Below are 144,179 nucleotides of genomic sequence, written 5' to 3'. Positions count from 1 at the left end.
CTGTAGGTTTGCCAGGAGGTACATACTATCTAGACTGTGAGATAACAGCAAAGGCAAGGGCAGAATCCAGAAGTCTTGGTGAGACTTTGCACCGGGCCCCTTGCATGTACCCGTCCCTCCTGCTTTTCGTTTTCCACATTCCATTCCCTCAACCCCCTTTAAAGCCCCTTAGTAAATCTGAGTCTTGGAGATGGCTTTAGTCTGGCCATTCTCTTTCAGGTTTACCGAGGAAATGGGTTAGCCTAACATCTCTCCTCAGGTCATTGATATTCCTAAATAAAAGCTGACTTCTGTTTTCACCAATATTCGATTTTTGAGTGGTTTATTTTTGAAAGGGGGCAGGCAGCCTGATCTGTGGCTGGTATCAAAGATTGTTTTAGTTAGGCTAGTCTTTGTATCTTTCCATATAAGTTGTAGAACAAGTTTGTTTATGTCTATAAACCACCTTGCTGAGATGGTCACAGGAATTATATTAAACTTATAAGTCAGTTTGGGTATAGTAAACACCTTTACTATGTTGAGCTTTCCAATGCATGAACATGGTACAAGGGGTCTTCAAAACATTTGGTAAAAAATGGAATTAAAAGATTAAAAAATATAAAATATAAACTTCATTTCTCAACATAAGCTTCATCAAGTTCAAGACACTTTTGTAACAATAATACCAGCCATTTACTTTGTCACTAAAAAGTAAAGGGCTCTGGGAATTTAACCATGTCAATGCAATCTTTTTTACATTATTAACTGAAGAAAAATGGGTGCTCTTTAAAGATTTTTTTTAAGATTAGAAAACAAAAATAAGCCAGAAGGAGTTAAATAAGAAATTGCTTTGATTGTGTTTTGTCTTCAAAATTATGCTGGCAAAGCCATGTTTCATCTCCTGTTACAAATTTTTTTTTAAGAAATCCTTCAAGATCTCTATCCCACTTGTTTAAAAGTTCCATTGAAAGCTCTGCTCTTGCCTGCAGCTTACCTGGGTACAACAGTTTTGGCACCCATTAGATATAAGTGATATCAAAATTTACCAACAAAAGTAACACATATTCTCATCTATAGATGGAAACACGTTAGCTATCCTTGACTAGTACAACTGCCTAGGTCTAAAAATTGAATCTTGATGAAAATGGGTGAAATGATTTACTCTTGCTCATTTGCAAACATATATAATTTTCAAAAATGTGAGGTCTCCTTTTTGCTTTAAAGAAATGTATTTTTAGTGTAGACAAAACATCCAGATACATAAAATAAAAAGTTATGCATATTGGAGTGAGACAGTAACGGTCTCCTAGTTTTCAATTTGAATTAGGCAAATGTTGATTTGGTAGGTAAAATGTCTCCTGAAAAATGGTTACATTTTATAAGAGTGAATAAGTGGTTCAGTGCTGAAAGAATGACATAACATCTTGAAATAAGCTAAAAACTCAAGTAACAAAGAAAAAGTTGGTGAATGCTCTTAGAAGAATCTGATGAACAGGTTAGTTTCAATTTTCTGATTACTGAAATAGGGAATAAAGAGGCTGCTACTGCCATCTGTTGTTCAAATAAAACATCATCAGTTCTGGTCAACTGATTGCCCTGCTGCTAGGCAAAAGCTTCCAAAAAAGTGCAAAGGAATCATACTAATCCCAACTCAGCTAGTTCTGGATAAGCCTCATATTCTGTTAGTACATCAACAAAAGGCTATTGTTTGAATAAACTTTTTTTGCGCAGTGCAATGTTTCTTCCTAGTGTTTTCTGTTTAAGAAAGGGGGTGTGTTTGCATCCTGACACAAATAAAGAGATCTCTAAACACAGTCTAGCTCAGAATTAAAGTAACTGTGGGTCACTGTGTTTTCTTGTATGTGTACTTGTATGTATGTTGTGTCTGTGTCTATGTATATGCATGTGTGTGTGAGAGAGAGAGAGAGGCAGACAGAGAAAAAGAGATGGTGTAACAGATAAACATACAGAGACAGAGTGACCGAGAGAGGTGAGTGGTAGAAAAGGAGGGAGGGCAAGAAGAGAATATCTAGCAGATATTCTAGATATGGGGTGCAAGTAGCTTGAAAACACTCATTCTTTCATTCTGATGAAAGCATTATTTTCAGAAAATGACTGTTAGCTAGAAGAACAGAATTCTTGTTCCTTGTTACTCCAGGTATAGACCCCAAACCAGCTACATCAGCATTACCTGGTTGCTTGTCGAAAATGCAGAATATAAGGCTCAATCCCAGAGTCAGAATCTAATTCAGAAATTGATTTTTATGACACATAGATTGCATTTTGAAGAGATCTTCGTATGCTTCTTATACATAGCAAAGTTTAAGAAAGGATATTTTAGTTTGCTACCACTAATTAAAACAGATTGTTTGACATGATTGATTCTAAATGCACATTTTTAAATTTATATTTTAACATCTTTGAAATTGGGATATGTATTATAATCTGTAGTGTCTGATAGTTTAGGTACAAGTAGTGTTTTACATTTTAGTGGTATATAGTGTATTTTTTGTACCATTTAGTAGTATATGTGCATCTTGAAATTTAAGAAATCTTTGATTATATGAAATATGGTATGTATAATTTTTTTTAGTAGAGAAGTAGTCTAGTGTGATGAAATATACAACAGGTTAATAATAAAAATAGCTAATATTTTGTGAGTGCTTACTATATTTTACACATTATGCTAAGACTGTGCATTATTATAATTAAACATGAGGCACTATAATCAGCCCTATTTTATAGATGGAAACTAAGACTTCAATTAAATAAGCTTCCCATGTCACCATATGAATTGTAAACGTTAGCTTCAGAATCCAAACTCAGATCTACCTGATTCTAGAGGTCATGCTCTTAATCATGAACTATTTCTTCTTATAGATGTTTTGTTACAGTACACTACTAAAAAATTGGTCATTCATTAGACTAGAACTATAAGAAATCATATATAAAAGAGAAGATGATATTCATATATGTCAGTTCATACAGAATTTTCCGAACAGTATGAGGAGCAGGGGAAAAGGGCAGGCTGAAATGGGGCTGTGAGCTGAGCCCCCGGGACGCAGGAGAGCTGTGCTGGCACTGGCAGTGAGGAGGCATCTGTGATGTGCTTACCTTACCTATCTGTGGTATCAAGGACCAGACCCCTGCAGGTATTGGAAAACACATGTGTCTTGAAACTGTGGGAAGAAGCAATGGGAATTTTCCAGTGTCAAATCTGCATCTGGTAAAGCTTTATTTTTTTTCTTACCTACTCTTTTAATGTTACACAAAGAAGTGAATGCTCTGTAAAGTAATGCAATCCAGATTTTACCTCCTACCTTTCAGCCAAGTGCCATGGACTGGAACCTTCACAAAATAGGTTGCTCAATGAGAGCACCAATGACTCCAGTTTGGAGACACTCAAGGAAAATGGTGATAGTAATAATCACTGTCATCAGTTGGGCACTTACTATTTCTCAGGTATTGGAATAAGCCCTTTACATATAACAACCTTTATATTATTATGCCTGTTTTAAAGATGAGGAAAGAGATGCTTAAGGGATTTGAGATCTCAATGTTGCACAACTACTAAATGCTGGACCTGAAAGGTGCTAGTTTGAATTCACACAATTGACTAGCAGGGAGATGAGTAAGTAGGTACTGATGAAGTTTTTTTCACAGATAACAAAGGTAAGCACAAAGGTGTCTGGTTTGTATGAGACAATCTGTTTTATGGTTCTTCATCCAGGTTAATTCTTAATGAGGCCCTTTGTACTTTTAAGGTTGTCCTGGCTCAGACAATAGAATATATGGTCAACGTATCAAAATTAGGCCTCATTCTTAGTGTTTGGACAATTCAGAAAAGGTGGTTCCATTCAGGTTGCTTTATGTGCGCCTCAGTCAAAGAACTGGCTACTAGGGACTTAAATCAGAAAGACAAATAGAGAAGTATTTGCATTGGCCCAAATTACACACAAATGTGATTTCTAATGAATAACAGCATCCTACAGCTAGATCTTCAGGGCAGGGACTCTCTTTGCTGACACCAGTTTAGAAATAAGTATATTTATTACACTAATAAATATTACTAAGAACAATGTTGATAATAACTTCCCATTAACAGTTGTACTCACTGTCCTGCTGCTGATAAATTGTTCACAGGTCAAGTTGATATAAACAGTACAGTGTGCACAATTTTAAAATAATTGTGCAAAACGCCATGTCCTATTGGCACTAACTGTTTTAAATGCTTTTGTAATATAAGCACACACCTTAGAGATTTGTTGTTTCACAATTTATGCTTTCTTTCACAATTGGAAAATTTATTAAGTATACAGTCCATCATCTCAATTGGCATGAAAGTGTGACTGAGTTCTGAGCAGAATGAATTCCCTCAGGTACACTTAGAAAATCTGTTGAGCTTAAAAAGGCACTTTAATGCTGGGCAGATGGAAAAATCTCTTTGTTCCAATTGGTTTATCTCTACATGTCTTGGAACACTGTCCATATTTTCATAATATTCCTGCCTGGGTTATTTAAATATGTAGTGAAAGAATGCTGTTACCAAGTACCATTTTTTTTATGACAGCTTCAGTGAAACATATACAAAACATAAAACTAGAGAAATACTAGCACAATTATAAGTGATGAAAATCAGGATAAAAGGAACAGCAATACAAAATTATCTGCTTTCTCTCCAAAGAAAAGTTTATATTTCTCATATTTTGCTTGTAGAATTTTGATTCTCTTTTTTTAAATAATTTATTCATTTTTTTAATTATTGCACTTTGATTATACATATTTATGGGGTAGAGAGTTTTGTTTCAGTACATGTATACAATGTGCGATGATCAAATCAGGGTAATTAGCATATTCCTGATCACAAAACTTTATCACATCTTTGTGATGAGAACATTTGAGCTCCTCTCTTCTAGCCATTTGAGAACATACAGTAAATTATCAGGAGAGGATGGTTAATGGCATTTTGACTCTGAAATTGCAAATAAGGAGATTAGGTTTTATATAAATTTATTTTGATAAGGCATATTGCATTACCAAACTTCTGTTAATACAGATAATTAAAAATGCTTCCTCTTTTCTTCTCAATGGAATAAATTTTGCTTCACTTCCCAAAGGAATGTTCTTTCTTGCTCAAAAATTGGTGAAAGAATCTTAGACTAGGAGAAAGTCAAAGAGGAGAAAAAGTGAATCATTTTCTGGAAGTTTTAGATTGTATAATATTAAAAAAAAAAAAAACTGGGTAATTTCATCCTTAAAATGAATTCTAATCCTTGAGCTTCATAGTTAATTTCCCACTCTTCTATTGTTATGATATAAATTCTTCCTTTCCCAATTTGGACTATGTTAACTAATAAGACTATTTGACAGTTGATTTGCCCATATTTTTATTGAATTGCTACAACCAGCTTTGTATTTCAGTTGGTAAGAATATCTTTTGTATTGTTGTTGTTAAAACTGAAATTAGGGTTAATGAGTAATTTCCCCATGATCACGCTTGAAGCAATTAATTATACCATAGCTATCTCTGATTAAAAGGCCATAATAAAAACTACCAGTTACTTAGGTCTACCACGTGCCAGGCACTTTATAAATTATCTCAATAAAGCTGCAAATTATAATGATCGTTGTACAAATAAAAAAATTAAGGTTCAGAGAAATAATATGCACAATATTATATATTACACAATAATGTTTTGTGTAATAATGTTACACAAAAATAGCAAATTAGCTATACTATTTCAGGCCCTAGAAAAGATAAGATGTGCAAACTATGTACCACCAAAGGAAAAGTGGTATCTTTTTAAGGTAGAAAGATCTAAACATGAGAACCAAATTAGGTAGATAATTCGGGCAGATAATAACAATGGAGATACTATGCCGTGTTCATCTACTTATAAATTTTGTAGGAAAATGTAATTTTGCTTTAGCAAAATCACATATGTAATTTGAACTTCTCCCTAATAAAAAGTAATTGATTTACTATCTTAGAGAAAAACAAATTCATGAATACCGATTGATATATTTATCCTTAATCTAGCAGGAAACCATACTTAATTGATGCCTGTGGCTCATCCCTCTGTTTATTTCACTTTATTCTTAGTTTCTATTTTGAATAAAAATCCTTCACAATACTTTAAACAATAACAGAACTTAAAAATTTTGAAGTCTACCTTTAAATAAAGATATTTGTTTCTTTACTGTTTTTATAGCACAGTTCTCTATTTAAACATTTTTCTGCTCAAAACAATAAGAAACTCTAGTGATATGTTTATAGCATAAAATGAAAAGGAGAGTTCAAGTAATTATCCTTAATATACAAATTCCCTCTACATAATGGTGTGGGGGAGAGAAGAGAAGCTGGTTTTCTACAATGATTTAACTAGATTGGCTTCTTGTATCAATTAAAATCACCATGTAATTGCTCATGTTTCCTTTCTTTGCCCTGTAACTATAATGAGAAAAGACAAAAAAGTTAATTTTACTGGTAGATACTCATGCTTTCACTAATTTTGAATTGGGCAAAACTCAAATTTTTAACACATGGTAGAAATCCTGTTTATTTTAGTCCTGAGACCCTGAATATTTTTCTGGCACATAGTGGATAGAGACCCCTATTTATGCATTTAAGTCACATTTTTATTTATGCGTTAGTAATTTTAAAAATACCACATCAAATTGCAAGCCGATCCATAATGCCTTCTGCATTACTGTGTGGAAGTCAAACCACAAACATTATCTATATTTATGTCGGGCTGCCCCACCCTTTGGCTGTCTCCATAGCCCTGGTTTAATAGGACTGACACTCCTGGGTAGCAGTGGCGCCACATTCATTTGGCTTAGCTGTCTACATGGGACCTTCCCTTCTGTTTTCTTTCTTTGGCAAGAGCTAGTGAATGAAGTCATGCAAAAATGTGTATCTAGTCATTGGGGTGCCCGGGAATGTAATGATGGAGACTGATGATCTGGCAGTGTATCCTAAGATTTTAGAATTCTCTTTCCTCAATAGAGGTCTCTGGCTGGCCTGATAAATCTGTTCCAAACTTCACATACTTAAAAGCGGTGTGTACAGGAGCAGGGTACATGGAGTAGTTTGCTGTAGTGGAGACAGGTCACCTCTATCTAGCTCTCTTCCAGCCGGTTGGCAAGCTCTCATATTGAGCCACTTGCATGGCACTTTCATTTGGGTTTTATTCAGACATACATTCTTGTAGTTACAGAGTACAGTCTATAGCTGCATATACATTCCTGTTCATTTCTGGATATACTAATGACCCAGTTGTATCACAACACAATGCTTTCACTTGTCTCAAATGGAGAATGAGAAAAGATTCAGATCTTTCAAGAGTTACCAGTCAATCATGAATACTTACTATCAGCACTTACGATGTGCTCAGAATCTTTAAAAGGAGAGAGAGTTTGTTTATAATCTAATTGTAGTGACCAAAGAAGGTGAACTGGCTAAATGTATGAATGGACTTTCAGAGAACATAGAAACTATTTCGGCTTTATAGCCAGGCAAGGTCTCATGGGGCAGGTAGATTTGGCAAGGCATTGAAAGCTGATGAGGAAACACACAAGTGGGGAAGTTAAAGAATCATTAACATCATCAACAAACATTTAGTGGAATTGTACAAAATGGGGGAAAACAAAGGGATATAAGACAGAATCCTTTACTCAGGATCTTACAGTCTAATCAAAAGCACATATTGATAGAAAAATAAATAACAATTCATGCCAACAAATTATAATGCTAAATAAGTTATTATGACAATTAAAAAAAAAAAGAGTTAAAAGAGTGAGATTAGGTGGCCAGGAAAGAACACATGAATGAGATGGAATTTAAAATGGATTTTGATAATTAAACTGGTCTTGGGTATGTAGAAAGTACATCTCAAACATTTTTAATGACCATTGTGCAGATCAATTAAACAAAAACAAATGAGTTTATGTCAGATAATAGTAGAAATTAAGGACAAAAGGTTATGAATTATTGGGCTGTAAATTTGGAAAGAAATAGAATATCATCTAACTCAATTGTAGCAATTGCTTTCATAACCATGAAACCTCTACGAGAAGACTTCACAGTGACAACAGGGCACCCTATTAGGTAAATTGTGCCTGGATTGTGTAAGACTATTAATGCTAAGCTTAAGAATCACTAAACAGCAAAGAATCCATAAAAATATTTGAGTCGACAGGGTGTGTATTAAAATATATATTCAGGTGATAAGTGTTAAAATCTATCAGTCAATACACTGGTTTTTCTGATCCATTTAGAAGATATTGGAGACAACAGATCAATGAGGACACCAGCAAATTTGTCACACCATAAAGTGATGAGAATTAAATGAAGTGTGGTGGCAGCAGAAACAGGAAAATGATGGGTCCATTGTTAGAATTAAGGAAGTTGGAGAAAATACTAGTTTAGTGGGAAAAACGTTGATTTCAGTTTTGGGTACGCTGATTTTAAGTTAACACTCAGGAAGAAGAGAAGTTTAACACAAAGGTACGCATATGGGACTGAATCGTTCGGAGTGCCTGCAGGGAGAGCTGGAGGATTGGCGCCTCCAGAAGCCTTTAACTTGATCGTTGAGCAAAGTCAAATGATTCAGATCTTCTCCCTGAATCACAACGGGAGTTAAGACTGGAGGTATACAAAGAAGTCGGTTATTGTAACACCAAAAATATCCTAAATCTTCCTGTTTATAAAACTGACAAGTTCAGATTCAAATCCATTTTTTTTTTCTTCTCACATATTCAACAAGACTTCAAGTCCATTTTATGTCTATCTGAGTGAAAAAACTCAAATCCAAGATGGAACTAAGTCCTTCTACTGGTCTATTATTTACCGGTGAGTTTCAGATATTCATGACAATATTGTTCCTTTGTTAAGAAGACAGCAGTGGCAGAATCATTTATATATACACATGGTTTTTGACTTGCAAAACTTGAAGCAGCTCTCAATTCTGTTTTTTTTTTTTTTTCCTCCTACGTACTGCCTTCCAAAAACAAGGGGGGAAAAAGAGAACATAAATGGTAGAGTCTCTCCAATATCTAATATCTGTGTCCAGATGAATAGCAAAAATCTTGATGCGATAGTTGGCAAAAGATGAACATAAAACCAATAAGCACAGAGATCAATAAACAATATGGTCAAATCCATCCACAGAATACTTTCATTGCACCATATTGAATTAATAGAAATGCCTTTGGTACAAATGCAAAATTATTTATGAAACAATAGAAAATCTGCTTTTAAGGAGAAAAAAAGCACTGCACATGATTTCAGTGAAAAAAAGAACCAGATGTTACACATACTTAAAAAAAACACAACCCCATATGTAGTTACCCATGAAATATTCAACATACACACGTTTAGGGCTTACTGGCTTGATTTCTTTTCTCCCTCTCACCTTCATGCTTATCTTCCTCATGTCAGCATTTCTTTGGAATCAGAGCATGTTACTAAAATCAAGTAGAGAGAGCCAATTGAGGATTGGTTTCAGGTGAATTTTTTTCAGAACGCCCAGAGATGTCATCAGCCATAAAAGGAAGAAGATACAGTAACTGCATTTCAAAAATCCAGGCAGGCAGGTAGGGCTGTACCATTTGCTTTCTGTACAACCAGAAGTGGATTGACCTCTGCAAATAAACTTAATAACTGAGCAATGTGCAAGCAAGAAACAGGGTTATTTTAATTCCAGTCCAGATTCCTATATTGAAGATAAAAAGTTAGACTTAAGATTATTAATTAAATTCCTACCACTAAAAGTGACCTATATTGTCTCAGTTACAAAATCAAACACTTGAGATTCTGGCATTCTCATTGGAATTAAGTTTGTACATTACAGTTAAGAAAAAAAGACAACACAATAAAAAGCAGCTATCTACAGCAACCATTTACCTACTTTGTTTTCTTTACGGCTGGCACCAGAAGCCCCGGAAATCTACATTTAGTATTTTTGTTAGCTCTGCTTTTCTAATGTTGCTCTTAGACTTTTGACATTGATGTTTTATTGTTTTGTTTCCCACACAATTAAATCTGGAATATTCTGAAGTCCATAGCCATTATTAAGAAAAACAGGGATACTCCATCACCCACTCAAAAATGCAAACCTTTTGTTTTCATATATTAGTTTATTTATTTATTTATTAGTGTATTTCTTTATAAATTTAACAGTATTAGAGCTGTTAGCCCTCTGAGGGGCGACCTTACTATGATTATTTAATGTAATTAAACAAATTATAACTAAACAGAAAAATCATTCAGGAAATTTTAGTCTCTATTTTCTATAAAACATAGTGCCAGGTATGCCCCACACAGCTTCCAGACTTCTTTCTGAAAGCAAGAGCCAGTCACCCTGCAAAGAATCTCAGGACCCCAGACCCTGTAGGGCTCAAAGTGCACTGGAGGCTGACAGCGAGGAGTTTTGCTCTAGACCCATAGCTAAGCCCCTGGGGGTGAGATTGGATGCCTGGGGTCAGGGAGGAGATGTCCTAAGCACTATCACTATTTCACCAAATTCACAAATACATCACTCACACTCTCCTTTTTTAAAATTACAACACTGATAGAAAAGCTTTCTTAAGTATTTTATAAAACATAGGCACCATTCTTTCCCTCCCTTAAGGCATGTGAGTCACTTACTTGGATATTTGGAATTCATTAATTAGCAAAAATAGAAAGACTCCCTGACCTCCATAGACTACATATATAAAAGATAATAAATATTTAGAATTGGATATGGATAAGGATATATATATGTCATATATATGGACAGAGATAGTTATATATATGGATAGGGATAAATATATATATATGAGGGGTCTTCAAAACATTCATGGAAAGATTCATTTTTCCACAAACTTTTTGAAGTACCCTTGTGTGTGTGTGTGTGTGTGTGTGTGTGTGTGTGTGTGTGTGTATACACATACATCTATACACATGCACACATACAAAAAGATATATTTTTATATATAAAGAGATTTAACTAGAGAAATAGCATACATATTTATATATGTATAATCAAAACATGCCAATTTATATATATATATATATATATATATATATATATATATATATATATATATATATATATATATATATATATATATATATGCAGCTATGTTAACCAAGCATGCATGGTTTCTATGTAGATTCTCTTAGAAGGCAAACACACAGCATTTCATTTGAGAGCAAGAGTCATGGCCTTGGCAATTTAGTTTGCTTTCTATAATAAGGAAAAATCACAGTATGACAAAGCAAAGGATTCTCATGACACATGTAGGGGATTTTCCTGAAGCTCTCCCATGATTCTTATAAACCATTTCAATCCAAAAACATTATTTTAGTTGGATCACAGAAATAGATCCCTCACAAGATAATTAAGAAAAATAAAAGTAGATGGGGAGGCAAATCAATACATCACATGTACCATGAACAGAGGTGATGTATAAATTATTCCCATCATCAGTACTGAGCAAAATGTCCCCTAGAAGTCATACAGTACCTGGTGACATGTCTTTTCGTCATCAAATATTTACTACTGGACATACCTCAAATTTTCCTTTTCTGCTCAGTAAGAAAAGCTAACATATTTGGAACTAAGATAAGCAGAAACTTTTTCTTTCAGCATTATCTTTACTTCCAAAAAAAATCTATGAGAAAGATATTGATGAAAGAAATAATTAAAAACTGTTTTAAGCTGGAGATTACAATCATAATTATTAATATTAAAAACTACAAGCTTTAAAACTATAAGCTATCTCCTCTTTTCTTCCTTCTCTCTTTTCCCTATATCCCTCTCAATATCTCTTTCTTCTATACTTCGTCTTACATATTTTCTCTTAAAAATAATCCATGAGAAGGAATTTTTATAGATTTTTAAATCTATGCACATTTGAAGAGACAGTGAATAGTGTCAGGTATGCAAAGTTGGGGACAAGACATGGCTGTGAATACCTGAATAACAGTCCAAATGGAGATAGAGCCAAAGACTGGCATTTAAAATATCCCAGAGGAAGGGTGGATTCTATAAGAGGGCTTGGCTGCTATTAGCCTTTATGTAGAATACATAATACCCCGATCTACAAAGTATGGTGGTTTTCAGTTAATACTTGAGGTCTGAAGTTGTAAAAATGAGATATACCAGCGAGATAGACACCCATAAGGATTAGAAATCTGGCTAGATGACACTGTCCAGTTAGGCAGGAAGATGCTGGACTTCAGGAAGTAAGTCCTTGGATACAGCAGCCCAAGCCACTACCTGAGTTCTGACACAGCGTCCAGCTCCCTCATAATGGAGGAGAGAAGAGCAAAGCAAGGCTGTCATCCTGGGGGAGCTAAGAAATTAGACAAGCAACAAGAGCATGAACTGGAATGGAAACTAAACCAGAAGCTGAGGCCGGTGACAAGTACAGCTAGGACATTGGCTATAGACACTCTGGTGCCAAAAACATGTTCAGAGCAAGGACACCTCAAAACTATGTGAGGCCCAAGTATCAGCCCTGTGACTCAGGCCACATTTGCTACAAATATAACTAGTAACACAGGACTGGGCCTGAGGGGATCTTGTGATTGTGGTAAGTTCAGTACTAAGAACTGAGAGACCTACCATTTGTCGGGTTCCTTCTGTATGCCTGGCACTGTGTCAAGTGCTTTGCATACATTTTTTTTTCTAATTCTCACAAGCACTCTTTGGGTAGGCATTATTAATTCCATTATGTTGATGAAGGAGTTAAAAACCAAAGGGGGCTGGCTTGAACTCCAAGTACATATTGGTCTAGGAACCAAAGCAGGGTTGAATGTATGAATAGGGATCCGAACAAGCTGAAGAAAGCACAGGGAGATAATGGACAGATGGCTTTCAACTGATTTCCTGGGAGCACTGTCATCTGCAAGTCTTATACTTACCTACCAAATGTAACAGTTTTGAGGATTTGAATATCTCTTCAAGGTTATACGGTGAAACTCTGTTAAGTGCCAGGAAATATCTAGGCATTGGAAATATATCCATAAACTAGTCAGATAGTATCTCAATTTATATGCTAGCAGTTTGATGCTCAAATGGATTTTCTAAATCAATCATGGAAATCCCATGTCCAATGTCCAACCTAGACTTGGGAGAAATGAGAAGTTAGCTGAGGACGTCTGAGAACGTTTTTCTTTCTAAAAAAGTAACAATCATTCTCTTTTGATTTGCAAGCACAAAGGAAATGAGCCTCAGTGTGAAGCTGACACTGAGGACAACAGAGAGATGAAGAAAACATAGGGCCCTAAGCAGCTGAACGTGCGGTGCTATGGCCTGCTCTATTTAGGTACGGTGGTTATGTGAAATAATTTCCTGATTCCTTAATGTGTAAGCCAGTATCAATTGCTGTATTCTGCCACTGGTAGCTGAAAGTTTCCAAACTGACACATAGTCCAAGAAATGCATCAAAGTATCTGTTCTATAGACTAATTTTAGCAAAAAAGACAGGCCTTTGAAGGGACAGAGCCAGAAGATATTATGTGGGTTGAGGTGGGACACACAAAGAGAGAGACCAAAGCCAAATTGTAGCAAGTAGAGGAGTAATGTTGAGAGGATGGACAGAAAATGATCAATGAGAAAGCAAAGCATAAGTTGAGAAAGTTCCCCTCTAAAAACAAAACAAAACAAAAATGTAAGGGAAGAAATCATGGGAGAGAGCCAGAATCAAATACTGAAAAGGCAAATCAGCAAATTTCCTTCCCAAATGATTTTTTGGAATATAACTTACTTTTTACAAAATTCCAGGAGTGGATTTAGTGCCCATCATTTCAATTTGTCATCATTGGTTTTAGAAATAAAGGTTGTACAGTATCCTACCAGAGTCAAAGCACTGGCCTTGATGATTTTTATTACAGTGAACTCACAATCTCTTTTGAACAGTCCTTTCAACTGCTCTGATATTTCTACTCCTGGCTCCAGTTTTATACTCCAGAGGTATAAACACTGAGGTAGTCAGTTAGGGCAGGAGACAATTAATTTGGTACGGAGGCGTCTTAGATCCCAAATTTTAAACTGAATATTTTAGGGCAACCAGCTACTGTTATTACTACGTATTTCTCTGACTGGCAATTTTTAAAAATATGTAGTTGAATTCTCAAACATAAGGGTAAGTGGCTTTCTGTAATAATAAAAGAAAATACCAATATTATAAGGAGCACATGATTTTAAAAAAACAAAAAATCCTTTTAAAAGGATTGAACTTGAAAATAAAGACCTCTGTTATTAGAGAATGTTAGTAAACAGTAGCATCAACTGTAATAGCAATTAGTATTTCATATATTTCTTTAAATACTGTTATTTTATAAAGAGCACAATTTTATGTAGAAAAATATAAAATTAAAACAATAGCTCATTGTTAAAGTTCCATTCTAAGGACACCAGACATAATTGAGTTACATTAACTTCCACGAAATAGGACCCAGTGGTGACATCCTGATTACCATTCACAATTAACACTGCTACATTTTTTAATGCCTATGTTTAATGTCAAAGCATTAAGAGGCTTCCAAGATTAAAAAAAAAAAAAAATCTATTACTGCTTCAAAAATATGTTCCAAACCAGAGAGACTAGAAACAGAATGAAACCATATGTCTTTTGCACGAAGGTGATAATTTCAGCAGTATGAATTAATCAAGTTTCTCAAGGGAAGGCTATAATTTAAAACATAGTAAAGGAACTCAGTGTTGAACATTAAGCTGAATCAGCTTGTTTAAGACACAAAACAACAGATCTGAGAAGTATTACACATGAGGGAGAGAACATTTCCATCTTCCTAACTGCCAGGTGTGTTCATTCTAATCAAATGCTGACCTTTCCGTTTTCTCTAGTTTAACACTGGTGACTCTCACAGGGCTGTGCAAATAGTATGCCCTCAATACAAAAGAAAAAAGAAAAAAAATCAGAGAAAAACAAAACTCAGAATTTAGGATTATAGTGGGAAGAAGACTGGATCAGTGCAATCTCGATCTGGGTGCCAGTCCTGACTTTGCCATAAGTTATTTGCATAACTGTGGGCAAACTATTTGACTCCCATTTATTACATATATAAATTTGGATTACTGGGTCTCTAAAATCCCTCCCAACCCTTCATTCTGTCATCAAAGCCCTGGCTTAGCTTTAAAAAATTAGGTTATAAAATATCCCAGAAGTTACGACAAAGAACAGGAAATATGGAAAATGGCCAAAAATTAGTAACGGTAGATGACTTGAAAGATTGTGTTTGTTTCTAAGATTGGAACCATCTGAATAAAATTAGGTGGAAATAATCCCTAAGGGTCTGAATATATTTAAATAGAAACAACCAATCAAAATTACAAAGAATACATGCTTGAAGAAAATAGAAAGCAAGCAAAGTTTCCAAATGCAAGAACTTCATATTAAGAAGTTGTTTCTTCATGCATTTGTCAGCAAACATATATTACATGTTTTCTCCATGATAGCTACCTGGCTAGGCACAGGTTTTAAGGATAAATGAGAGAAACTCAGTTCTCTAGAAAGAATAGTCTGGCAATGAGCTTGCAATCTAGTCTGGAAATGTAATTCTAAGGATCAAAAAAAAAAAAAAAGAAAGAAAGAAAGAAATTCAAACCATAAGTGTGTAGTCCTCAGGCTGAAATATATGTAGTTATTTTTAAACATATAAAATAAAGAGATAATTATTATTTTATTTCTGAATTTATTAGGAAAGCCAAATTAAGTGATTTGAATATTAATTTGAAATAATGACAAATTAACTGAGTAAAATAGGTTAAAACAGGATGTTCTTTTGTCATTTGACAAAGGCAAAATGTATAAGCTCTCTAAAATAAACATCTTTAGTCAAGATCTTTAATAAATATATATAAAGTTTTTTTGTTTGTTTTGTTTTTTCTTCTTTAAGCAAGGAATTTATGAAGCCTGGGATTATCAGGTAAAGAGATTAAGGTTTTTTTTGTTATTATTTTTTAAAACAAGACTAAATTGCTTTACCAAGGAATTCTATCAATTTAAAATGTATCAGTCAAAAATTCCAACTCATTCTCATGAACAAAGAACATTTTAATTATTTTATATTTTTGACATCTTACCAAAATCTTATTTTTTAAAAAATTGTGTTTCTTTAATCACTAGTAAGGTTCAACATATTTCCATATATTTACTAATTTTTTCTTATGCTAAGTGATTATGATGTCATTTTACCACTTAATAGGGACTTGCTGTTCTACAGGAGGTCACTTTAGAAAGTTCTTTGAAAGATTCCCATTATCTTTTATTTCTATTTTTCCACAAACCACTAAAGTAGATGTGTATTCTTCTAAATATTATGTGCTTTTAAAATTGAATATAATAAATCTTCATATTTCCTGTAAATATTATTCTCCTATTTAGAAATTGTGTAGGCATGTCTATGATTTGATTTTTATATAAAGTTTAATTTATAAAATATAATTTTAAAACCACATAATGTGATTTTTTACTTAATACCATTTATGATACAACATTTTTAATTATAAAGTTCATTATTTTTAAAAATAATATCATTTGATTATAATATTTCAAGTTCCAGTATTGCAATATAACCAATACATAAATTGTTTAGAGACAAAATGTGCAATTCAAATATCACAGTCAAAAAAATTTTGATGACAGTTAAAAGTCTAAAAGTTAAGATTCTTTATTTTACAATATAAAACAATATTTAAAACAAAATTATTTTACACTGGTGCGACTATCAACAGAGTTTACAGTAAGGTATAACAATATTAATACAAGTAACAATAATAACTAAGGTCTATTGAGTGCTTTCTATGTGCCAGTGATAAGCATTTTACAAAAAATATTGAATCCTCACAATAACTCTTTGAGAGGAGTGTTTGACCCTCTAAGATAAAGCCTTGGAATTTGGGGGATAAGCTTTTTCCAAGGACGTCTTGGAAAGTTTTGGAGAATCTGTCTGTGTTCAAGGCCTAAAGCACTTTTTGCTCTACCACAGAACATTAGTTCCCTGAAATGTTCATAGGTGCTTTGCTATATTTCTATTATTTATTTATTTATGAATTAGAATAAGAACACATGGTAAATAATTTGGTGAAATCCTGAGCTAAACAAAATTAAATGTGCCTTTTCTGCAGGATTTCTTGGCACTTTTTACAAACTTATATGTGTAGAAGGTTAGAAGTCTTGACTCTCATTTGATATTTAGAATAGGGTTTTTAGGAAGTGCATGTATGAGGCAATGGTCTCCAGTCAGGGGGGAAAGCCTGCAGTTAGTGTGGCAACAGCCCATCTAATCAACTCTAATCACTGCTTAGGTATGGGATTGTACACTTTAACGATTTTAGAGCTAACAGGTGATTGCCATACCAATCCTGTTAAGAGATTTTAAGAATTACTGAAGGGAAAGATGTGAAAAAGTTTGCTAAGGGCAAGCTTTCTGTTGGTGGAAACTTTAGAGACAATTATACTTAGATTTAATCATAAGGATGTAATTTTGCTTAATCATTTGAGGTTATATTTTAAATAATGATTACAGTTTGAACAACTTAGCTTTTCACAAATTGTACTTTGGAATGTCACGTTGTAGATTTTACTGATGTTACTAGTTTCCATTGTTTAAGCTATACTTAGCCATAGATAACTTTTGTCACTCTCCCCCTGTCTTTGTGTGCTTTTAAAATGATTGAATCAACTAATTTTTCTTGTAAAACTTCCTCGTCTTTACAATAAAAACAGAAGCTAACTTTGAATTGGGGCAGTACCCAGTTTTCTCCTTCTAACAGAGGAGTAGCTGAGGTGCAGTCCCTTTGGGCTTCTCATTGCATTCATGCTGCTTTGAATGCAATGATTCATTCTGCTTTTTTTCTTCTCCATTACACAGTAAAAAGTGTAACATATATGCATTGTCATTCTTCAAGAAGACAATATTCACTATTTCCTATGTGCATTTAACCACAGATGATTTTTTTATGAGCTTAAAGAATCATGAAATATTTTAAGTAATACTAGATTAATGCTTGTATAATAGCTCTATATGTAAGTGACAGTAAGATTAGTTTGTTAAAGCAAACCACAGGAAATCCCAGCTGTCTCCTTGCCCCCACTCCCTCTTCCCCTTGTAGCGCCTCCATTCATTCTCTCCCCTCCCAAGCAGCACCGAATATTCAAAGAGACCTCCCTTGTTTTAATCATGCACCACACTCTTGATGTATTATTACAGAGGTACCTTCTTGCAGAGGGAGGAACTCAGAAGAGAAATGGAGCTGAAAAAAGAAATGTTTATGAAGGCAAGAAATTTTATGAGCACCTTCAAAGTGCCACATACCTTTCCAAGTTCTGGGGATAAAGAAGCTTAAATGTGCTCTAAGGGAGATTGCTAAGTAAACAATCATAATGCTACAGGGAAAATGCTAAATGAGGACAGTGGTGTTCTGGGAGCATAAAGAACACCCAAATTACTCTTAGGAGGTGTCAGAGAAGGATTAATGGAGAAGGGCATTTTTACTTTAATCTTGAAAACTGAGTCAGTAATTAAGTTCAATAGGTGCTGACACACATTCCAGGAGGGGTAACAAGTGAGATAAGGGCATGGAAGTGTGAGAAAGTATTGCATATTTGGGAAAGGAAATGATTTGGTAGACTATAGGTAGGGGAGGGAAGACCTGAAGCTGGGAAAGTAGGCAGGGATCAGATTACAAACAGCCCTGTTTGCTATATGAACATCATCCTGGATTTAATTAGGACCTTTCAAGAGTCTTAGACAGGAGTCTTAGGCAGGAGACTGGGGCAGGGACGTGAATGGACAGGTCTTTTAGAAAGGTCACCCTGGGAACTCTGTGGAAGAGGAGTTGGAGGTGGGGATGGGAGAAGGTGAGAATATGACAAGGGGAGTGGTTTGATGCAGTGCACCACATGAGAAAGGCTGAGGACCAGGATTTATGCTAAACAGGAGAAGACAGAGTGGAGAGAGGACAAATGTGGGAGCTCTTTGAAGATGTTTAAAGATTATGACAGGACTTCGTAATAAGTTGGCTATGATGTCTAGGATGAAAGAGGGATTGCAGATAATAGCTTTGTCATGGGAACTAGAACCCTGACATTTTTTTTTTTTTTCAAAAGGATCTGAAATCATTGCATAGTCATAACATGAAAAACAGAAAACTGCACAGTCTTCAGGATAAATGACATTATTTATGGTATTTTTATTCTTATGTCTATTTCTTTGGATTATAAAAATACTACATGCCTATATTTAAACATTAGAAAATAAAATTGCTGTTAGGTTTGAAAGCATTTCCTTCAGGCTCTCTTTCTGAGCATATGAGGCAGGGAAACACATGACTACCTGTGTATGGGGAAGATCCATTTCTCATAACACACTGTAGCCTGAGTTTCTATTTAATATTGTATCATGAACATTTCTCCATCATTAAAAATATTCCTCAGCATTATTAAAGGTTTTTTTTTTTTTAATGGCTATATGAGATTGTTTCATGTTCTCCTACAATTAATTTAACTTTTCCCTCTTTTTTGATACTTAGGTTTTTTAAAAAACCTTTTCCTGTTCGGGTTTTTTGTTTTGTTTTGTTTTTGTTTTTGTTTTTGTTTTGTTTTGTTTTGATAGAAGGCAGTTTTGATAAATATATTTTTATGTGTTTTCAGACTTTTCCTATAGTTTACTTGTCAGAGATTCCTAGAAGTAGAATTACTTTGTCAGAGGATATAAACATTTCTAATATCTTATAAGTATTGAAAATCATTTTTCAGAAAGCTTGAAACACCATGTTACTTATTTAATTAACTATATGACTTTTATTTAGTATAGCATAGGCCTATTTCTAAATTTTATTTTCCTGATATTTTACAATTATTTTAATTCCACTGGTTTTACATTTTAAGAAGTCTGGCTAGAAATTATATTATTGGTAATAATAATTCCTTTGAAAATAAACCACATAATTTCTTCACACATTTAAGTTTTTCTAACTTAAAAAATGGAAAAAATGACGAAGAACAGAAAATACTCACCTTTTATGTTTACTGTATATTTCTAGTTTCTGCTAAAATTAATATTCATACTGTAGAAAATTCAGAAAAATATGATAATGCTGACCAGAAAAAAAAAATTACTTACAACCCCACCCTGCAAAGAGAACCGTGTTTAATGTGTGCTGCAATATGGTAGTTTGTTCCTTCTGTACATAGATCTGACCCAAGTTCCTGAAACAGTGCATTCTACTTGGTTGGTGTTTAATAAACATTTATTAAATGAATAATATTTTTAGCTTAGTTTTCAATATTTTACATAGATAGTTATAATAGCTAACATTTATTGATCAATATGCCAAGTTTCATGCTAAATACTACATGTAGCAAATCATTTAATACAACAGCCCCTTTGATAGGACGATTATAGTGTGCAATTTGCAGATGTAGAGTCTGAGCTTTAAAAAAATCAAGTTGCCTATAAAATGCCACATGATAGCCAAGTGTTTAAGCTGTGGCAGGCTCCCAGACACCCTACCTACAGAGGGTACGCTTCTAACCACTATGTAATTCTGCTCCCTCAATAGTCAGATAAACCACAGTTGTTTTACTAGGGCATAATTATTTTAAAACCACTGTTTGTAAACCATTTTTTAAATCCCTGAAAGTCTGAGGTCTCTGGATTTAGTAGCACTTATTAAAACATTTCCCTTTTTTGGATAAATCCAATATTTTGCTATTTTCATGTTATGATGTTTATTATAAATAATATTCAGTCTATGTTCTGATGATTACTTCAGGTTTGACTGCTGTAAGTGAAAGTACCGGGTCAAGGACATGACTGTTTTTAAGGTTCCTGATTTAAATCAAGTAGTTTACACTCTCTAAAAGATTGTTTATGTGCTCATTACAACTACACCAGCAGCCCTCAGCCTTTTGGTCTCAGGACCCCTGTACACTCCTAAAACCTATTGAGGACCCCAGAGAGCCTTTCTTTATGTGAGTTAGCATTATCTACATTTACTGTATTAGAAATTAAAACTAGTAAACATGTAAACACATAAGCATATGTTCCACTGGTTATCAGAGTGATGGCACATCACACATTAGGTAACTTCTGGAAAACTCAATAATACATTTGTGAAGGAATGAGAGTGAAAAGTGCACATAGCATCATGGTATTATTACAAAAATGACTTGACCATGTGCTCTCCCTGAAAAGTTATTGTGGATCCCCTGGATCACTCTTTAAGAACCACTTCACTATACCATACTTAGTATTTTAATTTACCATTTTAAAAATGTTTCCATTTTGTTGAGCAAAGAACAATATACCATTCACGTTTTATGTTGCATTTCTTTGGATCACAGCTATTTGTGTCTCCCCTTTTGTGATCTTCCCTCCCTTGTGTTGATTTCTTTGGTTTTACTTTTCCCTCATTGTGAATTTCAAAATCTTTCTTTAAGTTTTCACTTGAAATGTAGACACTAACCCAACTATACTTTTCATTTTCTCTCTAGCTTGCCGTAGCAAATGTATTTACTTGTTATTTCCTGTTCTGGCAGACCTGAAGCTCATGAACCTTCATACATGCCACAGTCGATCCATCAGTAGCCTACTGATGGTCCCCGAGAAGAGATTTTTGCCCTGAAAAACTGATTGATACTCTCTTTAACTTCTTTCTGAGTGTCTGTGATGCATAATCTCCTAAAGGTAACCAAGCTTCTCACTTTTTCCTCCTCATTCTGTTCTCAGAAATAAAAGTCTGGAAAGAAGTCATAGGAAAAAACAAGGGACCTGTAAGGCTCTTCCTGCCACACAGAGCAGAACACACATGCGTCCCTCCACCCAAATTTCCTCCTTATTGCTCTTACTTTTACTCAGTTGGGTCTTCAAACACTTGTTGCCAGAACACCCAATATGTCATAATACTACCTCTTTTGCTATTTAATTTTATCCTCTTGACTTCAAAAGTAATCAGTTTCTAAATTATGCCTACACTTGTATTTCTAGCCATCATCTGGCTACATTTTCTACTTTAACACATAAAATTTAGATATAGTCATAATAGATTATTGCAGGAATCATGTTGTTTCAACTGAAATTGTGTTGTTTTGTCTAGATAATAGTCTTCTGTCCTTCTATTACACACAACTTTCTTTATTTAAAATAGGCCGATTTTACTTTTCCAGAATATAGTTGAGTTTATCTAAAGAAAAAAAAAAAAAAAAATCCCTTGCAGCATTTAGGAATACAGAAATTATGTTCTGTCAAAATATTTTATAATGACAGCATTAAATGTTGCCCTAAGGAAAAATATAGCTAAAAGCTGACTGAAAAATAATATCTTTGTGCTATGCCACATTAGAATAATTTTTTATTTCCTGGAGATAATATTTTATGGCCATACTCTTGAAAGAGAACCTATATTTGTTAACAAAGTAGAATATTTCAGTGGGAAAGTTAAGGATTCATGATGCATTACTAAATTATGAATTTGACTGCCACCTCTATACATTTCTACTCATAAAAGCCCCCTTTCCACTTTGGGCTAAATGAGGTAGTTAATAGTTTGGGCAGAGTACTTAGCTTCTGAAAATAGCCTGCAGATAAGGGATGACATCAGTGATAAATCTAATATACAACTGACGATTTACATACAGTGCTGGGGCATACAGTAGTACATGATAATTAGCAAGCACCCCTGGTGACTCTCTGAGTCCTCCCCTCCATCTGTTGCTTCACTTTGAGTTTTAGGCAACTAGAATATTGAGTATTTGCAATGCTTTTAGTGCTGTGAAATTTAGTTTTAAATAAATATGTGTATATATGCATATATATATACATACACACATATAATATACTACAGTAAATAGATTACAGTATTATTGACTTAAGTACCCAAGAACTTTTCTATATTTATCATTGGCTAGGTTAAATATTCAGATATTTGAAAACTTTTCCAGGATTAATCTAATATCTGTCGTCTCCTTAGGTTACTACAGATGGCAAATTCAACTCTGAGCACTGTGAGTCCAATTTTATATAAATGATGAAATGGAGCAGCTGAAAATAGCCCATACCAGGGAAATTATCTCATGGTTTGAAAAAAGAAATTTTGTCTCTTTTCTGGAGTATGAAACCAAATATGTAATGATATCCACGGTGTGAACTCAGGAAGCAAACATACTGCATAGAACAGTCATTAAAATATGAATGATAGAGTCAGACTTTCTGGGTTAAAGTCCATGTTCTGTTACTTATTAGCCATGTAAGCTCGGTCAAGTTTCTTTACCTTTCTTTGTCTTAATTTTTCTCTCTCTTTGTTTCAATTTTTGCATTTGTGACATGACCATAATAATAGTACCTCTAGGGTTGTTAATGAGGACTAAATGAGCTCATATTCATAAACACTTATAACAGTGTCTGTCACAGAGTAAATTATGTGTTTGTTAAATGGATAATAAGGAATAAATATACTATGCTTATCTTATCTTTGCTCATTTTAGCCTTGAAACTGTGAAAGATGCCTAAAGATGTATTTGTGCTAATTAATCATAATATCTTCATTTTTCTCATACTATTGCTTCAATAATAATTGTATTAAATGCCGATAATATCATGATACAATGAATTTGGTTGAATTCTATTCACAGTTTTATCATGAATGAGAGTGTTTTCATTTGAAAGATAGGATATCTATTGTAATACTCAACATAGCTTTTTGAAATTGTTTCAAATGACACTTCTATCAATTAATATAATAACTAACCGTGTTTATTAGTCAATGTACCAATTTTTTTAAAAAAAACCTACAGAAAATCTTGTATTGAAGGTAAATATTTTTAATTGAACAAGAGAGCATAGCTAAAACCCTGGAGGTATAGATTAGATAATTAGTCACAGTGTGCTCTTTGCTGATCCCAATAGAAATGAGCTAAACCTAAACCACTAATGACAGACAGTATAACGTGTGTAAATAGTGTCCTATTACTTTCTGATGATCATTCCTTTTAAAAATGTTTTTAATATATATATATATATATTTTATTGATTCTTAATCTGAATACACTTAACTTTAGGATGAAAGATTTTATCACACAGCTTAATTAACAGTAAAATAGTAATGCAAATAAGGGCAAAATTGCTTAACTTCCCTATTTTTGAAATAAGTTATAAAATGAGGCAAACAATAGAGGAAATTTGTCTTTTGTTTCCTCTTTTAAAATATTGATACCACTAACAGTCTTTAATATTCAAATAACATTTCTAAGATTCTATAGTTTGAAAATAATACCCCAATCTATTTGTTATATCTGCATAATTTATAATAAATATAAATACAACACAAGTAAAAGCTAGAGTTGCCTAGAAAATCAGATGTCTTATTTACATGGTAATTGGCACTTTGTACTTGTTCTGATAATTGGTTCATATAGCTATCAGTCATTTAGATATATACAGTCAGACCTACTCTAAATGTCTCAGAAAGTAGGAGATTGGGGTAAATTAAGTTTGGTAATAATTTAGTAAGAATAGCTCCTCTATCAGTTAGATTTTACTATGTTGTGAACCACACCAGAATTTAGTGGTTAAAATAACAACCATTCCTTTAGCTCATGAGCTAGGAACCACCTAGGCTGGCTAGGTGGTTCTGCAGATCTGGGCAAGCCTCGGCTGATCTAAACTGGGTTCATGCATGAATGTGCAGTCAGCCTGTGTGATGCTTGAGTTCTGGCTATCTGGGATAGAACAGTATACATGTCTGCATGTTGCTCAGCTGATATCTGGGGTAACAACGATAACAGCATTCTCTCTTCATGTGGCCGGTTAGCTTAGGCTTCTTCATATGCTAGTCAAGAGTGAAAAGGGAAAAAAAGACACATGGATTCCTGATGCCTGGGCTCAGAACTGGTATATCACTTCTGCTAAATTTTATTGGCCATAGCAAGTTACAAAGCCAACTCAAATTTAAGGAAGGGAGGAATAGACCACCTTTTGAATGGAGTAACTATAAAGAATTAGGGTCATTTCTGCAACCTACCATTGACACTCTGGGTAATTTAGGAATAAATATTATTTTTTAGCTGATCTCAGGCTTAATACACATAAGCTCTATAATTAACAAACTGACTTTTGGGGGGTCTCTGAAACTGTATCTATCTAATATCCACCATGTAATGAAAGCATGAAGAAAAAGTAGCCAATCCCCTTGGCTTCAGAAAGCCCCAAAATATTTAAGCCACAGTTTAAATAAACTATTTAAGTGTCAATTCACAAGAAAAGATTTCCAGACTAAAAACTCTCGATGCCACGTCAATGAGTCAAATTTCTTCCTTTTCTTTACTTTAAAGTAGGTGAATGTGAATAGCCATTGCTATAGTAAACAAAATTTGTTTATTTAAAAATATTTACTCTATCGAGCCCAGCTGAGTTAGTCTCCGCAATTCCAGCAAAATAGTGTATTATTAAGTTAGTATTTCAGCTATGTGCCTATAATCCCTAGATCAAAGTGTGTATGTAGCAATCTAAAGAGCTCTAGTCACTTCTGCGGAAATGCACAAACGATGCTAATTGTTTTCCTGTCCTAAGCACCAGCATCTTGTCTGCAGTTTGCAGTGGAGGGCACTTGATTCCTGTGCTTCTTTGTGAAAGTCTTTAACTTGGATCTTTATAAAAATGGCAGAAAGGATTAGTTGAGGAGAACTTACATGGCATAGAATTAATGTAAGTGCATAGAAACACATCATTTTGGCTACTTAACTGATAGAATCCTTGACCCCCATCTTTCACTCAAACTTGTTCTTCCTCTTGTAGTTCTTATCTCAATTAATGGCACTACTTCCTGTTTTGTTACTTAAGCCAAAAGCCTGGAAATCTTTCCTGACATCTCCTCTCACTTATTCTTTGTATATAATGAGTAACCAAGTCATACAGATTTTAATTCCTTGATGTCTCTGAAGTCTGCCTCCACCTCACATTGTACCCCTTGAAGTCAGGCAATACCTAGATTACTTACTTGGGTGACTGCAACTCTGCCCTGACATATCTCTTTAAAATTAGTCTCATTTCCTCTAATACACTGCTCCTGGAATGAACTCCCTAAAACATAATAGTATTTATTTCATTCATATACTTAAATTATACAGTGAGTCTTTATGGTCTTCAGGATAAAATCCAAACCCACATATACATGCAAAAGGATTTAAGAACACAACTCCTGTTTTCAACCAGTCAGCTATTGCCACAAGGTCTAGAACAAAACAATAGATGGTGTATGTAGCCACATTCCAAAGGGAGGTGGTGCACTATCTATGTAGGATTCAGAAGATAGTAGCAAAACCAGATTTGCAACCCTCAACCTATCACCCATTTCCAGGTTGAAATTGTAAAGAAAGTTTTTGCAGTGCTTTAGCATCTACCCTCCCTCCACAGCTGGATACACACACAGACACAACGCACACACATGTGCTCGTGTGTACACACACACCCGTGCATTGGGAAAGGGAAAGATGGCTCTTTCTTCTTGATCTAAGCACGTATGTTAAGGAAAACACTTGGTCTTTCAAATTTGTTAGGTACAGAACCTTGTACGAGAACTATACCTTTAAAATCCAGAAGGAATAGACCAGATGGCAGAGTTAAGAGGCTACATTGGGAGCGAATTCCACTCAAGGCAGAAGAAAGGTATGTGTTGCTTTCTGACTTACGGGCAAGATGTGCACCATGTGCAGCTTGAAGCCCTTTGAGATGTTAGTATAGAAGACTGCCTGGGGGGTTGACGTGACCCCAATAGAGGGGTGGGTTACAGGATGCCCAAGGATCTGAAGGAGGCATGATAATGGAATGGGCTGTTTGTGGGCAGTACGAGTATTGTACACCTCAGAGGCACTGAAACTGACTAGAAAGTTTTGTAGATAATGTGTTCATACCTAATATTCTGAGATTTATAAAAACCTGGTAACATACATTTATAGCATTTGGTTCTTCCTTGAACTATAGAACTAATCTCCTCTTAGCTACAATCTACACATTTGAACAGATAATATAAAATGTACTAGTGCTTCTCTCAGAAAGGGAAATAAAACATCAAACACTTTCAGAAGTTGCCTCAGTAATAACAAATAAATGTTTAGACAACACAATAAACTCTTTGGTTCAAGGAACTTGAGAACCTGGAGAAATGTTCTGTGGTAATCCCCTTGGCAACATTTTAATTATAACACAGATTCCCCTCCTCAGGCAATGAGTCCAATCTATTACAATATGAACTACAATCTATTTGCTACAACACATTAAGAAATCCAAATATCTGGAACAGGTCATATCTCATTTGCTATTGCTCATAAAAACAAATAATAGAATAAGAAGGCTTTTCTGTCCTTTTTTTAAAAAAAAAACACCACTGTACTTGTGTCCAAGATTGTTTTAATACTTTAATACGTGAATAAATATTATTTTCTAAATTGTATTCATCATATGAAACTTAGTTTGAAAACTGTTCCTTTAAGTATTTTTGTAATGGTGACTTAGGAACTTTCACTTATCAGGACTTTGTGTATTTTGTTGAATATAATAAGGAAGTCATTTTTACATATGTCACCACAGTGTGCCAAAATATAACTTCTTTATTTACAGAAAAGTGAAACTTTTTTGTTAGCCATTTTAGATCATTTTATAACCACTGCCATGAATTACCTTTAGCTCCTATTCTTTCTCTCCGAGTTATAAAAATGATACTAAACGATAGCACCGATCATGCCACTAGATGCTCAGGTAAGTGACAGACAGTGGGTATAACTGAGCCCATCCTAGGCTCGTCGCTCCATGTCCAGTGTTAAGAGGACAGACTGGGGTCTTTTCTCCACTCTCACGTCATAGTTGTCAGCTATTCCTCTGTGAGTTTAAAGAAGATTTCTCATATTCCCAACGGTATACCATTAGTTCCACTTCTCATACAAAACAAAATCTTGAAAAGACAGATTATGTATGCATAAAGGAAATGATTTTCCCTGAAGGGCATTTTCTTTTTCTTTATCCAGTATATTTTTAAATGTCATGTGATGAGGCCGGCTGTTCAACCAAGTTCAGGAGCACACTTTTCATTCAACCCATTATCTATCATTGTGAACACAAACCTGCTGTTTCTTTCTGCTGATAATCCATCATCTAAGAGTGAGGATGACTTCAAACCACAGGAGCAAAGAGCAGTCATGGATTTGACTTACAAAGAGTTTCGTACTGTGAACTCCATGCACAAAAATATACTCGATTTAATATTTCCTTGCTCAAGTTATGCCTAATGATCCCTCTTCCCCTTTTGGAAACTTTAGCTAGCTACATTAAAGAAGTAACCAGATATTTAAAAAGAAGAAGAATGAGTGGATGAATCTATAATGTATATTTAGTCTCTCAAAATTAATTTCTGAAATATTATTTTTTTTAATGAGCAACCAATTATTATTTTCTGCACATAAATAAAAACCAGAAGGGATGTCCTACTGAAGGACTCTCTCTCCTAAATGTCCTTATTCTTCCTTCATTATGCTATCTATTTTCCCAGGATAGCAACATTAATTTGACATGGCTGAATTATGCTACCTACTGTTTCCTGTGTAGCACTTTCAGTGCCTCAGGCTGAGTTTCCTGCTTTGGGGATAGGGGCCAGAAAGACATTTCTAACTCTACTGTAGTATGAGAAGCAATTAAGCTACAAGTTGCTTAGCTGTAAGCAGTTAACCTCACAAACCTAATAAATTATTTGATTATACGGAATGCTTAAAACTTTGTCCCCTTTTAGTAAATATGCATGAAATTGCAAAATCTGTGTTATTTTCTTTGTTTTTGACATTTTATTATTTTAACATTGACCCTCTAATTTCATGCTTTGGGATGTACAAATAGCAAAAAGAATAGATGCATATGTTTTCTTGTTGTCAAATTATATGCTTCTATTGTCTTCGCTGCTACTATTTTCACTGTTATGCACCACTTCATATCTGCATATGAGACAAAGCAGCATTTTTTATTTTTGTCCCCTCTACTCAATTAAAAACAAACAGGCATAAAACCCTTCCCCGACACTAATGAACCCAAAATAGTCTGTAACTAATTTCAAATTCACTATTAATTTCAAAAATTAGCTAACACTGCAAATTGCATTGACCATGATCAGGCCCATATTACCAAGTCCTATTGTGTGAAATGTGCAAGTCAGCAGAAACACAAATGAAAACCTTTCAGCTTGGAACACTTCTACCAACACTGAACATTGAACTCAGCAAGAAAAAATTTGAATTTTTAGGAAACCTTTAAACAACTATGTCTAATGGAAGCTCAATTAATAAATCACATCAAAGTACACTTTCTTTTTTGCACATTAATTTTTGTGAGGTCAACTCATCAGAGCTAGGAGAGAGCAAAATTCCACCTTTTTTTTTTCTAGAACCTGAATAATAATGTGCCGGGCAGTCATAGTAGTTCATCTAAAATGCTCATGATAGATAAGTACAGAAATAGCCTTTACCCTTATTGTGAAAGTTCATTTGAAGATATGCAAAATTTAAAAAGTTTGCACTATTTAATCTAACATAAAGCAAGGAAAAATGTGGTATTGTTATTTTACAGGTGAATAATTTCTTAATCTTGTTTTTTAACTAAGAGTTCTTGAGCTCTCATTCTCCCAATATATATTATATTCACTACTTACATATTTAAGGTAATACAGATTTGTAATCATTTCATATATGTGCATTTGTTGGGTTTTTTTTTTTTTTTTTGCTTTTAAAAGCAATCCAACTTTGAGCTGTGCTTTTTGAAATAGTCCAAATCACACAAATACCATACTGGATGACAGCGCCTCCTCAAGCATCATGCTCCCTGGGTTTAAATGCCAGTCTCATTATTTGTCAACTAGGGGAAATTACTAAATCTATTCAATACTTGGTTTTGATAACCAAATAATAAGGTGAACTACCTATCTTATCGGGTTAAAGATTGCAGGGGCAATCTATTGGATTGGGTCAAAGAATATAGAAAATATATTGTTCTTCCGTAATTGTTCTGTTGATAACCACTTTCCCCTGAATTCATGTCCTCCCCTTCTCTAGTCCTCCTGAATTCATGTCTTCCCCTTCTTTAGTCCCCTAGGCAGATTTGTAACTCTGGGCAATCTTTTTTGCTTCAGTTCTCATCATTATTCGCTGCTTCCAGAACTGTCACTCATGAGAGAATAACTTTCCGTCTCTGAAACTCTTTCTCTTGAATAACTTTTCAATTAAAAAAAAAAAGCCTCACTTCCTTCTATCCTTTGAAAAGTCTCATTCTGAATTCTTAATTACTTCCCCAACAAAAGAAAAGCAGATGCTCCCCCAAACTCCAGATGCTGTACAATGTCTGACCCACACATAGCTAATCTTATATAACCTACTCATTTTTTTTATCATTTTTTTCTATAGCATGTTGTTCTGCTTATGAATGTTATGCATACAGTCAATTATCCAAGCTAATGGAGGTGAGCTGTGGGATAGATAATTAAGAACAGTAGATAATCTGCCCTGCTATTAGTGCAGGTGTCAGCAAAGAGTCTGGCCTGAGACATCATTGCAGGGTGTGTGGTGAGGAGAAGGGAGGCTTGTAGTCCCAAGATAGTTACAGAGTGGCACGAAAAAACCACTAAAGGTGGGGGGAAAGTAAACCTGCTGAGGAAGAAAATGTTGACAGATGATCACACATTAATATGCTGTGGATAATCTGGAAATGACTGTTAGGTTTAAACGTCTGCTTGGAATATGACATTAATTAGCTTAAAGCCGTATGTTTGATATATACCATGAACAGTTTTCCCTACCTCATTGGTTACCCATTAAGGTATATAACAGACCTTGCTATCAGCCCCAGAAGTCAATCTTATTGACGTGCCCTTGTGATCAGAAAAGGAAGTCGCATAACCCACATCAGGTTGAATATGTTGGAACACCATCTTACTGGTAATGGAATACCCAACACATTCAATCCAATATGTTGAATGTGTATGTGACTCAACATACATATTGTATTGATTATGGTCATTGCTGTTAATTTTGACATTAAATTTAAAAAGTGTACTCTAAAATTATAACTAATTGGTTTTTAATCAATTTGTTTTTCAGCATTGTTTTAATCAAGTGGTCTGTTTGGGCAAGAATATGTGAGCATCTCCTTACAAATCCAGTAACTATTAAATAAAGTCCTGTTATACAGTTTCCTGCCCTAATAAAACTTATGCACTGGTGTGATTGTGTATGTGCAAGAAGGCAGTGGACCTTTACGTGTTGTAAAGACATAGCACATATTTCAGTTTTTCACATAGAGAATAAAATCAAAATCATCAATCACTGAAAATAAATAAATCTTAAAATATACCTGGGAAAATAGCAAAAGTAGTCCAGAAATATTTTTTTAAAAAACTGATAATAAGGTTTAAAAATAATAATAATAGAAATTCCTTAACAATCTAAGAGAATACATCATTTTTACCAGCAATAACTTTAAAGCAGGAAAAAGTAGCAAATGCAGACCTTCCCATTTATAACCATCTTCCCCATGGCTTTATGCTCTGATCTCCTTTGGGCAGTAAGACTCCAGGGTCTCAACTGGTGTATTTTTCAATTACTGATACTATCTTGCCCTGATAGATAGGAAGTGATAAAACTACAAGTAAGAAATCATTTTTCATAATTCTTCAGAGTCCAATCCAGCCTCAAATCTGCCTCTCTTGCAGTCCATTCATGCTGGGGAAGCTGAGTTTTAGTGGATTCTGTTACCTCAGAGTGCAATCACTTCACATATTTTTCAGTAGATTAGCCTCTGGAGTATTTCTTTTTTACTCACAAAGTCTAGTAAAACAGAGTATAGTCTATAAGCATTCTCACTGAGGAGACATAAATATCCAACAAAATAATATTAAAACAATCTTGCTTTCCAATATTTCAAACAGTATTGATTTCTTTTTACAGGTATCCCAATATTCCCATCTGGTAGAAGAAGTCTGGAATATTTAGATTAGGGATTCAGTACATAAAATCCCACTTAATTTGTATACCAAGAGTTATAAAAATTATGAAATGTTTTGGCATAAAAGAGAGTTGAATGTCCAAGGAAACTAAATTGTAACTTGCCATAAAATAATTTCCTCTTTCACAGAAGAGGATCAATACCGTAATGAATTATTAAAAAATAATGTAAGTAGTCAATTTTAATTGGCTTCACTTTTGGGGTCAATAGGTAGTAACTTTCATTTTTATAAAATACGTTTATGTTAATGACTCCAAGATCTATTGTTTCAAGGATTTTCCCTAGGCACATGAAGCTAAGGTTGAAAGCAGTTAAGGGTGCTTAAATTCCTTTACAAGCCTATTATAAGCCAATATTCAATCAAAACGATTATTGCTAGCCATTAAAAAATCCACTACGTATCAAGGGTAATAACTCTTGCATGTTATTACTGGGAATTCCTACAAAGCAAAAGGCTTTTGTGTTGCTGTTTGTATAGACTGCTTAATTTATTTGACGTCCTTGGGAAAAAAAAAAATCTGCTGTTCAACCAGACCAAAAAAAAAGAAGAAGAAGAAAAGTAGTTATGTCCCCATTATCTCTGAACAAGAGTGTCAGAAAGCTTCGGGCTAGAATTAACATGAGATAGGCTATTACAGTCGTAAGAGCATTTAGCAGCCCTCCCTACTGACTTCAGGGTGATAATGTATACAGCCCTAGTGTAATCTGTCTCCTCTGCAGCTTTTTCTCTGCCTCTCTCCTCCTTTCCTTCTTTGCTAATATACATGCCTATAGTAAATCATGATAAAAAAAAAATAAATAAACAGCAGTATTTTTCTACTAAAGGGACACCACTCGTTGGAGTTTTACCTTCGGCAAAGTCATAAAGAATCACTGTTTATATATAAGCATTTTTAAAAGCCAAATACAACATTCAAGTATCAGAATGTTCCATGACTTATACTCTAGAAAGTAAGCTGTATCTGCCATCCTTTCCACTGCAAAAGGTGCTTTCACATAGGATTAATTTGCACAGACAGGGAATGCAAATATAATTTAGACTGTGGTATTATAGTTTGTGAAATAAAATGTGGCACGGTTAATAAGAGGTGAAGTATGTATCTTGATGATTCAGAACATCCATAATTATTGGTGTAAATAATTATATCTACCTGGTACTGAGTGAGTCCAAAGCACATTTAAACCAAGGCAGCCCTTTTCCTGAAACTTAAAAGACAGAATGTAGCAGAAGTGATGTTTGAGCATTTTTAGTTTCTGAATTTCTCCTAGTGTTTTGAGTTTAATTTCCCTAGAATTGATATTAATTCCCCTGAAGTTAAAAATGCAAAGCAAAACAAAAAACAACATATGCATGTCATTCAACATTTTTTAAAGCTTGGACATCACAAAATTCAACAAATAATATTAGGGTATAAAAATTTAACGTGAGATAGAATTTATTTTTCTATGGAAATTCGTTTAAGTCAGGTTTTTTCAGCCTCAGCACTACTGACATTTAAGGCTGTATAGTTCTTTGTTGTGAGGGGCTGTGTCTTGTGTTGTAGGATATTTAGCAGCATCCCTGCCTTCTACCCATTAGAATTCATTAGCATTCCTACCTTATCCTATAGACACACCCTCCCTGAGTTTTGAAAACCAAAAATGTCCCCTGGGGGGCAAAATCATCCTCACTGATAACCATTGCTCTAAGTAAAAGACCTAGTATAATTTGACAATATTTTAATTACATCGTTAACATAGGGAAAAGGAACTATCACCAAATTCTCAGTTGTAATATTTGATTTGTTTTAAGAAAGTAATACACATACTAGCTTTGGCAAGATAGAGTTGGGATTCTCATATATTTTCTATACATGTACTGGGAAATTAAACTATTATGACAAATACATAAAAAACTTATGGCCCAAATGTCATAAAAATGTATAAATACCATTGCCTTAGTTTTCCTGGGTTGCCATAACAAAATACCATGGACGGGGTAGCTTTAAACAGAGAAATTTATTTTCTCACAGCTCTGGAAGCTGAATGTCCAAGATCAGGTTGCCAATATGGATGGCATCTGGTAAGGGCTCTTTTCTTGGCCTGGAGACAACCACCTTCTTGCTGTGTGCTAACACGACCTCTTCTTTGTGGGCAAGAGGGGAGAGACAGTGGAAGAGAGAGAGCAAGAGAGAGAGAGCAAAGTCTCTGATGTCTCTTCTCCTAAGGGTGCATTATAAGAACCACATCTTGATGACTTCATCAAACCCTAATTACCACCCAAAGGCCCCAACTCCAAATACTATCACCTTGGAGGATAGGGTTTCAATATGTAAATTTTTGGGGGGATATAAACATTCAGTCCATAACAACCATTAAATTTTTAGCTTAGAAATTGCATGTTAGTTAAGGAATAAAAATATGTTTCTATATTTCTGGAAGAGTAAGAGAAATAATTGTCAACTTTTTAGCATATCACATGTATCTTAATTGTGTGTTTAAATTAGATAAGTATTATTAGCACTTCTTGACATTTTTATTAATTTCGAATTATGCTAGGTCTTGAATCTATCATCAGTTTGTGTTTTATTCATATGTCTACATAATTAAAAAAAGGCACAAAATCATTTACTCAAAAATATGTAGAATCTAAAACCTATGTAAAATAATTTCTTACTGTTTACTACAAAACTAATCTATCTGGATGTGGTTACTTTTAGGCATGGGAAAGAAACAGTATTGTGAGGGGTTGAGAGGGTGGGTCTGAGGGGTCTTTCAGAGTGAGAAGTGACTGAGAGTGATCTGAGGGATCATTTTATGAGTGAAGTTGGATACACTTTGTGATTCATCAAGTTGTATGCTTAGGATTTGTACACTTTTCTTAATATATTTTAAACTGTAACAAAAATGTTTAGAAACTTGTTCTGAATTACATAGACTCTATTATGAGTCACACATTTACTGCTTTTGCTGTAAAAATAAGACAGCCTCAACCCTCAAGCAAGTCAAAGTGTAAAGACAGTTTCAGACCTGTAAGCTGATTGCAAAACACAAGGTGATGTGATAAGTGACTTATATAAGTGAAGTTCTTTATGAACACAGACAAGAAATAATAAACTCTGCTTGGGGAAGTCGGGAAAGATTTTATGATAAGTAGTATTTGGAAATGGGTCAGAAAGCATGGTAAGGGTCCATATTGCTACATATTAGTTACCATAAAGTAAGTTAGTTTTGAAGAAAACTTTAAAATATAGGTTACCTGATTGTATATGAATTACAGTTTTCAGGTAGTTTTTTCTTTTAATTTTATTTTTTAATTTATCAATATACAATGTAGTTGATTTTCATGTCCCTTTACCAATTCCTCCTTTTCTCCGTTCTATACTTCTTTATTAAGACAAAGAAATGTGACCCAGCTGCAACTGTGTAAAAGAAATCCCTTGCTTTATTATGCAGAGCTTTATCTAAAATAGTAACAGTAGGCATGGATTGTGTTTATGCTCCAACTGTGGGTGCCTTTGTCATTGAAATAAGCTCTTTTGAAAGAAAAAAATGTAGCAATTAAAGGCAGAGAGCAAGAAGACAATAAAAAAGATGAAATAAAATGTCACATCAATACTGATAGAGTACATTATGCAAATTGATATTGTGCAAATACTTAAGCATGGTCTTAGTAATAAAGAGATACAAAAATGTTAAAATAAGTTCTCAAAAATTATTGCTAATTATCAGTGACTGGTCATGAATACAAAAGCTAACCCTTGAGAAAGTGAGTAATGATGATGTTCTCATAGATCCAACATCTAACCCTGAAGGAAATGCAGGCTTCTAGAACAATAGCAGCAGTATCCACATTAAGCAGAACTGGGGGTCAAAGAGGAACTGCTCTCAACCCTATTCTAAAAGTGGTTATTTTTCAAAGAGTGGTGAGAAAAATGATTAATTTCAATGAACTCAAAAGTTAGGCATAGGAATTTCTGTTTGGAGTGGAATTGTATTCTTGAGAATTACTTTTCTCTGTCAAAACCACTTGTAGTGGATTGAGTTGTGCACCCCCAAAACTCACTGAAGCTTGAATTGTGTCCCCTAAGTTTCATATTTTAGAAACTTGGTCCCCACTATGACTGTTATGAGGGTGGGAGATCCTATTATGGTAGTTGAAAGGTGGAGTCTGGAAGAGGTGATTAGATTGTAGGACCATGCTGTAGTGAATGGATTAAAAATAGTGGTCAGGGGCATGGTTCTGAGGGCTTTACAAGAAGACAGAGGAGAGTCTGTCTCTCTCTGTCTTGTTCTCTCTGCTTACACCATGTTGCGATGTGAGACCCCTGGGTCACTGTCACCACCACCAGATGGACTTTGAACTTCCCAGCCTCAGATACTATAAGCAAATAAATTTTGTTTTCTTTATAAACTATCCAGTTCTGTGTATTTTATTATAAGCAAATAGACCACTGTGGAATGATATGCTGGAAAAAATTACTCAACTCAACCAAGAGTAAAATTTCAAATTATTTAAAATCCCTATTTACTTTATCAGGCATGACTTTAATTGGGCATTTATCATTCCTCTGTAGGCAAAACTCTTTCAAGATGGAGCACTCAAGCTAGCCAACTCTCAGGAGTGCCCCTGAAAGCTTAAATAACGAAATTCTGGTATTCTGCTCACTATCAATTACTTCACACTTCTCAATCTCTTTCTCTACACTACATTTTTTCTTTGACCTCAACTAGCAATTCAATAATTGACCCTACCTTATTTAGCAGCTCTGTGCTGATTTCACCATATGGCAATGTCAACATTTTCCTGAATTTTTCCCCTTCCCCATCTTTCTACTACCCCCTCAGAACTACTCATTATCCATGGATCAATGCAAACACCGCCTTGAATCCTCTTTTATTATCAATGTCTCACACCTGGTAAAAATGAATCAAACTACAATGTCCCTTGGCATTCATACAGTTATGCTTCCTACTTTAAACTGCACCATTAAAGTGCTTGCTATTACAATTAACTTCTTTTCCAATTCCTTGACACATTTGTTCCAAATGTTTACTATACTTTTCAAATCTGCAACCATATCCCACACTGTTGGAAAAGATGCACATTAGTCAAAAGTTTCATACCTTCTCTACCAGGGTCATTACACGCAATGCCACCGGACTTTTCTCTTTCTCTGTCTCAGATCAGATTTCTTCTTTTCTTGGAGAGTAAATCTTTGACCCAAGAACTGGAAATTTTATTCTGTTTCCTTCTTTGAGATTTCATTCTGCTAATTGTCCTCTTTCTCTTTTGCATTATGGAAACTCTCTTTTACTTACCCAATTAAAATAGTTCAAATCTTCCTCAATCACAAAAACATTCTGCACTTGACCCCATGCAAATAACAAATCCTTACCTCAGTATTACTCCCTCCATTTACTGATTTATCTTCCTTCCCTCTTTTCTTCTATTTGGTCAACCTTCTTGAAATAATACTCTATACTTACTTTTGTTCGTATCCTGAATTTTCATTTACTCCTTTTCAATGGTATATAGAGTGGTAAAAACATGGCTGGAGCACTTACAGAAGGATATAGAAGGATATGTGTCCTTGAGCAGGTTATATAATTTTTGTAAGTCCCAGTTTCCTATTCTATAAAATGTTGATACCTACTGTGCAAAGTTGGTAGGGAAATAAAATGAAATAATATCACAAAACACTTGATACAATGCCCAACACAGTGTAAGTGTTCCAAAAATATTACCTATCATTAATCTTATTCTTTCATTTTCTTATGTTTATTTTTTTCTGCTATTGAGCTTCAACCCACTATAATTCACTTCTGCCCATAAACTCATCCCCTACAATCCTATAGAATCACCATTACTAGGACAACCAATGACCTCCTAATTGTCAAGTCCAACGAACTACATTTAAAGTTTTCTTCCTATTTAGGTATTAATATTTGATATTTTTAGATGCTTTTTCCACTTGAAATACTTCCCTTATTTGATGTTTACAACATCTATCTCTCTTAGTCTTTATTTCTGCTTATTCCTTAATGGTGCTTTTTGCTGACTCCATGTTCTTAGTGAACTCCTAAATGACAGGTCTTCATCAAGGTTCCATCTTTGATTCCATTTTCTTTACTTTCTTGCATGTTCCTTAAAAGAGGTCACTTCAATAAGGCTAATGACTCTAGCTCCTCATCTTCCCTGAGCGCCAAACTATATAAGGGTACTTCAAGAAGTTCATGGCAATATCCATATTATCTTTCAATTCTGTTTTTCCACAAACTTTTTGAAGTACCCACCTATTTTCGGTTGTGTAGTAGAGAGCTTCACACACAAATGTCTCATAAATATATCATATATAACATGTCTACAGTGAAACTCATTTGTATTCCCTCCAACTAATCCTCCTCTTGCAAGCTTTATCCTAATTGTCTCTATCTACTAGTCTCCAGTTCTAATTTTGGACCTATTATAACTCAATCAAACTATCTGATTCATCTTTTATTTAGTGGCCTTGCACTAAAATTATCTTCTCAAAACTCAAATGTTGGCATCATAACTTGAATGTACTTCTGCTACTAAACTACACACTTACAAATAATATATTTAATGTTGTGTATATTTTACCATAATAAGAACATGAAATAAAGTGCTTCAAATGCTGGAAAAAAATCTATAGTAATTCTCATTACTACAATTTCCTCATTATTGCAAACAAGATACTTCAAATCTGGTTCCAGTTAATGCCTCTAAGTTTCTCTGCTACTTGTGTTTCTGTGTCCCTGATTTTCACACTATTTGTTAAATATTCCAGGACACATCTTCACCACTGAGCCTTTGCATATGTTGTTCCTTCTGCTCAAAACATGTTCTTTTCTTTGCTGAATAAATTCTCATTCATGATTTAATCCCTAATTTCTCTTCTGTTAAGTTTTCTCAAAATCTCTAGCAGAGCTAGTGAATTTCATGTAGATGCTCCAATAATGGTATTTCATGTATATCTTTACTAAAGTGCTCATAATTATAATTATTTATTTCTTCTTTTCTCCCAAACTCACTTGTGAACACATTAAGCACAAGACTGTGCCTCATTAACCTCTTTATCCCTAGTTTTTAGTAGAATTCCTAGAATAAGGTTGCTGCTTATTAAAGGATGCACAAATGAATAAATCAGAGAGAGTGAATAGAAAGAAAAGTGGCAGATAACAGTATAAACATTCCCATTACGGTACTTCATTTAATCTAAGATGCTGTCAGTTTTCAGAAGTACCATTATTTTATGTGCTATTGAGAAGGAAAAAATTCTGCCAATTAAGCTATGGCATAAAGCTTTCCTAAAACTTACCTTTTTAAAAATGCTACTTATACTTATTGAAAAAGCTCTTTCAGACTTATTTAGAGGTACCAAAGCTTTAAATATAATTTTATGCAAATATGTAAAGAAAAACATAAGCAGACTAAATCATCTTGGTCAGGTTACATGACATTTCTGTCTCAATTTCAATTGGTTATGAAATTCCTACAATATATTCACATTTAGAGTCCCACTCTTAAATCTCTTTTTGACTCATTAATCAATGAACATGTTTTCGCACCAATTATTATCATCTGTGTTGCTATGGGTTGTTGAGGCCCGGTTATTTTTTATGACTTTACTGTTTTCTTCAAGATTTTCATCTAAACTCTGAGCCCCATTCTGTAGGTTTTGATAACTGGCACTTTATCAATCTTGCAGAAAGTGTCAATAGATAGTTTTCTTTCAACAACAAGGATTTATGCTCTTCCTGAAATGGTCCTTAAATAGTTGATTGGTTGAAAACTGTGAAGTTGCAGTTGCCTACTCTAGTACTGACAGCAATGCCAACTATATATTTTTTGGTAAACTTATTTTTAAACACAGCTAATTCATGTCTACTAACTAACTAAAACCAAAAAGTGAAATATTGACACTTGCTAAGAAGGGAGGGTGTCTATTTCAGATAATATATAGCCAGTTCATTAGCTCGGCTATTAGCTGTCTGTTTGTGTGTGTGTGTCTATGTGTATGTGCATGTATGCATGTGTATGCAAATACAGAGTAACATTTTGGGGGAATAGTCTTCAGAAGCATTTTGAGATTAAAAATTCAACACAGAAGCAATACTTGGCCATTGGCAATTATGCATAGCTTTACAGGGATAGCAGTGCCTTTCTTTATCTACACTCATGATCTTCATCTTTTCAATGCCTTTAGTATGGACAGGATAATTGTGGGGCATGTCAAAGAACTCCAAGATGCATGGGCTTATCCTATTTCACTAAACTTGTATTTATTGTTTTTCTCTACTTAATAAAATGTTGCTGAAAGCAAAAATGCTACTATTCAATTAGAAGTTTCTGACAAATAGCTGTCAAACAACTTAAAGATAATCCTGTGCTACAGCCGAATAAATCATGCCAGCTTTTCACTGCTTTGAAAGATCAATAATCTATTCTGAGGTATACAGCAATTTCTTTTGCCTTCAGTTGCACTTGGTATGTTATAGCCAATCTTTTAAAAAACATCTCAGTAGTAAATATGTGAATATATGTGGACCCCGTTAAAGCTTTGGTTGTTCTGTGCCAGAAATTATGGAATTGTGTTTATTCCTCCTCTGATGAATATTTTCTTCATTAATATCAAATTCATGCACCACTGCTCTGTTTCCATGCCTTTCTGAGTATGAAATAACTTACTGTTTCAATGCTGAATCACAGAGTAATCTTTTTGATGACATTTTTAGCAATACATATAACTCAACTTAAGTGACATTATGATGTGCTGGAAATAGCAATTACATCAGGATTTAGCCAGCAGTGGTAATACCACAGCTATTAAGATATTAAGAAAAAAAAATGTGCCTAATAAACAACAAAATATTGTTGATTCCTAGAGAATTCAGCACAATGACTGTTCTAAAACTTTTCTATTTTTTATCAACTCACAGTTCCACCAATTTACTTCTTTCTCAATCAATGACTTTGCTTCTTACTTTACTTGGAGGATCAAGGTGTTATAAGTAAGCTACTTAAGTACTCACCTGTCTACTTTTCCATAAAGCTCATTCAGCCTCTTTTCCTTTGCTTACATCTCAGAGGCAAAGACCTTCTTTTCCCTTTCCAAGGATAAGCTTTTTTTCTATCTTTGCCTGAAAAATTTGTGTACATAGATAAGCACCCCAGGTGACTATGATGTAGGTAGGCTTTAGATCAGTTTGATAAATAATGGTGCTACTATCTGTCATCTGTATGTCTCCACTGAGAGTTTTCATGTTGTTATAAATATACCCGAGGGGCAATATAAATTTCCTGTTCCTTTTGTTCACTTCCTTTAAGGTAATCAGTATTAACAGGGAGATGTTCGTCTTTTAGTTGTTGCACTCAAAAGAAATGAGATGCTCTAAACTATTCCTAACTGAGGACAGGATTAAACTCCAAAATGACAGTATTAGTTGCCTGGGCTGCAAGGTTCTCTGTTGACCTTGGTCCTATGAGGGTGAAAAGAATAAGAAGGATGAAAAAGAGAAAAGCCGTACATGATAAAGGGTAAAGGTACTCCTGAGAACTCATTTAAGATTGATAGCGTGTGTATTAAAGAGAGCCCTGGACAAAACCTAACAAGGTGTCTCACCTTTTTCCATAAGCTATGCATGCTGGGATCCACTAAATAAAAGAGAGTTTTTGGAGCTACACACACCATGAGCTGTCATGAGGCATAATAGTGAGATTGTATTTCACATATCTTGGAAACAATCTACCACCTTTCATTTCCCTCCACAATTTCAAAGTGGATTCTACAAGGGTACTTCAAAAAGTTCACAGAAAGGATCGTACTATCATTTAATTTTATTTCCATGAACTTTTTGAAGTACCCTCATACACCTGCTGCCTCCACTTCCTTTGTCACTAACACTGGCTCTTCAACTCAATGTGTTTTGACCTTCTATCCCTGCACTATTGAAACTGCATTTCTGAATGTCACCAATGATAATCACGAGTAAAATAGACTTTTTTCTGCTTCATACTTTTCATCGACGGTGCATGATTTTAACAGTTTTGACTACCCATCCTTGAAATTCTCTTCCCTTCTGACTTTCCTAACACTAAACCAGGGTGATTTAGCTTACTTATTTGTGTTTTTTGTTTTATTTTTCTTATAGGAAGCTCAAATTTCACAAAAGGAAGAAGCTAAGTCAGGTTGGTAAAAGAAAGTGGTATGTTGAGAGCAAAAATCCTTCCAGAAAGTCATACAAAGAAAGGAATTTGGAAACACACAACTTTCCAGCTCTGTATTTTTAAACTCTGATTTTCTTCCATGGAGGATAATGGGGTTAGACAAAAAGGTGTTTATCAGGCAGTTCATGGTAGGAAATGTTCTCTTAAGCAATCAGAGAAGAAAGTGAGCATGTTATCCCTCTCCCATATGCCAAAGGATTACTAACACTTGGTGATATGCTTTTATAAGTCAACAACTGGGATGATTTCTTGATTTACCATGATTTTCCCTGTATCTGGGAATAACCCATTAATAATTAAAAGTGGATGTTTAGTGACCATATCTGCACTCTGAACTTTATTTTCTAAATGTATCTGAATCACTGGGATGGATAGCTATCCAAATCAGGCATATAGATTTGGTATCCTTGGAATTCAAAATTTACAAGGAATGTAACGGCCTGAACAGAAGTGATTCCATTTTGGTAAACTTCTAAATTTAAAAGTTTTTTTTTCTTACTTTTGTAACCCAAACTGCATTGCTTGCAGCTAGACATCAGAATACCATGATTCTTGTTCACATAATTGCTAGAATATAATGACTTTTGCTCACATTGTATATAGAACAATTAAAGAAGAAATTAGTAACCCAGATGGCCATTCTTTACCAGTTTACTAACTAGATATTTTCGAGGTTAACAGGAACTGAATCCATGACTTGACTTCATGGAGGATGATCACCATGAATCAGCCCCCTACTACCTACCAAAATCAGCCCCCTACCACCTACCAAAGGGTCTTTGTAAAACCCTTTGGCAAGTCTGGGAAAAGTGGAGATAGTCTTTGAGACATAAGTTCACCATTTCCCCAGGCTGCCAGCTTCCTAATTAAAGGCTACCTTTCCTTACACAAACACTTTTCTCTCAATTATTGGCTACTGAGCGACAAGCAAATGAACCTTTGGGGTGTCAGTAACAGGAACAGACACAAAGCCTTGCTGGGCGTTTCACCTGCGTCATACTAACAAACTTCAATGCCTGGAGAAAAGAGGCTTGAATTCCTTATTGTTTCCCTAGTCCCTGTACTTCAAGTAAAGTACACCGCTCAATCCTTGAATTAAAGGTGTAATTCAATATTAAATACTACATAAACTTACAGTGAGAATCTACCATTAGCTGATCCCTCATGTAAGAGATAGCAAAACATTCCACAGGGTCAGAATATGTTTTTCTCCTTTGCTTTCCTTCATGGACTTTGTAATGTGGATAAAATTAAATCTTATGAAAATTTTGATAGATAAATATTGTTAGAAATTGTTTCTGTTTTCTGGTTAAATGTGAGTTTCATAGAGTTTTATTAGAAAGTTTAACTCATATACTTTGAATCTCTTAACCACTTGTTTTCCTTATTGTCTTGTCTCTGAGTATGGTGGGATGTTCAGAGTTACTTTTTATTGTCTACTCTTTACAACACACCTGTGAGTTAGCAAAATATGATTATCCATACTGTACAGATGGTGAGACTAAAGTCTAATGCCATCTCAAAGCTGAATAGCAGAGTTGAAACCAGAATTTATGATGCCCCAACCCTCATGCAGAGCAATGTTTTCTATGATATCACTGCCTCTCTTTAACGTTCACAAACAAAAGGCTGAGTATAATTTTAATCTCAAATCAAAATACCAACTACTTTTCCAGAATTTGTTTTGGTCTTTCACTTTAACGGTATTATGTAGTGTTTTTAAAATAGAGATAATGGTTTTTAGTAGTTAGATATTTCAGTTTTCCAAACTTGTCACAAACATAATGTCAATTCATTTTTATATCTTCTTAGTTTCTTTTTAAAAAATAATTTGTTGTGTGCCTCCTCTAAAGAGTGTGTCAGAGAAACATAATTTTTAGCTGATTTTAGCATACATTATTTGATGTTTTATGCATAAGTTTAATTCCTTCCTAGTTTGATTTCTCGTTTAGGGCATGTTTATTAAAACAAGCAGTGATTTCTGGTAGAAAAAAAAAATGTGTTTTGAAAATAGCATGGAGCTAAGCATTTCACCCTATGTGCCAGGTCTGGAAACCTGCCAGCTTAGTCACCCAGGGTAAATCACATTTTTTTTTTTGCTAAGAAACATATGAGAATTCAAATTAAACTTATGTTACTACTGGTAAAGAAAAGGGCAGAGGGAGAAAATAATTTGGACTGATATGCTTCTGTTGTTACTTATAAAACAGCTATACATCAATATTAATGATGTATTTGTATTTCCCACCAACTGAAAACTAAGTATAGGAAGAAAAGATATTTGCCTGATATGTATTTTTCCCATTCCTTTTCTTCTAGTGCCAATTTTGGAGTAAATAGGTTAATTGACCACATAGTATAATATCACAATTGATTTTACATAATGCAGAAATCAAAGTAAATCTTTGCTATATTTATAGAATATCTAAAAGTAAGATTTCTTAAGGAGTTTTCAAAGTTTACTTTACCATCCATGTTGTTCACTCTTTTTTGTCAGTTAATGGAGCGCAAGAGCTAAACCTAATTCATATGATTCCCATCTGTCATCGCTGCAGCAGTGACGAGGCCCCAAATGAAATTCTATCAGTTTCTGCAGGTTGGTATTAGTCAGGTAATCAAGCACAACTCCTGGGCTCTTGTGTTTTCAGATGAGGAAACTAAGGTCAGGTGACTGGCCCTGGGTCACACAGCAAGACATCATGAGAAAGGGGAATAGATCCCATAGCCTGGGACTTTCTCAGAGATGTTTCCACGACCACTGAACCATACTACCTTTCCAGGTAATTGCCTTCTTTGATATCAAGTGGGTCACATTGCATTACCTCTTTTTTCCTTTTGAAACAGAATCTTTTTCTCTCCCTTTCTTCTTTTAAAAAGGCATGTAGAAATCTGTTCTCCACTTAGTATTTCTGGTAATTATCTTCAAGGAAACCAGAATACAAATTTAAAGTACTCATTAACATGCTGATTAGAAATTTCTCTCAAAGACTCAAAAGGCTGGAAAAGACCCCCAGAGATCATCTGATCCAGCCCCTGACTTCAGGCATGTTTCACCTAAACAGTTTCAGGCAGATGGAAAACTATACTTATGACCCCAAGGGGAGAGTCCCCAACCTCCCTTGGTAACACAACCCTGGGCTTAGATCTGCTTTTCTACATAATGGATTATGTGCAAAATATAGAAAAGGAATCTGTCCTCCCTTATAATGTCAGATATTACTAAAGTGACTAAGATTAACCACATGTGTCTGTATTCATATCACTTCTTGTCTGACCAACAGTTCTGACTCTATTTTGGAAAAATTTTCCTGGTCATTAGGCATTCTTCTGATATAAAACCTGTTATAATTTATTTTTTAATTTAAACCCAAAGAATCTATCCTTAATTTTGAGTTCTAATGTCTGAATTTTTATTTTTATGCTCATTGCTTTTGCAATGCAGAATGTGTCCCACAGAAATGTCAGTACTTTCTCCTGGTCCCTACCCAACCACCCCGACCAGGATAACCTCAGACTGGGTTTAAGGGAACTGTGAGGCTTAAGAATTGTTCTAATAGCTTAGAAACTGGATGAGGATGTGGATATGTTTGTACATCATGACTTGTTCATAGGAATTGCCTTCATGACTTTCTAATTTCCTTAGCAGATTGTGTATAGGGCTTCAAACGATCCTGTCTTCATAATCCCAATCTCATTTCTGCTTCATTGTTTTCAGGGATTGATCTTGTCTCTACCCAACAATACTTCAGACCTAAAATAATTTTCTGTCTTCATTAAAATAAGAATATCTACATCCCCACATTGAACAGCAGAAAACATTTGCTGTAAAAAAAAAAAAATTCTTAGACTAAATGTACCTAATAGAATGAGAAGAAGTTTGCCTAAAGGGCTGGCCTCTGGTATTTATACAAACAGCCTCAATGAGCTATGTGAATTATACTCTGGGTACCAAAAGTGGTGAGAACATCCTGTCATTTCTTCATACCTCAAATTGTCTGAGTGTATCAACAATGGCTGCAGATTTCTGAGACTGCCTTCCAGATCTTCTCTCCTCTTCTTATTCTCTGCTTCTTTATTAAGACAGATCTGTAGTACAGAACACACATTGGCTTAAGAGCTGGTTCTGAGTTCCTAGTTATAGACCTTATGCTGACCAAAACTGAGGTTTGGCAATTCTTTATTTGTAAAATGAAGGGCTATTCGTAAAATGAAGGGCTTGTAATAGATGACCTCAAAGATTCCTTTAAGCTCTAAGATCCTTGCATAAGTTCAGGCTGAATTGAGAAAGTATCATGAGCACCTCTGCCAAATGAAGGCCAGATAAGTTAACAGTTTGAATTCATCTAACTATGATACACAACAATGGCAAACAACAACATATCCGTGTCTGTAAGATCAACAGTGCCGTTTATAACCACAGGGGAGGTGCTAGTACCATTGGGAAAGCAATCTGCAACCAGAATAGCTCGAGGAATGTTATGTAGGGCCAATGAATTCACACTTCCTTTACAAACTTAGTGTCATCCGTGGTAGGCAGACTGATGTCCCTCAAAGATGTCCACATCCTAATCCCTGGAACCGTGATTATGTTATGATGCATGGTAAGGAGGAATTACGGGGGGATAAGGATAATCCCCTTATTTTAAAGTCAGCAACCTTTAAAATAAGGGGATTATCCTGTAATAAGTGAGTGGGCCCAGTGTAATCACAAGGATTCTTAAATGTGGAAGAAAGGCAGAAGAGTTAGAGTCAGAGAGAGATCTGAAGATGCTCCACTGCTTGAAGATGGAGGAAGGGGCAAGGAGCCAAAGAATGCAGGCTACCTCTAGATGCTGGAAAAGGCAGGAAACAGATTCTCCCCACAACTTCCAGGAAGAGCATAGCCTGGATGATAACTTGATTTTAGTTCATTGAGTCCCATTTTGTGTTTCTGGCTTCATAAGTGCAAAATAATAAATTTCAGTTGTTAAGTCACGAAGTTTGTGGTAATTTGGTACAGTAGCAATAGGAAACTAATATGAGGGTACTTCAAAAAGTTTGTGGAAAATAGAATTGAAAGATAATACAAATCTTTTGATGAACTTTTCAAAGCACTCATATAGCATTCTCACGGAAAACCAAAGGAAGACATCCAAGAAAGAGGTAGGGAGAAAAACACTTCTTGGATGTCTTCCCTTGGTTTTCTACCACAGTGATGCCCTATTCCAACTAAACTCAAAATTCTATCTGAGACACTACATCTCTAAATGCAGATGTTGTCATAAAAACTGTTTTAAACCAAAATATCTGTTCTGACATGACAATTTAATTTGTTATTCTGAACCAGAAATTTAATCTCTTGATATGAGTTACTTTGCTTGTGTTAATTATCATCATATGAAACAGATTATTTTTACTTTGGTAGATACCCTATTTTAATACTTCTTTATACCTCTTTGTGCCAACCGTAAAATAGACCATCACTAAGTATGATTATTGACTGTGTTATCACAAAGTCCTTTTAAAAGTTAGTCTCAGGTAGAAACTAATCCCTCAACTAGGTATAAACACATATCATTGACAAAATTCCAACAAACTGAATGCTCAGTTCTTTGTTTATGAGTGATTATCTTAACATTTTATAGCACAGAAGTAAAGTTCAAATTTTAATTTTTTATTACATGTTTTTAAAATAGTGGTTTGTAGCCTAAAATATAATTTTCACAAATAAAGTAGAAATTGAGTGAAGATAAGAAATGTTTATATAAAAGTATAAAAATATGATACAATATTCTCCCAGAGTTGAACATTAAATGCATTCAGATATTTCTCACCTTACTGTTCTATTAGTAAGTTCAGGTTCATACATTATAGTCATACTTACATCTCTTTGCCTCAAAAATATCTAAAATTATTTTCAACATTTTTAAAATTTTCCATCTGATCTTCGGCATTTTTAGGTTTCTGAACCACATTCTTGCATATGAGAGAAATTTAAGATAAAACATTTTTAAAATGTAGACATATTTATAAATACAATGCATTAACAATAATCCAATCATTGGAAAGATTTCTGAACATAAAATTGGCACTCACAAACTCAATTACATAATTGTGTTAGTGACCACAAGTTATATGGCCATGTATTGTACCTTGCTATTATTTATTTCTTGATGTACCTCCAAAAACGTTACTGTACTTTTAACTTCACTGGAGCAGAATCCCTGTCTAGTTTATTTTAGATCCCTCAGAGTAACTAACTAGCACTATACATTTCATATAATAGGAGCTCTATAAGGATTTGTTACATGGCTGAATGAAAACAATGAATAGATGTCCACTAAAACACAGGTTGAAATGAGTATCATTATTAAAAGGCCACTTTATTTGTATAGAAAATGCAGTGCCATTGTTTTTGTAAATTATCTATATTTACTAATTTACCAAGATCTAACATCCAAAGCCTGTCTTAATTTCTATTCATTTAAAATATAAAGTGAGATAGCTATTATAGTTTTATTTTATTGAAGAACCAAACCCATTAGCCCTGCATTTAAGTTCATTTCTATTTTGTATGGTACGAGTTTTGCTCTCTAGAATCTTTATTGAATTGAAGAGCAAATACATGCATATGCTCTGTTGTGCCAGGGGGCACAAATTCTGTTTTGATTTACTCATGTGCAACTCCTATTAACACTGAGGAATTCAGGGCAAAGTTTAGTTTATTTTTCAAGAAGGATCATGTTGTTACATATTCCAAATAACACATGAAGTCTTTTAGACTATAAAACCAATGATGTGCAGCCACACACATTTAGGGTACTCATTTAGCTTTTCATTGACAAAGTGTCTGAATAGTCTGACTCATTTTTTATGGCATATATTTTCAAAAGCAAGATTTTACAAAAGAAAAATATGGTGAATTTCTAGAACTATTAAAGTATGGATGCAGAAATTATGAAAAATAATTCCAAATTGTAAGGATTACATACCGAAACATGGGGAAATGTTGCATACATTTTTTGGCTTGAAATGTACAAAAATTGTATATGTGTGTAAGATCATCTTATTTGATTGTTCTTTAGACATGTAGAATAAGTCCTGCCTACTTGCTCTGAACTTAGAGAAGTTGAAAGAAGGGCAGCCAAGTGTAGGTATTGAGCTACTGAGAAGGGATGGGAGGCAAGAAGCGAAAGTACAACAGGATTTTCTTCCATATTATGAAATACTTCCTTGAAACCAAGCTCTGTGTTCCTCTGTGAGTGAATGTCGAAAGCAGCAACCTTAGACAGGTCCATACTCTTCACTGTCCTGGCCCCTGGGCACATACAACCTATCTAGACACATCACAAAAACTTGACAGTCTACATCATTGACTATGAAGTATGAACACACGCAAAGAGTCTGTCCTCACACATTCTGGCTCAACATCTTACTGACTATATAACTTAGAGAAGCCACTTCATTTCTCTGTTTACTGCCTACCTCTTACTATGCTCTGAATGTTTATGTTTCCCCCTCCCCTCCTCACCAGACACAGAACCTGCTGGCACCTTGATTTTGGACTTCTCAGTCTCCAGAAATGTAAACAATAAATCTCTATTGCTTGTTAATGACCCAGTCTAAGGTATTTTGTTATAGCAGCAAGAACAGACTTAAAAGACACTGAATGGACTTCTAAGGCCTGAATTTCTTATAAGACACTTCTTAAAAGAAATGAGATATTTTAAAACTTTAAAAAATGACTCTTTCTGTCCTGTGCTTCTATATCTCTCAATTTTTTTTAAATGCTGTATATATTGATGTGTTATTCTTAATCTTGTTTATGAATAGTCATGTTTTATACTGTAGCATTATCACATATAAGGTAGAATATGATATAAAGTAGTTAGTGAAATAATACAACAGCTTACACTGTGCCCAAATGTGAACCTAAGTGAAAGAGGGTACAAAAAAGGGGATGTCCACACTAAATCCTTACCTAGAGCTGAGACAGAGCCACTCATTGACTTTGAACCAGGCTCTCTAAACCTATGCTGTTTATGGAGATAGGTGATGTTCACTGCCTTTCAGGTATATGGAGACTTGAAATTAAGTGTGTGAGGTCAATACAAATGTACTAAATGTACATCATGTCATTTTGGCATTAAAATATTGAAACATAATATAAAAATGCTCTTGAATTACTGTTTCTACTAAATATATTTGTATTGAAATAGGAAAATTATTGAGGGGTCTGACAAGACATTCTCTCTGAACCTGAAGAGTTTAGGATCTGGAGCAAAGGAGAAAAGAGCAACACAAACAAACATGCAATAAATCCCTCCAATATAATACCAATGTTAGACACATAACTCCTAAAAAAATAATAGATTCAAGGATAATAAAAACATTTAAAAAAAATTAAGGGGAAAGAAATGGACTAATTTGGGGAGGGGGAGGCTGATATAATGAAGGTAACCAGAATCAGAATAAAAAGCATAAATCTCCAACTTAATGTTTTCTCTATTATAGATGAGTTAAATTTCAAAGTGAAGAGACAACCCTTGAGAAAACATAAAAAGGTAAGAGAGCTGAGAACAATACAGCTAACACCTTTTGAGTGGTTATTATGTGCCAGGGTCTGAATGTGTCCCCCAAAATTTATATGTTGAAACCTAACTGCCAATGTAATAGTGTGAAGAGGTGGTTCTTTAGGAGGTGATTCAGTCATGAGGATGGAGCCCTCATGAATGGATTAGCACCCTTCTAAAAGAGGTGCTATGAAGCTGCCTCCCTCCCTTTTGCCCTCTGTCCCTTCTGCCATGTGAGAACACAGTGTTCATCTTCTCTGGAAGAGGCAGCACCAAGGTGTCCTCTCGGAAGCAGAGAACAGCCCTCACCAGACACTGAACTTGCTGGTGCCTTGATCTCGGGCTTTCTAGCCTCTAAAACCATGAGAAATAAATTTCTACTATTTTTACATTACCTAGTCTCTGCTATTTTGTTATAGCAGCACAAACAGACTAAGACATTATGTGTCAGGCACTACCCTGAGTGTTTTACAAATATTAATTCATTTAATCCTTGCAACAGTTATATGAAGATACTACTAATATTATCCCTATCACACATGTGATGAAATGAACATGGAGAGCTTCAGTGACTTGGCCCAGGGGTAATAGCTAGAAAACCACAGGCTTGGTTACACACGCAGGCAGTCTATGTCTAGAGTCAGTGCTCTCCACCGTGATCTCATCTGCCTTCAAAATCCAAAAGAGCAAAAGAGGGCATCCATTCAAATTATAACCCAGGATACCAAAAAACTAAACAATGGCAAATTCCAGTTTTCAAGGAGAAGGAAACCATATTATGAAATACTCCAGGAAACAATATTCAGTAGATAATTAAATTATATTTTATTAATGCTTAGGAAAGAAAATGTTGATCATGTCAAGTGAATGCTGTTTCCCCAAGAATAAAGTTTGCCAAACTAAACCCATTTTTTTATTTTAATGGTCTCTATAATTTATAGGATATGAATATAACATAGGCATATTGTACCTTGGTATCAGAAGACTTTCTGTCTTACTAAAGATTACAAAAATTTTTAAAGGCCTTAAAAATAAAAGTTAAATAAAGTCTTGATGACCTAGTTTGAATGGATTCATAGGTAGCTACAATGCCTCAAAAGTTTTTATAAGTACAATACTAAGATGAATGAATGGCTCTAGATGATGAATGGAAAGTCCTGTATTTAGGTTAAAATTATTCATTAATCAAGTATAGAATGGGGAGAACTAAGTAGGATTTGTTTTTAAAAAGTGCTAAAAGTTTTACTTAATGAAAAGTTTGATGTCATTCAATGAACACTATTATCAAAACTGCTGATGCAATCACAGAGTGTACTATCAGAAATATTAGTACAGTGTACAGAACAAGAGAGGTAATAGATCACATAATTCTAAGGTCACACCTAAACAATAATGCTCCACCTGGGTGACAAATAATGAAGGGAAATAATCAGAAGGGCAATCTGGATGGTAAAAAGTAAGACATTGAACAAATGAATCACCAGAAGTTTAACCTGTAGAACAGGTGAGTGAGTGAGTGAGTGTATGCGTGTGTGTAGTCCAGACATAAGTATTGAGAATATGTTGATCTCTTTTGGAGAAACAGAATAACATGATTTAATTCACATTTTAATAGGATCATTCTGTTATGTAGAGACAATAGCCTTGGGAGTAAGGATGGAAGCAGGGAAACAAGAGGTGGTAATGATGTAGGACAGAGAAGAAGGTTACCTGTGCTGGGATGATTCAAAATAGTGTGAATGCTATATTCATTGGCTTTATCATATTTTTAAAGGTAAAGCCAACAAGAGTTGGTGGTATTATCTGCAGTGTGTGAAACACCACACAACAAGGTATTTGGCCTAAGCTATATTCTCTTCATAATACAATTTCAGATTTTAAAGGAATCTTAGAAATATTCTAATTAAGGCTTTGATTATTTAAAGGAATCCTGTCTTTAACAACCTGCTCTTTCTTGAACACTTCAGTGACAAGGAACTCACTACCTCATGCCGTACCACTCCTATTTTAGAATAGCTCTGGTTTTAAGAGTTCTTTTTTATACTGCACCAGAGCCTGCCTCCCTGTGATGAACAAGTGAGTGAGAAGAGATGAAAAAACTGGTAGGAAGGTAGTAAGTAAAAGAGGAACTGTTTCTTCACTGGTATGTCCCCAGCACATAGCATGGTATGTGTCATTAGGTATTTAATAAATACTTTTCACTGTACGAGCAATTTGGAGGAAGAGTGTCGAGTGATAATGATGTGGCCATAGGATATTAATTTGTTATTTCTTGATGGGATTTAAAACGAATAAAATTTAAATGTTTTCTCTATCCTTTATGCTAATATATATTTTGTTGATTTAGTGAGTTTGTGTGTGACACTGGTGGTTGTAAAGAAATGAAGACTACCATTGTATTCTAGTTTACAGCTTCTTGGTGTCCCAAATCTCAACAATATTTAAGCGCACCATGCCCTTCAAATACAGAGTGATATACAAAACATATATGGATACAGTTTGGCCACCAACTAACAAGAACACGGATGCGAGCCAGACTGGTGCTTATCAGCCGCATATCAGCCAGCTTCAAACTGTGGGAGAATCGAGCTATTAGAGTACTGAGTTAAATAGTACATATTTCTATTTTGTCTTTATTGCAATGAACAAGCCCTGTCTTTAGCTCCTGCTGTGCACTTTTGGAGGGTCTTCCATATGGTTGCTGCTAAGTATTTTGGCATTTTCCCAACTGTTACAATTGGGTTAGTGGGGGGGATTGTGTAGGAGTAATAAAACAAGGGTGACTGCAGCAGGGAGGAGTACCATTACTACACACATAACAGCTTATTGCTTCTCATGCATTCAAGCAAGCTCTGTGCCATTCATTAGAACAGGCAGTCAGAGCAAACTGCCTTTTTGACAGCGAGCCAGCAAAGGCCAGGCCTTGGGTGCGGAGACCAAGTCTAACTAGTCTATTTTTTCCTAATGTTTCCTTACTTCATCTTTCCGCAATATCTAAAAAAAAAGAAAAAAAGAAAAAAAAAAAAAAACCCAAAACAAAGAAAAAATTTTGAGGAAGAGCAAGACAATTATATCTTGTATAGTATATCATTATTTCATTCTGAGAAAGTTTTCTTGAACAGACTCTTAGCTAAACTTTAGAAGCAGCAGCAGGATTATAAAGTGGCCAAGGGCACTTTGATATCCTATGAAGGGAAAAAAATGGGGAAGGCAAGTCTGATAGTCTTAAACACTTAAAGATTCTTGAGACATGATTCACAAATCCAGAAGTGACTGATATCACTGACACTATTATTGGAGCGTCTTCCATATAAAAAATCATATCTTTGAAAAAATGCTTTTATTTTTATCCTGTGGAAGGCAGTGTTGCTTAATGCAGCAGTAGATAGAGAAAAAAGCTCAAAGCAAAATTTCGAAATGGCGACATAATATATTCATGTGTGTATACACGTATACACATACAAACACAAGATTATATTTTCCGTATTGATATTTATACGCGCAAGGATTCTTTAAATAATTCATTACCGTTTTCCCTTTAACATGATATGGAGCTTTTTTTCCCCACAAACACCAACGTAACAGCTGTGTGACATTCTGATAAGCTCGCAGTAGAGCCATGAATTTTTCTTGAGAAATTACAAGAAATCAAGACACAGAGTTGGAGACATTTAAACCGGTATTCAAATAGGTAAGTTTTTTTCTTCATGCTTTCAGCCAAGAACATTAAACAAAAAGTGTTGCATTAAGAAACTTGCTCCCCATTCCCTTCCAATCCGCGTCACCCTCACCCCCTAAACACCGCATACCGAGACCCACAGCGGGTCGTCTGAGCCAGGGGGCGCAGCGCGGCAGTGGAACGCCTCGGGTCTCGGAGGGGGTCGCGCAGGTGGGCGGCGGGAGATCACCGAGCCGGGTCAGTGCAGAAAAGAGCGTGAACAGCGGGACAAACCCCTACGGAGTATGCAGCTCAGCACGTCCATCAGCCCCTGCACTTATTCGCGTAAGAAAGTAATAACACAGACAGCAACAGGACGGTCATACATCAGTTCAGAGTGGGTCCAGGCGGTTCTGGGACGACCACACTTGCCCTAAGGCCCTGGGAACCCCTAATTCCAGCTTCCCTCGGGACAGGAGGAAAAGCAGGAAGCAAGGCTCATCTCCCCGCAGTCATCACGGAACCCGCGCACGGAAGACCCTTGCAACCGCTCGTCGTCTCCCACGTTCTCGTAACCCCGCAAGCCCCTGACTCGCCCCGCCGCGACCCCACAAGCGGGAGAAACGTGCAGCTGCCGAAGTGAGGGCAACGGCCGCGGCTTCAGGCGCCGCAGTGCGCAGGCGCAAGAGCACGACGCGCAGGCGCCGCCTAGAAGTGACTTCTCCAAAAAGTGTCTTAGTTCCCGGTCACCTGAGCTCCGGGCGGTGCGGCTGCGGTAGCTTCGCTGATACGTCCTCCGCGGGTCCTGCCTGGAGACCCCGCCCTCTTCTCCTGCCCCTCCGCTCCGCCACCCCGAACCCTTCAAGGGCCTGTCCTTTCCCTCCTGTCGTTTCCCAGTTTCAGGCCGGACCGGGCCGAACCGGGCCGCCCGGGTGCGGTCCCTGACCATGGCGTCCCTCTTCAAGAAGAAAACCGTGGATGGTGAGTTCGAGGCCTGGCTCAAAAAGCCCAGCTCTGCCTTTCCCCGGGTTCTTTTGGGGGCTTCCGGACGCGATTTTGGCTGCTGTCCCTAGGGGCGGGGCTGGATCAAGTCGCCCCACAGGTGACCGCCCTCGCTGCGTCACCTGTCTGCTTCCCTATTCTCATTCTCTCCACCTCAACCTCACCTGGGCAAATTGGTTTCTTCCCTCTGATAACGCTCCCCCCACCCTCGATTTTTCTTTAGCTGGCTCCTGAGCTTTCCGAGGAGGCGGGGTGCTGCTGGCCCTTAGACTTAGTGATTTGGTGAATTTCTTGTTGGCTGCTCCTTCAGTTTGAAGATGTACTACTTCTTCTAGGCATCCAAACAGGAAACTTGTGTGTTGGAGCTGGGGGAGGGGGTAACAGGCTCCAGTTAGAAAATGAAATTGGGTCTGGGCAGGTTCTCTGGTAAGAACACCGCATCAAGAGATGTGAAACAAATGCTTCTTGATTGAATACAGTAGAAAAAGAAAAGAAACCCAAGGACCTGCATTTAGTTCATAATGGATTTTTCTCCCTTATGATTATCTTTTGCTAACTAAAGTAAAAGATGTGGTATGATAGGTATTATCTGCATAGAAGTTTAACTTTTAAAGGTTCTTGCTTTGTTTCATACATTTAGCTCAATGTCATCTTAGGGAAAAAAGTGAATGTACAAGTTTTCTGGTGTTCATATGCAATGCCTTTTAAGTACATTTATATAACACTCATTAATTAGTGTTGATATTTTCGTTGACTGCTACCAGGAATTAAATTTATTCAAAATTTAAAAAAAAAAATTGTTTCCCATTACATGTTGAGTCTAGGTTGTTGCTGATTCAACCAAAGAATCACTTCTTTGTAAAGGTCTAGCTCTGCCACAAAAGGAGCAGTAGTAGCTAGACAGTGATTGGTACAAACAGTGCTCCATCCGGACCTGGGGGTAACTCCTTCATTCCTTTGTGTTGACTATTGCAATGCTGGCAAAATTATTTTGGGGAGGATCTCAAAGATATCTGGACCCTGCCACTTTACCCTTCACTTCAGCACATAATACTGTTTTACCTCTAATTTATCACGTAGCATAATAGTTATGCTTATTCTGAGTGACTGAGAAAAAATTGGGGGGGGGGTATTGACTTTATTAATTGATAAATATCATTTACAATACCTGGAATAACTACCAACTTGGTATATGATGTAATACAATTATGTGAAATAGGTTTTATGTGTTTTTTTTTCTGAGAATGCTGTTTAATTTTTAATATGGCACTTTAGTGTTTCAGTACAGTTATTGCGTAGAATTCTGAAGTGGGGGTGGGGAGGCTTATTTTCATGTTTAATTTTTATACAGTGAGAATTTTTCTTGCTGTTTAGCTTTATGTAGGGAGATTTTACTAAATAAAGGAAAAATGATTTCATCTCTTTACTGTGATGTTACAAACTGAATTAATTTTTTTCAACATTAAAAACCAAACATTATAGTTTTAATTGCTTAATACCTGTCAAATATTTTCTAAGACATAAATCTCTGTTCCATGCTTCCTGCTGCTTTTGGCTATCCCATGACTATTTAAAGTGTAGAGAAGAGGAAAAAAGAAAAGACAATGAGGATGTGCACTGAGGATGTTTAACTGTATACTCATTTGTGGTCAAGTTAATTCCTCCAAGAAATAATGTTTTTGCTGAATAGACTTATTTGTGGGGGGAAAAAGTCTTAAGGACTTTTGCTAGGAACTGTGTCACTAAATTAAAGATCTATGTGTGAAATTTCTGAATGTATATTTGGCCACCATGTACATTTACTATAACTACCAAGTTGCATACTTGATATTTTCTTAAATTATCATGTCAACTCAAATCACTTACTGACATTTTAATTGATGTGTATTTTCATTATTTTGATATAGAGTTTTACTGATGTTTTACTCCTTGTTTTATTGAAAGGAAGGTTTTTTGTTGTTGTTGTTTTGTTTAAAAGGTGACAGCATTCTTAGCAGTAATAAGGCTATATATTATGAAATTTAATGTATTTTTATGCATTTCTCTCAGATACTTGAACATGTTGATTATTGATCATAAGATCTTTTACTGTATGCTGACTTTTTATGTTTCTGCAGTAATGAAATTCTGATATATAAGGGAAATATAACTGCTTGTAGATCTGGGGAATAATTGAATCTTTTTGTTTCTTTGGATTGGCTGGAAGAGTTATATACTGTGTCATTAAAGACTACTGCACATGTAAATTAAAAAGGGAGACAACATTACAGCACTTATTACTATTCAGAGTTATGTTTAATTCATTTTTGACACAAAGATGAACAAGTCTCTGTAGTGTATACTTTGTTACAGAAATTAATGAGAGTTGTACTTCAATGCCCTTGAAGAGGATTCTTTAGAATTTAAAATCACAATTGAGTGCTTGGATTTCCTTTTACTGACTTATAGAATACATACATATATTTAGTGTAATGTGTTTATCTACAGTGTCCCCCCCCCATGTGGACTAATAGTGACCTATTTATTGAAGCTAATTATGAACCTGTAAAATCAGGATGCCATGAGGACTTGTCAAAAATGAACTGAACATGCCTCTTAAAAAGTGAAGTTCTTTAAGCAGTATATAATTTTTGTCTGTTGTCCCCAGTAAAGATAAATTTGAGTTCCTACTCTAAGGCAGCACTGTGGTAAGCATTTTGCATGCAGTATCTTATTTCTCATAAAACTTATGCAATAAGTACTATTATTATCCCCATTTTATAGATGAGGAAATTGAGAGGCAAGGGACTAAGCAACTTGCCCAGATCATACAGCTACAAAGTAGGAGAGCCAGGACTTGATCCCTGTGAATATTATCTTTGTTATTTTTTTTTTTTAATTGGAGATCGATCCTTGGCACAGCTTAATTTTGTTGTTCTTGTTAAGTACATGGAATTCTCACCTTTTGGTAGGTAGCATGCAATGTTTGTCTTTTGTGTGCAAACCACACTTGTTTCTCTAAGGCTTTGTAGTAGTAGAACTTTAATTTCTAGTTGTGGTAGAACTGGAAATAACTCTCATTTTACTGACTCTCCTTGGACCCAGCATTTCTTAGAAAGTGTAGTCCAATCTCCTTTTGTTCTTCATCTAAACCTCTTGAAGACTCCTTGCAAATAGTGACATGTCCTATCTCCACTTTATTTCTCAGACACCCCAATTCTACAGCAGTTTGCTTTGCATCTTATGTAATGATATCTTGCTTAGATAGTCAGTGACTTCTAGATCATTAAATCCAATGGTCATTTTAGTTATCATTTCTTGGACCTTTGTTTTGCATTCAATTCTGATGATAACTTCTACAAAATTCTCTTGGCTTCCATGGCATAACACTCTCTTAATTTCCCTCAGACTCCTCTGACCACTCCTTTTCTTTCTCCTTTCAGATTTTCTTTTTTCTCTTCTCTTCTTTTTTAACCTACCTCTTAAATGTTAGTGTTCTTCTTGCTTCCATCTTGGGCTACCACTGTTCTAACTGTATACTCTTTCCCTACACGATCTTATCCATTCTTATTTTAGTTACAGCTTCAGTGCTGATGAGTCTGAAATTTGTATCTTTAGATGTATTTTTTTAAATTTCAGACCAATATCAGTATATCCAACAATTTGTTGAATATCTGCACCTGGAAGTTCCAAAGTACCTAAAATTAGAGATTCCAAACAGAATCTGTCATCATCTCCTTTAAATCAGTTTCTTTTTTTCTTTTTTTTTTTATTATTTTAATTTATCAATATGCAATATAGTTGATTTCATGCCCCTTTACCAATTCCTTCTTTTCTTCTTTCCCCCCTTCTCCCCTCCCCCATCAATATTGTATTTGTTCACTTGTCTTTTTAAAAGTGTTCCTCATTTTCCCTTGACCTGCCTATTAGATTTTAGATGATATAGTAAAATTCAAGGTGTACTTTCTAAATGGCATTTCAAACTTGACACCAAAAGTCAGAGATGTGATAAGCTAACCCAAGTCCCTTCCAGTTAATGGGGGAGTCAATTCTATCATAAGGTTCAGTACAAAATTTTTCAGTAGTAGAATTAAATATGGTGGAAGTTATCTTTCAGGACTACTTGCATCAGTCATGAAACCAGAAGATGAATGGTCCCACTGAAGCCAGACAAACGGTATGCAAACTTAGGCATTACATTTAAAGACTGACTTGGGAGGGTGCAGTCCTCTAAGACTGCCATTTACCTCACCAGCTCCACTTCATTGGGTCAGCTTGTTCCAAAGCTGGCACACAGCAGCTGTATCATATATACAAATGAACATAAACTTGAAAACATTAATGAAGTAGAGGGGCCAGCCCGTGGCTCACTTGGGAGAGTGTGGTGCTGATAACACCAAGGCCAAGTGTTGGGATCCCTACATAGGGATGGCTGGTTAGCTCACTTGGGAGAGTGTGGTGCTGACAACACCAAGTCAGAGGGTTAAGGTCCTCTTACCGCTCATCTTTAAAAAAAAAAAAGAAAAAAGAAAACATTAATGAAATAGCTGTCAGTTAAATGCAACAGCTTTGAGATTTGGAAGGCAATCTTCCAGATAAATATGAAATTAACTGGACAATTGCTCTAGTCTGAACCTGGGCTTACGTCTGTTTCTGACATTTTTCTATGTGTGTACTTAGACATGCCAATTAGAATATATAGGCACTGCTGCAAGTGATGTGTCTGTCTTTCCTCTCTGGAAACTATAGCATAATTCTGAGTTTTAGAAATTAAGAATTACAAAGTTATTTTGCAAATGAATAAACTTAAAGAGATGTTGACCATGTGCCATTTGTAGGTATTAAGTTGTTTAGATTTCAACCATATAGCTTAAATTAATAGTTTTTTTTTTTTTTTTTAGATTCCAACTATAGAACTTAAAATCATTCTGAGTGGACCACATGCAAATATTATTACATTTGAAAATTACAAAATCAAATAATTGCCTTCAGCCATCTGATCTTTGACAAAGGCACCAAGCCTACACACTGCGGAAGAGACTGCCTTTTCAGCAAATGGTGCTGGGAAAACTGCATATTCATTTGCAAATCAGTTTCTTTCCTGAGTTTTCCTCTTCCAGTGTTGGCAATACTTGATTTTGCCCTCTACCTTCAACTGATTACCAAGTGCTGCTCTTTTTGCCTCTTAAATGTTTGGCACATGGTCTTCCTCTGTGTGCCTGCAACTCCTGGCTCTAATTCGGTTTCTACTTATCTTGCACTTTATTCCATCACCTTTCTGCCTTTTTTTCCCCCTGTAGCTTCATTGCCCTTAAAATCCTTCATCTGCAAAGTTGGATGTATGAATGATATACCGGAAACCCAAATCTGACGGTGCTGTTCCTCTTGTAAACCCCTTTATTAAATCTCTGGTACCTGCTGGATTAAATGTGAGCTTTTTAATAATGCATGTAAGTCTCCTTGAACTGGCTCTTGCCTATCTTTATAGCCATGTCTCTGGACATTTTATTGTCCATCAACACTGATCTATCCATCAGTATCTACCATACATTTTCTCACTAGAACATACAAGGGTACTTCAAAAAGTTCATAGAAAGATTCATATTATACTTTGATTCTGTTTTTCCATGAACTTTTTGAAGTACCATTGCATTTTTGCTTATGATGCCCTTATACCTAGAATTCTCTTTTTTTTTCTTCCTAGAGCTAACCTGAACAATCTCAGGTTTCCCTCTTATTTTTTACATTATTGCCTCTCACCGTGAACCTTGGTGCAAGTTCATAGATAATTTGAGGAATTCTACAGACAGAAGAGGAAAAAAGCTTCTTGGTTGTTGTCTCTTTGGGGTGATATCTGTATATGCTAGTTTTTCGGAGTTCAGAATGTGTGACGTTTTAGCTAAGTCAGGATAAATCTCCTGTCTAGAGGTCAGTTGTGGTGCCATATTTCTGATATGTTAAGAAGAAATTAAATTTACCATCTATATAAACTGAATCTCTTTCAGAAACACTTATTCTTTCTTCTAGAATAAAATGCAACATTCTCATGGTGATGCCTACAGTGTCCAGATCTTTCCTAGGATGTTGTATGTCCCCTTAGTGCTCATTATTCTGAATATTTAAAAACGCTAATTTTACTTTCTATTTGATCCTGACATTCTTGGCACACCAGAGAAAAATAATTGAATGTGGGATTCAGTAACGTAGAACTCTCTTCTGAGCACTTGTCTTAGCAAAAGTTTCTCTGTACTTTTAGAACAGACATTTCTGTAGGAAAACGTCTTCCCTCTGTATTTCTCCGTGCCCAGCATGACACCAAAGACAGGTGTTTCTTTTCATGCCACCGTTGCCCATCTTCAAGCCATAGGTCTGTGAGACTTTTCTTCCAGGGGAGCTTTTCTCTCATTCCTTCATTTATTTAAGCTGAAAAATGCCTTTGACAGTTTTCTGAACTGAAGCTGTTATTGATGATGTCACCAAAGCCTTTGTCTTTGAAGACCAAATGAGACCCAAAGGTCTGCTGACACATGCCTATCTCAAACCTTCCTTCAGCTCTTGAAAACACTGACATTTTAATAATAATAAATTTCTTTGGATGAATCCCTCAGGGCTTGCATGATCTTCGAGACTTATTGGTAGGAGAAAAAAAATCTTTTTTTGGCTCCTTGTGCTAAACTCTTCCATTTTTTCTGTAGCGTTCCGCCTCTGCCTCTTCCTTCCAAGCAAGTCCTGCAGAGTTTTTCAGCTTCCACCTGGTTCTTAAGTTGATTGGCTCCCTTACCATTTGTAAAGCTATTGGCATGATTCTCTACTGTCCTTTTGTTTCCCATAGCTGTTTTTTGTTTTCGTTTTTTACCATGTATTAAAAGTGGTTGAGTTTCTGATGTATCATTTCCAAAGCCTGAGAAACAAATTTGGTCTGCATATCGAATTTCTCCTTACCTGCTCCCTCACTGTCATTTTCCTTCTCCCTCTGAGTAAATTGGGTTCCTAGAGCCAGCATTTCTAGGTACTGACTTTTAACATTTCTTTCTTATGCCTTAGCTTTTGAATTTGTAGCATTTTTGCAGTTTTTTCTTCTCATCAACCCAAGAAAATGTTACATCCCCACATAGCCAGGACCCCTTCCACTTTATTCATCAGTGAGCTCCATTACACCTGTTTTAGTCAAATTCACACTCACTCGGGGCTTTTCTTCTCTCCACAGTCATGATATAATGCTAATGCTAGTGTCCCATGCCCTCTGTTCCCACTGATGCCAGCTGCCACAGAGCTTGCAAGGTGATGTCAAAAGTAGAAGCTCCCTATCCCCTAAGGAATTTGATACTCAAAAGCCAGTTAATGGAGATGGTAAAGTGGGATGTGGGAATATTTTATGTTTCTATTTCAATTCATGTGGTGGTTAGATTTGATATAACAGATAGGCAATAAAATTGTATACATAAAAATGATTCTTTTTCTTAAAAGACATACATTTAAAAGCAGAAAATATGGTTTATTATATTAAAAAGCTCATCGTGACCTTACAGTAAAACACAAACACAGTACACATATATGGTAGAGTGGCTGGTGTCCAGTAGGCCAGCTTGAATCCCAAGTGGTGTGCTGTGCATGCTGTGCCTCAGTGCTCCTGAGCAGCGATGCTGAATGGCCCTGCAAACTCCAGATGGGCTCCCTCTCTTCCTCCAGAAGAAAGGCACTTTAAACTATATTACTCACAAATTAATGAATATCCATATTTATAGTTGATAATTACTTGTTGCTTTTGTCTTCACATGCGCAATTTGTATGTAAATGAATAGGATACAAGGAGGACAACCATAATTGGGCTTGGCCTCAAACCCCAGTAGAGAAACCTAGTGAGCTAGGCTGGACCACTTGGGAAGAGACTCTTTCTATTTCATTTTTATTTATGTTTTGACTTGGTTTTTTTTTAATTATTTTTTGTTTTCTGTAAGATAAATTTATTGACTCAGAACCAAAGAAGGCAGAAAGACTGTTTGTCTCTATCTTCTTAAGTCCAAACCTTAAGTCTGTAGCCTTAACTGTCTAGTGCAGGGATGTGTATTTCATTCAGTTAGGAAGAGCCTGAAAGGCTTAAGATAGGTTTTTAACACCCAGAGTTAGAAATGCCCAGGGTGGCTTTATCTAATCATTGTGCTGGGTGGGGAAGAGAAGAGGGGGTGGGTGGGGCAGACCCTTTTTACCTCCCAGAATGTTAACAGAAAGAGCACACCATACAATATGCATGCACCTTTGACATTTTCACAGTTTGAAAGTTTTCTATTACCATCTCTTATACAATGCGTCCCAACAACCCCACAAGGTAGATGAAATGCTAGAGTGTGAAAAATTCAGGGCATCCTCTTTTGCCTAAAGAAAGAAGCAGAGAAGGGACAGGAGCCAAGCACTGCATCTCTCCTAGATGTTGAGAGACCCTGAATATGTTTCTGACATTGTCTTGACTCAAACTGAAAAAGGAGAAAGGAGAAGAGTATAAAGGAAATAGCCGATTATTTTGATGCTCCGTATTCTAATTGTAGAAAGCTATCTGTTATAGTTCAGATTTTACTATTGTTAATTTTTTTTTGGTAACCAGTACATTTTATTATACATTTTAAAGGTACATTTTAAATAAGCCTGTAAGACAGATCCTTTTACATTTCAATATATATGTTTGTACTCCCTTAGATTACTATTAAGTATGATATATTGGTACAGTATTTAGCATGAAGTAAGGTGGGAATACAAATGAACAGACAAATAAATATATGTCTTCCCAGCTCTTAGAGAGCTTGTAATCTAGGGATGAAATCAGACCTACTGAGAGAAAAATCTAATGGAAAATAAACTTGGCCATAAAAACATTAAAAGTATCTCAGAACTGTTCTCATGTTATTCTTTCTGTGTTATTTAGAAAACCAATTCATTAAATGTACATTTAATATAGGGATTGTTTTAAAAAAAAATGAAGAGTAATTTGTTTTTGAAAGAAAGTGAGCTGAAACGCCGGGTACCGATTAAGCTTTATTAATGGAAGAAAATCTGGGCCGGCATGTGGCTCACTCGGGAGAGTGTGGTGCTGATAACACCAAGGCCACGGGTTCGGATCCCATATAGGGATGGCCGGTTCGCTCATTTCGGAGAGCGTGGTGCTGACAACACCAAGTCAAGGGTTAAGATCCCCTTATCGTTCATCTTTATAAAAAAAATAAAATATAAAAATAAATAAAGGAAGAAAAATCTGCCAGGTTGCACTCAAAATGGAGGGCAGCACCAGGCCTGGGGGTGGGAGAGCTTATATGGACTGTAGGGCGCCAAGGGCTGGCTTGAAGCAATCAAGGAGGGACATTGTGAGGGAGGGGCATTGCACCTATGCAGAAACAATAGGGTTTCTATTTTGCAGAAGTCATGAGACTCCTCGTTAAGGGAAGTAGGGAGGGGTTGGGGGCCATTTTGTGCTTGGCCTTGCCTAAAATGGTGCTGGTTATTATGTTCAAGATCTGTCAGTTTTATAAGGAAATTCTTGTCAGCTTGTATGAAAAGATGTTTTACTATCTTCTCCTACTTACCATAATATGTTTTAAAGTGTTATGATTGTGTTTTCATATGTAACATTTAATGCTCTGAGTTTATAGCTTAGAACTGTTTAAATATTAATAGGTCTGTTAATAACTATGAGGCTATGGAATATGTAGTAGTTAATTTTCTTTATTTTTCCTTTTATGATATACAGTGACAATTATGGTACATAAAATTAAGTTATATAAAATTAAGAAAAGTGAAATCAAACTATTTTGATTAAATTACATGTTTTGTTTAATCACGTTGTAATACTTGTTTTTCAGTAAAGATGGCTGTATTAGTTGCTACTCTCAGATTCTCAGATCAATTGTGTGTCCAACAATTCAATTACATTTTAACAGTAATTATCCAGGGTTAGAGCAGACAGTATAGGTTAAGAGCTCAGTCCCACAAGACTGTCCCCACTTCACATGCTGCCCATAAGTCCCAGGTTACTATATTCCTACAGCTTCATCTTCAGGTTTGATAATTTGCTGGGACAACTCTCAAAACTCTGGAAAATGCTTTATTTACTATTTCCTGTTTATTATAGAGGATACAGCTCAGCTCAGGAACAGCCGAAAAGAAGTGATACATAGGTTGGGGGTGGGGAACACAGTTTCTATGCCCTCCCTGGTGCACCACCTTCCCAGCACTGCAGTGTGTTCACTATCCTGGAATTTCTCTGAATCTGTTTGTTACAGAGTTTTTATAACGCAGTCTCCAGTGCTCCCCGTCCCCGGAGGTATGGGGGTGGGTTCGAACTGAAAGTTCCCTCCCTTTAATCAAGGGTTTGGTCTTTCTGGTGACCAGCCCCATCCCGAAGCTGTCAGCCCTATCCCTTCCGAGTCCCCTCATTGGCATATAATTAGGTATGCTAGAAAGGGGCTCAGGACATTCCAAGGATTTTAGGGCCTCTGTGCCAGGAACCCAGGACAAAGACCAAAGTTATATTTTTAATTATACCACCCTAGTAATAATATAAAAAAGTACATTGATAGAATGCTAGATCTTAGCAGTCCTGGCTTTCAGCAGTTGCTGTGTCACCTCTGGCCATAGCTTAACTTATCAATATAGTAGCTTCTCTTTTCAAGCAGTACTGTCATAGCTGTAGATGACCATCATCACTATCTGGTACTGCCATTTCATCTTATACTAGTTGAGTTTAAAGAGTCCTTAGTACACAAACGGGTTGTATTCCAGAAGGTCATCTGTAATTTCATAGTTTAAAGTTTAGAGCATATTTTCCATCAAAACAGTGGAGTAAGTGGTAAATGTTTTTATACCAGTCCATTAGCTTTGGCAAGATGGGGCACTAAGTCCAGAAGAAAAAAACTGTGTGTTTGAAGGTTGAAGATGAGGAGACTGATGATTGCTTTGGAAGAAAGGGGAAATGAAAGCTTTTTGTTTGTTTGTTTGGGGTCAGTCTATAATGTCTGGGAAAATATACTGTGTATTATGGGCTATCTTAGTCCATTTGCCTTTAATAGAATACCTGAAACTGAGTAATTAATAAGAAAGTGAAATGTATATTTTACAGTTCAGGAGGCTGGGAAGTCCAAGATCAAGGGAGCACATCTGGTGAAGGTCTTCTCCTTAGCGGAGACTCTCTGAAGAATCCTGAAGCTGCACAGGGTATCACATGGCGAGGGGGCAGAGCCTGTTTAATATGCTCACTTGCTCTCCTTATAAAACCACCAGTGCCCCTCTTATGACAACCCACTCATCCATTAACCCATTAACCTATGAATAGATTAATCCATTCATGAGGGCATAGCTCTTGCAATCCAATCACTTGCTAAAGGCTCCATCTGTCAACATTGCCAAACTGGAGATCAAGCTTCCATGTGAGCTTTGGAGGGGATAAACATTTAGGCCATAGCACGGGCTGAATTGTTCCCCCTCTCCCCCAATTCATATGATGAAGCTCTGACCCCTAATATGACTATTGGAGATAGGGCCTTTAAAGCAGTAATTAAGGTTAAATGAGGACATAAGGGTGTGGCTCTGATCCAATATGACTGGTAGAAAGAGATACCAGAAGAAGGTCATGTGAGGACACAGCAAGAAGGTGGCAATCTGCAAGCCAAGGAGAGAAGCCTTAGGAGATACCAAACCTGCTGGCACCTTGATCTTGGACTTCTGGTCTCCAGAACTGTGAGAAAATAAATTTCTGTTGTTTGACCTATCCAGTTTGTAGTGTTTGTTATGGCAGCCCTAGTAAACTAATACATCATGTTATTTTAGAATAGGATCCCAACCAGTGTTCCATGGCTTTGTTATTGTTTTTTGTTTTGTTTTGTTTTGTTTTATTGAATCATAATTGATTATGCATATTTTTGGGATTCACTGTTGACATATGTTGATCAAATCAATATTGCTAGTATGTATATTGTTACAAATTGTACTTATTCTTTATGCTCCTTGTCCTATCACTCCTTATCCCCCTTCCTCTCCCCCCTCCCACCACTGATAACCCTAGATTTCTTTTCTCCCTCAGAAAGAGTAACGGTTATTCTGTTGATTTGTTGCCTAGATGATCTGTCCAATGCTGAAAGATGTGTTCAGGTCCCCCAATATTATCATAGAGCAGACGTTATTGTTTTAATTGTGGTGAAATATCACATTAACCATTATAAAATGAATAAGTTCAGCGGAATTCAGTACATTAACAATGGTGTGTCATCACCACCAATATCTAGTTCCAAAACCTGTCATCACCTCAAAATAAAACCTGGTACCCGTTAAGCAGTGACTCATTCCCCCCTTTTGCCAACCCCTGGCAACTACCAATCTGCTTTCTGTCTTTATGGGTTTACCTCTTCTGGATATTTCATATAAGTGTAATTATAAATTGTGACCTTTTGTATCTGGCTTCTTTCACTTAGCATCAGGTTTCTGAGATTTATCAGTGTTTTAGTATGTATCAGTACTTCATTTCTTTTGACAGCTGAGTAATATTAATATTTCATTGTATGTACCACATTTTATTCATCTGTTTATATTCAGTTGGGTTGCTTCCACCTTTTGGCTAATGTGAATGGTGCTTTGAACATTCATGTAAAAGTATTTGAGTACCTGTTTCAGTTCTTTTGGGTAATATCTAGGAGTGGAATTGCTGGGTCATATGGCAATTTTATGTTTTACTTTTTGAGGAACCACCAAACTGTGGTTTGGTGGCCACTACAGTGGCCAAACCATTTTATGTTCTTACTAGCAGTGTGCAAGGGTTCCATATCAATACATCCTCAACAATGCTTGTTATTGCCTTTTTTTTTTATTGTAGACATTCTAATGGATGTGAAATATTATCTCATTTCCCTAGTGATTAGTTACGTTGAGCATCTTTTCCATGTGTTTATTGGCCATTTGTATATCTTCTATGGATAAATGTCTATTCAAACCCTTTGCCCATTCTAAAACTGGGTTGTTTGTCTTTTGTTCTTGAGTTGTAAGAATCCTTTATATATTCTGGATGCTAGACTCTTATCTGATGTATAATGTTCATATATTGTCTCCCCTTTTGTAGATTGTCTTTTCACTTGATAATGTCATTTGATGCACAGAAGTTTTTAATTTTCATGAGGTCCAATTTACCTTTTTTTTTTTTTTTTTCTTTTGTTGCTTATGCTTTTAGTGTCATATATTAGAATCCATTGCAAAATCTCAGGTCATGAAGATTTACTTCTGTATATTCTTCTAAGAGTTTTATGATTTTAGCTTTTATATTTGGGTCATTAATCTTTCCTGAGTGCTAATTTTTAATGCATGGGGTGAAGCAGGGGTCCAACTTTATTCTTTTTCATGTGGCTGTCCAGTTGTCCCAGTACCATTTGATGAAGAGACTACTTTCTGTTGTTGTTGTTTTTAATCTACCTCTTCATTAAAAAGTTACTTTAGTAAAGTAAATAAGATCACAGGTTCAGGAGACAGAATGCTTGGATCCAAATCTGGTATTACTGCTTACTACCTATGTGACCTTGGACAAGTTATTTAACATTCCTAACACTCAATTTTCTTATATATAAAATAGAAAAAAATCAACTTCATAGCATTATTATGGATAATAAATTTTATAATGTATGTTAACAAGATTCCTGATAATAAGTGTAAAGCTAGGGCTAATGTCAGAATCCTGCCGACATAGCCAATTGTCAAGCTACACAACTACACCAGTTGTCGAGTAAGGCAAATCATAACTAAAGCCAAAATGTTTCATTATTTTAGTTATACTATGTTTACATTTATATTGTTAGAGCTAGGGCTCAGACCCTTCAAACCCATTGTACAGACTGGGTCCCCAGACCCCTCACACGCAGGTCCATGCTAGGTAATTGGGAAAGATCCCAGGAGCTGTTGGCAGAGGACATGTGCTCAGTCCTCAACAATGGCAGCAGCACCTTACAGGTCCAGCAACTTACAGGTCTGGCGGTGGTGGCGGCCTCTCGGAGGGTCTTGGGGGCCCTGGCAACAACAGCCTCACAGCAGCATAGCAGCCTCCTCGTGGCCCCCCAGAGACGGGCACTGGGGATCAGAGCCACTCGGCCTTTATACTTAAGTCCATAACCCAGGACACCTGGGTGCACATGCGCAATTACATTAGACAGTAACCAAGGAACACCTGGGCGCACATGCATATTTAAATCAAATGCTTGGCAAGATTCTGAACATCCGAGGGGCCCTGACCATTTTCCTACATTTTCTCAACAATAAGATTAGTGTTGACAAGAATTTATATCGCTTTATGTAATCTTTTAAAGAAATCACTATTTAGTAACAGCTAACCCAAATTACAGTCCATCAGGCCTAAAGCAATAGTTCAATTCTTCAAAAGGTAGTTCTAAAAGAATCCAGATAAATTGAGATAAATTAGAAAGACTATGAATAGACACTTACAGTATATCAGGGCATTTTGTATGCTATTTACTCCTTAAAATAATCACTGTTTTATAAATAAGAAATCTGAGATTTACAGTATTAACTAACTCTTCCAAGATATAATTATATAATGATCGAGAGTAATGGAGAAGATGGGATTCAAATCCAGATCTGCCTCATTATAAGGTCTGCTGTTTCATTCTGTTATGACTTACTGTAGGGGGGGAAATAGATTTGATAAATACATGACCTGCCCTCCTTCCTGAAATTTTATATAGTATTGGAGTAAGGAGAGATGAAAAGGTTATATATTTGTGTGTGTGTGACATATACATAAAACATTGTACTTGTATGCTAATCATTTCTCTAAGGGAATATTTTATTGCGATTTAATTTATACTTTTGGTTAAACCTCAGACTGTAGGATATTTGCACTCATCGTTAGTCAATTATTTTATAATCAATATTTATAATACAAACTTTAATATTTGACTAATTTTTTAGTATGCTAAATTGAAAGAAAAAAATTAACATCTAGTAAATCTAGATTTCTTCTTTTTATTGTCTCTGAGTTTCGTATTTTAAACAGTATTGAAGAAAATTTTACAACCCATAAATTTAGGTTTCTTTTGTGATTCTCTTAGATGTGATAAAGGAACAGAATCGAGAGTTACGAGGTACACAAAGAGCTATAATCAGAGATCGAGCAGCTTTAGAGAAACAAGAAAAACAGCTGGTAAGTAGAACATTAAATTTCAGTTTAACTTTTCAAACAAATTTGGAAATTAGTGTTGGAATAATTAGGTAGCTAGGAAAAAGGCACATGGCAGGTGGTAAGTGATTTACTTGACTGAGAAATGGCATTTAGTGCCTTCCTGCATTTTCTGCTTACCTTTGTTTATTGTGTCATTCTGCTGATTATAGAATCAAGTTATTCTTCAGTTTGTGAAAGTCATGAATGCCTAGGAAGAAATATTGCTCAAAACAGAACCACCTTATTCTTAGTTAACAGCAAAGATAAAATAGTCATGGAAAACAAAAGAGGGTTACAAAAAATATATATGTATGTTAACTTGTAAATGCCTTACTTGATATTTTAAAGATTATTGAGTCTGTGACAATGAATATACTTTTTTTTTTTTTTTAATAGGCTCGTCTGGTTCATCTTTAAATAATCTTTGTGCTATGTTCTTAAACATACATTGTGGCAAGTCTTTTAAACAAAACTCAGCTTTATTGAGGTATAAATGACATGAAACAAACTGTACATATTTAAAGTATACAATCTGATACATTTTGACATATGTATAAATTCGCCAAACCGTTGCTACAGTCAAAGTAATGAATATGTTTATCATCCGCAAAATTTCCTCATGCCCTTTGGAATCCCTCCTACCCACCCCTCCTTGCCTGTCTCCCTTCTCCCCAGTGAGGAAAATACTGTCACTGTAAATTAATTTACATTTCTAAAATTTTATGTAAGTGGAATCATATAATATGAACTCTTTTTTAATATGGCTATTTTAACTCACATAATTATTCTGAGGTTAATCAATGTTGTTACATGTACCAGTATTAATTACTTTTTATTGATGAGTGTTATTCCATTTTTTGAGTGCTTCTCAATTTGTTTATTCATTTGCCAGCCCACGGACATTTGGGTTGTTTCCGCATTTTGGTTATTTTGAGTGAAGTTGCTATAAAAATGCAAGTGTAGTCTTTGTGTGAACATATGTTTTCATTTCTCTTGGGTATATTCCTAAGTGGATTGTTGGGTCATAAGGTAAATAAATATATGTTTAACTGTATAAGAAAATGCTAAATGATCTGCAAAGTGGCCGTATTGTTTCCCTTTCCACTAGCAACGTATGAGAGTTACACTTGTTCCACATACTTGGAGTTGACAGTCTTTAATTTTAGCCATTCTAGTGGATGTGTAGTAGATTGTCATTTTAAATTGCATTTCCCTAATCACTAGTGATGTTGAACATCTTTTTATGCACCTATTTGCCATCTATGTATCTTTTTTGCCAAAATATCTATTCAAATATTTCACCCAATTTTTTCCATCGAGTAGTTTTATTATTTATTTGTAATAATTCCTTATATGTTTTGGAAATAAGTGCTTTATTAAGTATATGTTTTATAAATACTCTCTTCCAGTTCTAAGCCTTGTCTTTTATTTTCTTAAGTATCTTTTGAGGAACAAAAGTGTGTTTTCCTTTATTTTGATCAGTACAATTATTATTCTTCTGTGTTTAGTACTTTTAGTGTCCTATCTAAGAAATCTTTGCCTAACCCAAAGTCACTAATATTTTCTCTTCTGTTTTCTTCTGGAAACATTACAGTTTTAGTTCTTAAATTTCAAACTGAATCATATTGACTTAAGTTTTAGTATGGTGTCAGGTAAGGGTAGAGATTCACTTTCTGCATATGGAAATTCAGTTGTTCCAACATAACTTGTTGTTAATATCTTTCCCTTGTCATCTTTGTGGAAAATCAGTTGTCCAAATATTTGTGGTCATCTTTCTGGGCTCTATTGTATTCCATTGATTTATATAATTATTCTTAAGCCAATACTATGCTGTTTTATTACTATAGCTTTATAGTAAGTCTTAAAGTTAGGTACTGCTAATCCTTAGAATAAACGTGTCAATTTCTACAAAAAAAGAAGATCAGATTTTGACTGGGATTATATTGAATATGTAAACCAATTTGGGAAGATTTAACATCTTAATATTAAGTCTTCTGATTCATGAACATATCTCTCTTCATTTGTTTAGATCTTTAATTTTTGTCACCAGTGTTTTGTACTTGTAAATATACAGGTCTTGCACTTCTTTTGTCAAATTTATCTCTAAGTATTTCATATTTTTGATACTAAATAATATTTTAAGAACAAATTCAATTTCTGATTTTTTGCTAGTATATAGAGATATTAAATTTTTGTATATTCATCTTGAATCTTGTAACCTTCCTAAACTCACTCTTATACCCTTTTTGTAGATTCCATGAGATGTCTACACAGATAATCATATCAATGTGAATAAATAAAATTTCATATCTTTATTTCCAATCTTGAAACCTTTTCATTTTCTTTTCCTTTTCTTACATGGCTTTCTTACACTGGCTAAAACTTCTCGTACAATATTGAGTAGAAGTGGTAAGAGCAGACATCCTTATCTTTTAACTTATCGTAGGGGAAAAGACATTCAGTCTTTCATGATTAAGTATGATTAATTATTGGCTTTTTATAGATTGAAGAAGTTTCTTTTTATCTAGTTTATTAAAAGTTTTTATCAGAAATGAATTTTGCCAAATGTTTTGTTTGTTTATTTGCTTGGTATTTTTTGCATGTGTTGAAATGATTGTATAGTTTCTGTTAATATAGTGAATTACATTGATCGAATTTCAAAAAAAACCCAAAAAACAGTGTTTTGTTCCTAGCATATACACTGCTTGGCACTGATGTATTTTTTTTTTTTAATGTATTTTCAATTTGCTGAAATTTTGTTAAGAATATTTGTATCTGTGTTTATGAAAGATCTTGATTTGTAGTTTCACTTTTTTGCAGCATTTATATTTGATTTTTGTATTAGGGTAATAATGCTGGCCTCGTAGCACGAGTTGGCAGGTGTCCCTAACTTTTCATTACTGGAAGGCTTTGTATATTTCTTCCTTAAATGTTTGATAGGATTCATCAGTAAGTCATTTTGAGTGAAGTTTTCTTTGTGCATAAGTTTTTAAACTGCAGTTTTTTAAAAAATAGATATAGAGTGGGTTAGGTTATCTGTCTTGTTGAATGAGCTTTGGTAGTTTTAGTCTGTCAAGTATTTTGACCATTTCTACTAAATTTTAAAATGTAATAACATATTATTGATTATAATGTTTTCTTATTATCCTTCAACATCTTTAGGATATGAAGTGATGCCCTTCTTTGCGTTCTTGACATTTGTAATTTGTGTGTTCTTGCTCTGTCCCAGTTTTTTCCTTCATCAGTGATTTATCAATTTGATATTTTGTAATATTAAAAAAAACACAGCTTTTGGTTTCATTCATTTTCTCTACTGGTTTTTCTTTCCTAGTTTATAGATTTCTTGTTGATATTATTTTCATCTTTTTGCTTACTTTGTGTTTTATTTTCTCTCTTTTTCTGCTTTATGTTGAAGCTTATGAGGTATTCATTTTTCAGATATAAACTTTATTGCTGTGATTTCCTTCTAAGAACTGTTTTAACTGCAGTTTACAAATTTTAATATGTTGAATTTTAATTTATTATGTTCAAAATGCTATCTCATTTTCTCTGTTTTTTTTTTTTTCTTTAACCCATGGCTTATTTAGAACCATGCTTTTTAATTTCTGCTTATTTGTAATTTTCTTTTTGTATATTCTTTATTAATTTTCAATTTAACTTCATTGTGGTACAGTAACATACTTTGTATGATTTTAATCATGTTTTCTGATGCAAAAGTGGAATATTTTGGTTATTGTTTAGTATATACTTGTAAAGAATGTACATTTTGCTATTGGTGATGTAGTTTCTTATGAATGTCAGTTAGGTCAAATTGGTGATAGTATTTAAATCTTCTAATCATTATAGATTTTCTGTCTACTTGTAACAATTATAGCAGTATACTTAAGAGAGGAGTTATTGATAGATACCTTTCCTGCTGTATATTTTTCTATTTCTCATTTCAGTTCTGTTAATTGTATAGTTGTACTTCATATATTTTGAAACACTGTTAGGACATCCATACACATTTAGGATTATCTTGATATCTTTATGTATTGATTCCTTTATCATCGTGAATTGCCCCTTTTTATTTCTGGCAGTACTCCTTTTTCTCAAGTTTATTATTAATGTAGCCGCTACAGATTTACAAATTTTTATAGTATGTATTTTTCCATTCTTCCACCTAGCTTTGTTTTTATATTTAAAGTTGGTCTCTTGAGATGGCATGTAATTGGGTTTGCTCTCTTATGTAACCTGATAGTCTGCCTTTTAATTGAAGTGTAATGTGGACCATTTCATTTAATGTAATTATCTATATTATTAGTTTTAAATCCACCACCTTGCTCTTTATTTGCTCTGTCCCACCAATTCTTTGTTTGTTCCTTTTTTTCCACCTACTTAGTTTGGACTGAGTTGTTTTTGTTTTTGTTTTTGTTTTCCTTCTGGGCTGTATGTCTGTACTGTTTTTTTATATTTGCCTTGGATTTGACGATGAAGGTACTAGTTCTTCCCTTTCCATGTAAACATGTGGGTGGAATAAATGGCCCTCTCAAATTATTATTTTTTTCCTTGACTTTATGACAACCTGTTCCCTTTTTCATGATTAAGGAGAAAGGGTGTATGTATGTTAAATCTTCTGAAAAAAATTATTGAGACTAACCCTCAGTGATTTTATTCTCCTCCTTTCATTTCCTCTCTTAGGAATTAGAAATTAAGAAAATGGCCAAGATTGGTAATAAAGAAGCTTGCAGGGTTTTAGCCAAACAGCTTGTACATCTTCGGAAACAGAAAACAAGAACATTTGCTGTAAGTTCAAAAGTCACTTCTATGTCAACACAAACAAAGGTGATGAATTCCCAAATGAAGATGGCTGGAGCAATGTCTACCACAGCAAAAGTAAGTGAGGACCTTTATATTCATAGATTTATAGTTTTCTCAAAGATATTTAAATATTGACATTCAAATAAGATTTAAAATCACTTCCTGGTATATATATGATATAGAATCTGTAATTTTTAGTAAAATGATTTATAATAATAAATAATTCAGGCAAGTACTTCTAGGTATTTATTGATATGTTTTAATATAATGTTTCTTGTTTTAGGACATTTCCATTTTCCCAAGATCAAATGTAGCTTCTCAATTTATAAAGTTGACTTAAAAGTATTTGATTTTTTTCCCTTGTTAGATTAAATTAAGTTAATCTTAAATTCCCTTAAATTTGGGCTTCTTATTGTATTAAGTTATAAGTTCTGACTACTTTTGAGTAATAGTTTCCTCTTGATTATTTTTTGTTAATGTGTCAGACACATAAATACTGTCAAAAGACTTATCAGGTAATGTTTTTCAGGAATTTATGTTTAACTTACTGCCTTATATATAATCATTGTTTCTTCTGTAGAGGTTAAAAGATTCTGAGCCTCTCAATCATTTAATAAATAATGAGCTTCACAATGTATATCAAATACTATGAGTAATCAAAAGAGGTTTAAGACAAGGCTCTTCTTTCACAGAGTTTACATTCAATTGGGGGGGAGCTTACGTCTCAGTAGAAAGCACCCACTATATTTGTACATCAGTCTGTGCTGAGCTTCATTGAACTGCCCATTGCACTGTCTTAGAAAATATCACTAGGTGTTAGATGTAGGGAAAGAGGAGTATGAATATGAAAAGGAAAAATATCCACAGAGGAAACTACAGGTTTACATTAGGAAAATGGTATATGCAGTTGATTCCCATTATTCATGGTTGTTATGTTCTATGAAGTCAGGAATAGAGAAACAGCGAATATTGAACTGTTTGTTGCTCCTAGAGGAAATACAGAGTTAGGTTCCGGTGAGTCTTTTGTCACATTTTCATCAGCCAATCCATACATAACCTTTTTTTATGTGTGTTTCTGTTTAAGTACACCATATTTAATATATGTTGTTGATTAATGTTGAGCTCACAGCCAAAAGCGCTATCACTCATGCCTAAACGAAATTTATCTAACGTGTATTTTCTCCATAAGGCATATGGCATATTGTGGCCTTTTTTCACTTAGCAACACTAGGTAGCATTTTTATACTATGTGTGGGGACCATTTTAAACAGTGAAATCACCAAGAAAAAGCACAAAAGTGAGAAAAAGGACACTCATTTACAAATTACAAAAAGGACACTCATTTACAATATGAAAGCTGAGACAGGAAGCAGAGCATAGCCTTGTTTGACCTCAGCTGGAAGCCTGCACATTGGGTTCCTCAAATGTTTTGCTGCTCTGCACATGTCCGTAAATAAGCATTAAAGCACTGCAAGTATTGATTTGTGCTTACAAATAAATTTTAACGAGTAGGCAAATTCACAAATCAAAATCTACAAATAATAAGGATCAATTGTAACTCCTTTTTAGACAACAGAGCACATGAAAGTAGAATGCATCCATCTTATGAGGTACAAAAAGTACAGGGACACATTATGTTCTTTAAAAATACAGAGAAAGTTTCAGTCTTAGTTTTTCTTATTTAAGTCACTTTTAATGTATCTTAGTTATTTCACAGTGAAAAATACAGTTAATGGCAAGAACATTTGATTTCCTTTTTTGGTTTTACAAATGGACAGAACTAAATATCTGCCTGATTTGGGGAAAAGATCGTGTATGAAGATCACATACCAAGGCTCTATAAATTTCCAGTAGTGTTGAAGGGAAAGATTCATCATTTTGCAATTTTCTGCAAGTGGTAGAGCTAGGAGAAGATACCTAATTTGGTCCTGCCATATAGAGATGCGTGAGTTGCAATTCTTACTTAAATTTCTTTAGAAATATGTTCACACAGCAAATATTTCTTCAGGTCCTCTTGGTAGGAACTATAACAAGTGATGGGGATGAAATGGAAAGCAAAACCAGGCAAGGGCATAACCTTCATGGAGCTTACAGTGTAAGAGGCAGCTCATTTGAGAGACAGTGTGTATACTGGTGAGGAGCAGAGGCATTGGAGCCAGACTGTTGAGTTCAGATTCACTTCATTTAGTAGTTATGTGACCTTGGGCAAGTGATTTAGCCTTTCTGTGCTGAGTATCTCCATTTGTAATATAGGAATAATGGTAATACCTAGCACATAATGTTTTTGTTAGGTTTAAAAGTCATTTAACTTTAACATTATTATATGTAAAGTCCTTAGAATAGTGCCTGGCATGGAGTAAGATCATATGGAGGTACTTCAAAGAGTTCATGGAAAAATGGAATTGAAAGATAATATGAAACTTTCCATGAACTTTTTGAAGTACCCTTGACTAGGTGTTAGCTACTCTGTCATCATCATCATCATCATTATTGTTATTAGTTTCTTACAACAATAGTGTAAGTTACAATTAAAGTAATTTAGTTTACATCAATAAATGTAAAATTTTATTTATAGTGACTAAGATTTAACAAGGGTGTCTCTTCTAGTCTGAATGTGTCAAAGGCTACTTCCCAAAGAAAGTAGTAAACTGAAATTTGAAGTGTTGATGGTGAAAGCAAATGGAGAAGAGCATTCTAAGTGAGGGACTAGTATATGTGAAGGTCCCATGGCAGGAGAGAGCATAACACATTGTATTAGTCTGTTTTATGTTTCTATAACAGAATACCTGAAACTGGGTAATTTATAAAGAACAGAGGTTTACTTGCTTATGATTCTGGGACAGCTGCATCTGGCAGAGGCCTCAGGCTGCTTCTACTCATGGCAGAAAGTGGCAGGCAGCCAGCAAGTACAAGCAGATCACATGGCGAGAGGAAGCAAGAGAGAGAGAGAGGGGAGGTGCAGGGTTTTTTAAACAACCAGCTCTTGCGCAAACTAATAGAGCGAGAACTCACTCACTACCTGCCCCCCAGGGAGAACATTAATCCATTCATGAGGGATCTGCCCCCATGACTCAAATAGTTCCCAACACTGTCACATTGGGAATCAGATTTACACATGAGCTTTGAGGGGACAACACATCCAAACTCTATCACACATTTAAGAAAATAAAAGATCACTGTGCCTGGAGGGCAGTGGTGCCAAATGAGACTGTCTGGTTTAGCACAGTTCAGTTGTTGTTAGGCCTCATAGGCAAATTATAGAATTTGGCTTTCAACACTAACAGCATGGAAGCTGCTGGAGAGAGGTGTAGGAGTGGTTAGTGGGGAGTGGGGAGAATGTAGTGTCATACTTGAAAAGATTACTTGGTTGTAGCCTTGAATACTGATTATCTGAGAAAGGACAGTTTACTTCATATCTTTAGAAACAACATGTTTTCTATTGTATGGTGGCTTTCAATATACTGAATTTTAGGTATATAATACATAAAAACATATATACATATCTTTTATATATTATGTGTTTTATACATATAAATAATTTTTTCCATACTAGATAGCATTAGTCTCCTTTTATGAAATAAATTATATGAGTTTATAATATGAGAGAATTCTTTTCACATATTTTTGCACAATTTTTAAAATTTCTTTAAATCATGGTTTAAAATGTGTCATTAGATTACATGTGTGCTAGTATATACTCTAATTTTTAAAATTTAGACATTACCTAATTGCCATGTAACATGTAAATTTAGTTTTCTCATTTAAATAGCAGTGGTTTTTATGTTGATTTTTTTTTTTTTTTTACATGATATTTTTGCCTACTGTTCAGATGAGATGAGGTTTTTCACACTGGTCTATATTATACAGATGTTAAGCAGATGGTTTCCAAATGAGTATTTCATTTTTTTTCTGGAATACTTAACACTCTGTGTTTGATTATGGCAATATATATATCCCTTAAAAGTGTATCTATATTCTATGTGTTCCTTTTAGACTTATTCCATAGTAAAAGTTTTGTGATTACGTAGCTAACATGAATCTTTTCATATATTTAAAGACCATGCAGGCAGTTAACAAGAAGATGGATCCACAAAAGACCTTACAAACAATGCAAAATTTCCAGAAGGAAAACATGAAAATGGAAATGACTGAAGAAATGAGTAAGTTTAATAAGTTGTAATGAAATTTAGTTTTCTCATCTTTGAATTAATCATATTTATTTACTAGCAATTTCTTGTATCTGTTAGATATATATATATATATCTTTTAAATCAGAGTAGACTTGTTTTACTATAGGATAATTTATATTGAAGTGAACATTATTTCAGGTTTAGTGGCTCAAAAATGTACTTATCAATCTACTTCACTGACACAATGACATTAGAAAGTGAATTTTCTGTTTTGTTGGTTCACCTAAATTTGCCTTCTGCAATATACAAAATAGTTGGACTATCTTCTAAAAAGGTAAATCTAACCTGAAACTTGTTTGAAAGTAACTTCTTTGTTTCCTCCTCTACCCCTCCCCAGTCAATGACACAATTGATGACATCTTTGAGGGCTCTGATGATGAAGAAGAAAGCCAGGATATTGTGAATCAAGTTCTTGATGAAATTGGAATTGAAATCTCTGGAAAGGTGTGAACATCTTCTCTCAGAAATAGTTCCTACCACTTTTGTCACTTAATTGTTTTAAGTTGTCCTTTACTATTAGGTGCATGTTTTTATATTTGTTTCAAAAGTAAATCTCTTTGCAGCACCTCCTTATGTCCTAGTGCAAATGTTTGCTAATGAATGTTGTTTTCCTCTTTTCCTTTCTTTAATATAGATGGCCAAAGCTCCATCAGCTGCTCGAAGTTTACCATCTGCATCTACTTCTAAGGCTACAATCTCCGATGAAGAGATTGAACGGCAACTCAAAGCTTTAGGAGTAGATTAGTCAAAAAAGTCATAATATTTTTGCTTATTTATAATTGTTTAGTATAAACAAGGCACAGTGCAGATTCCTTTTACAAAACATACTTATTTTGCAAAAATGAAGACCATAAGTGAACAGTTGTATATTACCCCATGGCTATTTTGAATCCTTTGCCAAAGAATGACAATGATGCAAAAATGGAAACAGTTTGGATTTTAATTAGAACTATTTAGGAGTGATGATATGTAAAAAGTTGACTTCTGCATGGCACAGAGAAATTATATTCATTATTAGTGTCAGTTTATGTTCTAAATCTTTTCACACTGAATACAAAAATCTTGTTAAATGCCACTAGGCACCAACTTAAAGATACTTTTAAAAATATTAAAAGTATATTGTTAATTCTGTATCTGTTGCTTGTCTTTTGTAAGGGAGTATGTGTTATGACCATAGGCTGTTCTGCTGCCAAATTATTGTTAAATGATCTAAAAGAAGCGTGCTATTTAAACATCTGTCTTAAAGAAAAACTGTCATAAGCTTTTCTTTTTTCTTTTTTTTTTTTTTCCTTTGGGAGAACATTCTACTTGGTAAGTTTATTACCTTTCAAAATGTACTTGGCACCTGCCTTAAAGAACACAGACATATTGTGCATATCTTTAAATTATTTTAACTGGCAGAAAAGAATTACATTTTAAACTAAAATTGAGGCCTCTTACAAAATTATCCAAGTTCTCGTTTGTAAAGCTTATATAAGTGAATTGAATATAATTAGCAACAACACTGAATTAATTAACATTTTATACTAATGAAACAATATATTTTGATCATTCTTCCACGAACTGGAGAGATTTTTCTCCATATAAATTATGTTAATATCTGTTTAATTTTGAACTGTATTGATGTATATATTGAATGTTCTAAATTGAAGCCACAATTCTCAATTAAGTACTACTACTATGACAATTCTTGACCTTAATTTCTAAAATAAAAATTAACTTTTGTTTTTTGGTAAATAAACTACAACTTTGTCAGAAATTACTGCCTAAATGTGCATTAATGTATTAGCAGTATTTTTTAAGGTAAAGTTGCTGTGGTATTTAATGTAAGTATAGAGAGTGAGAGAAAATAAAGCAGTGCCAGGATAGTTAGAAATAGAATTTAGAAATAGGTTAGTTTTGAAAAATGATGTTATATACAGGTTCTAACACATACCACCATAAAGACTCTGGAGAAGATCAGTTATATGTAACTTGGTTAATTTGGGACAATGGACGTTTTGGACTTACGTTGACAAAATAAACATTTTAGGACGAGTATACATGTGACATATGGATAGGTGGGAGAAACAAAAAGCTAAGCTATGTAATTAATAACCCATAAGCCATTTTATAATGTTCAAAGATAAGGTTTTATTATTACATGTTGAGCGTCCCTTATCTGAAATTCTCTGAACCAGAATCTGTTGGATTTTGAATTTTTTTAAATTTTTTTTTTTTTTTTTTTTATTTCATTTCTTTTTTTTTTTTTTTTTAAATTTTATTTTGTCGATATACATTGTAGCTGATTAATGCTCCCCATCACCAAAACCTCCCTCCCTTCTCCCTCCCCCCCCTCCCCCCAACAATGTCCTTTCTGTTTGTTTGTTGTATCAACTTCAAATAATTGTGGTTGTTATATCTTCTTCCTCCCCGCCCCCCGGTTTGTGTGTGTATGTGTGTATGTGTGTGTGTGAATTTATATATTAATTTTTAGCTCCCTCCAATAAGTGAGAACATGTGGTATTTCTCTTTCTGTGCCTGACTTGTTTCACTTAATATAATTCTCTCAAGGTCCATCCATGTTGTTGCAAATGGCAGTATTTCATTCGTTTTTATAGCTGAGTAGTATTCCATTGTGTAGATGTACCACATTTTCCGTATCCACTCATCTGATGATGGGCATTTGGGTTGGTTCCAACTCTTGGGTATTGTAAAGAGTGCTGCGATGAACATTGGGGAACAGGTATACCTTCGACTTGATGATTTCCATTCCTCTGGGTATATTCCCAACAGTGGGATGGCTGGGTCGTATGGTAGATCTATTTGCAATTGTTTAAGGAACCTCCATACCATTTTCCATAGAGGCTGCACCATTTTGCAGTCCCACCAACAATGAATGAGAGTTCCTTTTTCTCCGCAGCCTCGCCAGCATTTATCGTTCATAGTCTTTTGGATTTTAGCCATCCTAACTGGGGTTAGATGGTATCTCAGTGTGGTTTTGATTTGCATTTCCCGGATGCTGAGTGATGTTGAGCATTTTTTCATATGTCTGTTGGCCATTTGTATATCTTCCTTAGAGAAATGCCTACTTAGCTCTTTTGCCCATTTTTTAATTGGGTTGCTTGTTTTCTTCTTGTAAAGTTGTTTGAGTTCCTTAACAAATTTGAAAATCTGGAGGAAATGGATAAATTTCTGGACACACACAAGCTCCCAAAACTGAACCGTGAAGACGTAGAAAATCTGAACAGACCAATAACAATAAAGGAGATTGAAGCTGTTATCAGAAGGCTCCCAACAAAGAAAAGCCCAGGACCAGATGGATTCACAGCAGAATTTTACCAAACATTCAAAGAGGAATTGACACCAATTCTTTACAAACTATTCCAAAAGATTGAAACGGACGCAAATCTCCCAAACTCATTCTATGAAGCAAACATCATCCTGATACCAAAACCAGGTAAAGATATAACCAAAAAAGAAAACTACAGGCCGATATCCTTGATGAATATAGATGCAAAAATCCTCACTAAAATACTAGCAAACAGAATACAGCAACACATACGAAAAATTATTCATCACGATCAAGTGGGATTCATCCCAGGGATGCAAAGTTGGTTCAACATACGCAAATCAATAAATGTGATACACCATATTAATAAACTCAAACACAAGGACCATATGATCATCTCTATAGATGCTGAAAAAGCATTTGATAAAGTTCAGCACTCATTCATGACAAAGACCCTCTATAAGTTAGGTATAGAGGGAAAGTATCTCAACATAATTAAAGCCATATATGACAAACCCACTGCCAATATCATCCTGAATGGGGAAAAGCTGAAAGCTTTTCCTTTAAGAACAGGCACTAGACAAGGATGCCCACTCTCACCACTCCTATTCAACATAGTGTTGGAAGTACTAGCCAGAGCAATCAGAGAAGAGAAGGAAATAAAGGGCATCCAGATTGGAAAAGATGAAGTCAAACTGTCCCTGTTTGCAGATGACATGATCCTATATATCGAACAGCCTAAAACCTCTACAAAAAAACTGTTGGAATTGATAAATGATTTCAGCACAGTAGCAGGATACAAAATCAACACACAAAAATCAGTAGCATTTATTTTCTCCAATAGTGAACATGCAGAAGGAGAAATCAAGAAAGCCTGCCCATTTATAATAGCCACCAAAAAAATAAAATACTTAGGAATTGAGTTAACCAAGGAGGTGAAAAATCTCTATAATGAGAACTACAAACCACTGCTGAGAGAAATTAGAGAGGATACTAGAAGATGGAAAGATATTCCATGCTCTTGGATTGGAAGAATCAACATAGTGAAAATGTCCATACTACCCAAAGTGATATACAAATTCAATGCAATCCCCATCAAAATTCCAAAGACATTTTTCTCAGAAATGGAAAAAACTATTCAGACATTTATATGGAACAATAAAAGACCACGAATAGCCAAAGCAATGCTCAGCAAAAAAAATAAAGCTGGAGGCATAACACTACCTGACTTTAAGCTATACTACAAAGCTATAATAACCAAAACAGTATGGTACTGGCATAAAAACAGACACACTGACCAATGGAATAGAATAGAGAATCCAGAAATCAACCCACACACTTACTGCCATCTGATCTTTGACAAAGGCACCAAACCTATTCACTGGGGAAGGGACTGCCTCTTCAGCAAGTGGTGCTGGGATAACTGGATATCGATATGCAGGAGAATGAAACTAGATCCATACCTCTCACCGTATACTAAAATCAACTCAAAATGGATTAAGGATTTAAATATACACCCTGAGACAATAAAACTTCTTAAAGAAAACATAGGGGAAACACTTCAGGAAATAGGACTGGGCACAGACTTCATGAATACGACCCCAAAAGCACGGGCAACCAAAGGAAAAATAAACAAATGGGATTATATCAAACTAAAAAGCTTCTGCACAGCAAAAGAAACAATTAAAAGAGTTAAAAGACAACCAACAGAGTGGGAGAAAATATTTGCATAATATACATCTGACAAAGGATTAATATCCAGAATATATAAGGAATTTTTTTAAATTTTGGAATATTTTTAGAATACATACCTATTGAGCACCCCTCATCCAAAAATCTGAAATCTAAAATGTTCCAATGAGCATTTTCTTTGAGCGTCATGTTGGTGCTTAAAAAGTTTTGGATTTTGGAGCATTTCAGATTTTGGATTTTTTGGATTAGAGATACTCAAATTGTAGTATTAAATACACAATTTCTCTAAACAGTGATCGGTCAAAACATTTTACTGGATTATGGAATGTTTAGCTGAACATGATTCTTGGTGGTACGTAATGCCATCTAACTTTATTTACTTTCTTGTTTATGTGTGGGGACTTCTTTTTTTAAAATTTATTTTGTTAAATAAAACTCAATATAGATTTATTACTGTAATTCTTGTTTTCCTTATTGCTTCTACTCTGTTTTTGACTTCTAAAATTAAATTTCTTGTCCATTTTCTGGTAATTTTTCAAAAGAATGATTTTAATTATTTTCCTGGAAGGAAAATAAGATTACTACTTACATTTTAACCAAAAAAATGTCTTTTTTAAGAATTAGCAGTTCGTATAAGACTGATGTTTGTGAATGGAAAAAAACTTGGAATCTGTGGTTTCCCATTAATCTGGTAATTTCTTTATTAGAAATTTCCAGCAACTGAACATTTTTAAATTTTATTTTTAAACATATAAGTCATAGTGAGTTCTTTCATTTCAGTCCGACATGGATACTACAGAAGACTTTTGGACCCCAAAGAGAGTGTATAGTGGTTCTGATTTGTCTACATTTATAAAACACTCTGATGGCAGTTTTTACAGTCACTATTATCCTATCCTTTGCTAAAAATAAAACAGTTCCTTTTGGACCCTTTAAGAATAGGAAATAAGGATTCTTATAGATTGAGCTTAATGGAAATACTGATTTTTTTTTCAAACCTGCTTTCCCTAAAATCCTTTTTTTTTTTTTAGCCAAAAGGATTTCTTTAACAATTGTGTTCAAACAAGAGGTTGTCAATAGAAAGAGAACAGGAGTACGTGTGTTACTGAAAACAGTGAAACTCAATGTCACATTTTGTTGCCAGATAAAAAGTCATGGATGGAGGAGATTTCAGAGTACCAGAGAAGTGAAATGAAAATGTCAATACTAATGATAACACCTGTTCTTAGAAAACATAAAATGACCATCTGTCAGATGATTGTGTTGCATAGACTGTACTTTATGCTCTGCGGGGAGCACCTGGTTATGGCAGGAGCTAGTGGAAAGAGGCTCAACGTTGTGATCCCGTAGACTAGCAGGAGGAAGCTGACAGCCTCTGGACTTTGTTATTTGACCTGTACAGTGACATATATCTTATTTATTTGCATTTGAATGCCTTTAGAGGAAACCTGGCACTCCCTTTGGCCATGTGTAGATTCCCTACCAGTTAGTTCAGTTGCCACACTTCTAGCCTGATCCCTGTGGGGCCTAATTTAAACATGAATTCCTGTAGTAGACACTTCTGTGTTAAAACAGGGTTTATCTAGGTCTGAAAAGAAACCGATGATGACTTTCCTTTTTGATGCCATTACTGTACATGAAAAGGTTTTTACAGCTTTAAAAAAACAGGTAAACTTTCCCTTTTCCTCTCTGTAGAAGCTGAATCCCACAAATGGACTTAAAACCATTCTTCTAACCTTAGTTCCTTTAAGACTCAATCAGATTGAATTTGCCTTGGAGGAAGTCTGAGGATTATGAAGTCTGATTTCTGATACCCTACTGTTGGAACACATGCCCTCTCCCAATTTCCCCAACTTGGAAATATATGCACATACATACACACTCTCCCATCCCCAACACTGAAAATATTTTCTTGACTAGACAAATCCTGTTCACCGTTACAGATAGAAAGTTAAATTGTATGAATGAATTTGTCAACAACCTCTACTAGGTAAAGGTGAATGCATTAGTTGATATAAATACAAACAGATTTTCCTTCCATTTTAATGGACAACTCTACTGCATTCTTGAAGACTTACCACTGAAGAGCTCACAAGGACATAAGATGGAAAGACTATGGCTAAAATCACCCTTTTATGTTTATTCCCCAAAATATGAACACATTGATACTACACAGTAAATTACATTTTTCATTTGTTTAATTGCAGTTTGGGATTCTAAATAGCATTAACATTGTTTTAAAAGGTTAATCAATGTCTATTAAAATATCCCAAATATAGTTAAATAGTCTCAAAACTCATTAATGCAAATGAGTTGACTGTAAACACCAGTGCATTTACAGCTAACTTACAAATAGCTAAATAAGTAAAGAATTGCTATTTCAATATTAATTATTCATTCAAAGTAATTCCTTAGAAAAATCGGTTCCCAATTCTAGTTGTGTCTAAACTTGAAAAGGATAACCTTATGATGAAGAATGATAATATCAATTATGATCCAAACATATATATAGAAAGTAAGTCACATTAAACATTACCAGCAGATTCATATTTAAAATGCAAAAAATCACTTATCTAGATTTATATTGCATTACATTTTGCTTCTATTTGCAAGTTTCAAAGTGCATATATGCATTTTTGCATTTGTATGTACACATGTATGTATAAATTGATCCTGCCTTTTGCAAACTAAGAATCTCTTCTTAAATTAATGTATGTTTTAAGCAAGTTATCCAGAAAAAGGAACTTAAAGAACTGTATAGCTTAATAATTTGGAATTTACTCTTGAATAAGAGAACAGTATTGTATATAATATTTCTTGGGTGCTAAATGTATGCTTAAGCATGGATGATTGGGCCACTGAAAACTATCTTTTTTTAGTAATATATCTATCTTAGTAATACGTTAAAGTTTCTACCCATCTAATTGATGGTGATTATGTTTGCATATATATATGTGATCTATGTAGCTTATGACCTATATGAATGCTATGTCTTTAATAATATCATAAAAGTAAAAGACTGGACAGTACAAGTTACTTAGTAAGCATTCTGGGTCAAAAATAAAATTTGGTCTAATTGTTTCCATTTTTGTTATATAAAATAAGTTAGATAAATATTGCCAGCAGATTTACATTCAAAATGCAAAAAAACCCCAACCAAACTAAAAAAACTCACTATTCTATTCTAGGTTAATATCACATTATAGTTTGCTTCTACTTACAAGTTTCAAAGTCATCCATTCTTATAAGTTAAATAAATAGGTTCTTTGGGATATAATTTCCAGAATTGAAAAGCTCAATATATTAAACTGTTTTATTAATAATAAATCAGATTCTAACCAATTAGGCGCAAAGTGATCTTTTTTTATAGGATCCCAGATGGTTTAATGGATTATGAGATTTCAAATATAGATTACATTTTTAAATTAGGCAGCACCCTTTGTGTTTGTAGCCATTGTTAACGATACACCCCTTCATTTAACAAAGACTGCATGCCAACTACAAGCAAACACTTTTCCAAGCACTGGAGAAACAGCAAACAAGCCAGATAACTTCCTTGCCCTGCTGCAGCTTACACACTAATAGTTTGGGAAGAATCTATAAAGCGTATGTTCTATAGCTAAACATCAAAAAGCTAATGTCTGGGAAGGATAAAAAGATCGTAAGTTAATGTTTCTAGAGATCTCTTTTGAAACACTTCTTTGAGCTCTGTATCCTAAATATTAGCTTCAAAGGTGTCAGTTTTGATTGAGGTTTATTCCTAAATGCAATAATAAAATTCAAGGACACCTCTGGCTCTTAAGTTCATAACTTTTCGTTTAAACAAATTATTAGAGCTCCTAGTAAGCAGGACACTAGTTAATGTATTTTTCTAATTGGATCTTCCCTGGTTATATTCTTTAAATATGTGCCATTTCCAACTGAACTATTAAAAAGCTTATAAACAGCCTTGGAAAAAGAGCTGTTAAACTAAAAGACCTGAATGCACACTCATGTCTGTGTGCGTGGAAAGAGAGAAAGGGAGAGACTGACTTGTAGTTTTATTCCCATTAGTATCTTTGGCTTAAAATGTGCAATGTGGCTTCTGACAATAATTATTTTAAAGAAAATAATTCATCGATATACTTAAATTGCATTCTTTAAAAAAAAAAAGTAGAAAAGAAAAGCTTCTACAAGAGTTATTGGTATAAAATGGTTGTTGAAGCCAACCAAGTAACTAATATGTATTTTTGTTGGACAAGAGAAAGGAATGAAAAACAGAAAAATTGGCTATAACAGAATAGGAAATCTTATCTGCACTCAAGATGCTCCTTAGAAATAGAAAATAAACTCTGACTCAGACTTGTTTTCACCCGTTTTTCTCTCTGCCTTCGGTTGCAAAACCAAACTCTTACTACTTCTTTCTCAAGATTCAGTTCTTCAGCCATCCGCATGATCTCTTGAGAGGAAGGTTTATTTTGCTCTCCAAAGTGTCTCTCCAGAGCGTCTTTAGCAGCAATACTGGGGGGAGGAGAAAAAGGTGAGGGAGGGGAGAAGGGGGGATAAGATTGTGTGTTTTTTTAGTGAAATGTTTGGCAGATAAAAATTAGGTTGAATGTTTTAAATATTAACATAAAAAGTAGACTTAAATACTTTCAACACACTTCCAAGTTCCAACAAAGACAAAAACACAATTTGTTAAACATTTAGACGCTTGTCACATGCAAGGAAACATTACCAGAGTCAAAGGAAGAAACGAGTAGGGGAACCCAGGCTTTCTACGTTTATCCCACTTCGTGCCACAAGAGGGCACCAATTTCCTAAAAAGGAAATGAGCACTTCCCTAGGAGTTTTTAAATATCTCCCCCCAAATCATTTAGGTTACTTGCAGTAGGTGAAATGTCTAGTGAACAAACAACTAACCCACGAAATCAAACCTTCCTTTTAGCATTTTCTATGTGTGCCTCACAGAAACTACAAAAAGATCAATGAAAAATCTTTCTGGGTTGAAATGCAAGAGGTCATGTTGGACTTTAAGAGGCTGAAACACTAATTACTAGTTTTTTGTTTGTTTGTTTTTTAAATATCATAGATAGCATATTGCCAGAACAAGAGTTTATACCTAAAAGAACAGCAGATATGGCAACTCTCTTCGAAGTGATTGCTTGGTTTCCGTTTTTTCAAAACTCCCAAAGCAGAAGTGTTTTTGAATCAAACAATACATATTTTTCCATTAAATGTTAAAAGTATTAGCTCTCTGATTCTCAAAATTCAGCTGTTAAATTATGCTTTTATAAACTATCTTGTGACTTCAGTTTACTCAGTTCACCTATATTATGCTAAAGGTTCATTCCGTTTGTAAAATATCTTTTTCTTCCTCTAGTAAATTTTAATATCTCAAAAGAATACCTTATAGTTGTTCTTCGCTTCCTTTTCCTTTCATTTGCTCCCACTTTTTCATTGTACAAAGCTACCATAAAGAAAAGAGGGATAATTACAAACACAAAGATTTTTTAAAAAAACTATCAGATTTGAGTTTCAAATTTTCCCTATAAAAATGCAAAATAAAAAAGCTGCACATTTTTGTCTCAAGTTTTTGTAGTGTAAGTCATTTTATTTTACAGGCTCTAGAGAAAAAAGTTAATGCAGAAATAAATATTAACCTTTCAAAGACAATTTTCTACAAATAATATCCTCTCTTCACTTTTGTTGGAACACTCGCTGTCAATGCTCTCAAACCTTGCCCTTTATCCAGCCTTAACATTAGGACAAATAGATAATTTTATCACATTAAATTGCTCATGTAGCAATTGCTTATGTTATTTACTTGGAAGACTGGTATAGACCAAATGCCCTGTGTACAAAAATGTTAGATTATAAAAGTGATTCATGTATAGTTATTCTACTATAGCACAGAGGCAAAATATTTGGATGTGTTAAAAAATAATTTACCACTTCGTGCTGATGCCACATTATCTAGAAACCTCTCCTTATATAGCTTATTCTCTCCTTCTCAGTAAATTTATTTCTACACTTGCATTGGCTTTCCGTGTGTGTGTGTGTGTGTATGTGTGTGTGTGTGAGAGAGAGAGAGAGAGAGAAAGAGAGAGATAACAAGGTGCTTATTGTTTACCTAAAAGAGAAAAGAGGGGAAAAATCTCCCTCAAACCTATCAGTTTAGCATGAACCTTACCAATTGAAACCATGCTTTTTAGGTTAAAACACAGAACAGCCTTCAGAGATAGAGCTCTAGTACCTCCCACTTGCTCTGCTTCCTCTAGCCATTTGGATAATATTGCTTTTAGTTTGCACGCATTTTTAAAGCTGAGCTGCAGGTTTTCAAATCGGCAGATAGTTGTTTGACTGAATTCAGAGCCGTGCACAGCTGCCAGGGCCTCCCCGACATTTGTCTGGGTGTATCCTGTGAAAGGACAATAAAGACTGTCAGCTCCCATTTTTCAAGAAATATTCATTTGGGTTCATTCTCACACAATCTCCATATTCTCCCTTGCCAATCATTAAATACTTTTTAAAAAATTATACTTCTTTGGCCATTTTGAATTATTTAGTAAATTTAAATGTAGAATTGTTCAGTACTTCAAAGAATATTTCTTCTAGTTAACAAATTACTTATTTCTAGAAGTCAAAAGAATTCAACAGGAACATCTGCCTTTCCTAATATTCAGCCAGGTTGGATAGGTATGTCATAAACACTTTATAAGACACTTTAAAATACTTTCTTTTTTATCTTTATTATTAAATATCTGATAATATATGCTCAAAATCTTTAATATGTTAACTATAATGCATAAATATATGGTAATATGTCAAAAATCTTTTTATTTCAACAGTAAGAGTGTGAAAAATTCTACTATATTGTTGAAGGGTTCTAAATAAAATTAATATTATGCTTACTTTCCCTAAAAACCTGTTTATTATGAGTCTACGACAGCAAAAAATTTTATGTATACCTTTGAGCATATTTATTATATTATTTGGTAATGCTTCTGTCTCCAGGCAAAAGATTCTTATTGATTGTCCCAAACATTTTTAGAGTACAAGCTGAAATAAACCATCAACACATAATTTGAAACATTCAGAGAAATGTAAATAGAAAACTGAAAATAAAATGTTATAAAGATGCCTATTGCTGTGTTTATTATTATTTCAGGGCCTAAGGCTATATACCTGTGTGTTTAAAATGATTACATATGATGCCCATCAGTAAATATCATTGTAAAATTACTTATGGTTCATTCCACAAATGCAGAGCTTCAAACTATCATTTCAATCCATTTAAAAAAAGATACACTACTTCATGAATTTGAATCAAAGTTAATTGTTATGGCTATTTTATGTTAAAAACACTTTTTAATAGAAAATGAACAAATGCTCTGAACAGTTTACAGAAAAGGAATCACAAATGACTGTCAAGTACCTAAAAGAATATTCCCCACTCATAAAAAGAGAAATTTAAAATGAAACTTTAAGATGCCACTTTGACCTATCTGATTTGCAAAGATACTAAAGATTAATAGCATATATGTTATTTCAACCACCATTTCTTTATACTATGTTCCAGTCACTGTTCTAGGTTCTGCGGACATACCATTAAGGAGAAAACAAAAATAAACAAACAAAAAACCAATCTAAAACTCATGCCTTCATGGAGTTTATATTCTGAGGTTGGCAAAAGAGACACTCATGGTGGTAGCAAAATTTGATGCAACTTCTATAGAAATCAGTTTGACAATATCTGTCAAAATTATAAATACATATACTCTAATCAAGCAATTGTGCTTCTAATATTTTTTCCTACATATATATTTACATAGGTCCAAAATGACATTTGTAAGATTAATAATTGTGGCATTGTTTTTAGCAGCAAAAGATTAGAAACCCCCTAAATTCCATCAGTAGAGGACTGGTTAAATAAACTGAGTATATTCATAAAGTGAAGTCTGACCAATCCATAAAAGAAAAGGAGTTCTAGAAAAACCAGTACTGAAAGCTCTCTAAAATACATCTGTATGAAGGAATAGATGCATTTGCTTAACATGCATAAGATATCTCTGGAAAGGCACAGGAAACTAACAACACTGATAAACAAGACACGACACTTACACTGTTTCATACTTTTCAATCATATGAATATATTATATATTCAAAAGTTCCGATAAAATACAGATTAAAATGGGTACTTCAAAACTAATCTTGAGGTGGATAAGTTGGAAAAGAGTACATAAAAATGTATTTATTTGGGCTATTAGGAATTTACTCCTTGTAAATAAAGGTTTTTGTGGAATTTTCATAATCGGACTAACTTAAGTCCGCAGTAGAGATGTAAAATGAGAACTGTCAGACTTCTGAGCAGTGTGAGATTTAACAGCAACAGAGCGCGGATGTGCAGATCAAATGATGTGTTTCATTGCTCTTAACAAGCGCATACCTAACTTAATTCTTCTCACTTTAAATTCATTGGCGAACTTCTCAAGTTCTCGGATTTCGGGAGAATCCATGTCTATTGGCTCTTCAACCAATTTACTTTTCCGCCTGAGTTCCTGCTTGAAATCAGCGGTGGGGTCCTCTGCAAGGAGGGGCTGGTGTATGGGGGGAAAGCCATGACTCAAGGTGTGGTCAGGAAACTTATAAAGACAAGGAGTTAAACTACCTGTGAGTAAACAAAGAAAGAAAAGGAGAGGACCATTTGTAATTAACCCTTATTTCTACACAAGGAAAGGTTTTGCCCGTTAGAGTCCATTACTCTGCTTTAGACAGTATCAAGTCCTAAAGATGACCTTACACTCAGTCTTCCCAAATAGGAGTCAGAGTGGCTTAGTAGAAATGGGTTTATTTATCTTCCACCTGCTCCGGAGCAGCAAAAACAAAGATAATGTTAAAGTAAAGAACCAGGGGATTGCAGGTAATCAAAATAGAAATAAGCAAATTCTCTCTGAAGTGTAAGTTTTCCATCATTTTTTCGATAAAAAGACGTCTATTCCTGGGAATCTGAGGTTCAACTCTAACTAAAATATTCGCATCGATCTCTATTTTCTTAATTCGTTGAACAATTAACCTGTGATGTTTGTTATAATCGAGGCGCTAAGTGCTATGGGCACCAAGTGATTGAGAAATTGATCTTACAGTATTAAAAAAAGTCCCACTGTTGTGTCAGAAAATGCTTAATTTCAATGGGAAAAATTGTCTTTTTTTTTTAATTTAATGAAGGCAGATAAAAAGAGAGTTGTGAGAACATAAAATACATTTATATGATTAAACAGATTTGAAGAGCAAATACACTAACAAAAGGTAACTAAGAGTTCTACTAAAAGGTCAGCAACATTTCTTGAAAAGTATACAACATAATGGAATCACTTCCTGATTATTATTTAAGAAGAAGCAGAGGAAGGGTGCAATTCTAGATGTTTTCGGCAATTGCCCATCAGTAACAAAGAATTGAATCTATTGAGTGGGTTAAACGATAAATCACACTCAAAAATTTCTGACATTTAAAAAAAACAATTGCTTCCAGATTTCACTCTTCATTAGGAAAGAAGAGTCTATCTCAGGTGGGGAGCACAGGTGACAGGATGGTAGATAAGCCAAATTCCAACACATTTTGTTTGTTTTCTTTGTTGATATATTAACAATTTTTATGGGTAAGGATTTCACTTCAATTTATATTAGACGACATGTATAATCAAGACACTTTGATATAAAAATATTGAGTAATTAATCATTTTTCTTATGAGTATAAATATATATTTTAAAATAAATGATTATAAAATATATGCAATAATTATTCTTGGAAATTTACTGAAAAAACACATCAAGAGTTCATGCTACCTATAATTTTTCCGTAAATTCATCACACATCAAAGACATGAGTAATGATGTATTTTGCCATAGTATATAAATTTTACATTAGTATATCAATATGTAATGAGCAAAGAACAGTGTAAGTCAGCACATTGTTGGCTTATATTATTTAGAAAATAGAACTATAAAGTTCTACCTAATAGAACATGTTATTTTTCGGGAGCAAAGTAAACATACAAGTATATTAAAAAATAGCAAAATAAATTTGGCTGCTTCACAGGTGGAAAAAGATTTGAAAGAAACTACTTTTGTCTTGAAAAATTCATGCTACTTTTACAAACAAAAATTATCCAGTTTTACTTTTTTAAAAGTCATTTCACTATCTACTTTATACTTTAGTGCGATACATACATTAGCTGAGAGAAAAATTTATAAAACAATTGTATCAACTTTTAACTTTTTATATAGCTCCTTTTGGAAAATGTTCATTGCTTCTGGGGTTTAATTTTAGCTTCCTATTATTAGGTATAGATTTCTTTGAATTGAAGTGAAATAGTAATAGATATAAAAAGAAAACTGATTACATTTATTTTAGCATCTGTTTAATATTTATCTAAAGACTTGTCTTTTGCTTATGTTTTCAGAGTTATTCTAACATAAGTGAAAAAAACTTCACTTCTTTTATTATTCAGATATATCAGATATCACTTAATACACTTAATGATGAAATACCCTGAGAAATAGTAAATACAGAGGAAAAAACCAGGCTACTGTTTGATTTTGCACATTGAATATATTTTAAGACACTTTAGATAATTCATTTAACCTGCATCAAATTATTTTGTTTTAAATAAATAACTTGTTGCATATCTTTTACATAGACATACCTTAAGGACGAATTTGTTAACAATGTTGATCACTACTTTCAATTTTTCTTGCTGATCATAATCATGTACTGCTACAAATCTTTCTATGTGACACTTGTGCTATGTACATTTTACATTTATCATCTTCCTCATCCTTATTCTTATATAAACAAATGAATTAGGAAGAATATGTATTGTTCCCCACAATTTGCGATTTAGAAAATGTAAGTAGAAAGAAATTAAATAAATTTCCACTGGTGCTGCAATGAATTAACTATGCATTTGAAACTAGGACTTCAGGTTCAATAAATGTTGCAATAACACACATCAGAATAATTGCCTCGTTCATTCTCCAGGCTGTCTGTATGGGGGTGAATTAAATAACTTTCCAGATTTTTCCTGTGTTTAAACACATTTGGCTACATTAAAAAGATATTTTCAGACAAAAATATTATGATTATCTTTAAAAGTATTAGAAGTGTGCCATCCCTGTTGCTAGAACATTTTAGAGATAATTTACATATTATAAATACTCTCAGAAAGTGGACAGTTAGAAAATAAATTTGAATAGAGTCTGTGAAAAGTATACAGGAAATACCATGCTCCAAGGTTCGGCATCAAGAGCAAGAATGCACTGATGTGCAATACATTTGTAGTTTTCATTACATGAAAGTATTTACAATTATTTGCAGGGTCATAGTTTTCCTGTAACTAAACTTACACAGAAATTCAACATAGCAGTTAAAAGCACAACCAAACAAACTTTTATTTCTATCATTTGATCCTATATTTGAGAGAGAGTGGGGACTGATTTGTATGGTATACATGGCAAGATATTTTTCAAATCTTTTTAAAGCCTGAATTGCTGAAAAAGAAAAAAAAAATAGAAAGAAGATAAAAGATGTGGTGAGTCAAGTGCAGCAGAGATCTTGTAAACATTTTCCAAAGCATTCATAAAGCAAAATGGTCTCTAGGTGTAGACAAGCATACACTTAAATAGCTTGAAAGTGTTTTCACAGTCTGTACAGTCCCAAATATGTTATCATATTGCAGATTAATCTACCACAACCTTTCCGAATTGCTCTGTATGTGTTTCTGTGTGGTGGAGGTGACAGAAGAAAAGAGGAAAATCTTCTAAAGCAGGCAATGGGGGGCAGAGGTAGTGCTCGCCTTGCAAGGCGCTGACTCAATGTACCGTGGCATGGAGCAAATTGCTCTTGTGCGCATGTGGCTAGCTGACATCTCGGGTTACATGCTTAATGCCTTAAAAAAACAAACAGGAGAAGCAGAGAGACACAGTAAAATACACCACCCTGCTGTAAACACTCACAGGAACATGGATTTGAATGTTCCCATTTATTCCCCCATTTTTTCCCACACATGACAACTTGAAGCAAACCATAAATTTTAATTCTGATCTTTTCACTTTTGTGCACTGGTAAATCCTATCCATGTACAACAGGAGTCCACTGCCTGTTTTTGCAAATTAAGCTTAACTGGAACACAGCCATGCCAATTAATCCCACAGTCATCCCCTATGACTGCTTTCCTGCTACAATGACAGAGTTGAATAGTTGCAACAGAGACTAGAAAGTGTATGTTATTTACTTTCTGGTACTTTATAGGGAAAGGTTGCCAACCCCTAGTCTAGAAGGAAAAATTCATCATGTTACTGCTACTGAAAAACCTTTTATGATTCAGAGGCAAAAGATCTTCAGAATCACTCCTTCCCTCAGAGTTGATACAACCAGAACAATTTAGGACAAAATAAATCAAAGAGAAAGGAAAAAGGAAAAAAGGAAAAACGAAAAAGGAAGGAAGGAAGGAAGGAAGGAAGGAAGGAAGGAAGGAAGGAAGGAAGGAAGGAAGGAAGGAAGGAAGGGAGGGAGGGAGGGAGGGAGGGAGGGAGGGAGGGAGGAAAAAAAAGATAGAAGAGATGTGTTCCGAGTAGACTATTTTTCCATGTCAGCTGTCAAGTAGTAGACTATTTTTCCATGTCTGCAGCCTTTCCATTAGTACAGGTGGAGAGAGCATTTTCAGCCTCAAAAATCTTTTCTCTAATAATCTTTTCTCAAAAATCTCTCCTCATCAAAAAGAATGGATGTTCATCATCTTGGTTAATTCCCAAACCTCAGCTTTATTTTTGTTTTCCTCTTAAAATGAATTTTTAAAATGAGTACTCTCACACCACTTCTTGGTTTGGCCATTGTCATCTAACCATGCTGGGCTGAACATTCATGATCATGAGACAGATAGGCTCAGTTTCTGCAGGACAGTGGAAAAGGGGAACAGCCCATTGAGCCTATTTCCTAAATTTCACCCTGCTTTAGAAGCTGGAGCACAGAAACAATCTCAGATACCCAAGAGTCAGAGTTTGGAGGACTTTCTATTGACATTTTGTTTTGTTCTGTGTTTATCTAGAAGAGATTTTGAATAGCATTTGTTATTCTCTGTTTCCTGTTATAGGTACTGTAGGCTGCTGAATTCTAAATTCTCAGGAGGGAAGGAACAGGAGAAGGAATTTAGTTGCAAGTGTATCTGAAGAGATCACAGGAAAAGGCAGGTTGAGTGTGCAGAAATTTGCTACAATTCAGCCCCAGTAGAGTTGCAGTATACACCACAACTTAGATGTGAAGCGATTAAAACTCAGAGGTGTTAAGTGACCTGAACAAGGTTAGTAATTAGTTAATGATGTGGCTAATTCATTATACCCAACTAGTCATTCTGTTTAGTTTGCCTCATACCTGTACTATGAGGTACAGTAGATTCATCTGATGATTAAAGTTCTCTCTAACAACCTGACAAAATACTAGCTGTAGCTCTTCCCTTCCTGTGGGTTATTAATTTAATGAGATTCTCAAGCTCAATGTAAGCTTCAGAGCAGGGTAATAAAATAACCATATTAAAATAAAGTAATTTCACATCCTTTGAAACGTAGTTCTTTCTGTAGCTTCATTTTCATATGGAACATGACATTGAACTTGTTTTTGTTGTTGATAAGATGCTTCTGTGGACTGTGTGGAAGTGGCTGATATGATTAATGCCTTGAAACTTCTTGGAAAATTCAAATGACATAGCCAGATTTCTATTGTGTATTTTATACCTTTTTTCTCTCATTTCTGAATTCTTGTATTTTATAACTCAATTTGTGCATCTTCTCTGGGGATGAAGGCAGGAGAGTTCAGTTCCATAAGATTAAATCTGCCACGAAGCAAATGCTAATACTAGATATGTGTAAAATGTAGACATTCTGGCAAATTATAAAGCATATCACATTTTAATGATGTTCCTCAAAAATATTCAAATATCTCTATGCTTGCCATGGTGTTTTTCTTTCAGTGACAAAATCTATTTCATTTTAAGACTACAGTGACACCTTCAAATCTTCGTATAACCATTTTGCTCTGATGTCACTAAACCAGGCTTTGAATCATTTTAAAAGGCTTTCCCAGGGGCCTTTCATTTTTAAATGTGATGAGGAAGAGTTTACTGGAAGAAGGTTTGCCGAGTGCCTGCTTGAGGGGCCTTGTATCAGCAAATACTGAACTACCTGTTTGGCTCTCAGTGTAAACATGGACCTGTTGGCTTTGTCCTGGAAGCAAGAAGATAATTAGGATTCTGAGGCCAACTGCAAACTCACTAGGCAGAATTCATCTTGAGGTATTTGGGCGAAAAATTATTGGTCTCTGGTCTGTGACTGGTTTTATCTTTGTGTTAACCTCAATTAGTTATCAGGGACTGCCTCTGTGCTGGGTTTTGAGAGAAATTAAAGGTGTACCTTGGTTCCTGGAAATCACTTTGAATGAACTGTAAGGCCTTTCTTCCAAGAGATAGCAGCATGCCGCCATATACATCATTTCCTGTCTACATGCTGCCATATACATCATTTCCTGTTTTAAAGGCCACAGACGGCATTCCACCTGCACCTCCAGTAGCTAAATGCATATATTATACTATCTTAAAATGAAATTAGCTCATCATCCAGGAGGGCTGTTCTCATTAACTATGAATACTGATTAACTAAGCATATAGACCATAATTGATCAATTTTTGGAGAAGAAGAAAAAAATGCAGGTTTCCTTACTTCTTAATTATTAAAAAGACATCAGGATTTACAAGTAATCATTAAGAACATCAATCTTCATTTGATCATAAATGTGAGGATACTACTTTGTTCAGAATACTGCTAATAAAGTGAAAAAGAAGCCAATATTTTTCTGGAATATTATTTTATTCTAAGGTTTTAATATTTTATTTAGTGAGGAATTTTGAGAAATTAAAGATTAGTAAGCTAAATTATTTGTTCTATTTTATTTAAAAATTATACGCATAAATCTTTTTTGTTTGTTTTATTGCTCATCTGGATGATAACAAAACACCATCAGTTAGAAAAGATTTCCCTAATATATGATTACTTTATCCAAAGTTTCTCTCTCAGTATCTCACACACACACTCCCCCTTATGTTCTGTCACATAGTCTTGGTTTCTTTTCACTGATGAGTTCTTTCTGCTGCAGTAATCAGTATAAAAGATCTAAGCATTTCTTTAAAAACAAACCCAACAAGTAGGAAATCTGTGGACAACACAATGTGAATTTTATTAAATCATTAAAATCTTTTATCTGGTAATGCCCTGAAATTAAGCAATGAATTTTGTGAAGGGTGGATCTCATAGGCCAGTTTTTCTCATTCCTTAAAAACCATGCTTCAATTCTTTCTCATAAGAATCAGAAAATAGGTAGTTTTACATTATATAGTGATGCATTACTTCTCCAGAAAAGAAAAGTATTTCATTTTCAGTTAAAACTCATAAGCAATTCAGAAAGGGCTGCCAAAGCCTTAAACACCTGTCACTAAAGCCCCTGCAGATAACTCTTAGCCTTCAATCAGTGTCTTATTTATCTTTATGAACCAAACGTCCAGAAGAAATACTGAGATGAGGGAGATGTTCTATGAATTTTTACTATCTGATATGGTAGCTACTAGCCACATGAAGTTGTTGAGCACTTGAAATGTAGCTAAAGCAACTGAGGAACTGAATTTTAAATTTTATTTCAATTAATTTACATTTAAATTTAAATAGCCATATGAGGCTAGTAGCTGCTGTATTCCTCCTGAAGGCAAGCCTGCCAATCGGATGAACAAGTGACAACCAGCAGTTTGACAGAAGTGAATCTGAATAAAAAACATACAAAATAAACGCAAGAGTTAGGAAGCCCAGCAGCTCGGGGTTGCATAAAATAGGGCAATCAGGTATAATTCCCATGGTTTCTAAGGGCATCACAGATCAGGGAACATCTCAATAAGTGATGGTTTTTACCAGTCATTTCCAAGGTTAAGAGATCGCAATTCATGTCACACTCTGGTCATGATTCTCTCAGGCCCAAGAAATCCATCTAAGTGTCCCAAAATTCAATAGCATTTGTAAAGACATATTTTCTTACCTGCCATCACTCCATAGGTTGATGGCTGGTTTCCATAATGACAGGAAGGAACAGAATAATGAAGTCCCGTTGCTGTATTTCCCAACGTTGCCACCGAGAAATGTGTGCACAGACATTTAGGAGTTTGGATCAAAGACAAAACAGACGGGACTGGTAAGAAAATTCATGAGGATTCAAGACACATTCATTTTATTTCAAAAATAAACATTTATGCGATTCTTAAAGATATACACCAACAATTTTTTCTCATTTGGGGGAAGGTCTCTGATGAGTAGGTTAAAACTAGGAGTCCAAGTTTGTTTCAAGTAATAAGATCATAAATCATCAAAGTAGACTGTAACCTTCATTAATTATCCTGTGCTCTGTGCTACAACTATGAGTGCCCCATGAAGGAGTGACTAACCAGTGTGAATCTTGGCTACAGAATTCTTGGAGTTACAGAATTCTTGTAGGTGCCATCCAGTGTAGACATTGCAACAAACTAACTAGAGGAATGGTCTCTTACAATTCTTGTGTAGCATGGTATTATAAGGAGGTCTTTCTCTGGAAGAATGAATACAGAAATTGACTCTTGAATGGTCTATACTTTTGTTTATTTTCCTAACAAATTTCTCTTATCATATCAAAGAGAAAATGGCAGAGAAACCATCCTTGTATTGAATACAATCATAAAAATCCCACTACATTTCAGGCTATTATGAAAAACCTGTGACAACGTTTGATGTATTTATGTCAATGTTGAAACCATGAGGTTGTAGGTTTTCTTCATGGGCACAATCAATTCAACCATTCTAATGATAAAGCCAGTTAGAAAATAATTTCATTGACTGTTGAGTGATTTGATATCTATAAAGCTGTATATAAACACAACTTTGTTCATAAATAGTCATAGGCTTCATGTAATCAATGTATATTTAGAAAGCACATTTGAATTACTAAACCAAGTTGACTAAGAGTATGAACTCCTGACAATAAAAATACTAGTCAATATTTCCTTATGTATTTTCCCAATTTTCTTCACATCCCAAATAAGGTGGTGGATTTTCATAAATATGTATAATCATTCTTCTTGAATAAATGAGATATTGTAAAGTATAGAATTAGGATCCTTTGAAAATACTGAGAGAGAGTCTAGTGATTAAAGATGAGGTCTTCATAAAGTAAAATATATATTTTTCTAAATAAACAATAATTTTAATTTTTACATATCTTCATAAATTTTCATTCTATAACTGACATGTAGAAAGAACTGAAGTAATTCTGAAATATAAAGATTTCATAAATATAAAATCTTACCATGAATTCCAAAATTAAACAAATGAACATTAAACACACTTAATATCCAAGTTCTCTCATTAAAACCAGTACTTCTCATTTTTTACTTAGACAATTAGGAGTAAATGATTATAATTTCATGGAAAATTATAAATAAATGCTATTGTTATTTAAAACATATTTTATTCATTTTTACTAATTATAATTTTTTTTACTTCAAAGGTTTAGATAATTTTTGTTTCTCTGATTTTAAAAAGTTGGATAAAGGATAGGCTAATTTACTAAATGCATTGCTATTTATTTTTAGGTAAAGAAATAGTATTTTGAGCCTAAAATTAGATCATTTTACTAGACCATTACTTCAGATATAAATTTTATTTTCACATTGACCAAATTCTCTTCACACACATTAGATTAAAGAAACAATCTACAGAAAGATCTATTATTTGAAATACATGATTAATTATGTGGGTATTTTTAGATTTATTTATAGCACATATTTTTGATAAAAACATTTTATTATATTTTCTAAAAGGTAAGTTTGAGGATACTTCTAGTATCACCACTTTAATTAAATTATGGAAATCTTTGGTAGATTAAAAAACAAAAACAAAAACAAAAACAAAAAAACTCTACATCAAATGACTTTACCTAATTCCAAATATCTAATCTCTAGACTCATAAAATTTTGATGAGGATTGATGTCAAACTGATATATATGTTTGGAACTGCCTAACTGTAATAAAGAATAAAGCTTAAATCTTTTGAATCAGAATATAAATGTATTAACTCAAAATTTGATTTCTAAATGCATAAAATTTTATTTTATTCCTAAATGTGAGGCAGATTGCATTTAAAACAAAAGAAAAGTGAACAGTATATTGCCATTTAATGGAAGAAATTTAGTCAATATTAGTCTTTGCCCATTTATAAATCAACTTAAAAACACTTTGTTATTGCATAGTTGAAAAATAAAAGCATCATTAGGAAAACATATAATTAGTTGATTTCATTGAGACAGTATTTTTGAATTCTCAAGTTTAATTTTTATTTAAGAAAGTTATTTGAAAAAAATACTAAAAGTTAGTTAGATGTTGAAGTCTCTTCAGAACTCAATCTTGAGAAAACTGAACTCACTTCATGGGCTCTAAATGTTGCATTACTTACAGCTTTAATTTTTGAGTTTTATATTATGCTAAGAATATAATTTTGTTAAAACACATTTAGTTACTTTACTCTTTGAAATCCATTGTTCTTGGTATTGGGAATTATTCAGTTGCATTTACTATAAGGTTTATGGCTGTTTTCAGACACAGTAGCAAATGTAATCTCAAAATCAAATAAATCTTTAAAATAAAGAAATAACACCTCTAAATTATTTTAGAATATTTATTTCATTTTGTTTCTTATCCATAAATGTTTCATTAACATGGTTTTCAGATTTAAAATACCCAAGCTTGCTGTTTTCTTATGTAAAAAAACAGATCTTTATTATTATAATAAAACTAACAAAAATTTAAATGATTACACTCAGTAGTATTTCTTTTAAAAATTCTTAGGCATTTTGGCTTCTTTAATATTCTTAATATTTAGCTTAAAACAATTTAAAGTGAATGGGAAAAAATAAAAGAAGCAAAGAGAGTATTAACTAACAAGATTCAAAGCATCCATTCTGAAATCTTTAGGCCCAGCCATATGTAAACTTTTATAGGAGTCAGTACCTGTAGACATCACATTGGTGGCATGATTGGAGACCGGTAGACACTCGGCAGCACTGTGGTGCATAATCAGAGGCAGGGTTGCAGAAGCATCAGAATTCAGAGGTATAAAGGTATCAGCTGAAGAAAAAGATTGGCAACTCATTCCCACAAGAGTAGAAAATTAAGGAGAACCACTGCTCCCCAAATCAGAGTTGTACTATATTACTATCTCAAAGGGCCTATTCAGTTCTCACTACCTGCATATATACATCAGGAAGGCTCTGAGGCACCAGGAGGGCGTGTGCTAGTATTTATACTGCAAGGAAATCCCTTTATACATGTTAATAGTCTTTTCCCAGGAGTATTGCTTTATCCATCTGAACTGTCTTCCTTTCTCACCCAAACGTAATCCATGCCCACGAAGGAAGCTGGTTCTGGGGTACAGACTGAGGTGAAGAAGAAATCTGAAACTTTATATGGCAACTTCAGTAATTCAGACCTTTCAGAGAGGAATCAAGGACTCCAAAATTGTCCCTCAAAGAAATAATGCTATAATAAATTGAAAAATAATAGGTATCTTTTTGCTGTGAACACATTGCATATTTATAAAAGCAAGATTTCTTTGTCTTTTTTTGATAACTTCTTATAAAATCTGCAAAATGACATGAAACAAGGAAAGTGCATACTACATAATGTTAGAAAGCGGAATATTTAAGCACATAATACTAAATGTGAAGAGGAATTACTTTCACATTGAACAATGCAGTTTTGCAAAACTGCAAACCAATTTAATTTTTACTATATTATAAATGGGAAATGGAAAAATATTGAATAAAATGTAGTAATGTATAGAGAAGATGAATCTGAGTGGTTGTATCTTTCCCTCGATTTCAACGCACTCCTCAAGAACCATCCCTGAGTAAGCTCTTGCTAGATGCTGACAGGATTCTAAGCACTTTTTTGCAGTAGTGTCATGTAAATCTCACACCTTTGTGAGTTATGTACTGTGCTGTCCTCACTAAGCTAGACTGTGTTAGAGGCTGTGATGTTGGCCATTCAATGCAGAGACTGAGGCAACCATGGTAGTACTCGAAGCAAACTTCTCATACAGAACATATTATTGATATTACATGAGAATGAAAAAGATAATATACTACAAACAGTTGATTCAAAGCTAAATATCAGCATCCAGATTTTATGATGATCATAATTTCTGTGTATTAATGAGTGAATGTGATACCATGTATAGAATGCATATGAGGATACTATGGCAAACACAAACAAAAGACAAGCAGGCATAGACATTACTAAAGTAAGTGAGGGCCATACTGCATTAGACACTGAAATTTCGTATTTTGGAATGTTTCACTATAACTTGGAATTGGTTGCTTTGTTAGATTTAATGTTAATACTGACAAGAACACATTTGCAAAAACTTGAATGCTTTGTTAGTAACCAGCTAGTATTTTGTATGAAAACATGTGAAAGGTTGTCCACATCATTAGATATTGCCTGAAAGATATTTATTCTAAAAATAACATATTTTTCCATTCTGAATTCTGTATCCTTGAAGCCCTATTAGTCTTCTCTAATGAGAGAAGATTTCAGTTAATCAAAAGCATTTATTACACTCTTAGAGAATTCTGGTCATTTTTAGACTTCACATACACAAAAAGGTGGTTTTTCAGTGTATTTATAAAGAGACTTTGCTAAGGAAGTTAAATAATAATATGTTTATTGGGTATTATGTATTTAAAGTTAAGCTAAATGATATTTACAGAGAACATAATATGAAAATCGCCCTTTATAATTTTACTATTGTTATCTAGCCACTGAAGTATGTTGGTAAAGTATATCAACCAAGTAATAGATGATGAAGGAGTATAATAAAACCTGCCTAGCAAACAATGCAAACATTTCTAGTAATTTACCATGATATCTAAAATTATAAAATTACAATCTTAGACAGGATTTCTTTAGTAATGGATTAAAAAATTTAAATACCTGTTCTGTGAAATGCAGACCAGAATGTCACAGTTAAAATGGGGTACAGCCAGGTGATAGATGTTTCCATTATAGTCTTCTCACTTTATACTATAAACTATTCATTTACCAATTTTATCACCAGCTTTTTGTAAGCAGTTCTAAAGTTTGCATAATATTAAATTGTACAGAGCTGTTAAAATTTAATCATCTGTTTATTATTGGGTATTTGAGTTGCTTTCTAGTTTTCATCGTTATAAATAAAAATGTTATTAACATTTTTGTCCGAAGTATTCTTTTCATAACGCATTTTTATAATGTATCTGTAGGATTGTTTTGAATGTCCCCCGTTATGATAGATTCTTAGAAGTGGAATTAATAAGTTTAATTGTTACTAACTTTTTAACATCTTGAAAACATTACCAATTTGCTTTTGCAAATAATTTGCCCTATTATGATTTTGATTTAAAATACAGGAATAAGTTGAGCAAAAAAACGATTACTATCAGGAGACACGGGAGTTTCCTGGAACTCACAGAAAAGAAGGAAGTCAGGCCATAGGGAGACAATGAACTGGAAATGGGAAGCCGTCTGGCATACCTGTCTCACTCTCCTATCTGCTTTTTTCTGTGTCTCTCACTTTTCTCATTTTCTACAGAAAAGCCTACACTGATTCTCCATCTGGCTACCTCACAGATCTCCAGATCATGTCATACTTACAAGAAGGCAAAGAGACTATGTTGTAGCTTCTCAGTCTGCATTTATGAGAGAACCATTCTTACTGGCCATGGCTATCGATGTGTTCCAGCAGAACAAACATGGTTCCTGGTGGCCCATGTGTGAACAGATGGGTTGGCCCTCCTTGGATGTGTTCAGGCACTTGGAGACAACGAGGAATAGACCATTATCTGGAAGACACCCTTAAAATATGACCGATGCTGTTATACCATCTTACACTAGCATGAGTAGTGTAAAATCGACAATTTTCTTACATTCTCAATATCGATAATAAAGTCTAAGTATTTATGCTTTATTAACTGATAGAACAATGGCATTTTATTGCTTTAATCTGTATTTTTGATTCCTAATATGCTATCTTTTCATATTTATATTAGTTATTTGTATTTATCATTTTGTTAATTAACTGCCAATTTTATATTTATATGGATACAATGGATATGTGTGTGTTTTTGAAATATACTAAGAATGTCAGTAATTTCTTGTTCATCTTTTAAATTTATGCTGGAACTTGACATACATAATATTTCATGTAAGAGGTAAATGTTGATCTTTTGTGCATTTCTTAATGATTTTAAATTTTAAAATTCTCCCTTATCCAAAGATTTATTTATTTTTACTTTTGTTTTGCTATTGTGGAGAAAAATTCCTCTTGACATTTTAAGTTGCTGTATTCGTTATGTTTCTAGAGCTCATCTTTGATTGCCTGGACAAAAATAAAAATTGTAGTTCAATTTGAAAACTATCAGATAAATAAGAATAAAAATCTACTTCAAGTTAAGACAATAAAAAAGCAAAACAGAAGAGAAGTCTTGGGCAGGCATATTTATTAGCCTGATTTATTCACTGTACCTGTTCTTCAATTAAGCCAAATAGAATTAAAAAAAAAAAAATACACTGAGTTTTGAAAGAATGATTACATTTCGAAAAGAACATACAAGCCCAGAAAAAAATGCTATTGAGAAATAATAAGCAAATCTATTTATCTCTAGGTAAAGGAGTTTAAAGCTTTTTTTTTTTTTAATATATATATATTTATATTTTCTAAGTTTTTTCATTTTTGTATGAGTTAAGAAGCAGTATAGTATGTTCGGTATATAGAAAGATTTTGGATCCAAACTGTCTAAGATTAAACCTGAGCTTTAGACCTTAATAGCTATTAACAATGAGCAAGTAATTTCACCTTTCAGTGTTTCAGATTACCTTGCCTATAAAATACAGATAACATTAATACTCAACTGACTTAGAACAATGCCTGACATGCAATAAACATTCAGTGAATGCTAGCAGTTACTAATATGCAAAGCCTTACAATAATAATTGTTTATGCTTATTTAGTCTTTGTGCTTTATATGTATTATCTCATTTGATCTTCACATTAACCTGGTGAGGTAGGCACCATTTTACAGACTGGGAAACTGAGGCACAGTTAGGTTAAATTCTAACCAAAAGTTACTTAGTAAGTGGTGAAACTGGTATAGGAAGCCAAGCCATTTAAAGCCACAGCAAGCTACATGATATTGTTTTCTACCATATAAGGAAAAGCTATATTGATATTAAGATGTATTTAACTCTAGTTTTATATCTCTGTCTATGTATCTCTACATGTAGACTCTTTGTTTGCCACATAGCTTCAGAGAGATAACATGAAAAGCAAGCTAATTCTCTAAAAGATGAGGTGTTGCAGCATCTGCATCTCTACATAAGCCTGTGTTAGTACCCAACTATATTACGTGATTGATATAGGTGTTATTTCCTGTGGGGCAATGGACTGGCACTGATGAATAATTTAACCTTATTCAATAATGCGCTCAATTGATGTTAATAATTCCTTTTTCCACCAACTTGCAACGCAAATCACTTTGAACTGATCACAAGTTGTGGATAATACATTCACGTAAAAGAAAAAGATGAAGAAGGAATTAAGATGAAAATTCCCAATGGAAAAGAAAATGAGTATGAATCTAAATTAATTTATACAGTTAGCTTAAGTGGCAATAAAATGTAGTATTCCCACAACTCATAACTTTTGAAAAGATGAATTTTACTCAAATCAGTTTTTTAAGGATGAGATTATACAGCCATATGGCTTAAAAGGGGACTCTATCGCATTGGAAGCAGACATTATTTAAAGCACATATCAGTCATGCATGTCATGTTTGGCTCTTTATTGATCATGAAAACAGCAATGAATGCATGCATTATGCAGTTATTCTTTGTTAAATTCTTTCATATCCGGAAATCAACATTCTTTATCACCCAGGGAAGAGATAATGTCAATAGCTTGCAACCTTGCAGAAGATGAATGCTCTCTTACTGCTATTTAAAAGGTAAGCTTATAACTTATGGAAAATAAATGTCAAGGTGAGACATTGACTTAGGAATGATGCTTGCCCACAAGGGCCATATTCCTGTTGTGCTATAGCTCATGGGTAGATTTATCATTTGTCTCACCCACTTAAATAGATCCAGTCTTGTCCAAACAATATACTGCTGTACTAGAGTTAATTTAGTTCGAAAACCTCCTTTCTCTGCATTTTATTACATAGCGTTAATAGATGGTGCATAGAGGTACATGTTAGAGTGTATAAATCTTTCACAAGGGATATGCTTACTCTTGCACTTGAATAAGAAGTAAGATTTTCATTCCTTAAACTCATGATGTAAAGAAAGGAAAAATGATTAGCTCCTTAGTAGTCTTACTGGGTGACACAAGGATATCATATGGTAACAAGAAATGAATGCAGAACACAAGCAAATTAATTGGTATTATGCCTAGTGAGGCTGCCTCCTGTTTTCATTTATGCATCTCTAAAGATGAAAGAAGCAGAATGTTCTTTTAGTTACTGCAATGAGATTATTCAATTACAATCATCTGGCTGTGGCTTAGTTCATGACACGAGATAATCTAATGTAGGGACTGTAAAAGAAAGACAAGGTAAACAGGGGTGCAAAGTGGAGGGAAAAAAAGGTGTTTTATTTCCTCTCATGGAGATCAAAGGATACATCTGATTATTTGGGATTGCCCCAGTGTTTTGTTTGGTTTCTGAGGGGGCCTGGACTATGTTAACTAAAATGTTCAGCCACCTCTAAGTATTGTTGAGGTCAAAGGGACCCTTAGTCATTTCTGTGTAATTCACAATGTTTGGTAAAAAAAACTTATAAAAGTGAAGGTAAGCAAGACTTAGACCAGATTGCAATGAAGAATTAGAAGCGTTTCAGAAGACAGATTCATATCACATTCTGCTTTAAGACTACCTATACTAAAATAAATTGTCTATGTCATTTCTGCTTATCCTTGTTTTGTTTCTTTGTTTTTGCTACCATGTTTAAAAGTATAACTTATGCTGCTTTCTTGTTTCCTACTTATCATGCTGGAATGTCATAGGCTGATGAAATGGTTATAAATTTCTGTTTCTTTTGTTGAGAAACAGATCTAATAACTTAACTTTCATAAATCTATATTATCCTGAATCACTAAGGAAAAGAGACATGGCCAAATCTTACTTATCTTATAGTTCAAACAGGAAAAAAAAAAAAAAGTGAATGGTTTGATGAATGTGGGAGAAATAAGCAGCAACTTATTTTGTAACTAAACATATTGAGAAATCCCAGTGACTGGGAGACATTATTTAAGAATAGTGCTATGGACTGTTCCTGGCACGTATGCATGCAGTACTCTTTAGTGACCAATTATTATAAAAGAAAATTATTTATTTTATAATAAGATATTCCTTTCTAATTCAAATTCAGATTCTGTTAGTATTTATTGAATATCCACTTTGTGGCCCATTTCTGCAAAGGACCATTTGAAATACATTGTTATTCCATCATATGTTATATAAATTAATGTAATTTTAGTGTTCTCCAAGTGATGGGCTAATCTCTGTCCTATGTTTTCACAACATTTTTGGACATTTACATTTCTTTGATTGAAAAACAACATACTCCTTCTATATTTCTTCTAGTGGTACTATCACAGAAATATCCAAATATTTTGATTTATATTTTACTTGAAAATCTTAATCTCTCTACATACATTTTTTAGCAAGTACTAGAATTCTTTCACTGCATTAATTGAACAAGTCTGTGGAGGTAAACTCAAGCTTAATTCATTGTTTAAGTGTCATGCTGAGCAAGTGGAATGTTAATCTATGCAGGAGAAAATGGAGAGAACAGATTAAGACAATTTATAGGATAATACTTCCTCATGCCCCAAACAAAAGAAATGAAATATATATGTATATGTTTATTTGTATGTATGGATAGAAGTATATGTATATATGGGCATATGTGTGTATATATGTGTGTATATATCATGTATAATATTATGTATAATATATGTGATTAATTACTGTATGGATCTTAGGTCTCTGAATAAAACAAATATAATTACATTGCTTTTGACGGGAGCCTAGAAGTTTAATTAAGAAAAATTGAAGGACTCAATAAAGGGTAAATAAAATTAGAATTTCTTTCACTGAGACACCTGCCTTGCTCTAGATTGATTCTGCAAATGAAAACAACTCTGTTGTACATTGGAGAAAGGAACTGCTTCTGGGGCTGAAACTGTTCTTCCCACGGTTCTCAGAGAACGAGTAAGATGTAAACAAAATGCTTTGACAGGATTTTTTAAAACTAGGTTAGCTAAATTCTGAATTTTAAAGTATGGTAAATAATCAATCTGAGTAAGACAATTAACTGACCTAAAAGTGTTTGTAGACAATAAAGTTAAACACATAAAATAAATGAAACAATTGGCATTAATATACTTACAATATTACAGATAGTGAACATTAAAAAGTGAGATTTTATGGAGTTGGGTAATAAAATATAAAATTGAATCTGACCAAAATCATGTAATTGCTTCATTCTATGATGTAAGATCATTTAAAAATACATTATATGTTATATTGAATATAACTATTTTTATAATGAAAAATTGAATCAGTGATTCAGAAGTTGTAAATGAATGATTAAAATATTGTTAATATTTACAAAATATAAAAAACACACGATGATTGATTTTTAAAATGCATTCCCCCTTAATAAGCACATGTATTGACTAGTTAATGCACAGTGAAATAAACATGTACCTTACACGTCTGTCTTTAACTTTATACACTTTCAAAGGATTAAATAGATTGAAGAAGGTGAGGGGGAAAGAGAAGGGGAAGGAGAGGAAGAGGAGGCTGGGGGAAAGGAAGAGGGGGGCCCAGAAAGGACTGATCATACACCAAAGGTCTAAAAGTCCCATTGAGAATCTTGAGTCACAGTAGGTAGGAACAGTCACAGGGGACATGTACAGGAGGGAATGCTGATCATGCTTCACGTGTGACATGTTGAAAAATACATACCATAAATAGTTTATTGTAATAGAGATAGAAAGCACAAAGTAAAATATTACAAAGAATTTTGTTTTTGTCTTCTTAAATTATTTTTCATAATATCTACTCTATTTGTACTTGATAGCCATAATCTGGAGAGAAAAATTATGGGGATAAGAGGATGAAAATAGGAAGAATTGAACACGTTCCTAGAATTAGTCAATTACGCAAGTTTGTAAAGCTAACTACAGAATTCTAGTTTAAAAATGACTATTAATGAGAACAAAAGTTCTTTAGAGTTCATGGGGATTTTGTAATATTTTAATTGCTTCTTTTATATTTAAGAACAAAGTACAAATCATAATGGCATTGAGAAATGATGACCAAATGGAGATTAAAATATAAGCACTCAGAAAATCCATTTCATTTTTATTCATACATGAACTTCGGGCACATACTTCTGTTTAATGAATTTTGATGTATTAGGGAGAAAAACATCATCTGTTCAAACATAGTTGGTAGTTTAAGGTTTCAATTTTCTATCAAACATCTTGCAAGCCAAGTGATTTCATCAACATATTCAAATCAATGCCCAGCACCCATTAAAGGTCACTTGTAATACTTTGAAACATAAGACTGAGAAGGCAAGATTTTAACCTAAAAACATTATAATGGAGTTTTTTTCCCAATAAAGTAGTTTTTAATAGTTCATATTTACAACAATTTGTCAAATTCTCCTAATAATTTCAAAGTCATTTATACAAGTTCCACTGTGAGCATTTAGTTTTTGGTGAATGTGTTTTTAAAATCAGTAGGAAAATAACTGTTATTTAATAAATGGTTCTGTGAAACCTGGTTTACTTTTGAAAAACATATTGTAATAAGAGCTTCACTTCTGACGGTATACCAAATAAGTACACATGGATTAAAGTGTGTGTTATAAAAAAATGAAATCACACAAGCAGAATTTATAAGTGATTTTCTGATCTCATGTTGGAAACTGACTTTTAAAGAAAAAATATAGATTCCTTTAGGAAAAGACATACAGATTTGGTTATAAATACACATAAAAAGGTCTTTATATCAAACACACTAATTTTAGCACCAATTTTAACCACAAACACACGAATTTTAACACTTCCAGCTCTGAAAAAAAGGCAATCATATAACCTAAAAAAAATTTCTGCCACAAATAGAAATGCTGAACAAAATAAATTTTTTAAATGTACAACAGAGCTTACAAAAAAAAAAGAAAGAAAGAAAGAAAGAAAAGAAAAGAAATTGAGTGTAAGGGAAATCTTCAGATACTAGAAACAAAGAGGTGTAAATATGTTGGTGAGTTTATACCAGACCTGGGTTACTGGTGTCGTAGAGCAAATATCTAGTTTGTTAATAGGGCCTTCAGTTCTAGTGGCCAAACATTTAATGCATAAGGGACAAATTAAAGGCATTAATCCATATGAGGCAGAAAACTGGCTTTTAGACAGCTTTATTACTCTGTAATCTTCTAAGGCATGCACTCTCACTGGTAAGGGGCTTTAGAAACAAGTATCTACCCACTGGTGAAAAGATGGCAAAAAAGCCTCTGACTGGGCAGTTGGTTGAAAACAAAAGCAAAGACAAAAGCTGTCACTAGAAAAATTTTTAAGAATAGTTTTTGGATTACTCTATGAAATAATTAATATATAAATTCACACACACACACACACACAAAAAAAAAACGGGGGGGGGAGAAGATATAACAACCACAATTATTTGAAGTTGATACGACAAGCAAACAGAAAAGACATTGTTGGGGGGGAGAGGGGGAGGGAGGAGGGAGGGAGGTTTTGGTGATGGGGAGCAATAATCAGCCACAATGTATATCGACAAAATAAAAAATAAATAAATAAATAAATAAAAAATTAAATAAAAATAAAATAAAATAAAATAAATAAAAAAATAAAATAAAAAGAAATGATCATAAAACCTATTCCTGTGAGAGTCATAGTCATGTGACAAATGTGACAACTAGAGGGACCCACCTTCAATCCTGGCCACAGGGAATTCACACAACTGCACAAGCACCATCACCATTACAAATTTTTAATTTGTAATTAAAAATTACAAGTCACACGAGAAGAAATCCACCAGGAGAAAGATTCTGCAAAATCAACAAATGAAAGAATGAGCAGACCAAGAACTTGAGCTAATGTAAATAGTATTTGAAATAAACTATAAAGTAAATAAGGACTAAAAAGAAAACTTGAAACTGTAAGAAAAGAACAAGGAACTGGAGTTAAGAACAGGTGCATTTAAAAAAGAACCAAACTGAAATAATGAAAATAAAATAACTAAAATAAAAAACACTGTACATAGCTTAAACAGATACAACTGAAGAGAGAATTAAAGATATATTATCTATACCTGTGGGAATCATTCACAACGGAGTACAGAGAAACAAAGAAAAGTTAAATGAGCTAGAAAATTTAAGAAACATAGAATATAGAATGAAAAGTTCCTTTTTTATATATTTCTAAGAGGAATTCTAGAAAAAGAACATAAGATCAGAGAGGGGCAATATTTAAAGAGATGATGACAAGGAATTTCCAGAATTGCTGACAAATATAAATGTTCATATTCAGGAAGAACAGTAGATGTCAAGCAGGTCAATACATTAGTATATAAATCCAGAGAACTTTGTAGTAAAATTGTGTAGCAGCTAAAAAGTAATGATTCTAAAAGCAAATGAAATGTGGAAACAGGGAAAGAAAATGCAAATGAAACACTTAAACAGAAAGAATGCTTCTGAATAGTCACAACAAAAAAAATCTTCAAAGTTCTGAGAAAAAATAAGTTAGTTTCTGTGGTTATATCAATATAAAGAAAAGTAGTCATCAAGTTAAGAAGTGTTACCAGAATAAAGATGGATATTTTATAGTACTGTAAAAGACCAATTTTGATTTCTGGTTCAAGGGCAAAACGGAGTAGACACAGTTCTCCCTATTCCTTCCACAAAACCCCTGGACATTAAATATAAAACAAACAAAAAAATAAAACAATGAAAAGAAAAAAAGGCAGACTGGCTAAAACCTCAAGATCTGGGGAACTATAGGACAGTGCATTCCCTACTTTTTGGTTTGTTTGTTGTTGTTATTGTTTTTACCACATATATCTGAGGCTTGGTGCTAGAGAAGCTGGCATCTCAGAAATATCGATGGGTGCAGACACAGCAAACCTCAAGAAAATGTCACTTACCTTACAAGAAGAACCAGGAAAAGAGCAAACTATCAAGACAGAAAACTTGTGGACAATAACCACTGTTCCTACCCCAGGGGTGCTGTCAGAGGAGTCCTAATAGAAGCCAGGACTTTCACCCTTGCACTGTACTGTTGTGATGAGCCCTCCCATCACCATGGCAATAAAGGCCACCTGGGAAGCAAAAATGAGGCACCCCTCCCACTCCCAGCCAGAGTGTGTCAGAGATGCCCAGTGGGAGCTTGAACTCATTCCAACCAGCAGCAATGGGGATAGGGTGCCTGAAATGAGGTTTCAGAAATGGCACTCCCATGTTTATTGCAGCTCTATTTACATTAGCTAGGCAATGGAACCAACTTAAATGTCCATCCATGGATGACTGGATAAGGAAATTGTGGTATATATACAAAATAGAATACTATTCAGCCATAAAAAAGAATGAAATTCTACCATTTGCAGCAATGTGGATGAGCCTGGAGAAAATTATCCTAAGTGAAACGACCCAGGTACAGAAAGAGAAATACCGCATGTTCTCACTCATAACCAGGAGCTGAATCCATAAATAAACAAATGAACAATAAAGAGAGACAGCGAGAAAGAAAGAAACAACAATCACAGTAATACCTTGAACTTTTAGAAAACTAAAGGGGGAAAAACGGAGGGGAAGGAGCTAATGAGGAATTGGTCAATAGACACAATGATTGCATATTGTAATGATGAATAAGCTAACTAAACTGATCTAACCACACATTTTACACAATTATTGGAAATCAACATTGCACCCCACATGTATGTAAAATTTAAAAAAAAAATTGGAAAGAAAAGAAACAAACAAACCAGAAATGGCTAAATGGGGAACCTGGATATATCAGCCCATTTCTGTTGCTTCAGAAATGGCCAAATGGGGAACTTGAATATCAGTCTATTTCCATTGCTTATAACAGAATACCTGAAACTGGATAATTTATAAGAAAATTAAATTTATTTCTTATAGTTTTGGAGGCTGGGAAGTCCAAAGTCCAGGGAACACATCTGGTGAGGCCCTTGTTCCTGGTGGGTGGTGACTCTCTATAGTGATGCAGGGAATCGCATAGGAATGGCTTGAGCATGAGAGAGCTAGCCTTCTCACTTGCTCTCCTTGTAAAACCATCAGAACCACACTCATTACTCCACAAATGGATCAATCCATTCACAAGGGCACACTCTAATCACCCCTTCAAGGACCCAATTTTTATTACCATAATAGGATTTCCCACTCTCTTAACACTGTCAGAGTGGGGATTAAGTCTCTAATGAGTGATCCTTTGGGGGACACATTCAACCCATATCACTGGATCTCTAGCCACACTTGATAGCAACAAGGTGGTGGTCCCCATTCCCTATCAGTACGGCCTCATCAGCAGAGGAAGCCTACTAAAACAAAAAGCTTAAATAAGATTCAGAATCTCATAGCTTAAATTCTCAAAATATCCAGGATACAATAAAAACAAACAAACAAAAAACATATCAGAATCAGGAATATTTCAGCCTGAAAGAGAAAAGTGAGTGAAGACCAAGAGTTGCCAACACAGAGATGTCAGAGATGCTGGCACTATTTGACAATGGTTTTATAGCAACTATAATAAAAAGTACTTTAAGGAAATATGAACATACTATGAACAAATGAAAAACAGAAAGTCTCAGCAAACAAAGAGAGGATATAAGAAGAACCAAATGAAAATTTTAGGAATGCAAAAAGATATAAGAACTGGAATACAAAATATCAATAAACATGTTTAGCAGTGGAACAGAGGAAAGAATTGTGAACTTAAAAATAGAACAGTAAAAGGGCCGAGCCCGTGGCGCACTTGGTAGAGCGCTGCGCTGGCAGCGCAGCGACGCTCCCGCCGCGGGTTCGGATCCTATATAGGACTGACCAGTGCACTCACTGGCTGAGTGCCGGTCACGAAAAAACGACAAAAAAAAAAAAAAAAAAAAGGAACAGTAAAAATTGCCCAGTATGAACAACAGAGAGAAAAAAGACTAATAAATAAATAAATATACTCAGTAACTTGTGGGACTATAAAAAAGATCTAACTGTGTCATTGGGCTCCAGGAGAAGAGAAAGATGGAACTTAAAATGTATTTCAAGAATAATGTCTGAAAATTTTCTGAATTCAGCAACATACAGATTCAAGAAACTGAACAAATTCAAGCATGGTAAGCCCAAAGAAATCTATGCCAAGACATACCATATTCACATTTCTGAAAATTAAAGAAAAAATAAAAATCAACAGCAGAAAGAGAGAAACAACATTTTACCTTTAAAGAAAAAACGATTCAAATGGCAGCAAAGTTCTCATCAGAACCACAGGGTCTAGGAATAAGTGGCCCAACAGTTTTCAAGTGCTGCAAGCAACCCCAGAATCCCATATCAAGTGCAGATATCCTCTAGAGATAAAGAAGAAATCAAGTCATTCTTAGATGAAGACAAAATAATGGAATTTGCTGCCAGCAGAATGACCCTACAGGAATGGCCAAACGAAGTCCCTCAACAAAAAGGAATTGATAAAAGAAGCAACGCTGGAACATGAAGAAGGAAAAAAAAAATGGAAAAAGTAAAATTATTGTAAGAAACCCAGACCTAGGAGATTGCATAACTGCTTAGGCTATAGGAGGAACTGAAAAGGAGTATAGATTCAATACATCTTTCTTAGGATTCCTCACTCAGCACCTGTAAGGTCATGATCACCAAGAGGCCATTGGATGCCTACTCAGAATTACCGCACCTTCAAGAGAAAAGGAGCTTCAAATGGGTTTGAATTCAGGTGGATCAAGGTGAAGGTAAATGCAGAGAGATCTGAGTCTCCAGGCTCCCTCATCTATTCCTTTCCTCCTTTCTCCAGATTTTGTCCACATCAGCTGCCTTTCTGGTTGCAGGAATGTTTCTCTGGTATTATTTAAACAAAAAAGGAGATGGTTTCATGCAGATACAGAGAGGAGTAAAGCCAGGGATATCCGAAGGTCAATAATTACTTGGTGTTTTATAATTTAGAGCAGCCTTCTCCAAGTACTACTTCCAGGGTGACATTTTCCTGCAAATTCATCCCTTGAATGCTTTAAGATAGAGGAACTAAATTAAATGGACTAATTTCTATTACAAATTTTTTATACTGTCTTGGTTACTTTTGCATGCCTAAAATTATTTTATTGTTAGTTTACACATTTTTTTCAAACAAAAACCAGAATTAAATGCAAATATTTGCAAAAGAACAAAAGTAGGTCAATTCATCGGGAAATCATAGTAATCATAAATGTGTACATATTTATTTGCAGTTTCAAAATTTATGTTAAAAAAGATAGGAATAAAGAAAAAATAGAAAAATCCACGATTATATTTGGATAATTGAACACCCCTCCTCAGTAATTGATAGAACAAGCAGACAAAAAAAAAAAAAAAAAAAAAAATCAGTGAGCCTATAGAAGATTTTAGCTACATTATGAGCCAACTTTTCTTAATTGACATTTATAAAATTCAATACTCCAAACAGCAGAATGTAGCCTTCTTAAGTACATATAGAAATTTTTACCAAAATAGAACATATGCTGGGTCAGGAAATGTCATAATAAAAGGTAAATTATTAAAGTGCTAAAAAATTCTCTCTGATAAAAATGGAATTATATTAGAAATCAATGAAAAGAAGAAATTTTAAAAACACCCAAGTATTTGGAAATTAAGCAACACAGTTCTAAGGCAATCACAGCAGAATCTAAAAAATATTTCATACTGAATAATCATGTAAGCAAAACATAGGAAATTGTAGAATGAAGCTAAAACAGTGCTTATTATAAAGAGTAATTATAGCCTTAAATACTTGTACAAAAGAAGGAAAGTTTAGGTTTAAGTTTTCTCTTAAGAAGCTAGTAAAAAAAGAGCAATTTAAACTCAAAGTATGGAGAAGAAAGAAATACAGAATGGAAATTATTGAAATCGGAAACACATTGGTACTACTGAATAAGGACAATGTGGTACATATACACCATGGAATACTACTCTGCCCCCAAAAGAATGAAATTCTGCCATTTGCAGCAACATGGATGAACTTAGAGAAAATTATGTTGAGTGAAATAATCCAGGCACAGAAAGAGAAATATCGCATGTTCTCAGCATAGACTCACTCAAGTCGGAGCTAAAAAAAAAAAAAAAAAAAATTAAAAAAAGAATGATACAACAAAGTGTGCAATAATTCGCTGAACTTTTAAAAGGAGAGAATAGAACTGAGCCCATGAGAGGTGGGAAAGGGGGAGGGGAAAGAGGGTTAGCAAGAAACTGGTAAAGGGCCCCCAAATGATAACATTTTGTAATACTGAATATAATAATTATCCTGATTTGAGCATCACATGTTGCACACAGGTATTGATATTAAATGCTGTATACCAAAGATATGTACAATCAACTATGTTTCAATAAATAAAAAAGAAAATTTAAAAACATTTTTAAAAAGAAACACATTGGTATTCAGAGTCAGTTGGGCAAAAAAGAGGAATAAGCACCTCCATAACAGTACATCCAAATGGACAATAAATATGTAAAAAGAGGTTCATCTTCACTAGATACCATTTCATACTTATTATACTGTTCTTTTTTCAAAAGTTTAAAAATGCTAATTTTGGGGAAGTTGTGAAAAACAACTCAAAGGTGTAATTTGAGTTTATGTGTTATATATAAATAATTAAAACCACTTTGGATAGCAATCAGGTAATACCCAGTAAAGTCAAAGATAAATATAACCTGTGACCCCAAATTCCTTTAGGTATAATGTTTTAGAAAATCTGTTATAGCATTGCATGGAGGTATATTAAAGATGTTGATTCCAGCATGTTTATAATAATTAAAAAGTGGAAACAATTTAACAGTAAGGGATTGGAAAAGTAAACTGCGGCACAGTCATACACCAGAACACTATGCTGCCTTTAAAATTAATTATAATTAGAGCTAAATCTCAAAGGCATACTGCTGAGTGAAAAAAGAAAGTTTCAAAGGAAGAAATATATTATGACAGCGTTTATGTTTAATTTTAAAGCATTCAAAACAGTGCCATGTATTGTTTACCATATTTACCTATGTAGACAAGCAAAATAAAAGTCAAGACAAAAACACCTACCAAATTTTGGGTAGTGGTTACTTCTGCAGATGAAAGAGAGGTAAACAGGTAAGCAGAGTTACTTTAGGTATAACCCTAATGCTTTACTTATTCCATAAAAGAAAGAAAAACACTCTCAAGCTCAGGCAAAAATACAGCAACTATTAAACCTGGCGCTGGGTATGTGGGTGTCTGGGCTTTTCCATACATTTAAAATATGACACAATTGAAAATAAAATTAAGCTGTGAAATATGACTGGTAACATACGAAAGTGTGATTTCCTACTATGTGTCAGGCACTGATTTAGGCTCAGGAGAGAGAGCAGTGAATAAAACACTCACAAAGCATACATATAGTCACTAAACAATATGAACAATTTTCTTTTACACTAATACTCAAAGGATTGCAAATTAAAATAATAATAAGATATAATTGGTCATATATTGACAGAATAAAAAGATAAATTGAAAATGCTATTCTCATAACAGTGTGTAGAAATGTAAATCTGTTCAACATTTTTATAGGTCAATTTGGCATCATCATCAATTATGTATGAAGAACCTCAAAAGGTTAATGTAGTCTTTTTGCCTGTAGGAATTTACCATAAATATTTAGAGATGCCAACAAATACTTCTGTGTAAGAATTTTTATAGAATCATTATTTTATTAGTAAGAAATGGAAACACTTAAAAGTCAGGTGATAGGGGAATGTTTATATAAATGATAACATTTTTATATGAGGAATGCCACGCAGCAGCTGAAAACAATATTTTAAAAGAATATTTAATAGCATAGGCAAAAAAGCTCATTATATAAAAGTACATGAAGAAAGCAGGATAAAGAAGAGAATTCATAAACATTTCAGGACACATTTTTTGGGACCATGTTAATAGTTTTGGAATTTTGTAAAATGACACTAATTCTTGTAAAATTCAATTTTTTTTCTTTTCTAAAATACTGATAAAATAGATGTGAAAGTTCCATAATTATGTTAATCAACATAAAATAGATTTTAGTTTCTTGGTGAATCAGAATATTAATCTAGAAATTAGGATTCATCAAATCTTCTTCACCTGGAATGTAAAACAAACAGAAAGCAAAAAAAGGGGGGGGGGCATTTTCAGAGGCTTTAATGGGTTGTTTCTTGTTTGGACGTTAGTTTTGTCATCCAGCTCCATTGTCTTTACTAGGTGAATTCAGTATCAGTTGATCAAACAATCCACTTCATGTCACTGTCACAGTATTGAGTATAAACACAATCACCTTATTTATCAATTTTGATTATTTTATTTATGGAGAACTTTTAAAAGGGATATATATTTGAGGATATGTGTGTGTGTGTGTGTGTGTGTACACACACATATACTCTCCTTGTCCAAACTCTAGTCAAGCTCCTCTGAGCCTTTTATACTAGGCGTCAACCTTGGCCTTTAAAGACTTGAACAAAACACAGGCATAGTTTTTAACAGCTCAAGGCCACCTCCCTGGGAAGACCCTAGATCCCCTTAAAGTACCTGCATAAGAAAATTCAAGACTGCCAAAAAAATTTACTGCCTGTTCCAGCCAACACCTGAAGACAGGGTTCCTGTTTCCCAGTCTCTGTGTGAGGATAAGAGACTTTCACAGGAAAATTAGAAAACTCATATGGATTTTACATGGACTAACCCCACCTTTCTGTTTTTGTAATTTTTCACGTCCTTTCCTGACTCTATTTAACCCCTGCTTACCCCCTTCCCTATTTCCTCAGTCTCCCTTTGGAATGCACAGTCACCCTTGTACAAGTCAAAGTCAAATTCAGTTCATGCTGGACTCTTTCTGTCCTTACCAGCTTTCGAAATGTCCATCTTTGTTTATCTTTGATTATACATGTATATCTATATCTATTTCTTTATCTGTATCTTTAGATATATACACTGTATATACATCTATCTTTTATATATGTTATATGGTGTATAATATATTTGTATTGTCATATAGTGGAATACATACACATAGTGTATGAAAGATGTAAGGCTAAATATTATTATTAGCAAACAAAAATGTTAAGGATAAAAGAAGATAATGGACAAAGAAACTGAAGCCCTATAGTTATTTTTTTATATGCATAGATATATCTGGAATCTAATTGATACAATATCACTTAACCTAATGCTTTGTACACAGGTTTTTTTCCCTTCTCTTTGCAGGATTGAAAAGGAAGTCAGGTGCTTGGTCAAAGTACAAGAACTGGGTTTGTTGGAAGCAATAGCCACCATTTTAAGCACAGGCCCCTTTTTAAAAATAGCCAATCAGAAAGGCAATTTTTAAGAAAAAGAAAGAAAGAAAGATACAGCAACCACAATAATCTGTTGAACTTTCAAAAGGAGAGAACAGAACTGAGGCCACTAGAGGTTGGAAAGTGGCAGGGGGAGGAGGAATTACTGAGAAATTGGTAAAGGTCCACAAAAGATGACACTGTAATGTTGAATATACTAATTATCCTGATTTGAGCATCACGTACTGTAGACAGGTATTGATATTTAAAGCTGTATCCCACAGATATGTACAATCAATTATGTTTAAACTTAAAAAAGGCTATATTTAATTTCCTCTTCTATTCTGCTGGCACCTTCCCTGATTTCATAGCCTCCTCATACCCAAACTGGCATTTGCCCATGTAGGAAAGGAAAGACCAAGATGGAAAAGACATTAAACACATTAGGAAATATGTATTTTGAAATATATGTGCTTTGGTTAACAATTTGTGTCAGTATATATTTGTATCATCTTTACTTAATTGCATCAGCATTTCTCCATGTTTTAAAAGTCTGATAAAGATACTTTTAACTGTCTATGTATTATTTCATCATGCATATCATTGCTTTTGTTAATTTTCACTTTTTATTGAAAATTTAGAATGATTTTAATATTTGACTTAATTACACATAGGGCTGTGATAAACATCTTTGATTGTAAATATTTGCTAATATCTGTTGTTACTTATTGAGACTAGACTACTAAAAATGAATTGTAATAAAAATGAAAATGAATTGTCCAAAAGGTAAAGCCATCTTATGACTTGAGATGCTTATTGCCAACTACATTCTATAAAGGATTTTAAAATTTATACTCTCACCCGGTATTTGCGAGAGTGAAAGTTTCAATACGCCCTTGAAGCATTGAACTGTATACAGATAGAAAAAGTATGGTATCTGATATTGGTTTTCATTTTATTATTTTTGATTATTAATGAAGATGCTTATTGATTATTCATTAGTTTGTTCTTCACCTGTTTATTGGTCATTCATTTTTTTGGTGTGTCTTTCAATTATTTAAATCTTTTCTTTGACCTGCCTTAGTTTTTGATCTGGGTAGAACACTATGGCAGAATATCAGACTCATTGTCAATATTCTTATATACATAACTTCAACAGTCTTCCCTCCCTATTGTACAAGTAGGATTTGTAATAATAATAATAATTGACTAATATTCAAAAAGAAAATATTAAAAATGACTGACAGGCACAATCATTGTTTATCAACAATAAAGCCAGAAAGGTATCTTTTTAAATTGACAAATAAAAAATATAATGTGATGGTTTTATATATGTGTACATTATGGAATGAGGAAATCAAGCTAATTAACATATAATCACTTCACATAATTTTCATTTTTTGTTTTGAAGTTATATTGATCTGTCAGGATCCAGCAAATTACTTAGATAAACTCAACATTTCAGAAGGAGTATTCTAAGCTAGCCCCATGATTTTTTTTTTTTTTAATCATTACACAATGTAAACATCTTTTGTGGTCCTTTACCAATTTCTCCCTAACCATTCCTCTCCCCATTTCCCATCTCTGACAGACTAAATTCCATTCTCTCCTTTTGAAATTTCAAGGTATTACTGTGATTGTTGTATCTTTCTTTCTTTCTTTTCAGCTCCCACTTATGAGTGAAGACATGCACATTTCTCTTTCTGTACCTGACTTATTTCACTTAACATAATTTTCTCTAAGTTTATCCATGTTGAAGCAAATAGTAGAATTTCATTCCTTTTTATGGCAGACTAGTATTCATTGTGTATAAATACCACATTTCCTTATCTAGCTCTCTGTTGATGGATATTTAGGGTGATTACAACTCATAGCTATTGTAAACAAGCTGCAATAAATGTGGGAGTGAGGATTTCGACATGACAATTTCTATTCCTTTGGTTATACATGCATCATCAGGATTCCCGGATCTGATGGCAGTTCTGTCTGCAGTTGTGTGAGGAATCTCCATACTGTTTTCCATAATGGCTATACTGATTTACAGTCCCACCAGCACAGTAGGAGAGTTCCCCTTTCTCCTTATCCTTACCAGCATTCATTATGTTCTGTCTTTTTGATAATGGCCAGTCCAGTCTAACTGGTGTGAGACGATAATTCAATGTGGTTTTGATTTGCATTTCCCTGATGCTGAGTGATGTTTAGCATACTTTCATGTGTCTGCTGGCCATTTGTGTATCTTACTTTGAGAAATTCCTATTCATCACCTTTGTCCATTTTTAAATTTGGTTACTTGATTTTTTACTGGTAAGTTGTTTGAGTTCCTTGTATATTCTGGATTTTAATCCCTTGTCATATTCATAGTTTGTGAATATTTTCTTCCATTCTGTAGGTTGTCTTTACTCTGTTAACTGTTTCTTTCACTGTGAAGAAGCTTTTTAGCTTGATATAATCCCATTTGCTTGTTTTTTCTTTTGTTGCCTGTACTTCAGGGATATTTTTCATAAAGTCTTTGCCCAGTCCTACTTCCTGAATTGTTTCCCCTATTTTTTTTTTTTTTTTTAGGAGTGTTACAGTTTTGGGCATCATATGTAATTCTTTAATCCGTTTTGAGTTGATTTTGGTATATATAGAGAGATACAGGTCTAATTTCATTCTTTTACCTATGGATGTCCAGTTTTCCCAGCACCACTTCTCAAAGAGGCAGTCCTTTCCTCAATGTATGCTCCTGTTGCCCTTCTCAAATATCAGTTGACTGTAAGCATGTAGGTTGATTCCTGGGTCCTCTATTCTCTTTCAGTAGTCTGAGTGCCTGTTTTTATGCCACTCCATGCAGTTTTGGTTGCTATAGCTTTGTAGTATAATTTGTAGAAAGGTAGTGTAATGCCTCTGGCTTTTTTTTTTTTTTTTTTTTGCTCAGGATTGCTTTTGCTATTCAGAATCCTTTGTTGTTCCATATGAATTTTAGGAGTGTTTTTCTAATTCTGTGAAGAATGTCATTGGTATTTTGATGGACATTACATTGAAGCTGTAGATCACTTTGGGTAGTATGGACATTTTCACAATATTAATTCTTCTGATCTAAGAGCGTGGAATGTCTTTTCATCTTTTTGAGTCCTCTTCAGTTTCTTTCAGCAGTGATTTGCTATTTTCATTGTAGTAATCTTTCACCTCCTTGGTTAAACTGATTTCTCAGTATTTTATTTTTTGGTGACTATTTAAATAGGCTTGCTTTCTTGATTTCTTTTTCAACTAATTAGTCATTGGCATATAGAAAAGCTACTGATTTTTACATGTTGATTTTTTTATCCTGCAACTTTACTGAAACCATTTATTACCTGTAACACTTTTTTGGGAGAGTCTTCAGGTGTTTCTATATATAGGATCATGCCATCTGCAAAGAGGGACAGTTTGACTTTGTCTTTTCCAGTCTGGATGACTTTTATTGCTTTCTCTTGCCTGATTGCTCTGGCTAGTACTTCCATAACTATGTTAAATAGGAGTGGTGAGAGTGGGTGGGCATCCTTGTCTTTTTCCCATTCTTTTCTGCATTCAGGATGGTATTGGTGGTAGGTTTGTCATAAAATGGCTTTTATTGTTTTGAGATACTTTCCTTCTGTACCTAATTTACCGAGAGTCTTTATCATGAAGGGATATCGAATTTTGTTAAATACTCTTTCTACATCTATTGAGATAATCATACGGTTTTTGTCCTTTATTTTGTTGATGTGGTGTATCACATTTATTGACATGTATATGTTCAACTATCCTTGCATCCCTGGGATGAATCCCACTTAATCATGATGTATAATTTCTGTGATGTGTTGCTGTATTCTGATTGCTAATATTATGTTGAGGATTTTTGCGTTTATGTTCATCAGAGTTATTGGCCTGTACTTTTCCTTTTTGTTGTATCTTTGCCTGGTTTTGGTATCAGGATGATACTGGCCTCATAGAATGAGTTTGGGAGAATGACTTTTGTTTCAATTTTTTCAGTAGTTTGAAGAGAATTGGTATTAATTCGTGTCTAAAGACTTGATTGAACTCAGCAGTAAAGCCATCTGGTCCTGTGCTTTTCTTTGTTGGGTGACTGATGATTACTGCTTTGATCTTGTTGCTTTTTATTGTCTGTTCAGATTTTCTATTTCTTCTTGGTTCATTATTTGTAGTTTGTAACCAGAAATGTATCCATTTCCTCCAGGTTTTCAAATTTGTTACATAGTTGTTTATAATAGTCTGTAATGGCTCTTTGTATTTCTGTGGTATTGGTTTTAATATCTCCTTTTTCATTTCTGATTTTTGTTATTTTGTCCTTCTCTCTTCTTTTTTTAGTTAGCCTAGCTTATGGCTTGTCTGTATTGTTTATCTTCTCAAAAATCCAACTTTTTTGTTCCATTGGTTTTTTTCTATCATTTTTGGGTCACTATTTCATTTAGTTCTGCTCTCATCTTAAGTAATTCTTTCCATCTACTAATTTTGGGATTTGATTGGTCTTGTTTTTGTAGTTCTTTGAGGTGTAGCATTATGTTGTTTATTTGAAGTATCTCTATTTTTTTGATGTATAAGCATTTATTGCAATAAACTTCCCTATTAGTACGGCTTCTGCAGTATCCCACAGTTTTGGTATGATTGTCTTTACTTTTGTTAGTTTCAAAAAAAATTTTTGATTTCAGTTTAATTTCTTCTTGGGCCCATATGTCATTCAAAAGCCTGTTGTTTGATATCCATATACTTGTATAGTTTCCTGAATTTCACTGGTTATTGAGTTCTAGTTTTAATCCATTGTGGTCTGAAAAGATACTTGAAATGATTTCATTTTTTTGAAATCTGTTGAGACTTGATTTGTGACTAACATGTCTATCCTGGAGAATGTTAAATGTGCTAATGAGAAGTATGTATATTCTGTAGTTGTTGGGTGAAATGTTCTGTAGATCTCGGCCAAGCCCAATTGGTCTAAAGTGTTTTGTAAGTCTTGTGTTTCTTTGATGATTTGCTGCCCAGACGATCTGTGCAGTGCTGAGAGAGGGGTGTTCAGATCCACTACTATTACCATATCAAGGTCTATCTCTTTCTTTAGGTCTAATAGCGTTTTCTTTATATATCCTTGTGCTCTGGTGTTGGCTGCATATATATTTATGATTGTTATGTCTTCGTGCTTGATAGATCCCTTTATCATTATATAGTGGCCTTCATTATCTTTTTTTTATGGTTTTTGGTTTAGTCTAATTTATTTGGTATAAGAATAGCTACTTCTGCTTGTTTTTGGTTTCCATTTGTCTAGTATATCTTTTCCTATCCCTTCACTATTTGTGTGTGTCTGTATAGGTGAGATGAGTCTCTTGAACACAGTATATAGTTGGGTCTAGATTTTTAATCCGGTTAGTCAGTCTGTGTCTTTTGAGTGAGAAGTTTAATCTGTTTATGTTCAACATTGTTATTTTCTTACTCCTGGCATTTTATTAATTTTTGTTTTGATGTTTTAAATATGTTTTGTTCATTTCTCCCCCTTTTATTATTTGTCTTTGATGTTTGTTGGTTTCTTGAGGTGGTAAGATTTAGTATATTTCTCTTTACCATTTACATTTTTGTTCTACCAGTGTGCTTTGTTCTTTCTTGTGTATTTGTGGTAGTGATTATTGTTTTCTGGATTTCAGGTTCAGGACTCCCTTGAGGATTTCTTACAGGGTTGGTTGCATGATGGTGAACTCTCACAGTTTTTGTCTGGATAATACACTATTTTTCCCTCCTTTCTGAAGAATAGCCCTGCTGTGTATAGTATCCTTGGCTGGCAGGTTTTTTTCTTTTAGTATTTTGAATATATCATTCCAGTTTCTTTTGGCCTATAGAGTTTCTGTTCAGAAGTCTGCTGTTAGTCTAATGGGGCCCCTTATATGTGATTTTACACGTTTGTCTTCCTTCTTTTAAGATTGTCTTTGAGCCTTGCCAGTTAGACTATAATGTTCCTTGGAAAGGATCTTTTGGGCTTGAATCTGTTTGGGGATCTTTGAGCCTACTGAATCTGAAGATCTGTATCTCTCCATGTACTTGGGAAGTTTTCCATTATTATTTTGCTGAATAGGTTTTCCATGCTTTTTCCTTTCTCCTCCCCTTCTGGAATACCCATAATTTGAATGCTTTTGCTCTTAAAGTTGTCTGCTGGCTCAATTAGATTTTCTTCATTTTTTAAAATTCTTTTTTCCTTTTTTTTTTTTTTTTTTTTTGTCTGCTTGGATTATTTTGAAAAGACTATCTTCAAGATCAGAAATTCTTTCTTCTGCTTTTTCTACCCTGCTGCTTAAGCTATTGGTTGTGTTTTTTTTATTTCATTGAGTGAATCTTCCAGTTCCATGAACTCTGCTGCATTCCTTTTTAAGGTATTAATCTCTTTGTAAATTTCCTCCTTCATATCCTTGAATTTTTTTTTTTTTTTCTAATTTCATTATGTTGTTTAACTGAGTCTTCTTGTATCTCGGTGAGTTTCATTAAGATTGTTGCTTGGAATTCCTTTTCTGTCATTTTAAGGGTTTCCTGCTTTATAAGGTCTGGTACTTGAGAATTACTGTATCCTTTTGGTGGTGCCATATTTTCTTGGGTTTCTGTATTTCTAAAGTATCTTTAAGTTGATGCCTGGCCATTTGATAGAGCAATTGCTTCTTCTCTTACTCTCGAGTGGGCTTTGAGAACAAAGACTTCTTCTTTTCTGGTGTCTGCTGGTGACTCTGCTTGTGTCAACTTGTGTCAACGTAGTTGAGTGGGCAGTGAGCAACCTGCACAATGGCTGTGGCTGCAAGACACTTTTGTGGCAGCTTTGGTGGCCCACCCACATGGAAGTGGTGTTTTCAGTGTCCTTTTGCCTTAGCCTGACAGGGGGTGCTGTCCATGGCTTCTGCCTAGAACTTCATGCATGCTCCTGCCTTCTGCTGGGCAGTGGGGCTTGCCCACAGTTCTTGTCTAGAACCTTGTGCATGCTTTTCCCTTCTGCTGGATGGTGGGGGCTGCCCATGGCTCCTGCCTAGCTCCTGCCTTCTACTTGGTGATGGGGAGTGCCATGGCTTCTCCCACGATTTGTTTTATGAAGAGGATGTATAGAAGATAATTAGTATGTCCATTGATACCCAACTATTTGGTGACACAGTAGGAGTTATACAAAAATAAAGAGTAAGAGAAAAGACTGGGCCAGAGTAGATAGAAATATGAGAGTATGGGGGATGGCAGTTTGTTGCCTTGGTTGTAGATAATAGCAGAAACATTCCCTTACAAATTTTGTAACAATTAATCCATGTAACCATCTGGGGATTCTGATAAAAATTGCCAATATCTGCATCTCAGTTAGAGACTTTGCACTGGTGTATGGTGAAGAGGCATGCACATATCCAGAGTGCTAGTTCAATAACACCATTGTCATAAAGCAGAGCAAGTTTTGAAGAATCATTTCTCTGCAGTGTAGGAATTGAAAGTTCTTATTTAGAAAGTGAAACAAACTCATATATTTGCAGAGTGTTCATTCAGCTTAACTAAATATTCCAAAATCTTTACTACCCTAATAACCAAAATTGCACGCGCACGCGCGCGCGCACACACACACACACACGGGGTCTTCAAAAAGTTCATGAAAAGACGTGCATTATATTTCAATTTCATTTTTCCACAAAATTTTTGAAGTACGTACATATATAAGTGTGTGTGTGCATGCATATGAGAGAGAATGTAAGAAAAAGAACAGGGTATATTTATTATAACTCATTAAGTCTCTACCAGTTAAGTTTCTCGCATGTTGTTTAAGTATTGTTCTTTTAAGGCTTCCATTTTTTGACCCTATTAAAAACATGTTTTTCTTTCTTTCCACAAGGATTTATTTTGAATTATTAGTTATTCTATTTTTAGAGCATTTTCTTCTCCTTATTTCCCACTTCTCCCCAGACCAGTCTGTCAGACAATAATCAATTTCAATAATCAATAATCAACATTTTATCCTCTCTCTCTCTTTTTTTTTTTTTTTTTGGCAGCTGGCTGGTATGGGGATCTGATCCCTTGACCAGGGTGTTATGTATGAGCACCACACTCTCCCAAGTGAGCTAACCACAGTTTATTCTTTGGGGTAAGTAATTTCACTTTAACAAAAGTTTAAGAGTGGTAATTTTTAGTATGGTAACTTTTTTAAAATAGCAACCCCCCTTATGACTAATATTTTGTCCTTACTTTCCAAGGTTTTAGAAAAGTAATTGAGGAAAAAATGTCGATAAAAGAAATTAATTTTATTAGCTGCTGTGATGGTTAGTTTTCTGTGTCAACTTGACTAGACCATAGTACCAAGTTATTTAATCAAACACTAGTCAATTGTTGTGAAGGTATTTTGTAGGTGTGGCTAACATCTATGAACAGTTGACCTTAAGTAAAGAAGACTACCCCCATAATGTGGTGGACCTAATCCATTCAGCTGAAGGCCTTCAAAGCAAAAACTAGAAGGAATTTTGCCTCAAGACAGCAAAATCAACTCTTGCCTGAGTTCCCAATCTGCCCGGCTACCTTACAAATTCAAACTTGCCAGGCCTTACAATCACATAAGCCAATTCCTTAAAATAAATTTCTGTTTATGTATGTATATGTTATATACATATATGTTATATACATACATACACACACACACACACACACACAAACTATATATATGTGTATATATATCTCAGTGGTTCTGTTTCTCAGAACCTGACTGATACAGTTGTTAATGTTAGTGTTCAAGATTATTGGCTAGCTGAATCATTCTTACTATTAAAAAAATACCTTGCAATGTTTTAACCAAATAAAATACCATGTATTTTTAATCAAAACTGAAAATGTACAAAAAATACACAGCATATGAAATTATAACAGAATGTTTTGCATTTTAGAATTTAAATGAGTTTAAAGATTTTGAAGTAAAATCAAAACTAAAATCACATATAAACATAAAATTGAGTGTACTGACTGAATGTATTAAATAAGTCACAAATTTTATTGTATTGAACATGAGAAAGAATTCTCCATGATCTGTCCATAAATTGTTTCAAATTTCATACACTAACATGGGTCAGTGACATATTCCAGAAAAATGATAAAATGATTATGTCTGGCATTGTCAATATCCTATTTAGTATCACACTCTGCAAATTTTACAGTGGAACAAAGCAGTAAAATGGACTCATGATAGCACAAGCTTAAGCCAAAATATTACTGTAACAAATGATTTGAAGTAAAAATACCAGGCCACCAATGTTATGATGATAGCCTACAACCTGACCCTACAAAAATAGTGCTTAGAATGAAGCATCCTCCATAAGTAATACTTAATCCCTTTTATAAGCTATGACTTAAGCCACCTTACATAGGTGGCTTGAAATTTGCTTGAAATTGCGCTTTTTTTCCAATTTCTTCTCAAAATGAGAATATTGCCAAGCATTTGCATATGTCAAATGTAACCCAGAAAATGTCCAATTTGTGGATATAGAAGATGTTAGAGAGAGAATAAATGTATTTATAGAATGGAATATAGAATTACTATGTCATTTTGAGAAACTCTATTAACATTGTCATATTTCTACATCTTGTAAAGTATTATATCAAATTTTTTAAACAAATAATTATCAATAAGAACATTGTTTAAGTACTCCATCTCATAGTAAAAATATTTTTTGCCATTCTTAATGTGCCTTTCTACCTAAATCCACTAGCAATTTTAAGCATCAAAGACCTTGATCAGAAAATACATAAATCATTTCAAAATTAAGGGTTGTTTACCACAATGTCATAAGCTGCTTTAAAGTTTGGTACAGTCTAAATTTAACTATAATTTCAATAGTAAGTAATGTAACAAAATTTTAGAACTTTATATTCTAAACAGGTATCCAGAATAGCAAATTATATTAGCACTGATATCAGCTGAGGTAAGCAAATGAACCTACACTTGAATTTCTGTATTTTCTAGCACAGGATCTTCATGACTCGAAAACTATTTATTGTGCTTTCCAAGGTCCCAATTTCTGGCATTTGGCCATGAAGACATTTACTGGACATTCATATTCACCACTACTGTAGGCAATGTCACACTTAAGCAAATAACAGCCATGCCCTTTAGTCCTTGAATTAGTCTACAACCACTGTTTAGTCAGAATAAGCATTAATAATACTCAAACAGGAGATGTGTTTCTTGTAGGCAATAATCTTTTATCATATAAGCAAGCACTTTTACTAAATTAGTATTTGTTTTTATTAAAACTAATTCTACTACCTTTCAGTAATCCATGTATCTTCAGAAGGTAGCCAATTTAGTCCTAAAGAGAGGTCATGGGGTGTCAAGGATGGACTAAGCAGTCTTCAAGAACAGATTTAGAATTTTAGGTATAATGGTCTGAGTTGTAGTTTTTTATTCAGACTGAAATTATCTCTTAAAACAGTTCTTTAGAGATAGAAAAGGTACTTTTAGCAAACTTATATAAAGAGATAAGTTGTTTTAGGAAATAAAAGCAAACTTCCTCAATGTTATGTCAACTCAAATCCTCAACAAACTAGCAGCAAATAGCATTAGCTATTTTTTCTGTTACTCATTCAAGCAGATTGCCAGCATTGGCCATCATTTATTAAAGCAACACAGGAGGACAACGTGAATTTTCTCCTCAAAAGGAAATTAATACCTGGACTCAATATATTCTCTATATGGATTAAGTAATGTGTTTCTAGATATGCCTCCATACAGATAGGTGATAAAATATGGCTTTGATACATGTTAGTAGAATATATAAGCTTGGTAAAGTATTAAATATTTTTGCTATAGAAATCACATTTGATTTAAATATTTTTTCTACAGAAATCACGTTAGCAAAGCTTACAAAAGTGTTAGAAATTCTGTGTGTTTTTTTGTGGGCTGTGAAGCAAATAAGGTGAGAGTTGTCCTGGAAACTTCACTGTTAAATTCCCATAGGGTTAGCTCTGATTTGGAGTAGAAAAAGCAATAAACAAATTATGGACTGTCAGAGAACCACAAGACCTTGCAACTTCCTCATAACTTGGAACTAATATATCAGGTAGATAAAATATTCATATTCATACTTGTATTAATTCTTTGGGTTTAAGAAAACCTTTTATTCTGTTTGTTTGTTTTTAGATAGCTCTGATGTAACACTTATTTTTAAAACATGAATTTGTTCCAGCACATTGACATACAAGAGTACTTCCAAAAGTTCATTGAAAATGGGATTAAAAGAACATGAATCTTTCCATGAACTTACTTTTTTTTTCTATAATCACATTTCAAAAATAATAATTTCTTAATATACTAAAACATTAAACACCTTCAAATTTCTCCAATTCTCCCCCCCCTCTCTCTTTCCTTCTTACAATTGATTTATTTACATCAAGATCTAGACAAATTTTCCTTGTTGCATTGGTTTCTTTGTCAGCTGTCTCTTGAGTCTCTTTTAATCTATAGGTTTCCCCTTCATCTAATATTTTTCCCTTTACCCCATAAAGTTTCCCAAGGTCTGGATGTGCTGGCTCCATCCCAGTAGTGTCATTTAACATGTTCCACCATCTCCTGTATTTCTTAATGATTGGTTGCTGGATCCTGAGGCTTGGTCTCTCTCAGATTAGGTTTGGTGTTAGACGTATGTGTTCTTACTGATCATGTCAGGCCTATCACGTCTGATCATCTCTCTGTGACATTAGCAGACATTGATGATCATTTGTTAGATAAATTATCTCAATAAGGGTTTACAAAACACCATATTCTAATTTTTTTACTCCATCTTTATTTACTAGCTGAGTAAGCAAACTTTTGAAAAGGGCCAACTATACAAAGCCTTAACCAGGAATTTAAGTCACTGGTCATATGGATTACTTTTCCAAAAAAGGTCTTCAAGAGAAAAAACCCACATAAGATATTTATTGAATATGTTCACATCCAGACTGTTTATAAAGAAATTTGAGATAGCTTCCAGCAAAAGCACTTAAAATCAGACAATTAAAAATGAAGTAAAAATTTCATTTAGTAAATAGCAGAACTAATAAAAGAAATAGTAAAAGCCACGTAGCAGATGGGAGGCAGAGAAGGAGTCATGGTCTTCAGGCCTGGGAGGGTACATTGAGGACCGCGTTAAGGCAGACAGCAAAAAAATGAGACAGTAATAAAATTACTCAATACTAAGGGAGACAGTCAAATTGTAACATGGTGGTGGTCACTGTAACCACAGCACAGCATGAACATATGTGTACTAAACAGGGAATGGTTGCCAGAGGGGATTCTAGAAATACTCAGAGTTAACTTTATAAACTTTGCCTACCACACAGTTTCACCTTCATGCACCCGCTTTGCCACTTCTCCTGTACTTATTTTTCTGCCCCAGGAAAAGTAAACTGTTATCCAAAATATCTGAAAGATGTTAAAGGAGTGGGGTGAATGAAAGTTAACATCACTTACTGAATTAATCTATAATGCTAAAACTTTTGGTACATTCATTCATTAAAACAAACAAACAAGTGTGTACAATTATTACATGTCAATTAAAAAACAAACGAACAAACAGAAACTTTCTAAAGGTAGAGATCTGTCTTCTCTCTCCTCTACCACCCACAAACACTTTAGCATTAAATTACCAGCCTTTTACAAACTGATGTTAACACTTCCATTCTAATTATGTTTACATTTTATTTTAAAATTAGTTTTAAACTTCTGTCAGTTGTTTAGGTGGTTTCCAGGAATACAAGAGGTTAGATAAAGAAAATTCAATAGGAAAGAGAGAGGCTAGTTTTGTGAAATACTCTGACCATAACATGCAGTGGTCATTCAAGTATAGAGCGGGGGAATAGAGTGGAAAGTTGATTGAAACATGTTTGCTATCCATGAGTGTTCAGCAGATAAAATGAGTTCTGAATATTCTATTTAAGAAAGGTCAGAAGTATAAAGAATTTTTTTAAAAATTTCAAATAAAAACGTTGAATATACTTAAAGTTGTCAACTCCTCATTAGAAAATTTTATTATTATTGAGGCTAGTTGGTTAGCTCACTTGGTTAGAGCATGGTCTTGGTAACACCAAGGTCAAGAGTTCGGATCCCCATACCAGCCAGCTGCCAATATAAGTAAACGAATGAATAAAGTCTGGCAGGATTCTAACTGTCTTAAGAAAAAAAAGAAAGAAAGAAAACTTTACTATTACAAAAAAGTTTGCTGAGTTCTACTGCATTTTAAAATGAATATTTAAAAGATTTCAAATTAGGTAAAGTAACGCTATGTACTTCAAACAGTCATCAACATTATTTAATTGTCTAACTTCTCACAATCCACTTTACACTGTATCCAACATTTTGTAGTTTGTTTTTCTTCCAAAATACTGACATTTTCCTTAAGAACACCAGCAGGTGGCACTGTCATACACCTAGAACAGGGAAACAAAGTGAACTGTTCCTATTTAGCTGGAACTATCGACTACTGTTGGGAAAATAAACTTTTGTCAAAGATAAGTCTAATTTTATTTTTTTTTAAATAACACCTGTAAATAAAAAGTCAAAGCTTTATATATGAGTACTGTCATGAATTATACAGAGATAATGAAAGACGTAATTGTTTCTTCAGAAAATTTGGAGCCACACACTAAAAGAAGCACCCAGAATGCACATTGGGTGTGTTCCTAGGATGTGTATGATGAAGGCAGACAACTGAAAAAAGTTTTACTTGGTACCTTGAATAAGCCTTAAAATAGCATTTGTTTAGGAGACTCCCAAATGTATTTATTGATTAATAAACAATTATATTCAATAATGAAACTGTTTAGAATCTACTCTGAATCACTCACTGGTCAATAATGATAGTTATTTGTTTCAAATCTCAAGAAAAATGTAAAAAATATTTTTTTTTTTATTTTATCTAAATAATCTTACCACTGAAACCATAGATATGTGGGGCAATAGAATAATATTTTTAAAACAAAGAAAAGTTATGTTATACTACAAAGTATTTTCAAACTTTTCAATACCAAAGCCTATATTAAACTTGTTAGCTAGCATAAAATTGGCTGAATATCAGAAAATATGTGAGAAAAATAAACTGTACTGAGTGAATATAGGTTTCATTTACTTTGTATACATAAGTAAAAGTGAAGTAAGATATATGTTTTTAGTTCAGTATATCCTGGTCAACACTCCACATCAACACAATAGAAAAACACTTACTTTGGGCGGCCAAATATGGCTCACCACCTGTTTTAGTAAATAAGTTTTATTAGAACAAAGCTATTTTTTGTGTATTGTCTGTGGATGCTTTTGCACTATAACAGCTGAGTTGAGCAATTGTGGCAGAGATGGCAGGCACACAGAATATCTGAAATATGTATTATTTGGCCTTTTATAACAACAGTTTGGCAACACAGCTTTAAAATACAAAGTTGGGCTGCCAGGTTACCTAAAAAATAAATAAAATACATCTTTTTTTTTCTCTTAGACTATCTGAAGGAATTACATGAACAAAAGTACAATGAATAAGTACATGTTTGTGATTTCTCTCTACTAATTATCATATAAATAATTTAATGAAGCCTCAAAATACATTAATTAATATTGAATTCCTCTGAATTCCAATATTTTCAAATGAATACTACATGAGGCCCAGAAAATGCAAAAAATTATACGACAAGGTTCCCCAGATCCTAGAACTTGTAGTCTTTTGGGAAAGATGCGACACTTTAAAAAGATAACAGTACAAATCAACTTCAGCTAAGTTCCAAAGAGAAGGTGCAGTCAGTAAGTGCTCTAGGAATTCAGCGGAAGGAGAGAGAGTTGTTCAAGGTAACTAAATTTAGAGGCTATATTATTAATAACCATTTTAAAGGTGCGGAATTAGCTCATTCATAGCTAATAGAATTCACAAGTTTTACAAAATTAGGAAAGAACATTCCAGACAAAGGAAATAGCTTGTATGATTTTGACATAGGTACATGTATTCAGAACTTTTTATATTGTATTTTAATAAGAATATGTTAATATAGTCTTAAGCCTTGGGGCATTCATTTGGTGTTTTAATTTTCAATAGAAATGTGTGTCTAATTTATAAAGGATAATTACTATAAGAAATACTATATTTTATAGAGAAGTAATGACTTCAAGATGAGTGAAAACACCTGTAGTTTATGTGGTACCTAAATTCTCCTCCTCCCCTCAAAAAATAATAATTTTCAATTCAGTGAAATATAATTAAAATGATACAGTAGTCAGTATTTTATCTTCAACTTTATCCGTGTGATTTAATTTCAAGGCCACAGTCGTTAATATCATTCAAGGGATTAGTAAAAATGTATAATGAATTAATATTGGAGTGAAACTTAATGGCATTCCAATTTTTTAAACACTGGGTTATGTTACAAACTCAGAGGAAAAAACATATGCTAAAAAACATATTAAATGCTGTTTCAGTACAATAGAACCTATTTTTTTCTCATGTAAGACAGTACTGGACAGTGTTTTTTTTCTTTTCATACTGGACAGTTTTGATTACTTATGCTTTATTTTACAATACATCGTACAAGATTTTCTTAGATAAAATTAAAAAGATAAAATAACTCTTAGAATTCACCTCTACTACACTTTTTAAGTGTGAATATAGAGAAAAACCTGAACAATACGATTTTGGAGTACAGGAGTTATTGGCTTAAATAGGATATTGGAAGAAGAAAACTCTAAGTACAGTTGCATCTCAGTTACTTGGCAATGTAATAAGATGTGTTCAAAAGAAGTAATATTTTTTGTAAAGTTAGAGACAATCCCTTTTGTTAAAAAACTGATTTTTGAACATTATGTGATGTCTTCTAGATGTTTCAAGATCATTATTACAAACATCAGTCATCTTTACCTTATTAGGCATTAGTTGTCATATTGGCCACTCTGGACAGCACTAAGTGTAGTAGATGAGAATATTGTTTGCCATTCATTATTGCCTTCCTCTGCCATGTGACCTTGCGGTCCACTAGAGGCTGTGAAATATGTTGCCCTGCCCCATCCTTGTTATACCAAGGGACTTAGTTTGGTGGATGTGATATGGGTGGGTCTTAAGAAGTCTTAAGAAACATTGTGTATTTCTGTTTGCTTTCTTATGTTCTTGTTATCTGTCAAAAGGAAAATATGCCCTGGAGAGCTGCTGGTCCCAGAAAGAGACCTGTGGAGCACACTGGAACCCAGCCCCCACAGCCTGGAGCAGACCTGTCCCACAGATCTGTGAGCAAGTGGGATTACTGTTGCTGCTTTTCTGAACCATCGAATTTCAGTATTAGTTCTCTAATACATGAAGATATTATTCATAAACCAAAAACTTCATTTTTGCTGACTTCAGCTTATGTTACTCTATAAGCCATGAATAAGGCATGAAGCTTCTTATTGAAAATTGATGGTGGTAAAAGTCACTTAGATTTTATACATGAATAATGCAGAGTGAAGCTGTAAATTGTAGAAATTCCTGAGTCTTTTCTATATGAAGGATCAGTCTTTCCTATGGATTAGATGGTTCCAGGAAGCACCTGTTGCCGCCAATGTATTTGCTACTAATTCGATGAGGTTTGGAATTTCTTTAACAGAGCAGGGCAATGTGTCTTATTTCACCATTACAGATAAAGTTTAAAGTAATTAAACCAATGGGGAGAAATAATTATTTTTTGGTAGATTGGCTCCAAAACTGGGCAACAATTCCTCCGATCCCTGTACATAGTGCTGTTCCTCTCATCAACAGATGGAGTCTGTGTCCCCTCTTCATAATCTGTGTTGGCCTTCTGACTTGCTTGACCCATAGAATGTGGCAAAAGTGATCCTAAATCAGTTCTGGAACTAGGGCTTAAGAGACCTTACAGCTTCTACTTTTACTGTTCTGATAGCTAGGTACCATGTAAGAAGTTCAATCTTGATGGAAAGAGAGGACCAGCCAGTCTCTAGCAGTTTCTGTTCACCCCACCTGAGGAGCCAGAGATGTAACTGATGCTATGTTGGATGTCCAGCTACAGCCCAACTCCCAGCTAAATACATTTATTAGAAAAGGTTACCCTGAGAACCCTGCAAAATGACTATCACTCCATAACCCCCTTTTATACCCTGCCCTTTATTTTTTTGCAGCACTTATTTTCCTCTGGCATTGGTTTATGTTCTGTTTCCCTTCATGAGAATGTAAGCTGCTTGAGAATAAGAACTTTGGGTCACTATAGCACCCCCTGCTCCTGGAAGATATCAATCTGCTTAAGGCTGCCTTTCCAAAGCTTGTGTCTTAGCTATTTATAAATTATTCTCTTGGCAGGTAAACAGACTAAATATTTAGGGGCCAATATTTTCAGCTTCATTGAAGCATTTAACTTAATTGATTACACTTGGCTTTTACAGAAAATGAGGACTCCCCGGTTGTAAATTGCTCAGATGCCTATTCTCAATGGATGATGACATAATTAAGCAATAGTTTGTTTTTAATGAGAACTGTACACAATGAACCACTTCCTTTTTCTTGTTAATAAAATTATTTAGAAAAATTACAGAATATCATTATTGAAAAGTGGTGGGTGTAAGAGAGGATACTAGTTGTTTTGTGGTCATTTAGAGATTGGTCTCTCTAAATCTTAGTATTAAGCAGTTAACATTGGCCACTGTATTAGTTCTTTTCTGCTGCTTATAACAGAATACTTGAAACTGGATGATTTATAAAGAAAAATTTACTGCTTACAGTTCTGAGGCTGGGAAGTCCAAAATCCATCTGGTGGTGGCGACAGTAAGTAAGCGGTCTCACATTGCAAGATGGTGGAAGCAGAGAGAGCAGAGAGAGATAGAAAGACTCTTTTTTTTAAAGCACCCAGAACCACACCCCATCACCGTTTTAACCATTTCACCACTGAGTGGTCCTACAATCCAATCCCCTCTTCAAGGCTCCACCTTTCAATTACCATGATAGCATTTCCCACCCTCTTAACAGTCACAGTGGAGGCTGTTTCTAATACATAAAACTTGGGGACACATTTCAAGCTTCAGGGAGTTTGGGGGAGGACATAATTCAATCCACTACAACCACAAAATTTAATTAGTTTCAGCCAATATTGACTAATAATAACAACAGTAGATGAAAATGATTAAACATATTGAGTAATAGGTAGCAGGAAGTTTACTCTCCTTCTAAATCATGAAGTACTTCTGACTTGGGCAAAGTTAAGTCCATGAGAATTAGATCTGAAATCACTTTCCCTGTTAGGTCAACATATGATAGAATGTTTTTGTGAATGCTCCAATTTATCTTTTCTGGCCAAGTATAATTGGGACACGTGCAAAGTATAGACTGTTTCAGTCTATATCTGTAGAAAATCTATGTATCTAATTTTGATCTCCCTTTGAACTTCAAGTATCTATATTCAACATAGAATATTGCCAGCACATAGTAGGTACTCAGTAAGAATTTAATGAATAAATCAAAGAACAAATAAATGTCTAAAACTTTCTCTTATGTTTCTGGAATATCTCTCGTAATTGACATTGGAGTGTTCTTTAATTCAGTCTGACTTTATATTTTAACTGTCGTGTTTAGTTCATTTATAGTTATGGTGATTGTTAGATTTAAATTTATTTTTACCATTTTAGTGATTTTGAAATTATTGTCATTTCTATGAATGTTTAATTTTCTCTCTCTCTCTTTTTTTTTTGTTTGTTTGCTATTAGATTGTTGAGTTTCCCTTGTTTACAGTTTTTTCCTCTACTGATTGGAAATTATAATATACTAGAGGCATAGCCAATTTATCCATAGCTTAGTTTGTTAGTCTAAGCAGAAGGCATATATGTTTTATAACTAAAAAAAAAAGTAGCTTTGAGCTCCTTCATTTACCACACCCTCCCTTGTCAGTTTGTAAAATTCAAAGGTACAAATGCTGGCATTTTTTAAGTGCAACTTTTAAAACTAAACAAAACTTTATACTCAAGCACAACACAACACAAATGGAAACTTTGAAGGTGAAAGTACATAGTTAGAGAACAAGATTACCTTAGGGCAATCTAATTGTAAGCAATATTTCTTAAGAAAATTTTGAACTAACACTGATGCCTGGGCCTCATTCCAATCCAATTAAATCATAAACTTGGGTGGGGGAAGCAAGTGCCTTAGGTGACTCTGATGTGTAGTCAGAGCAGAGCGTCACTCCGCTAGATCATTCCCATGCCTGAAGTGGCAACACCGAGTATTTTATCCCAGATTTTTCTCTGTACTATTTTCAATCTCTAACTTTCTGTTTATGCCAAACAAAATTTCAGCATTCTTATTTTCCACAAAGCACTTCTTCTCGTTATTTGTAATTCCTACTCATTAGAAATTATTTTGGATTAACAGATGTTTTACATTTTAACAAACATGTCATCTATAAAGGTACGAGTAGTGGTGTGTTGGCATGTATTTAAACACTGATTTTCAGGGTGGGGGAGAGTGGGGGAAACCTGACTTGTAGTGTTTGCCAGTTTCCCTGGTGTAAATACTCCCACCATCATCAATTTCAAGCCACCACCTAGCTGCCACTAAAGATGGAATCAGAAAGAGATATGTACAATCAGAGTTCATGTGCCTGTAAACCTGCTCCAGGGCACCACTGAATTAAGGCTTCCTATTAATTTATAGAATGATTGATTTACCACCTCATTTCATGAATGAGGGATGCAGAGGGTTTAAGGGACTTGTTCTAAATTAAACAATTTATAAAACAATGTTTGTAATTAATATTGAAGCACCATGTGAGATGGAACTCTAAAACGCATGTCTAAATACACATACACACACATACATATTAACAAGGGTCTCAATGAACCTAACATTATTTATGTACTGATTTTCTTTTTTTCTGCTAAGGTATGATGTCTCTTTATTACTTAGTAAGTGCTTATATATAATAAGGTATGTTCCTGCTTTATCTATTATGCTCTATTTTTTCTGTTTACTCTTCTGTAGACTAAAAATTTTTTTTATATTTACTAGGAAATTCTGCCTCAGTACCCCTCTTTTGAAAATATGTCTTGGCTATTTTTTATATACCTTTCCAGATATTAAAAAGATATTTAAAAATTTTCCCAAAGAAAAATAATTTCTATTGGTCTACAGAAGTGCTAAGCATCTATAATTAAAAATTTATTGTTTGTTTTCAAACATCTAGAAGAGAGGAGCTCAAATGCTCTCATTACAAAGAAATAATAAATTTTTGTGATGATAGATATGCTAATTACCCTGATTTGATTGTCACTCATCGTGTACATGTATCGAAATACAACTGTACCCCATAAGTATGTACAATCAATATGTCAATTAAAAAATATAATAAATAAAACATTGAATTGTACACTTTAAATGGGTGAATTACTAGATATGTGGATTATACCTTAACAAAGCTGTTGTAAAAAAATAATTAATTAAAAAAAATTTTCCCAAGGAAATTACTGGTAATTTTGATTGGGATTAACCAATTAAATACATAATTTGAAAATTAATATTAATTTAAACATCAAGAATTTTTATCAGTATAATTTTAATGCATTTATTTTTCATGTCATTATGAGTGGGTTTCTTTCTTCATATTCAGAAAAACTGATAATTTTTATTGACAAAATTATTAATTGTGTTTCTTGGCCAATTAGCTTATTTCTGAAGTATAAAAACATGAATACAACATACTAAGCCATATATATGTTCACACCCATAAATATACTTGTGCAGTACATTTGATCCTCCTTATTCTCAGATTATATATTTGTGAATTTGCTTACTCACTAAAATTTATTTGTAACACCAAAACCAATACTCCTGGTTCCTTCATGGTCATTCAAGATTATGTGGGGACATGCGGAGCTGTGAGGAATTTGAGTCACTTGATCAGGCACATTTCCAGCTGAGGTCAAAGGAGGCAGCATTTTGCCTTCCTGTTTCAGCTCTTATACGTTAAAGAAGTGTCCTTTTCCTGGTCCATTTAGTGCCATGTTTTTTTCATTTTTGTGCTTTATGTTGGTGATTTTTTCTTTAAAATGGCTCCCAAGCATAAGGCTGAAGTGCTGTCGAGTGTCCCTAAACAAAAGGAGGCTTAATGTGTCTTAAGGAGGTGAAAATACATGTGCTGGCTAAAGCCTTGTTCAGGCATGAGTTACAGTGCCGTTGACCTTGAGTTCAATGTTAATGAATCAACAATATGATATGTTCAGGAAAAAAAAGATGAAATTCACTGATTTATATGTGAATCTGCTCTAGAAAGTCCTAAAGAAACATCAGTACTGCTTGATGAAGTTATGAAACAGATTTTTAAAAGGCTAAATTTGTGAATTCATGAGATAATAATCAATAAAAAAGTGAAGTGAACATCTCTATTGTGAGGTCTAAAACCAAAGAAATCTATAGTCATGTGCCCAGAGTCAGGAAAATGTTAAATCCTTCATGACTAGAGTTTTATTATAAAGAAATACTACATAGATTTATTTATAAAATAAATAAATACATATATATACACACACACACACACACGTGTGTGTGTGTGTATATAGATAGATGGCAGATATAGATCAGTTAAAAATGTTGTGACCACAGGCTTGTAGAAACTTAGCCCTGCATTTTATCCAGGAGCAATAGCACAGTATCCACTAATTCAGTGTTCAAAGTGACTTTATAGAACACAACTACTGTGAAAAACAAGAATCAGCTCTACATGATTTTGTGTGTGTGTGTGTGAACATGCATGTGTAGCCACACATGCTAAAGGAAACATTACCTAGTGTTCCATAATCATTATACAAGCAAGAACAATTTTTCTATTTATGTCAACCTATATTTTACAGTTTAAGTAGC

At 34.2% G+C, this 144,179-nt stretch overlaps 2 protein-coding genes across 3 annotated transcripts; one reads left to right on the top strand and one right to left on the bottom strand.

Annotated features, from left to right (window-relative positions):
* Positions 1–55,268: 55,268 nt before the first annotated feature.
* On the top strand, positions 55,269–81,191 carry CHMP2B (charged multivesicular body protein 2B). The gene is made up of 6 exons (XM_063110213.1): positions 55,269–55,451; positions 70,538–70,629; positions 75,328–75,522; positions 79,505–79,607; positions 79,975–80,081; positions 80,272–81,191. Exons 1-6 carry the CDS (start codon positions 55,418–55,420, stop codon positions 80,380–80,382), a joined length of 642 nt encoding a protein of 213 aa, XP_062966283.1. The 5' UTR covers positions 55,269–55,417; the 3' UTR covers positions 80,383–81,191.
* Positions 81,192–88,889: 7,698 nt separating this feature from the next.
* POU1F1 (POU class 1 homeobox 1) lies at positions 88,890–103,846 on the bottom strand. 2 transcript variants are annotated; one of them, XM_063113774.1, is made up of 6 exons: positions 103,705–103,846; positions 100,709–100,858; positions 93,029–93,250; positions 90,836–91,000; positions 89,989–90,049; positions 88,890–89,100 (listed from the first exon to the last, which is right to left on the bottom strand). In XM_063113774.1, the coding sequence occupies exons 1-6, from the start codon at positions 103,844–103,846 to the stop codon at positions 88,890–88,892; spliced, it is 951 nt and encodes a 316-aa protein (XP_062969844.1). The 2 variants fall into 2 exon arrangements, with proteins under 2 accessions (XP_062969844.1, XP_062969853.1); XM_063113783.1 differs by having other exon boundaries at positions 100,709–100,780.
* Between the last annotated feature and the right edge of the window lie 40,333 nt (positions 103,847–144,179).

Source organism: Cynocephalus volans, chromosome 1, assembly GCF_027409185.1.
Source record: "Cynocephalus volans isolate mCynVol1 chromosome 1, mCynVol1.pri, whole genome shotgun sequence".
NCBI classification, from domain to species: domain Eukaryota; kingdom Metazoa; phylum Chordata; class Mammalia; order Dermoptera; family Cynocephalidae; genus Cynocephalus; species Cynocephalus volans.
The sequence above is the reverse complement of the archived record's forward strand: the minus strand, read 5'-3'. Positions and strand labels throughout refer to the sequence as shown.

What these genes read in the sequence shown, in the direction of transcription:
- POU1F1 (XM_063113774.1), bottom strand. Translation starts at nt 103,846, where the DNA reads ATGAGTTGCCAATCTTTTTCTTCAGCTGATACCTTTATACCTCTGAAT. An exon ending in AGTGAGAAGAATTAAGTTAG is followed by an intron (nt 91,001 to 93,028) that starts GTATGCGCTTGT and finishes GTCCTTTCACAG; the next exon opens with GATACACCCAGACAAATGTC. An exon ending in GGAAGCAGAGCAAGTGGGAG is followed by an intron (nt 90,050 to 90,835) that starts GTACTAGAGCTC and finishes TCTTTATGGTAG; the next exon opens with CTTTGTACAATGAAAAAGTG.
- CHMP2B (XM_063110213.1), top strand. Translation starts at nt 55,418, where the DNA reads ATGGCGTCCCTCTTCAAGAAGAAAACCGTGGATG. An exon ending in CAAGAAGAAAACCGTGGATG is followed by an intron (nt 55,452 to 70,537) that starts GTGAGTTCGAGG and finishes TGATTCTCTTAG; the next exon opens with ATGTGATAAAGGAACAGAAT. An exon ending in GAATTGAAATCTCTGGAAAG is followed by an intron (nt 80,082 to 80,271) that starts GTGTGAACATCT and finishes TCTTTAATATAG; the next exon opens with ATGGCCAAAGCTCCATCAGC.